General features: G+C 37.3%; 1 protein-coding gene across 3 annotated transcripts; it reads right to left on the bottom strand.

The window, feature by feature from the left end:
* Positions 1–45,031: 45,031 nt before the first annotated feature.
* PRDM5 (PR/SET domain 5) lies at positions 45,032–134,344 on the bottom strand. 3 transcript variants are annotated; one of them, XM_075037147.1, is made up of 16 exons: positions 134,132–134,344; positions 128,912–128,995; positions 117,629–117,751; positions 104,693–104,876; positions 103,806–103,980; positions 102,495–102,587; positions 102,099–102,220; positions 99,699–99,778; positions 93,329–93,413; positions 91,888–92,045; positions 86,574–86,667; positions 80,738–80,898; positions 78,508–78,601; positions 64,630–64,715; positions 50,994–51,098; positions 45,032–45,569 (listed from the first exon to the last, which is right to left on the bottom strand). In XM_075037147.1, exons 1-16 carry the CDS (start codon positions 134,222–134,224, stop codon positions 45,405–45,407), a joined length of 1,902 nt encoding a protein of 633 aa, XP_074893248.1. In that variant the 5' UTR covers positions 134,225–134,344; the 3' UTR covers positions 45,032–45,404. The 3 variants fall into 3 exon arrangements, with proteins under 3 accessions (XP_074893248.1, XP_074893257.1, XP_074893267.1); XM_075037156.1 differs by lacking the exon at positions 91,888–92,045 and adding an exon at positions 88,114–88,205; XM_075037166.1 differs by lacking the exon at positions 128,912–128,995.
* Between the last annotated feature and the right edge of the window lie 9,835 nt (positions 134,345–144,179).

Here is a 144,179-nt window from a genome sequence, read left to right as displayed (position 1 = left end):
AACTTGCCAAAATACACAGGGAACAAGGACACCGCGGAGTTAGAATAAGAAGAAACCTTACTCAAAATGCAAGCCAAACTTTTTGTTGAGTTTTGAAAGTCCAGCTGACCAATAATCCCTATACCTACTCTAACCCCATGTTTCTTGCATGACTAGTAACCATGAGCTATTTTCCAAGCCTCCAGGTAAGTTAGCCTTTTTTCCTTTTTCTTGAGGCAGGGGGCAGGGAGGGGAGAACAGCTGTACATCAGCTGGATGAAGGTCTGCACAGTTTTGGCATGGTGGAGTATCCCAAAACTCTTGTTCTCCCTAAGCTGTCCTCTACCAGTTCTACTATCAGATAAAAGAGTGCAGTTTAAGCAACCTGCCAGAAGGACTTTTGTTCAACAGTAAGATGAACCTTCATTTTACAAGGTCCCCAGAAGCTATCTTTTGCATTGCTTTTTTCAGTGCCACCTCTTCAATATTCACCTTCGCTTTGTATTCTGAGGAACAGCTGACCCATGCTTATCAATAAGGGATGTAGTCGCACACCCTTCACTATCTTTGTGGGCACAGCAGGCTTGAAAGGCTGCTAGTCTTGTTCCCCAACCCAGTGCCTGCTCTCAGATGTAGATCATTATGCTTAAAGCGAAAAGTTAAACCTCTCCTTTTCAATCTTTCACTCTGGGGAATAAAAAGAGGTTGAAATTGCAAATTCTTAACTCACTGTTATGTTAGACAAAAGCCTTCTCCAACACTCTGCTTCCATCCTTTCAAAACACTTTTCACACCATTCCTGTCCATACAAGCCCGTCCTTCTCTTGACTTCACTTACTCCTGGGAATCTTTCAGAAGAGGGAATCAGTGACAAGACATTGTAACCCACTTCCCTTTCTCTTAGGGGCAGATAAACAAAGATACTCTGAAGTTATGGCTGAACATGTAAAGACACAAAGACCTTCTGTGTAGCTGTCACTGGTGGGTCAGCTCTGGCAGCCTGGTTTGGATGATCTGTTATGCCAAGAAGTCTCTTTTATACCTTTTTAGGCCATTATCAAACTGCCTAAGGTGCAGGATACAGGCAAAAGACCCAGAGTACCTTTCACATGCAAATGTAAGAATAGGAAAAGCTACAACTGGAGGCAAAGAGTCAGACAGAAATATAAATGCCAAATCCTGGCGAACACAGCCAAAAGTAGCGTGTGCCTGGCTCCATGCACCCAAACTGAAGCTCACTTGGCTCAAGAGGTAACTTGTCCTGGGAAGAGAATGTGGAACCATTTTAATGTCACAAAAAAATCCTTTTTGTAACCCTGCTGTCTTGTGAAAAAAAATAATGTTGTGGTATTGAAGATGGATCATATGAAAGATGGGCGACAGCCCACAGACAGCCTATGGTCTACAGTCTTCCAATTTTTTACCTAACATATTGCTCTTTGCCAAGTTGAAGAGGAAATGTGCCAGGGAAAATAGTTCTTCCTCCCAAGACGAGACCAATTACATTAATTTTGTTCAAGGCCAACAGCTTCTGGTTTCCCCCAAGTTCTGATCTGGGGGGTGTGGGGTCACTGCCTCTTACAGACACTTCCCTCAAAGTCTGCTCCTCGGAGCTTCTGACCAAAACAGCACTGTGGCAGCTAATTCAAAATCTGCCACTGTGTGAGCTTTGGCATACATCAATTAATTTGGTGTGATGCTTTTGTCCTGTTGAGTAAACCCTATAAAGCTGTGAACCTTGTTTCTAGTGGTTTGCATCTTCTTGTATCATTAGTACCATAGTTAGATTCAGTATAGAGCCTCAGTTTAAACACCACTTGTTTATACATATCCTATGGTTTCTCTATGCAAGATTAAGCATAAATAATCCTTCCTCAAAACAGGAGCTATACTAAATATTATAATGTTTAGAACATATATAGGAAGTAAGCATTCCTTAGGATTACTGTGGTACAGTATACAGCCCAGTCAGAAACACCTGGAGTGCTATAGTCATTTTAACTCATGAGATTTTTTTTTCTAATATACTTTTCAGGATATTTCATGCTAGCTAAAGAATTTACTTGAAAAATTTTGGATCTGAACTTCTAAAACATGCACTACATTATACTTTCTTCTGGTTAAGAATATGCAACAGCTGATGTAAATCAATGAAGCTTTCTTGATTTCAGTGCAGTGGTGCCAATTCATAGTACACAAGGACTTAGCTGTACTGTTCCAACTAAAAAACAGAATTTAACACAAGCTGTCCAAATATACTTTTGTCTCATATATAAAATAAAGAAATGAGACAGACTTGTATTAATGAGACTATTCAATGAGATATGCCTTTTCCTTCTTTCCCACAAGTGCACAATCGTACAGCACTGACAACCCCTCAAGTCCCATCCTTAGTATTTTGTCTCTCTCAAAGAAGTCACATGGAATGATGTCATCCTACCTGCACAGCATTCCTGTCTCTCTTCAGTTCACTTCCCCGTCTCAAATATTTCCTTTTGATGTCTCAGGACACACAAGAATACAAGCTTAGAAAAGGGGTCTGCCACCTGCAATTGTTAGACGAAACTTTCTCAGAAAGAGGGGAAAAAAATACCACCAGGCAGTGAAAAGCTTGTACATAATTTGGTACCAGCAGCAAAATGGGTACTTACAGTTCTTGGTGTCCTTGTTTCACACCCAGAGCTGCATGCAGGTGTGCGTATATCCTGGTTCCAAGCTCTACGGGAGGCCTCTCGTGTGGATGGCTGTCCTGGGATCCTGTAACAAAAAGTTCTAACTGATAACTAATTGTTTGCTTTCTGCAAAACATTTCTAACTGCTAGCTTTTATTATTCGTGTGATTGTGAGAAGAGGTGGACTGCTGAGGCTTGGAGAAGAGAAGCTCCTTCTCTGCCATACTGAAACACAGAGTATACATGCATTTGACGTGGCTACACACAAACTTTACTTCAGAATAACGTGCTGCTTCTGTCATTTTGTAAACACATACATTAATCCTGGAAACTGAAAGATGATTAAAAAGAAAGTTTATCTTCAGTTGCCATCTCGATATAAGAGTTTAAGAGTCCCAAGTCTGTCCGGTATACCTGGTAAATACTGTCTGTGTGCTACCAGGAAGATGACCAGATGCACAAATCTGTTTCTTTCTGGCATAGGCCAGCAATATCTTTATGAGAGCACAAATTTGAAGGAAAACATTGAGATTAGGGGAAGAGAATAGCAGTCTCAAGAAACGATGCAGAACTATACTTACAGAAGTACATCATCATAAAAATATTATCTGTAGAGTCCACTTAGTTTTTCACTCCCCAGTGGATGACACATCTGGTGAGAGAGAAAGAGGTAAGCTCAGAGCTACTCACAGTAAAGAAGGAAATTCGCGATGATCATCAAATAAATGCAATATATACATGAGATAACTTATGCCAGAGGCCAGACTGGCACATACATATGGATAAAACAGTATGTCTCTATGATTTAAGTGTCTTTCAAGGCAGCTAGTTTTTCACATAGTTTATTTCCTTCTCTGTTAAAAATATGAGAACACTTAATTGAAAATAAATAATACAGATGTAGGTAACAGCAGTTGTAAGGTTTTATCCAGTTTGTAGGAACAAAAAGTAACACCACTGGAGAACCATGAAAAAAATCCTTTAAAATGTGACAGTGTCACGTCACATATCCAAGAGATATTTACTGATGCTTGCTTTTTTTAGAGAGGCATGTGAGAAAATGAACTTGCAAAGCCACATTTACTTTTTCTTGTTTACCTGTAATTAGATTACCCTACCTGGGTTTAAAAGACTTAGCTACACTATTATAATGTGTATCTGCCAGCTACAGGTTTTTGCTTTAGAAGATAAACAGTACATTGAAAAGTTATTAGCATACAAACTAAATTACTTTTAGAAAGAACTGACTCTTCAGGTGCTGTGTTTTCATATTTATATATAGATACCCATACACACAGTTTTAATTCCTCTGCTGTTTTGTTGCTGGCTAACAAACAAAAACTTTTTGATGTTTGTTTTCTTTTGTCTTGTTGAGGGGAAAAAAAACCCAACAAAAAACACCAAACACCCTTGCATGAACCTAGATTGTTAGTTACTTCCACACTTTAAGCCCAGGTTACTAGACAGCAATAATTATGAATGGCAAAAGGTCACTGCCATTAGTGGGAATCCCACCACTGATATCAATGAACTATGAATCAGGCAATGAAGCCAGTTTTCATGTTTGTTAGAAAGTCTGAATTAATAAACAGTCTATTAATGCTGCACAGAAAGAAGCCAAAACCAGACCTGTACTCCTGATATTTACTCTGAATACAAACAATGGTAAATACGAGACATACAATGGTGCCATTTTAAATTTTCTGACTGAATCCTGTATTAAAAAAAAAAAAAAAGTTATTTAAAATCAGTGCAGTTTCCCTAGTCTAAAACAACGGGAAGCGAGATCAGAGTCAAATCCAGAATTTGCTGGAGAAAATGGATACAACTTGAGAAAAAAAAACAACCTTAAGACCTGTTTTTCCCTTGAAAACATTGCCAGAGGAGACACTCTCATCAATCCTACAACACAGCCTGACATGTTAATTAACAGTTATGAGAATAGTAAGTATTAATTCACTGTCCTTGCACTTTCTCTTGAAACCAGCCAAATTTTATCTATAATTTCCCCTAGAAACTGCATTTTGTTCTTAATGAGGGCTTGCTTTCCCTGTGTGCTCTTGGAACAAGTGCAAAGTAAATTATCAAAGAAAGCAACCTGAAGAATACAAAAATTTTACTTCATTCAAATGACTTGAAGTATTTCACTGTCCACATAGTCATCTGAAGACTGAATCTTGAGTTGCACTTGAAATGAAAAAAATTACAAGATCTGGTCTCAAAGGATTTGAAAAATAACTTGCCTCAACAAACTCTACCTCAAGATCTGCATCAGCTGTCCCTGACCTCAAGTCAACAGAGTATATAAGCCTGCCACTGTTCTCTGCTCCTGAGTCATCAAAATAGTAATTCCTCCAAAGACAGACATTTTTTTCTTAAAAAAAAAAAAAAAGTTATTTCAATGGCATTTATGAACTACCAGAAAGCATACACTTAACTGACCTGCTGAATCACGCCAATGCTTAGTTTGAAGTAAATAAACACTACTTAATTTCTGTTCACATTCAGAAGGCAAGATTTACAAAACATTATGTTGATGGCTTATCAGGGGCGCTTTTCACTGGATACATCATGTACTAGCTTCAAATCACAGTAAACAAAAGAGAAAACAATGGCTGACTACCGAACCAAAGAAAAATATTTTTCAATTTGAAGAATAAACTTTTATCTCATGAGTAGTCTAGAACACGTGGAGTTTTGCGAGGTTATCTTGAGAAAACACTGATAGCATAGATAATTTTTATTCAGAGATTCTGTCTTCTGTGATATTTTCAGTAAATTACCCCATCTTCCCACTATATACACATTAATCAGACACACACTTTCTTAATTATTGTAGGGAGTGGCATTATAAATCTCTCCTTTTCCCAAGATCTACAACCTCATAAAATTAGAATAATGTGCATCATCTCTCTTGCGTAGCTTCTGGCATGTCATTTTCACCCTCCTTCCAGCATAATTGAATACTCTGTGGGATATTTGTAGTAATAGTCATCAGTCTCTCTAATGAAAGAAGCCTGGAAAAAATATGGCAGTTTAACTATCAGATGCTATTTCATAATAATAAATCCTAATGTTTTCCAAATACATATGATTTTCTTAATATCACTACATTTGGCTGTGTTGGTGAAAGCATTTCTATATTGGGCCATCAGTACTGAAGCTAAAACTATTTGCAGAAAATAGGTGTAATTTACAGTTAATTTTATGAGATTTCTCTATCACCAAATACCTCAGCAAAGAGAAAAGTCACTGTTTCCCATCAGACCACTGTCACTTATCTCTCAGAAGAGGGAAGATGGAGGGTCTTTAGATCTTGATGACTGCCCAGTTAAGTGAAAGCACATTAGGATAATACCCCTGCCTGGTGACCCTGGTGGGCATGGGGGTTAACTGACCGAAATATGGGACAGTACGGAGCAGGACTGCTTTCAGCTGAGCTACCCATGCCCCTTCTGTTCTTGGGGATGTCCAGAAATAATTTGGTTGGGCAAAGCAGGCAAGTATAAGGGCCTCAGGATCATAATTCAGATGGGAGTTGCCTGAATTTGCTTCAGGTGTAAGTGTTGCATCTATGCAGCTATGCATCCACCTTCAAATAACCAGAACTAAAGGAAGAAAGTCATGCTATGGGCACAGCCCTATAAGTCCCATTTTGCCAAGGTCTGATATCTTCTTCATAGCCTAGAAGGGAATAAGCTGCAGAAGGAATCATTGGGAAGGTGCTTGCTTTGTCACCATTCAAATCAGAGGCTACTGGAAATGACATCAGGCAAAACTGGTGCATTTGGGCAGCCAAGGGCCCGTCCTCAGCAATAACACACCCCAGATAATGGACCGGACTTTCAGCCGCAGTCAAGGGTCAACAACAGGACATGGGCTGACAGACCTTGAGCTTTGAGGACGAGATCCAGGCGCCTACCACCAATACCAGCTTCCAGGAGTATGCAGCTGGGCTCATGACGTCATATATCAGGAAAGGGATGTGCACAGAGACCCTAAACCAGAAGGCCTTTGTAGGTCTGCCTGAACTAAAAATAAACAGGTTACATTAGTGCCACCCCCTCATCACCAGCACAGTATTTTACCAGCACACAGGGTAACGGCTACTCCATTAAACTGATATGAGCAGGAGCTTGAAAATCTGCTGGTTTTAAAGGAATTTGGTAGCATGCCACTCAATGAGTCGATCTAACCCCTAGATAGGATCTCTTTCTTCTCATGTGCCCTAGGCTCCTACAAGACCCTCTGCAAAAAAGAAGACATATGTAATATAACCTTTTATCACAAATGCATTGGACATAGTTCTTTCATCCACTTATATTTCTCAGTGCTACTGCTGCTCTCACCACAGCTTTAGAATATAGCATATTTTAACACAGCAATGATCCTAACTGCAGTACAGAAGACATGCAAATGGAGTCTTGCTTGTCAACAAATGCTAACAGAAGCCCACAGAGGCCCATCTGGAGTTTTAAGGGATTTATTGGCTTCTTTTCATCATCCCCACCTGCTTTTTATTATTATTATTTGTTTATTTTTAATCTACAGCAAATTTCTCATTTTTACAGGTATCAGTCACAAGGCAGACTTTACCCACAGACAAAAAGCTTCAGTGTAATGTTTTCTCTCCATTGCTGTTTTCACAATTTTGCAATTCCATTCTTGTTTCTGAACTTCAGCCGTTCTTGTGCACTGACTTATTCAGCTCCGCTAACCCATTCAGTGAGATTTATACCAAGTTTGAAAGCCAATTTCTGTTCTCTGTTTCATGCAACTCCAGTTCTAGAATAAAAATATAAAGTAATAAGCACTGCCTAATAAACCTACACTGTAAATCTATAAGCATATAAACTCCTAGTGCTAGGTGGTATTTATTTACACAAACAACCCTACTGATTTAAGTCATATTTAACATGGGTAAGAGTCTATTCCTCAAGTACAAAATCTAGAAGACTGGAAGTTAACTTGCTTTCCTATTTTAGTTTCTGGTTAACAAGCATTTTATTGACTTGCTTATTGCTTTACTATAGTTCCAGATGTATTGTGTTTTAAGTTTCTACCTGAGAGCTACTATCAGCTCAGTTTAAGTTTCTATTTGAGTACAAGCTACTACTTTTATAGAGTTGTTCCTATTACAGAAACAATAGAAAAAATGGTATTTACCAAATGTGGTAGTAAGCAATAACGATAAATCTTGGACATTAAGACAAACACAGTGTAATATAAGTTTGATTGCAATTGACTGGAGATGTTGCCACATCAGAACGACTCTAGATTCTGTAGAGTAATTCTATCTTAAACTACAGAACAAAGAAACAAAAGATGCCTCTCTGCATAGTAACTGATTTCTGTAAGGTCAGTTATAATGAAAGTGCTCACTGGGAGAGTAAGGCACCAAAATACATACAGCTCTGCAATTTCTAAAACCCAGACTCAAGCCATGCTTTAGAAATACATTGTTAGTAAAACTGTTTCTTTGAAGAACTCAGCTTTGGTTTCCACCAAAAGTCTTATTCTAGAAGCCTCCCCTTCTTACCTCCTACTTTTACTGTAACTACTCATCATATTCATTATCCAGTATATTTGATCATGCAAATCATCATGCTCATCAGACATGCAGTAGAAATTAAGGTAACAGGAAACCCATTCTTCCAAGCTTCTCTATGACAACTACGGTATTCAATAAAATGATTCCACTGCCCGACCTGGAATTTTATGGTCCCTCTGAGCATGACATATTTTGCACCTATGAAGTCAATCAAATGCCAATGTTATTTTTTCTTTTATTACCCAGGACTGGTAGAGCAGTTTCAGTAAAAATAATTTATACCAACTGTTTCCGGTTAATGGAAAATCAAAGTCTTCAGACAGTGTTTTTTATTTCTGGTGCTTGAATTCTCAGAGAAATAGTGAAGTATAATCGGTACCATACGCTTTTTATTGTTTTCCACATGAAAGAATCATGATTTTCAGTGGATCATCGAATTATGCTGTGGCATTGTGCCAAATCATCAAACAGCAAGGTCACATGTGATGAAGGTACAGTGTCCAAAATAGGAATAGCATGTATCATATCTTTGAATTGAAGGTTTATTTCAGTTTGTCTGAGTAAACCCAGCCAAGAAATTTTCTGGGGTTTTCCACAGTCTACAAAGCACATCCTTGTAAATTACTGGAACAAGTCCAAGAAAATGTGCAAATATTCATCGCCAAACAACAGGATTACAAAACACTATCATTTCAAAGAGTACATTACATTAGAGCCAAACCAGTTGTTTCAGCCACTTCAGCAAATGTTAATAACTACCGAATATGAAAATAAATGCACCTACCGTATTTCAGAAATATTGCTGTCATAGAAAAATAGTCTCTCTCCCACAGTTGTGCTTGCTGAAGCATTACGTTCGCTAATTGTTTTGAGTACTAAGTTATCTGCTTTACACATCTGCTTCACAAAATCACAACTAAAGGAATATTTTTAGAAAATCCCGCACATTTTTCAGCTTTGGGGAAAAAAAAATTTCACTTTGTGTGCAAGGCTACATCAGATTCAGTAACTGAATCTTTTTAACATTCTTTGACTCATTTTGTCGTGCTACTTCATGCCTCTATTTCTGTCGTATCATTTCAAGCTGAAAACTTGCTGGAAGGAGAACATCACCTTTATGACACGTGTCTTACACAACGGAGCAATTAGGCACACATCCAAGAATTAAAATTCCAGCACCAAGTGACAGTCAACAACTCTAAGGTTTTCGACTAGTTACAAAGTCATTGCAGTGCTTCTAGTTTGGACAGGGCTTTGATACAGGGGAGACATCTTCCATTCACAGAAAGTTAGCTCTTCACGTCAGGAACTTATAAGTCTGGAGTTGTAAAGTCTGAATTGCTTACAGAGGCATTGCACATGCATTTCTCATTGTCACAGCAAGTTTACTTTTTAATCTGATATACAAAGCTGTTTCTAAAATAATGTACATAGCACCAAAATAATTCATCAGAAGCTGATGAATTTAAACTTTCATTTAACAGTTCACAATGCAAATATTGCCAACTAAAATGCAATTGGCATATTTTGCCCAATTGTAGGATTTCTGAAGAGAAACAGGAAACTAGGCAGATTTTATCTCTCAGTACTTCACAGGCAGGAAATTTAATTTTTCGCCTTCTGGAAGGGTTTCAGTTGTAAAGACTTTTGAAGGAACACAGTGGCAGTACGACCTAAATTGACGGTTTTAAAGAGAGGAAACACTAAATTTATGACAGGGACTATGTTATAATCCAATATCTCAGCCTTTGTTAGAGACAGAACAAACATTGCCCTGGGGTTTGAATGACTCTGTGGACAATCTTCTTAGAATCTTTGTCATCATGGCTCTTCCAGGTCACAGGTGAATTTATGAAAAAAGCAACCCTCTCTCAAAACCTGAGCAGGCAAACAAGACTGAGGAAGAGCCTTGTTAGTCCTTTCTGCACACAAAATACGAAATGGCAATCTTGCTATTTTAAAGTTCTCCCTACTTTTTGCCTCTGTGGATACTCTCTTGTTCATAAATAAATTAGTTATATTAAGAGATTCATTTATATTAGATCAATACCAAAACTCTTAATGGCAGATTTCTCCATGGCTTGGTAAGCCCTTTATCTACTGCTTCGACCAGAAGTAGAAAGCACAAATAATGGGATGAAAAAACAACAACAAAACCAAAGCTGATGTCCACCCTACAAGATTGTTTGGGTTTGACTGACTGACCTTGAAAATTGGGCCACATTATAATCAATGACCAGCTGCATCTCTATCAAGATAACATCAGATGTTCGCCGAGGCTGGCAATCCACACTAGAATGGTGTGAACTATTGTTGGTTCATCTTGAACCAACCCTGGCACACCCTGGGTGCACTGTTTGAAGTGTTCTGCACACATGGGCACAGGATATCTGCACAGCTGTGAATCTGGCAGCCCTTCTTCCTTACCTAAAGACCTATCCTGCAGCTGTTTCACCTCCAGAGGGAAACGTGGGAGGACAGGCCATGAAAACATTTAAGGGAGGTGCTGGGATTTGCTGGCAGAACAGAGGTAGCTACAGAATAGAACAAGGCCCCCAACATGTTGCATAACAAAATGAGAACTTACATACCCTAGAAACATTACCTTTTCATTTCACAGTATGTTTAAGGCAGGAACAAGAATGCTGTATTTTTTCTTGAGGGAGCATCCAAGAATTCTCTTTCTGATGAGAGAATCAGAGATTTATCCATTTGTCATCTCTGTAGAGCAGTATCTATTGCAAGACAAGATGGAAAAATACCTATCTTTTAGTAGTATGCATACATAAGCAGCAAATCAAATGTTTACCTAACAAATATGTACACATGCAAACATCTACCTACTGACTAAGTTTTTACACTCAAAGGACATTTTATATTTGCCTCTACTTTCTGGAATTGGTTATGAATGCAGGATTACGCTTGCAACTATCTTATTTTTCTTCCCCACCTTTTTTTTTTTTTTTTTTTTTTTTAAATTACACATTCCTGGGTGTCTGCCTAAGGAAATTTGGATGTTCTCAAAGAAAGGGAATGCTTAGGTCTGTCTCAGCAAGGGGAACTAAGATGTGTTTTTTGCTGGAAATTGCTACAGGGTAAAGAAAAGGATTGGGGAAGAATGTGAAGTATTAAAACCCATGTAAGTCCAACTCCCTGTTGTGAATTCAGCAGCAGTTTACAGGCAGTTTTGATCTGTGTGTCTTGCCCTCATTTTCCAAAATAATTTGCATTTATGTTGAACACATAACAACTTCAACCTCTAAAAATGTTAAAACCTCTCACAAATGAGCTTCTGTGCAAATACTGTTGGATAAACAATACTCAAAAAGTCAAGATACTATAACAAATAATTGGAGATGACGACTACAGCCATGAAATGCTTCTGCCAGGGGCAAATAAATTAATAATCTTGCTGTTGCACCATAGCATATCTTATGCAAAATGCTTGTCTTAAATATTTATTTAGACATGTGCAATGAGATATGAAGCTATGGTTTCTGTAAAATCCCCTAGAGGAAGCTTGTAGAGCCAGCACGTCAGGGTTTTCTTTTGATGCTGTGTTCTGTAATACCCTTTGTATGTGTTTCCCGGCTCTACATATATAAGATTAGAAGCAAAACAGATCCAATTCTCCAGCAGAAATTTTGCCATGTGGCTTGAGAGGTGGCAAGGCATTCCTTAGTGTGCTGTCACTCCACATTTCCTGCCTCCTCAAAAATTTTATTTGGAGGGAGGCACTAGCAATAATGATACGTGACAATGATGAAGCATCACTTTCAGAGTGCATTCCACTCCTTCAGATGTATTCTGGGGATTTACTATGCTATGCTAAATGCCTTAGCCTATGCTAAATGTACTTTCAAGCCATAGGTACACTCTTTATTTCTGCATATTGGCATATATCCCTTCTCACAAATATCCCATAGTGTATATTCCCACTTGTAACACAGAATCCATCTGGAAATGCTTCCAGCTGCACACAGTTCCTATTTCTTTGTTGAATATATTCAACAAAATGACCAAACCAAATGGGAGGAAGCATAAACTTTTAAAAATAAACAAATGAAGCACAAGACAGTCCTCCTCAGATTTGCACGTTCAACCCCAGCTAAGTAGTCGAATTAACAACATTTTTACCAGATACCTAAGGACTCTCTGACTTCTCATTTACTCCTAAGCAAATGATTTAGAGTGGAATATTTAAAACATTCTATCAATTCTGTGAAAAGGACAATGCAGTTTCACCTCGTTACTGCTACACATCCATTGTGGTCAATTATTTTCTTTGCATCGCTTCACAGCCTGTAACAACTCTGGACTTCGGGGCCAATAGCAGGAACACAATTATCCATCTCCCTTTTTACTTCACGCTCTTCTGTGAGAATATTCTGAGCCATCTGTTGTCAGCACCAGTAGGTCTGCAGTCCCTGTAAGTGTGTAAATTTGTTCAGGGTCAAAGAATACAAAAATCTCTTTTCCCAAATGTTGGTCACTATGTTGCAAGTCACACCTGTCACAACAATCCCATCCCAAATATGCTCTATGTCCACAGCTCATCACAAGAGCCATCAGTTGCGTGGTTCTAAGATATTAGGTTTTTTAATTTATCTTTTTTTAAGAGTTCTCACAGTGGATCAGTATAAATGATGAGTGAATGTTCTGTTCATTTTTAAAAGGTGTGTGTTTCCTTGGCGAACTCTGCTTTAGTACTTAATTCACTTCAATGCAATTAACCACAGGGAAGAAACAGCCCTTGAGAGCATGAAGGAATGATTCCCAGAGACTGCCACCACTGCTAACAGACGGAGCTGTCACCAAAGCAAGCAAGATTTAAATCCCAGCTGGGACTCCAGGAACTCCCCAAAGCAAGCCATCCAGGAGACAGATGATGAACTAGTTCTCCACTTCCCAGCTTAGCCACGCTGGTGAAGATAATCCTGACAGCTTTTGCATTAAACAGCTCCAGGCTTCAGTCAGATATAACAAGCATAGTAAACCTAAGCAAGGACCTATAGCTGGGGCGAGAGGTGGTCAGCTGTGGATTTGGATTTTCTTTTTTTTTTTCCTGACAGAGGTAATATTTTAATGCCCAGTGAAAGAAGACCTAGGTGCCAGAGCATGCCTTGTTCACTTTTGTAGAGCAGAGGACCAGTTTGAGAATTGGGAACAATGTCATCCGACAAGGACTTTGCATCCTTCTCCAGAAACTCTGCTTAGCTTAGGGAAATGTAGACTGTGTAACAAAAATAAATCAAAATGCCACAGTTCTCTCTGGAATGAGACGGGATTAGAATACTATACTAGAATACCAATGGGGAAGATCAAATGCAATTCTGGCATCCAGAACCAAACTCTGCAGCATTAGCACATTTTTTGGCTCTCTTTTGGCTTTTTTAGCCAGTAGCACTGACTCCGCAATTACATTTTTCATTATTGCAAAGTAGTAATTATCTCCCCCTCTTTTATTCACATTTGTCACAGCAACTTCCAATCAAGTGCAGAAACTTTTTACAAGATAAATGTGACTGAGCAAATCTGAAATTTCAAAGCGGCAGATAAAGACAAAAAATATTCCTGGAAGAGTAACTTGATTAATAAAAACATCTGTAGGCCCAATGCTGAAAAAAGCAAAACTCCTCCCCTTATCCTTTTGCTAGGAAATCTACCAATATAGACTGATAAATATCCCATTTTTCCTAACAAAATAACATGAATGAAACAGCTGAGATATATATTGTTACGTACATAGAGAGGCTAGAAAAAAAACCCAGATAAGCTAGAAATGTAATATTGTGTTAAAGAGGAACTATCACTGACAAATATTGATGATACTGGAATAGCACTGGAATAGCTGTAGGAGAAATTCTTCAATATTGGCACTGTCCAAGCCAATTTGAAAACTCATCTGATTACACTAATCCCAAAATAGATAAAACAGGAAAACATATTAGGGATTTCCAGCTAATAGCTTTCCTAACTAAATTTCAAAAGGTAGCAAAACCTCATGGCTGTCAGACTGCACTACTAGATTTCCGTAAGTGTACAGAAAGGTCAAATGGGTTTCATAAATCAGGTGTTAAAATCTATGTTCAAGGAATAATATGGTTAATGCCTGAGGAGGCCTGATCATCTGAATATTCTTCAACTGTCCTATCACAGGTTGCCAGAAAAGCATTTGATAGCATTGAATGGCCCTTATAACAACTTGCAGCAGTTCTCAAAAAAAAAAAAAAAAATTCTGCTTGGGACTAACAACATTCAAAAGGCTTGAAATACTACATAAAGTGCACTGATAGAACAGATGGATATAAAACCTGTCCCTTTCAGCAAAAACCATGAGTGCTTCAAGGATGTCTACTTCCTCTCCTTTTAACTTCTCGGAGACAGGCACTACTTATGCATATTATGTCCACATTATGTTTTACGCTACAGGTAAAATATTGCTAGTGTGACCTTCAGGCAATCAGAATACCTACAATCATGTCATAGCTAATATGACATGGCTGAGAGAAAACATAAAATACACTTTCAGATCTTTTCTGTATTTTGCCTGTTCTAGTTCACTTAGGTGAACACCAACACCCTTTATTCATATGTTGTATAAATTATACCAATATTTTCACCCATGCATGATGCTGCTTAAGCATACTGTGGAATAAATCATAGCAAAAGATGGGGGTATTATAATGGGATAATGACAAGAGAATACTGAAATTATGAATACCTGTAGCTAAGTAACAAAACAGGAATAACTTTCATCTGTTTTTGTGAGATAAGCATCTATGTTCTCAGCATATATTCTACCCTCGGTTTCCCTTTTCCCTCCATTCTTGCCCAGCAATAAAAATTGTCAAGCGATACTTTGGTCAGCACATACCAGAAACTATATTTCTCAGTGCAGAATTCAGGCATTTCTTAGCAGCTACTGACAGGCTGCCTGTATACCAAGTATTTCATTTCAACTATTCTACCTGCTGTCTACAAAAATACAAATGATGAGATTTTTAAAAAGACTGATTACTATTGTCCAATCTCAACTTCCATTACACCCAGGAGAGTCTCCCTGATGTCTCTAATAGGAACAGACTCTGGCCAACAGACCACTTTTGAAAATCCCCTCCTCAGCAACAGGAGGGAAGCACAAGCCACCATAACCACATTAAGAAATTTCAGAAACATATAAGCTGTCTGTTACCCAGATCTTTTCAAAATTAATACCCCCACACAGCAAAAATGATAGTCAGACAGACCTCTGCCCCCATGTGGAGATGATCACAGGAGTGAGGGTTGCATTTCTAAATAAATCCTTATGCACTCTCCACAAAGACTGCACAAGGCAAGGCAGAGAACAAAAAGAAGGGGTCTGAACAGCAATTTGTTCCATATTCTTCCAGGAATATATTCTCTTTTGTTTTAAAACATTCAAGTCTTCTTTACCTTCTCATTACTTGCTCTAAGATCACTAAGAGCACAAGGCACAATTACTCAATTTCCAGATGATCTCGTATTATAACAATTTAGGGTTACAATAGGAAGACAAACATTCCTGCTATTGCCTGTTATTCTGCTAATTGTTCCTATTTTGTTTTTTTCTGGCAAAAAGTAGGATTCACAAACAGTGGAAACCATCCTCCAAACAGCACATTATTTCATTATAAATGCAAGGCTTCGTAAGTGGCGATAATGTAGAACAGAGCATGGGAGTCACTGGTGTAAACTGCTGCTATGAAACTGGTTGGAAAATGTTTTTCTCCCCTCTGGCAGGGTGCGTGCGTGCCGTGAGCTGAACCACCAAGCTTTCCTTGGGAATTCTGCCCACAGGAAAGGCACATACCACACAAAAGAATAAATAAAACCCCAATTTTCTGTCAAAAAAAACTCATCAGGAAACTTTCTCTCAACCTTTGCACAGAGTGCAATGCCTCACTGTGGGTGAGATTCAGTTGTGTAAACATAGGTGTCCAGCAGCATTTCAGCTGCCTCAGGGCAAGTGAAAATGTCCCCATGAGGCTGACAAATGAGACAGGACCTCGTGCCCTTCTGGGCAAATGCAGGCCCAAGTGAGTTGCCCTAGGGCATCTTCCAGAGCACAACAGGGCTTAATGCTTAGGCAACTGAATCCCACCCACAGAGTATGGCTCGCCAGTATCAGTCTGCACGTTCAGATCTGTCACAATAAATTCAACTTTTTGTTTGTCGGTTGGTTTTTGTTACAAAAACAATTTGAAAACAAGAGAGCAAAAAGCATTAGTGAGATACGGAGAAACCAGAAAAGCTATACAAAGACGAACGGGGAAAATAAACAAAGGAAGAACACGGACTGAAGTGTAGAGTCCTGAGATATCCAGACAGGGATCCTGAGGCAGGAAATCCTACCTGCAAGGCTCTCTTTTGCAGCCATCTGCTCCTGCAATTGTCATTCACATTTGCATTTACTTTCTCTCTCACCTTGCAGAGTGGAACAGTATGAGTGCTGCACAGTGGTAACAGGTGGTGATAATCCCAGGGATTTCCTTGAAGATATTATGGGAAATGAAGTTTTCACTGCCTGGCCCACGCTACTAATGTAAGAATGTGAGCAAGAGGACAGGGGACAGCTGGGAGGGGAGGATCTGCTTCTGATTAGAGGAGAGGAATATTGTACACTTTGCACGAAGGCTCCAGGACCAGAAATCATCCTATGCCAACATTGGCATCTCCCTCTGAATTTTAATGTTACTGACTCCATAGCCACCTAATTCCAGCTGATGTATTTAGGGAGAGCTGATGGGTAAAAAGCTCTGCTCTCCAAACACATATTACGCACACAGTAATGCTTGGCCGTTTGGGAGGCACTGTGCTCTTCCTGCACTTGAAAAAAAGAAAGTGACCCCAGTGAACATAAAGAATTTATTTCTTTGTTCATCCTGAGCATGGAGAGTAACACTGATGCCTTGAAGATATCAAAAAACTTATTTCCTGAGAAATATGTTCCGAGTTACTTCAGACTGATTTTCTAAGAGATCACCGTAGCTGATAGTCAAAATAAATCAAATTACAAACTATATTGTACAAAGGTCCTCAGTTAAACTGCCAATTACATCTGAGAAGACACGTATTACATGTATATATGCCATAAGTTCCCAAAAGTATTCAATTTTAAGCAAAGGCAGAATATTACAGTCTTCATTCAACATTTCTGGCCATACATGTACAGTGTGCATCACGACTAGATACTGGGGTACAGTGCAAGGCAGTAAGAATTCCAGTCCACCCATTACCCAGACTGGGCAGCCTCTCTAGGCTGCCTGCCAGAGCTGTTTGCATTGGAAGCTCCACTAAACTCAGAAACGTAGATGGAGTCATAAATACAAAAGCAAAGCACACTTAAAAACCTCTCAGTGTAAGCCATGGGTTTTACACTCATTTTGCAGTGGTATAAAACGACTGCATCCTGCACAGGCAAGCAATTAATCAGTCATTCCGTGCTGCATATGCACTCAAAGAACAGGACCTATCTTACAGTCAATGTAATCTCATTTCTTTTCTAGGAGCAGACAACGTTTTGTCCCTCCACCAAGGAAATCACAGAGGATTTTACTTTGCAGAATGGACTGCAAAGCAAACACCCAAAGCTATGATGCACTGAGCTACCTTCAAACCTGGAAACCATATAGTTGAGACTGCACAGCCCTTTCCCAAATTAAGAAGACCTGAAAAGTGGGTTTGCTTACTCCAGCCAAGAGCTAGGCTCTGCTACTTCAAGTATCAATGCTAGTTTATCTACATGGTATTGAGTTGCACCTTATGGCCTCTCCAAATCAGAGCTAACTTAGAGGGCTTTGCACTCCTTTTCCAGTTACTTTCATCCTAATTATGAGTGCAGGTTTATAGAAAAACCTAAGCAGCAAATGTAAAGGGTTGAATGCCATGAAGCACCAGGCTAAATGGGTATGCATTCTGCTTAGTTCAAGAAAAAAAGATGACAAATTCTTAGCATGTTAATTTGTAGTAGTGTTAACTAACATAGAATGAATTTGTGCATTTTAATACAACTGCAACAAGCATAGGAATTCTTGCGTGCAACCTCTTAGCCCATTCAGGAGATAAAAAAAATGAAAAATGTCAAATAGTATTTAACACCTGGGGATTTCATTAAATGCATATCACCAGATCCACAAACATAATAAATTTGATCACAGATGTAAACAAACAAACAAGCAAGATGCCCCCAATTATTCACAACTGTGCCATTATTGCTAAATCTCAAGTCTGAATCCGTTTTAAGAGGTTCAAGTTCAGACTGTTGGAATACAATGTATTCATGTTTGATGCTACAGCCAGAAAAATAGAGACATTACCAGCTCCATGTCTTTGTCTCAAATGCCTTCCATCCAGACCTTTGATGTGGATACAGAATACATGCCGCTCAATTTCATGTCAGTGTTTCAGTTTACTTTGCTTCTTGCTTTACATACAACATATGTTCAGTTATTAGAGGTTTTCTGCATATTACATCACTTTTACAAGTGACCTCATGAACTTGCACCACTAATTCAAAAGGATTAGCGACATTTGCTCGACATTTCTTTGAACTTACTTCTACTAAAGGATGGGCTGTTGAACAGAAGTTCATCCTCCTGCAAAAATAATAGAAGATAGGCTTTGGTATCTGTTAAAAACATGTGTATCAGCAGGCAATCTCCTGTTACAACAGGGAATTACTTTTGATAACGCACAGAACTTTGATCAAACCCTTATACTCTGTTGAAATACATTCACCCCTATTGTCTTATGCAGTTCCAGTGGCTAAGCTACTTCAGCTTCAATTACTGCAGCCTGGCTCTGATAGATCACAGAATAAAGTAGCCACAGTAAATTATTCAGAGTTCTGAATTATAGCTGTTTCCAAGGTATTCCCACTGAATTTAAGAATATAAGGTATTCAGCAGTTTACAGTTCTCAAACAACATTTTGCACTGAAAATACCTTTTTCTTTCTAAAAAAAAAAAAGCAGCATTTTTTGTGCTTTTAGAGAAAAATCCACCTTTAATTAAAAGACTAAACAAACCATGCAGCCATTTTCCAGTTTAGATTTCTAATGTGTTTGGTAATTCCCAGTGTAGCAAACATTTAGGATTTTGTTTTCTTGTTCAGACTTGTAAATGGAGAAACATGAGGAGACTGAACTGAAGAGTAGACAAAAAATAAATAAAACAGAGTGCAGTGCAAAAACAATGTACTTTTTTTAACTGAAAATTGTCTCTGTCCCATCTGGCTGTTAAGACACCTTCTTTGCTGTAGTGTAAGAAGCAAAGGTTCATAAAGAAACTCAGGGGTCATTCTTTTGCCATTTTGGGATTCAGAGCCTTGGGTTATAAACCCAACTTTTCCAGGGATAAAGACAGCCACAAAAAACATCTTTTAGGGACAGTGATGCGCCTGCCTCCCTCCCTCTCTCCTCAGAGTGGCACATCCCAAACTGTAACAAACTTTTCTATTCCAGGCCATTGCTCAGCAAAATAAAAAAAAACAGAGGACAAAACTCAATCCAAGTTTCCCAAGGTCAGTATATGCGCTCCAGTCACTGAAATACTGCATGTCAACTCATTACCTGTTCTAAGTGAAAGTGGCAACCGCTGCTGTGCTGAATGTAGAACATTTTTCTATTAGTTATACTTCCAGGACTGCTCCTGGTATGAGCCTTCAAGAGATATAGGAAGTTACATACCTAATACATGCACCCTACACGCTGCAAGCACGAGAGAAAAGATTGATCTTACCAAGAGTAAGGCACCTTCAGCAACAAAAGAGTTGGAAGACTTTACTCATCTCTGGAACGGTATTACTAACAACTAACATCCTTCCAGGTTTAGGAAGTAATTAAACAGGGCTTCAATAAACAACACATTTTGGGCCTACATTTAAGCATTACAAAGTCCCTTTCATTTGTACGTATTTTCTAGAAAATTGCAGTAAATCTAATGCAGGGGTTTTTTTTAAAAAAAAAAACAACATGGAATTAAAACATATTTGCATTTCTGCCTTTATTCACCTTTTTTTTACTTTCCCATCTATTTACAACTCTTATTTCATGGAGCTGGACCCACAGTTTTAATAATTTTTTGATCCACCCCTAAGTATGTAATTTTCACAAAGGTGAAATCACATATCTCAGTTATCATGTCTGGTTTCCCACTTGAGTTTCTGAAATCTTTAATTCATTACATCATTTTTACTTGATATAGACAGAATCACTAATGTCAGGAAGAGAGAAATAAGAAATGAAGCAACAAGAACAGGAAACAGTTTGTTTTCACATGTATGTTATAAAGGTAAAAAACCTGAAAACTTACATTCACAAAGCACACGCTATGCTTTCTACAATTGTTCTTCACATCCAGCTCTTGTTTCTCCCTTCTTCAACTGCAGAGAAGACTGCTTTTCTTATTATGTATGTACAGCACTTAGCGCAACTGTCAAGGACCTCTAGACTTTACTGACATACAGAGGACAAATAAGATAATGGAACACACATAGTTTAATCTCAACAAATCTCTAGATAGAATATTTTCCCTGAAACAATCAGCCCTTTTAAGAAGCATGCATCTTTCACCTATTTGCTGTGTTTCATAAAATTTGTTTTATATGCAAAAGATGGGGGGGTGAGGTGTTAAAATTAACTGTCATGTCAGTCCAAGAATTTAACACAAAACAATACCATATACTGTTATCCTATAAATCTAACCCAGGTTGGAAATTGGCCAGTGCTGCGCCATTTGAAATGTAGTTTGCATATTGTCACATATTTTAAATACATGGGTAATAATATATATCAAAAGCAGATTTTCTTTCACATGGGGAAATAAAATAAAGGAAAAAATAATTATCAAAACATAGCCAAATTTTAAGTTAACGCAAATCCAAAGAATAATCCCCAGGCAACAATAAATTATGTGGTGTCCTCAGTCAATTCAAAAGCCACTGCTGCATCTGTGGCTTGGGGGGGCAGGGACGGGAGAGATGGGAGAGTTCTGTTGATCAAATAAACCACAATACTTAATGCATACTTAGTATTACATAGTTTATTTGAACAGATAATACAGGCTGAGAATGTTACTTCAGTCCCATGGCATACAGCAATTATATCCATTGTCAAGTGCTTTCTCACCATCTGCCATTAGATCCTGCTGGCAGAAAATACCCAATGCCAAGCAATGTCTGAGAAGACATAGATCCTCTGCACCTCTCTGATCCACTGAAGGCTGACCAAACTAAAGAACATCTCTACTGAAGCTGATATTCACCAGATGGCTATTAATTTTAATGACAGCAAAGAAACTATGAGTGTGAGCCTTGCAATTCTGTCCAGTTAAGTATACGAGAAATTTAAAGTTTACAACTCCATGCTATTTACTAAAATAAGGCAGCAGAGCACCCTCCCCTCCTCTCCCACTAATAAAAGACAAAATACAATTCACAATGTGGCTGTCCTATGCATTAATAATTCACATCTGGGCCAGTATCAATCTGCTGGTCGATGCCGAGCAATCTTTTTTTGGTCAGCTGGGTCACAGAAACAGATCTTCAGCTAATGAAAAGTCAACATAAGTCTCCTGAACTCTGTGCCCATGTTAGTTTACACACCACTTACAACAAGAGCTGACGGTTTCATTTTGCAGTTCAGTTTTCTGATTTTTCAGTCTTCAAATTCAATTTTTACCCTTTTTTGCCTGGATGCAATTTCCTTCAAAAACTTTATAACAAGATAAACTTCCACAGGCTGTAACTCATCCTAAAGAAATCTCTGATCTGTGAAGTTTAAAAATATCAGGGAAGGACTTTTAAAGCTGTTAACAAACATTTCAGACTTGAATGCCAAAACCTAGGTTCAGATCACTGTTTACACACTTGATCCTTATGGGAATTTAACACTTTTGAAAATGGCAGACCTTACAAGAAATAGATGTAGAATTTCTTGATTGACTGTGTCCTCCTGAAATCTTGCTGAGTTTTGCAACTTTCCCTATCTACAGTGAGATTTAACTGAAGAATATTATTTAAGGTAAACGAGTTTGTCTTGCATTGAAACACACTGAACTATAGCTAGATAAAAAATATCAAGCAAATTCTGCAAATTATGCTTCCATGAGTTTACTGGAACATGAGTTTGCCTATCACAACACGTGACTTACTGCTTTTATCTTTCAAGATACTAACTGGTAATCAAATTTCAAAGTTACATGCCTGACTGTATAAGGAAGATGAATTTTGAATCACCTACATATCCCGACCACAGAGCACTCATACCCTTCTCCAATAGGAAACAGAAACAGTGCCACATGACTTATCTGAAATTCAATGCTATTTGAATTTCAAACATTAGATTAACACGCTGAAAAACGCAACCACAAATACCAGCATTGAACAGGCGAGAAAGAATATATTCAGCCTCATAGATATTCCTTCAGAGGATACATAAGTTAAATTACTCAAAAAGCTATTCACTGTAGACTTTTCATTCGGATCTAGTTAAAATGTAAACAACCCCTGAAAATTTAGTTTGTTTTTCCACTTCCTGTGTTATGCAATGTACTCAAGTTACACAAGGCTGTTTTTTCAGCTGGATCACAACATGGTAGCATTTGCAGACCAGTGCTGATGTTTCATTAATGATCTCCGTAACAAGAAGATCATTGTTTTCTTTTATGTAAATGCTGGCTAAGTTACAATCACATTAAAATTTACTACATTCTTTGTGGTGGCCCAGTATCAGAGAGAAGGTCATGCTTCCTACCAGTAAGGACACTCCAACAATGTGTAGGCTATTTTGGGTGAGTGCCTGGTGATTAAAAAAGCCACAGTTAATGAAGTCTGCCAGCAAAAGAGGAAATCTTGGTTATTCATGTCAAAACAAGAAGAGAACTTGGTTTGTTAGGTGACATTCAAACTATTCTGTATAAAAAAGGTTTTGTACAGCTGAAACTCTTCCCATTCAATGAGTCCGATCTAATAGCTGACTCAGAATACAGTTTCAAATTCTAGCTTTGCCACAGACTACAGAGCATGGCCAGGCCAATTCATTATTTCATTCCTCATCCATCAATCACAAACTAGAAACAGTATTTTTCTTCCTTTTTCTTAACTATTGACCTAAACTGTAAGCTGACTAGTTAGGAATAACTAACTAGGTAGGTACAAAACAGTACAAAGTAAAATAGCATCCCAGGCAGTAACTGTGAACAAGCAAAAGACCACAGTGCACACATCAAATAAAACTGTAATTGTTAGAGTATAACATTTTCAGTTGACAGTCAGTGAGGTTGCAGTTCACAAATCACTCAGCAAATGCCTTTTCCCAAATCAAAATCTTTTACTGTAGTAATGAACTATTATCACGTTAAGAAAAGAATCACACTCTATGTAGAGTCACACTTAGTTTCAGGTACAAACTGGCAGGGAAATGCTGACCATTCATCTAACACCCAAACACTGTTCCAAGCTGAAAACAAGGTTGTCAGAACAAATGTTCTTTTACAGTGTTATTACTAACTTTACTGAACAGAAAAACATGCACAAAAATCCACCCAATGCCCTCCCCACATGCAGACTCTGACCAACACTTAGAAAAGCAGCATTTATGCAAACTCAAGACTGCTTTAGGAAAAAACCACCACAAGATATAATGAATAAAATACCTGCAATAAAAAACCAGGATTCCCCCCCCCCCCCCAAAAAAAAAGCTAAAAATAAACCATGACACTACTAACAAATGCTTTCAATAAATATGCCACATTTAATCTTGTAATTGCCTTTGCTAGTTTCCTGCCACAACAAGTCATGTTAAGAAAATGCTGCCACTAGTTGCAGCCTACACAGGGACTGCCACGCAATGGCTTCCTCAGTGTTGTGTAAGGCAGGTGTCAGAGAAGCACTCCTGGAGGGACATGACACCTAATCATCTGACACAAGGCCTCTCCCTCTCATGAATACTTGTGGGTCTCATTCAACTGCTTCTTTTGGAAATACTGAAATGTTAGATAACTACAAATGTAATAAGTAACTAAGTATCTCAATATCTGTATTCCCTGTCGCTGCTTGGACACGTAATCACAAGCAGCCCGTCTCAAGTGCTCTTCTGAATGAACCTAACAATGCTGACTGCCTCTATTCATGCAGCTCTGAAAATGTTAGAAATACATGGTTTAAAAAGAACAATACTTCAGCAGTTCAGTAAAACAACTATAGCATGTAGGAAATAGTGACAGCTACATTGCGTCAAAGCTAAAAATACATTATAAGGTGTGTCAAAGATACCAGAACACAGTTTTCTAGGGACCTTGAACTCTGCATAATTGCTTATAACAAACTCAGATGCAAAGGAAGTGTTAACTTTTCTCTACAGAAAAACATTCCTGCTCTTACCACTTGCAGTCACATTTTCCTAGGTCACATCTTATCCTAGTAATCCACAGCAGTGCATAGCCACCACAGTGAGAGTTTGAGGAGGGATCAAGATCTGGCAGGTGCCTCTGGAGGAAGGCTGTGAAAACACTGTGAAAAATATTGGTTCAAGTTGTGAAATCAGCAGGGAATACATCACTCATTTTGCACTTTTGTTCTTCTACTTGGAAGGAAAATAGATGAGTGCATCTTTCCAGATTTCTTGGAGAAAGATCTAAACACAGGGAAAGACAGCCAGGAAAGAAAGGGTTGAGAAGTTGACATGTGTAACAGCAACAATAACCTGAAGGGAAAAGGCAAAGATGGAAAAAAAACTTAGAAGGAAACAGATTTTGTATCATACCTAACGTACTCCAAGAATTCTAGAAAATAAGAGAAATGGTTTAATGGAATTGAGAACACAACAGCAAAATCCTCTACAGAAACACTCCTGGCATTTGCCAGGACTTTTGCAACAGCTAAAATTCCAGTTCCCTCTATTTCACATGCAAACCCACCTCAACTTAGATGAAATGATGAGTTCCTTCTGCATCACATTTACCGTATTCCTAGTCTTTGAGATATTATCTCATAAGTTTACATACAAAGCTAAGGAAATCCACCCAAGGTTCCACAATGTCTCTTTTCTGTAGCCTTTCTGCTTGCAGCCTAGCTTACCTCAGAGTCCTTCACCATTTACACACAAGGATGTACTCTTGCTAAGAGTAAGCACACCAAATCCAAAATGTCCCATAGAAATTGTGAAGTGCTGCTGTTCTCCCTCCCAGCATAACCACATAAACACTTGAGGTCTCTTTGGTACCAGACGGCAAAAGCTGTTTCAATAAAATCAGCAATTTTTGGTAGCTAATGCAGTAACAATAGCAGATGGTGCAAATAACCTGAGCTGCAAGGAGAAGAAAAGCCATTCTGTTATTGTACTTCTTTACTCTTACTAACTCCAATGCAAAATGTCAGGTCAAAAGGACCTTGTCATTAGGTGGCAGACTGGATTAAAATTAATTAATAGGCGTTGGCATAACACTGTCCTTTCACTTAAGATAGTTTTATAAAGCCATTAAATCTGCTTTAGAGTCACATAGATTAAACATTACATATGCTTTCATGCAAAGCAAAACCACACACAAGGCCACCTCAAAACCTGAGCTATGTAGGTGGAGGTGTTTCACCGGATATTTTTTTGGCAGAACTGCGTATCTGTGCTTCTGAAATGAGAAGGTAAAACAGTACAGACAAGAGAAAAGAAAACCAAAGCCAATCAGGAAGCCAGAGCAAGAATCGCATGCATATAACAAAAACCAAAAACAAACAAACAAACAAACAAAACCAAAACCAAACCAAAACAAAAAAAAACTTTGATGGAAGGAGAGCGTTTTATACTGACCACTACCAAGAAATTCTTGGAACTGCACTCAAAAGACTTTTTAGAATTTTTAAAAAAAATTTTCTGTATTCAGAAAAACAGTTTTGTACCTTCCTTTTAAACAAGTAAGATTTCATTGAAAATTTTCTTTACCTTGCCATCAGTTTCCTCTCTTACTGGAAATTCCCTGCAAAGCCCCACATTTTGACTATTTCTGCTAGAGAAGAATAACATTCTTACAGTCTATTGCTAGCACATTCTCACTAGTTATCCTAGCAACAGCACTGCAATATCAGAGCAGTAAGAATGATGATGTGAGGAAAAAATTCAGGCATAAGAGAGGTAAATTTGTGTTCAAGAAGCAAATATGGCCAAAAGGAAGTAAGAAAAAAAATATGTTGCTCAGTCACTAATGCCTACAGCACTTCAAAACTCAGGAGAGAAGCTTAAAAAAAGAAAAAGGAAAAAACCTCACAAGCTGCGGGGGGGAAAAAAAAAAAAAAGTCAAAAAACAGGAGTTGGGAGATTTCACGAAAGGAGGTAAAGCATCATTTAGAGTGTTTCCAGAAGAAAAGGCTGGATGATGAGTTGCATGGAAAAATAAAGCATAGTTCATTCAGTTTTGTGCTTAGATGATACGATGCACGCTAAAAGACCTGATGTCTTTACAATGCTCTCTGCCAACCTGAAGCTAAATCCAGAAAAGTTTGTAGTGTGTCCAAAAGAGATCATCTACCTTTCCTAGACCATCAGCAAGACAGGAATTACCACTGACCAACCCACACAACACTGCATTAAACAAACCATCTCCACAGGCACTCCCAGACGTGCAATTCTGTACATTGCTGCTTTAGCTACAGGTTTATTTGTGGGTATGCCAATACTATAAGCCCACTATTCAGCAGACTGATTTAAGATTTTCAAGGCTGAAAAAGGCCCCTGCAACTGCTCCTTTCTTGCTGTACCCATGCTTCAAAACCCTTCAGACTGGACACAGATGATGGTGCTTATGGACTGATGCCAGTGTCAGCACAAAATCATGATGTATTTTAAGTAATGGACATTTATTACTGAAGTCCTTGTTCACAAAAGAAGATTGGTACATCACCTGGAAAGAACTTGCAGGAGGGGTTGAATCTATAAGGATATTTTCACTGATGTTGCCAACTTGTCGAGTGTCCAGAAATACTGCTGTGCTGTGATTTCAGTACCTCTGAGGTCTGGCCACAAACCTGGTGACAAGGATGCAAATGGTAACATTGGTATAGGCAACCTTTCAGCGCATGCTCAATTATACCTGTGTGAAATAGGCATTATCCTCTGATGTGTTGTGAGGCTCTGGAGAATTAGACTGGAGGTAGGTGCAGCCCCTCTGACAACATGGGAGTGCCTTTCTTCCCAGGCCACTTCACATGCAGGTGACTATATCTGCATTTCTCAGCTCTGTGCAGCTTTTCCAGTTCTCTCTGGCCCTTCACATCAGTCATTTGTGGCCACAGTGGAACTGCAGTGCAGGAAGATCTAAATTGCCAGTGCCACTTCAAGGGATTTTCACGTAAGGAAACATGATTCATTAGCAGCTTTCCTCTTTTCTCCTCCTTACATCTGTACCTAGACCTCCATTCTGTTCTATTGCTGAATCACTACAGAGGTTGGGCAAATCAGATGTAACCAACTTGGTTCACAGAGGTCATAAGTTTCTGCAACTCTTCTTCCAGTCAATGGAAGATGCAAGCGTTTGGATTATCAGCAAACAGGACAATTAACTGCTTTGTGCTTCAGTTCCCTCATCCATCAAATGGGAGCAATTATTTCTTCTTTCTAAAGTGCCAGCAGAATCTTACACAAAAACTGCTGAAAACTTCCTCTTCCCTATAGACTACAGTGGTCTGTCAGTATGCCAATACCTTTATCCAGTGTTACTGCCTGACTAGCTGCCCTTCTGTTTAATGAAGCTACCAGAGCAATGAGCTGGAAGTCCTCAACACTCTTTCTTCCTGCTCATCCATCTTCCCACACAGCTATTTATGCCATCCCTATCTACCTACCCCCTCCTTTTCTCAGAGCTGGGGACACCTGTTCTGCAGCAGCAGCAAAGAGGTAAGAAAGCAAAAAAAGGAAACCATCAGAGAACTTATTTGGGAGTAACAGGGATTTGAATACTATCTTACCCAGCCTGATAATTACAAGGAAATGGCAGCAGATCTAAATCATGACTGGGTAGGAGGTGGCCCTGCCAGCAAATATGATAGTCCTAGCAGGCTCCGTTCAGCAGCTCTTTTGCTGTAAAAATATTATTGCACTGAAGTGAAATATTTTGGCCTCACTCCAGTAATAACCAAGGCAGGCTATTGTTGCTCTGGAAGGAAATTTTCCTCAATGTGATGGAAGCAGCCACTGCCTACTGGATAGAAAATTCAGCAGAAATATCTCTTTGTTCTAGTATTCTGAACTGAGCCTTGATTTCTCTCCCTGCTGTCAAGAAAAGGAATACTCTGCAAACGGGACCTTAGCAGCAGACAGTCATTTGAATATATGTTGCCTTGGTCTGGCATACTGCCTGTTAAAACAGTTAGACATTTTCTTACAGCCGTTAAGGCCTGGCTTTACTCCGAGTCAGACAAGTTCATCTAAAACAAAGCACAGAGTGCAAGTTAAATCTAGTCAGAGTGCATGCATTTTATTGCTGGAATCTACTGGGCATCTTAGAAATCCTGACACTACAGACTAAGAGTATAAGATGAATATAAATAATGAAAACATTTTGATAACTAGACTATCAAGCAGAAAATGTTACAGAAGACATTCAGATATTCAAATGCACTCTAGATGCATGTGCATCAGCCCTTTGGTGGCCAATATACTGAAAAGAAAACATCAATAGTTTGCAAAAACAGAATGCAAACAAGACTCAGCCAGATAGTGCTCTAACTGCTAGACTCTTTTACTTCCTGGCTTGTCACTGACACCGTTACCTTATAAAGCAACATTGGGCAGCAATTAAGTAGAGTGTTATTCACCACTAACTTAGCAAAGGCAAAGAAATGAATGAGCTTTCCCAGGTTGCAGTAGTTCCAGATTGTCTCTCAAAGGGCTGCATCAATTACTGTCACTTATTTGTCAGCAGTATGCCATGATTAATTGGCGAGGTCCACATTTTTGTGTGCCTTACGTCATACACGGCTCTGCTCCCCCATCTGTTTTTATTGGTGTTATAGACCAAAACGTTCCACACCATGTACCTTGTCAAAGCTATATTAATGTCTCACAATGGACCCAAGCTAAAACAGCTTAAAACCCTACAGATTACCTAAATGTGCTGAAAATAAAGATGTAAAGAGAAGTGACTGAAAGATTTAGTAGAATTGAAAGTTGAGATGCAAAAAAGAGCAACAGACTTTAAGCAAAATGATAATGTTATGTTGGCAGAATAAGGGAATTTGTTGTCACTACTAAAATATGTGGAAAAGTTTTTATCACTAATTCAGAATAAGTAGCACTTTACAAAAACCCCCAAGACATTTACAAAGTAAATTGTTACTTAGCAAGAACAAGTATGTCAAACACAGCCTTAAGTTTCAGTTCCTCACATCCTTACTTTCCTATTTAGGATGGTGTTCAAACACCTCTTCCTTATTTTCTAAAAAACATCATGTGCTATGGACTTTCACAGAAGTCCAACACGTGTTTAAATGTTTCCTTGGAGTCCTAACGAACACACACACACGTATGTACTAGGTAGTGAATAAAAAAACCCCATACATACACTAAAGAGCAGCACAGCAGGAAAGCATATAGTAACACACAAACTTATGGTTATAGCTATAATAAAGGTTTAATCATCAAAAAAACATTCAACATTTATGTGGTCGTTTCCATGTGCAGAGATGAATGTGCTTTAAAAAAAGAAGTAATTAAAAAAATGTTATTTCCATTTTACCCTTGACAGCCATCAGGAGTTTTTATACGTCTTGTGATAACCTGTCATCTTTCTGAGAGGTTCTACTCAGAGCCATTTTGAGATTCCAACTTTTGTTCTTCTAAAATACACTTCTCTCTCTCCTAGTTGGAGAAAAGCTAATCTGAAATCTTCGTGTTCAGCCTCCAGAATCCATCCATTTTTAGAATCCATCTCATCAGAGCCACAAGGTCCATTTCAGAAGATGCTGTGAGGGACACTATTGCACTTACATGGGAATTATGCTTACCCTTCCTCACTTCCTGTCTTTCCAATCATCTGAAGCACTTGGCAAATGTTTACACTAGGATCATCTTCTGGCTTTTGGTTGCTCTGTCTTCCAAGTTCAGAATCATGAAAATAGTACGGTGGGTGATTAGAAGTTTCATAATTATTGGGCCACCCATTAGTAATTCCACAAGCATGGCACTTATCCATAGTACAACAGGAACAAGGAGCTGCCAAGTGCCCATGAAGTTGCATATTTTCACTCTCAATATATACAACCTCAATTCAAAAGCATTATTTTTCTTTCAAAGGAACTACATTTTAATACAATTCTGTTGCTTACCCTTCAGTTAGCAGAAGTGATTGACAGTCCAGGCCAAACATTAAAACACCTGTATATCCTCCTTTGGTTTCCCCACAGCTCTGGAACATGCTCTCCAACCTTGAATCTGAGTCTTTTTGAGTGAGCTAGATGATTGATAACTCTTCTTCTCCTGAAAAGTCTTACTTTCTATTCCTGTGTCAATGAAATAATGCAGGGGAGAAGGGAAAATGAGATGACCTTTCAGGAAACTGAATATCCCACATAACGCATTCCCCCTAACAACATTGTCAGGTACTTAAAGTTTCCTGCTTCGAGAGTCATTATTAGCTGGGATAAATAAATTCCTCCTGATAATAAGTCCCCCCTCAATCTGCAAGTGCTTTTATACAAACAGAGCCTTCTGATAAGCTTTGTGCTCCTTCACCTCAGAATTCTGGTGCTAAACAGAGAAGAAACAAAAGCCCAGAAAAGAGGACAACCAGCCTTACCAGTCAAAACTGAGTTTACAGTTTCAATAGATGTAAATGGTCTGTAATGTCAAATACAAATAATATCAAATACAACTAATGAAATTTTAATTCCATTTCCAGCATGATAACAGCATCTTCCTGGGTCCAGGAGTTGTGGTCTATATGATCTCTGCCAAAGAAGTAGCGTAAGTTTACTCCAATGCCTTTGTCTCTCTCAGTTTCTATCCGTCATTTCACTACTCATAACAGCAAGCTACTACCTCCACCTTCACCAAAGTGACCTCTAAAGCCTCTGCTGTAATACTGCAGGCATGAAAATGACCACAGACACCATAAAAAAAAAAAAAAAAAAAAAACCACCAAAAAAAAACCACCAAAGAAAAAACAACAAAAGCAGCTTTTGACCTGAGAAATTACAGAGATGAGGAACCACGTCTACATGAGACAGCAACACTGCATGATAATAGCTTAGTTACCAATAAGAAATGAGTTTTCATAGGCTTTGAATATTTTTGCTACTTTCTCAAAAACAAACAGAAAAATTATTCTGCAACGTCATGCAAATGATGCAAATGTAAGCACAGAGGAATAAGGTTAAGATAATGGGACATTCAGGCCAAAGTGCAGATAGCCATGCTTTTGTGATGGCTATATACCATGCCTGTATAGAGGTTATCACAATATTGACACTGTCAGTAAGATAGGCTCTGACAGTTACTCATCCTGTGCTGTTGTGCAGAACAGAACAAAGCCTGGCTCTGAGAGATCTATCCTTTATCTGGGGGTTTACTGGTCCCAGAAGGCGGGTCCCCACTTTTGTGGTGCAGAGGTTGTCCACGTCTCACAGGTGCCATCAGCACCTCGGACAGTGTGAGCCTGGGCCTAACAAGCGGACATGCCACTACCCACACACAAAATGCAAATAAAACAGCCTCCGTGGTCACCTACTCACATCCCATGATGGCTTAGGGACATCTCTGTTATGGCTTTTTGCCTGAGTTTTCATGGCTTGTACCAGAAATATGTTGAATCTTTCCAGCAGGCCAGTTTGTGTGCATCCAGAAGAGAAGAGGATTCCAATAAAATAGTGTGATTGATTCAAGCTCTTGCCAGAGACAGTTTTCTAGTGTCATTGGCTGCTGTGCTCATTGAGCTGCTGACAGCAGCAGTGGTAGAAAACCGAAGAGGAAAAAAGCAGGATTAGACTGGGCTTTTGTTTTTACCTCCATTTTGTTACAAAGCCCTTCAGACTGCTCCTCCAGAATGCTCCCTAGTGCCAGAATACCTTCTCCTTCTACAAAATCAGCAGCCTATTTCAAATTTCTATTCAAGAATTCACTTTTCACACTTATTTTTTAGTTCCCAACTTTGACCCCATGCTATTTATTTCTCCTTTCTTGTCCTTTGACTGTTTCATTTTACAAGATATAAGCCAAGTAGCTATCTAAACTATTTTGTGTTGACCATTATATCGCCACAACAATACTGTCTGATAGGTCATTTTACATTAGCTGAGTTTCTCTCTTCCCAGCTGCACACTATGAACACAACACACGTTTCTCTTAGTTCTGTAGCAAAATTCAAAACTGCATTGGCTTAAAAACCAGAAACTCAATGAAAGTGACAGATAATTTGAATTACTTGGAAAACCACAGAATGTATACATCATGTTTTGAATATCTGGGCCTGGATTTCCATTTTTATGCATTATTTACTATGTTCTACCTTGCAGGCTTACATACACTAATCATCCTGGGTGTATTCAGCACAGGGAGTGAACCCTGGCCTCCAGGTTTGAGGCAATTCACTAGTTCTGCACACACAGCAATATTTTAGATAGAAATTACAAGTAGTATTGCCAAAGTGTTATGCTGTAGAAGGCTCTGATCTGTTCACCTCATGACCTTAGAAAAAGTTCCCAAAACTTTGAATAAATCGGCAGTATTCCATATGCCTTGTCATTATCTTTCAATTCATGGTTTTCTGAGACAGACAAATTTAAAGAGCAATTGTGTGACAGTAGGGGGATGAGAAATGAGAACAACATGTAAAAGATCTGGTAGCTATGCCAATTTGACAAATATGATTTAAAAACGGAACAAAAGAACTTCCCAAACCAGAAGGTAGGTAAAACAATTCTTTTAGTCAAAAAATGCACTCAGAAGAAATGCAGCAGAATCCTAGAACACACACTCCTGGTTTTTTTCTAGATAATGTAAATTAGTCACAAGATTATTACAAAGACTTGTAGTCCTAAAACCTGGATAATATAAATCTACAGTATTTAATACATTTAAAAATCCACAAGAGGGCAGAAGCATAGGTAAACTGAAGAATGTAAAAAAGACACACACATAGACAGCAGAGAAAAAGAAGCTCAAGACCCTGGTGTTCCAAAATACATGTGGTTTGGGTTTTTGGGGTTTTTTTGGTATTTTTAAGGAGAATTTGTTCATTTGGTAGGGGAAATTAGATTCTTAATTGCATTTAGATTCCTGATTACATTTACTTAAACATATAACCTTGCCACATGGTGAAAATATGAACCCTATTAACCAGGTTCAGGCAATTCTTCATTTGTTCTGAAACAGGCCTGCTTTGATTCCACAGATAATCAAAATGACCACAATTTAGTCATTCATGTTTGTTCACTGATTTCAGCTGGAAAGTCATTAATCGCTGCCAATGATATAATGAGTTTTAAAAACACACAGAGGAAGCCTGCATCCTCAGCTTGGCGGTGATATGATCAGTTTGTACAACAGCTAGCCCAACTCAAATAGAGCTGCAACTGTAGAGTTTTGTTTCTCACACACAGTATCTCATGCTGTTTGCTGACAGGACAGGAAAAAATTGTCCTAACTGACTTGGAAGCCTAAAACTAATCTTCCAAAGATGTTCAACTATTCAGGGCTACAGCCATTAATAGACTTACTCCTAGACATTCTTTCACCCAGCAGAACCTACAGTCCCAAATTAGATGCCAAGATCCGCCTTGTAAAACACACGGAATATGTGTTATACAAAGTACAAGAGGGAAGTTGGCTCGTGTAATCAGTATCAAGTCAGAAGAATGATTAGGCACTTCATTTCAAAGCAGGTAAGCACCTGATTAGGGATTCTTTACTCTAAACCCTGTTCTCTGTGATGCCCAAGTAAGGACACAATTAGACATGAGAGAAACCTGCCCACTGCAGCCTCTCCACTAATGTTATCACTGTCTAGAAGATCAAAAATTTGGTTTTGGTTTTCACTCTTCTCCATTAGAGTAAGGACTCCATTGTAGCTATTTTGGGAATCCAAGCCACAGGGTCAATATAAATTCGATGTGTAACTCACATTTTGGAGAAGTCCATTCATACACAGGGATGCTTCTGTTAGTCTGCGGACATGGAAGCCATATCCTGTGTTTCATTAACAGGTTTTTCAATGAAACTCATCAATGAAAGGCCTTACTACCAGCAGTTTTTCCTCACAGACACAAGGCAGAGACAGACTGTTCTCAGCCTAATATGCAGAGCAGATTTTCATCCTTTCCAATATAAAGGTGGACCTGATTTGTCTTGTTCACTCATTATGTAAAACTGAAGTCATAACATCTCTTTCCTACTGTGTACATGTTTTGACCTGTGTATGTGTGTGCATGCACACACATGTAAACTTTTTAACTTAAATACATTGCTTGTGCCTATTGTAAACGGTGAACTCCATAACCATACACATGCATATGTATTGACTATAGTAATTTCTTTTTCTTACACCAGTATAAATCAACTTCCCAAAGCAAAATTAAGGAAGTATGAGATGAGAACAAGAAAACATTTTCAGTTTTCTCAGACTATATTTTGCCAAAATCTACAGCAGCTGTGGATTCACCTAAGGTAAGTCTCAAATGGAACACAGGCCCAAAGATTCATCTGTGATCTATTCTGCTTGGTTTCCAGAAAATGTTCTTTATGTCTGGGTCTTCTCAAAATATGGCATAAGGGATATCGAGCAGAAAAAGAGATGGCAAAAACAGTCACTTTATATAGCCAGGATCTGCTTTTCGAAAAAGCAGAGGCAAATGCCACAGCCATTTGAAGTGCACAGCAAATATGTAGCTCTAAATGCTTTTAGAATAAGTGCCTTCATAAGTTATTTTTATCTTTCTGAAAATATCTTTTGAAGCAAAACATTTAAGTATTTATCCTCTATTGATAGAGAGTTGAACTATGGCTAAAATGAGCAACATCCTCGTGGACATGACAGTAGCCCATAACCTGAGCAGAACTTGCTGGACTCTAATTTAGGAAACAGCACAATTAATCACAGGAAACTTGCAGTTACAGGACTGACTACAGACTGGGCTTTTATATTCACAAGGGAAGTTATCAGCAATTATGAAAGAAGTCTTCTAGGAAATACACACGTTAAGCTTTCTTTGGTTTAATAAATCTATTTACCTTACTAATAACTTGATACAATGATCAGTACTATGCTCAGGAGTAGCAATTTACAATCATGACTAAGGACTCCACAATCTGACTAATAATTTCTGGAAAAATTTTGCCTTGTAACATTTAATTGGAAACTGATTGTTTTACTGGCTAAGAGCTGTATTTCTGCTTACTGATGGCATTTTAATATTGATGAATGGGATGTGATTGAATGGGAAAGTACCATCTTCTACTGTTAGTCTTTTTAAAAGAAATTAAATCACGAGCTAATCCTAAAAGATAGAGATATACTAATACATACAATAAAGTCCCTATACTAATATGACTCAGAAAAGAGAACCCTGTTCACTTTCCTTAGTGAGCAATCACATGGCTGGTAGCTAGTAGACTGAAATATAAGTAGGATGATTCTTTGTAAGACTTGTTGATTTAAAAAAAAAAAAAAAAGACTTGTCAATTTAAAAAAAAAAAAGTAGACAATCTCAGCTGAAAGGGTAGATAATTCATATTGTCACTAAAATATACAACAGAAAGGTACCAAATGCACTAATTTATACCAGGGAAAACAACATTTTTTGATTTTCCTTCTGATGGGCTGTTAATTCTTTAAGTTTAAAAAGAAACCATTAAACTTGCACACCAATCATAGTATTTTTTCCATCTGACTGAGAACAGGTAACTTTTAACCAACAGGCAGCCCCTTTGCCATCTCTCCAGTGATGAGCTGAGTGACGTTAAGTTTTATGGTGGCACGGAAGGCCTGCTTTCTACAGACTAATGTTTAGAATCAGGAAAACAAAAACAAATCCAAAATCATTAATTTCAGAGCTTTTTTCCAATCCAATCCTCATTTGAATTCTGAGGCTACATTCAAACCTTACTTCTCTTACTATAATTGCTAAGCTGATGAAAAGTATCAAAGCAAAGAGAAGAAATCACTGCTTCCAGCCATCCTTGCTGCACCATAAGCGAGTAGACAGAAGAATTTACAGAAGCTTTGTTTTGCAGGTCAGTACAGCTGGCCTCATCCATAGCTCTAACAGAGGGCTTGTTGATCTTACGGTCTTTTTCTGTATTGAAGAGCTAAGCCTAGCCCTGTCATCCCACACAAATATTTTGGACCTGGCTGAGGAGATAGTTTAGAAAGGGATAACCTCACCTGCTTGGCTTACCAACAACTACCCTCAGGCCAGAAGAAACTTTCCATTGCACTCATTTGAGCAAGACTCTTAGACCAGGTCACTAAAAACAACTGCAGGATTTTCTCTCAGACACACACAGTGTCTCTCAGACACACAGAGTGAGTTTAGAAAACAAAAGTAGAAGAAGAGATTTAACAGAAAGTGTTCTTACGTGACTCAAGGCTGCTCAAATCGCAAGAAAGGATCTGAAAGTTCAGGCCTTGGCACCCGTTGCCCAGAATAACTGAGTAATTCAACAACCTTTTCTTTCTGTAACAGCAAAACAGTAGAAAATGTCCTCTACATAAGCTGTCAGTGTTATGCGACAAGATTTAGTTATCATAAACTAAACTCTGTGCTCAAAATCAGAAGGAAAGGCAGGAAGTAGCTCTGGTTAGAAACAGCGAGCTCCAATAAACAAACACAAAAAAGTGCATCTTGTAAAGAGTAGTGTAGTTTTAATGTAATAATTCATCCTCCTCTAGCATTTTCTAGATTGAATTTGATTAAACAGATATTTTCAACCTTAGTTTTATTATTCAAAGTTTTTAATAATTTAGTTCTAAGTGATAAAGGAAGAAAGCAAAGCAAAAGTGAGATCTGTAACCACAAATTTTTTCTTCTGTGCCCAAAAGGCTTTTATTAGTTCATCTCAGCGGATTCAATCCCCAGCCTACCTACGATGAAACTGAACAAATTGCATACAGATGTAGAAGATAATGTAGAGAAGAATCCTTCTGAGTTTTATCGCAGTATAAATGACCTACGTTAAAAAAGTCAGCACATACCAGATGAGTGAACTTCCATGTTTTAAAACAGTTAGAAAAAAGATTACATTTCATGAAATAACTTCAGTGCTTCTTGACTTGTGAAGTGGACTTATAATCTACCTTGAATTTGGCAGATAAAGTTTGTTAAAGAATATTTTAAAGTCTGAGGCATGACACAGAAAATGACCACAATGTTAGTACCAAAGAGTTAACCTGGATAATGCTGCAGTTAAGGTCTCTAATCCAGCAGCAACATTACCTGTTGTAGCACTTCCTCCCAGTTTTGTTTGAACAGCTGTTAAACTGGAAATGAACTTGTGGATTTAAGGGCTTACAGTCTTTTCCTTGTAGAAGGATAACAAAAAAAAAATACCCCACAAACCCCAAACAACTTTTATTAATGGTTCCTTTTTGCTGAATGCCCTTCTCAAAGAAAAACAGAAATGAAAACAACCTCTCTTCAATTACTGCAAACAACATGGTTGCTCCACCATGCAACAAATGGAATGAGAAAATTGTGAACCAGTTATTCACAGTTTACTACTTGTTAGATCTACCTGATGCTAGCTGCTGTACAAACATGCTGAGACACACTTTCAGGGATTTTATAGCTAAAGGGTATGAACACGTGATCAATGATATATGAAGTATAGCTGTTTAAGTTAACTGTATTGCTCCAGCTGAAACACCATAGCTAACCATGTTTTTGCTTGTGATGCAAGATACGTATGCCTCATGGGCAATTAATCTTACATAGAACCAACATGACTTATTAATAAAAGGCTACAGTTTCATCTGATTGTTTTTTTTTTTAAACAAAAGAAATATGAAATTAAAACTGGGATATTTTCTGGTTATTTGTAGCCACATTGAATTCATAGTCCTCAAATACTGGTTTTGCCATCAGGTCCTCCTACCCTGTCAGTAATTATCAAGCAGTGCGCCTGCTATTTCTACTACATTCAGTGCAGTAACTAAACAAAGGCAAGTGCAAGTGGCTATATAAGCAGAAAAGAGATTTTGTCTTTAAGAGCTCAGAGGCTAATCAAGAAGAAAGCAGTGATGAGAAAGAAAGAGGAAAACAGAGAGATAAAACAGTTCATCCAAATGGCAGACAGTCAACCAGCAGATCCTGACCCGCATGATTCAGAGTTCCTCAGACACCTTCTATCATGGGCCTCATGTTTGCTCCAGAAAGCAAAAAGGTCTCAGAAGCCATGGGTCTATTAAAATGTCTTCTTAGCTAGGTGTAATTTGTTTTATTTTTAAAGATAAAGATTTCAATTCTCTTTCTACTTGCACTCAAATGACTCGACTCAAAAAGCAACTGTTTTCCATCTATGCTTGTATTTGTGTAGAACTGAGTTCCTGATTACTAGGAAGGACATCCTATCAAGAAAATCCTTAAGAATGCAACCTAATTCCAAAATTTACTTAAATTTACACTGAATTCCAGGAGCACACACAGAATCAGGCTTCAGAGCTCTACAAAACTGTGATCTCACCTTTTCAGGCTAGAGTGTCTTTTATATATCTGACCTATGTAACAGTTTATGCATATGTCTGTGAAACACCTGTGAGATGACACTGTTTCAAAATCCCAGGTGGCAACTCTTACTACTTTTCTCTTTATTAAATTGAGGAATAATGCCTAACTCCAGGTTTTCTTTGGGTTAGTTGATGGAAGGACCTCATGGTCTTACAGACTAACACCAGGAGGTTTTGTTTTCTTCCTTCAAAAGCATCCCGTCTGCGATTTCAGTTGTATACAGTAGAAAGGTGGTAGGCATCTAAATTATTTACCTGAATTAAACAGTTTCAGTTTGTATGTACAATACATCTCATGTACATTTCTAAGATACGCTGCTTAAGTAATTCCTCAAAATCCTATTCCAGTCAGGTCACAGAAAGACTGAGAGCCATGAGAACCCTCTCAGGACTCAGCTGACTCCAGTTACAACCAATCATTGCATAGTCAGTAGGGAATGACTGCGTTAACCAAAATTCCAATAAAAGTGGTGAAAGTTCCACTTTAAAATGAACATACTTCTCAGTTACACATTTCTTGCCCACTCCTGCTGCACACTCAAATCAAAGGGGTTTTGGTTTTGTTTAAGCTACAAAGCACTTACCACCACTTTCAAGGTAGGCATTAAAACATATTACCACCTTCATTTCTACCGATAAGTAAAACACTAAGTAGCTTTGGTTGTGTTCCTTCATCTTACTACCTACATTTTTCTGAGGTGATCAGGCCTGGGACACATGCAGTGATGGAGATCCAAGAATACGTTCTTACCTATCTCAGCTGGAGTCCATGGAGACAAATGGGCCATCAAGTCTCTCCTCCACTTGTGACATGAGCAGTTGTTTCCCTCTGGTTTCTCTTGTCACTGGAGGGTGATGACAGTTTATATGTCATCTGCCTCTGATCACACTCCTGTTGTAACATGAGAGGTAGCTGAGGTTAGCAAACTCAAAAATGCATGCTACTTGAACATAAAAAATACGGCTCGCTGAAAGTGACACAGCATAGCAGCAAATGCTTTGCAAACACTGAGTTTGACAGTCTACTGTCTACCCTTCTTCACAGGATATTACAGATTCAGTACCACCTTACAAGGGAACAGGAATGGCAGATAAAATAGACTAAAAAAACAGACAATGACTATTAAATAAAATTAAGACTGGCAGTCCCAGCTTGAAATCTTCAATGAATAATTTTCCAGGCCAAGGAAACTGTTTATCAGTGACAACTTTTCAGCTGTTACTGTGCATCCTTAAATTACTCCATCTTCTTTATGTGCCACAGTATGTACAAGAGATGAAAATTAAGCTCTCAGAATTCAAACATCTTCAAAATACAGCTTTACAGCTGTAATTGCTATCATATTCTGAGCTAGCACTAGCCTAAAAAAACAAATAGGCAGATTTCAAATCTCCCTGTGAAGGGAATCCCTATACTTTTGTGCAATAAGTATTTATGTAACTGAACTGAAAATATTTTATTATAACCTGATCATACACTGACAACAGCACACTAAGCTCCTTCACCTCTGAAAGTGATGCTTTGGAGAGATTACTATGCTATGTCTTTTAAACAGAAAAATTAAAATAAACTATAGTCAGAGGTCTTTGAAGAATAATGGTATTGGTATATATTGACACAAATGCAGAGCATTAAAGGTTGCAATTTAAAACACAGACCAGAAACATATTCTTATAACAACATCACAAATTAACCCAAAGAACATACAAATTGCTTTGACTACACTATGTCTGTACATTCAAATATAAGGACATAAAATGCCCAGCACACGTTAACTTACACTATTTCCTCCTTTTTCTAATTTATAATTGGAACTTCCTAGTGTAAACTAAAGGATGCATCAAATCCTTCACAGTCATATGAGACAAAACAGAATTATAAATACCCTTTGCACTTGCTAATGTTATCATATTAATGATTTGTATCAGCTTTTGGCTGTGCATCTGATCAGAATGGAAAGCAAAAGGAACAACCAAGTTTGCTGCTGTTCCCAACATCGGAGATGGAGTTCTCTCCAAGAGGTGTTAACTGTAATGGAAAAATAAAGAGAACAAATTGAATGTTATGATCTGCAGAAAATTATACAATGTAGGGGGAAAAGAAAAAAATCACAGCCTTCTAAAATTTCAGCGACTACACACTATTTCAGGGATATCTCTTAGCTTTTCATGTTATTCTGCATGGCACAAATTACCATGGAAAAATCAGTATTTTAACTAATGATGAATTTTGTCAGTTTGCCTTAGTAGACAGTAAAGCAAAACCAACATACAAACACACAGAGAATAATTAACAATTACCTTTAAATCAACAGGTTTCAATTTCTCATTCCTCAAAATCAGCTGAAGGGAATGTTCTCTACCTTTTCCAAAGGTAATACCAAGTGGGAGAATGTCGATGGAAATCTTTACTCAAAGGAGAAGGATTTGTTGGTTTAGGTTTTTTCTTTGGTTTTGTGTTTGGTTTTGTTTTGGGTTCTTTTTAAGACAACTATGACCAAAAAGAAATATATTGCATAATGGTAAGTCTGCATTGCATATAAACTCAATTACACCATTCAGCACCATGAATTCAGTAATGTGAATCATTATTACCTTCAACTGCAAGAAATTCAAGCACTTCATGGAAAGAACAGGGCATCGCTTGCCATGCAAACACCTGCAGCTGCTGAGCCAGGTGCTAGCTCTGGAGGAGCTCAGGCAGATCTGCAACTGCTTTAGCCCACAAGGTAAGTTCCTGGTGGACATGAACAAAGAGTCATCTCCTGGAGCTATGCTTCAACCTCCTGCACCTACATCTTGTGTTTCTCATTAAGATCTTTCACTCACACGTTGATCCTCTCTATCCCATGTTCTGTTGAAGCCATTAACAAGATCAAACCTTCAGTTAGTTAACTGCTGCTATTGATTACATACAGCATGATTAATCTCAATATGTATATTGTAATTTATCCAGCAATAATTAAAACCCAAAAAAGTACATTCTCCTCTTAATGACTGACTTTCCGTGACTAGCTATTTTTCTCAAATACAATTATTAATCCTAAACATGTAACACAACTTTGCAGCAAAGACCTCTGGCAAAAAAACTATATAAAATATACTAAATTATCTTTTTTTTTTTTTTTCCCAAAAAAGATTTTCTTCTTTGTGTTTTAATAGCGTTGTCCCTCAAAAACTGCTTAGAAAATCTTCACTTTTGAACTTCTTTATTTTGGGAGGTTTTTGGGGGGGGTCTTTTAATTCTGCTACTCTCTGAGCCTTAGTTTGCATTGACCAAATGGAAGAAGGAAAAATATAAAGGAAGAAAAATATAAAAAATTGTAATCTCAATTTTTCTATGACTAAACTCTTGATTTTATTGATGTCAAAAAGACAAACAAAAAATGAAGTCACCTTTGTAATGTTGTCCCACCTCAGACATGTCAAAAAAAGTCATCAATTCTCCTTGCAGATAATTAAGAACATATAGTTAAAACACCATCAGACAGCTCAGTATATGGTACTGATTGATTTTTCTACCTGAACACTTAAATTATATTAATTTTTAGAATAAGTGTAGCAATAAGTTAAAGTTCTCTGGACCTAGAAACATACTAGTCTGATAAACTCTCTAATAAAAGCACTCAAAATAAAGAAAGAAAGTATTCTTTACTCAACTTTATAATGCCTATTTCTACTATATTTGTCTTACACATAATATATTTGACTTCTATGAAGAAATGATTTGTACGATCTGGCAAAGACTCCAAGTTTCACATACCTCTCAGGAAACAAAAAGGGCATGAAGACTTATTATGCTTTTACACATAGGTGGTTGTCACAAACAAGTGAAATATTCGTAATAACACTTCTTCAAAATCTGCAGGAATCCTAAACAATTTAGAAACAATTAAGTATATGCATTTCAATGGGCAAACCGAATGCAATAAAATATTCAAGTGTTACTGAATAATTAATGAAACATCAGCCATGCCCTTTGCCTTCAAAACTAATACTGTAAAACACTACTAAAATTATAGGAAAATAAGGTCTATATTTAATTAAATTTAAAGAGAGCAGAAAGGTTATTACATAACACCATAGAGGTTACATCATAACGCAAAATTACATAACATATACATGTAGTGATATACTTTTCTGTCACACATCAGTGTAACTCCTAAGTCACTTGTTCCACGCTGAACCGATACATTACAGAACAACATCATATGAAATTGGGTTTTCCATATGCAGGTCTTTTCCAGGATCCTCTTCATATGAATTTACATCACTGTAACTGCTGTGGCCTATTTTATACAATTACATTATGGTCCGGACAATATGGCTGTTCCTTTTACTATGCTTTATTCTTTTCTCAATTCAGATCAGCCTAGGGGACACTGGATTCCAACTTCAAATCTGCAGATATGGCTGAAGGTTACTGCTTTTCCTGCAGATACCTTGCAGGTGGCTCATTCAAGCCTAAGTAGTCATACGTAACTTGAGCCAAGGACCTTTGAAATAAATGGGAAGACATCACTTTGAAGTTTTCTATAATGCTGAAAACAATGACAGTTCCTGCTTGTTCCTGAATTTGTTAGAATTGCTAGCAGTAAGTGACCTGGTTTCATTAAGAAAGGGAATGTGTAAATCTGAGTGTACAACTTCCTTGTAAATGTGAAGGACACCTGTAAACTTGTTAGTGTGTTGTCATGAAGCGTTATAGGCTTCCAAAAGAAAGGAAAGAAGGTTGAAGACAGTCTCATAATAAAACAGGAGGCTTCCTAGAAAAAACTAAGACCCTCTGATATAGAACCTGTAATTATAATTACCCCTGTTAGTGGCATGCCTTCTTCAGCTTCTGAGAAAAACACCAAATGTCTTCTGCTTATTTTCTGGAGAAAACTAATTGCTTTGGAAAAGATTACTATTGGGATCCAGTGCTGGATCTTAAAACCGAACATGTAACATACAGATGTCCATGCAGAAGAATGGGATCCAAACTATTAGTAGAAAAGGAAGGATTAATCACTAAATACATCAACATCTTCTATTGCTAGCTCTTTCCATCACTAGCAATACTACTAATGCTATTTCTTTTTTGCTCTTCTGAGTAGAAAATCTACCATGTGATAAACAGACTTGAGTAGAGAGTCTACTCTGAGATGATTATACTGGTCTTTTCACCGTAATTGTCCCCACTGCAGTTCAGAAAGAAGCTGAAGTCTTTTCCCATGAAAACTAGAAGCAAGAGGTCCCAACGCAAGTTCATTTTACAAAACATTGACAGGTCCAAGATTACTATGAACAGTTTACTAATGACAGAGCCTTAGTATTAACCACTGGTAACTCAGGAATTTCACATGAAATCACCCTCTGAAGTTACAGTTTTACTGTCCTTGTAGAGAAAAATTTCTTGGTTATCTAAGCTGTGGTACAAGAGGGCCTGCGGGAACTCTTTTCAAGAGTAAACAACTGCAGTAAACAACTCAATCTGATAACATGAAGAATTTGATTGTCAGTTGTAAAGCAGTATTTTTCCCAGTGCTCCTTAACAGAATTAAGAAAACAAAGGTAGTTAAGTGGGATGAAGAAATCCAGGGCATCTGATTCAGCAGGAAGAAACACTCTGGGAACCAGCTGTTCACCAGAAAATCAAATACATGTTAACTAGGCAACTGTAGCTGTTAAAGCCACTCTGTTAAGATGTCTTTCCACTTGCCTTGCCAGTCACAATGAGAATGAATATAGTACTTAACTAAATTGCTCAAAGTTTTCACTTCAGTCTTGTTTCATGTAACCAGAAGAAATACATCCTTCTCAATGCTCATACAGAAATACTTAACGTGACAGATTTCCAGTTTCTGTACCCATACATTTTGGCATCTCAAGAACCAATACAAGTTAATGAGTTTCATCTAGTAATGACAAAGCTCTAAATAAAATGAGACAAAATCATGCTATAACAAAATGCAGAATTAGGATCTGAATAAAATATGCCTGGATGCAATCAGCAGTCAATTAGAATGACAAATTCTGCATGGTTTCAAAGTAAAGAATTTTAATGGCATCTTAAAGATTAGATACAGAAAGAGTTGCAGACAGCCAAGGGTTCAGTTCCAAATGTCCAGGATTTCCAGGTAACGCCACCAATATCTAAGTTTCTAAGGCTGTAATTGAGATAGTGAAGTTTACTTAAAGCTTTTTTTTTTTGCTTTGCCTTTTTTTTTTTTTAAATGAGGATAAAATTTTCCCCAAGTTCTTTTATCTTCAACTTTTTATTTTCCAGCTATGTTTTACTTCAGGTGAATGTCTTTCTTTGGGTTTTATCCTACTAGTATATTTTTTTTAAAAAAGTGGGAAAAATAACATGTGAACATCTTACAGTTGTTTCTCCTGACTCTGCTTACTAGTCAGGTGGGATGTCCGGACTTTGTACACGTACAAATGGAGCACTTTGGAACATGAGATCCGTTCTTCTCACACACGCAGTAATTAGCTGTCAGTTTCACCGTGGACATTTTCCATGTGCACTTTGAGGTAGTCATTTCTTGTAAACTTCTTGTGGCAAAGCTGGCATTCTGCCATCGGTCGATTGGGATTGTGAGTCAGCTTGTGGCGGATTAGCATTTTCTTCAGGCTGAAGGACAGATCACAAACCTAAGGCAGTGACAACAAGAAAAAGACAAAAGAAGTCTTAAAACTTCAAGCATGTATAAAGCTCCTTATGTTACATCACTAAGGCCGCAGCCACACGTACCTGCAATACTTAATAAATGAGCTGGTCTTTGGAAGAATAACTCCTTCACAGAGCACCTTAAAGATCATTACTCTGTCTGGTATCTTTTGATGTTGTACATTAACAGTGGTACCACAGGCAAAGGGGTGGGGGTGGGTTAGGGGGAAGAAAAAAGAAAAAAAGGGAAAAAAGACACCAGTCTTCAAAATATCAACACAATGAGGTGTTCCAGTTACACTGTGGTTTCTTTTTAAAACCTATTATTCTACCTGGGATGCAGCAAAAATTATGACAACACATCACAAGCACCTGTTAATTCGATCTCAAATGAAGTATTTCCATCCTGACCTCCAGAATGACACCTGTGGATTCCTAAAAAACAGTTCAAATTGCTCAGTTACAAGGAAGGAGGAGCGAGAAAAAAGAGGCTCTGAAAACTGCAAGAAAGGTTAATAATTATTATAGAGGAAACCTCATTGTTCCAGTCTTCCTCTGCCTGGCCAAGAAAACAGAAGATTTCTTGCAAACGAAGGCGCAATTCCTTTGCTATATTATCTGGCACACTGCTTCCCTTCCTCCACTGTACTCCAAGAAGTCCAGTTCATTCTGCCATTTGAATAAATGGATAGAGGGATGACGGACTCTGCCATGCTAAAACCATCACTTCTTATAAAAATTCCTGTACTGAAGTCAAAATGAAAAGTTAAGAACAAGTTCAGCCAAGAGAAGTTAGAATGAATAGTTAAGAATCTGCATGCAAGACATCAAGTCAACTGAAATCATGCAGTTATATTGTCACATTCACCTTCCATCCAGGTACATATTGTATGCATGAATATCCCAGGAAAAAAAAAAATAAATTTAGAAAGCATAGTCCTGATTTGACAAATGAAATAGGCAGAAGTCATGTAATTAAATAACAATGAACATCCACAGGCTTGCTATCTTAGAATTCCAGGTTCATTCCAGACAAAAACGTCTTCCATGAAGAGGAAACTCAGGGAACCCAGCACCATCCCTCTTCAGGAAAATAAAGTTTAAATTCATATTGGTATCAAACTAGTAATGAAAATACTGAATGATTACTGGCTCCTTTTGAAACCAAGGCACACAAATAGAGCTGACTATCCAAGTAGACAATCTTGATCTGCAGTATATGTGTTTTATGCCAATTAAGGCAAAACCATACAATGACCATAAAAAGGGCAATTGCCAGAGGCAAGTTTTGTACCCAAAATATTTTTTCCCCAGACAAGAACACTGTATGTGCTGTTGTAATGGAACATTTTTGAATTTATGACATGACGTAATACCAAGGACTTTTATACAGCAACTGTAACTCTCCACCTTTTTTCCCCTCAATGTATAATTACTTCTTTCATATCCAAGCAACAGTCACCCTTTTGTTACGCGATAGTGAATGTCACTTACAGCATCGACTGGTCAGGTCTTAATATTGCTTTTGCCAAATATCATTTTCTATTCCTCTTCCACAGAACATACAAAGTGAACTCATAACATTTATCTAATCATAACCATCATGCTTGCTCACAAGTCTCAACATGTTTAAAGTATCATATACTTGTAAACACAACATGTTTCTTGGAAGCCAGGAAGCCGATCAAGGATATACACACATACAAGATATGTATGTGTTCTGCATATCTTACACATGCCTCTTCATTCTTAAAAGTATACAGCTTATAACACAGTCTTAAAGTACATTTTTTCATTTCTAATGCTCATGTAACTAGTATAATGTGTCCTGCTGCTCCTTCAAGGCTCTAGCATGTTCTACTACCTAACTTCTTCAAAAAGAAGATGGAATGCACAGGATCATTAAAGATATGATACATGTTGTGCTGTGCTTATGCATATAAGTTTTGGGGGTTTTTTTTAAGAGTTTGCTTCATATTTCAATTTTATAAGTAAGGCCAACATTTTATAGACTTAAAACCATGCTTGCTAATGTGCACTTGAACTCTAATCAATCTCTTCAAAATGATCAAAGTTTTGATCGAGTAGGGAAGATGGAGAAGACTGACATTTGAAAGTAAGTGTAGGGTCAACTAAAGGCAGAGTGGAGGGAAATACTGTACTGGAAAGAAACCAGGACAGGCAGTACCTGACCTTTCTGCCCCCAAAGAATAATCTGTTGTCTCTGAGGCAACTGAAGTTCAATTGGCCTTCCCGTAAAAAAAAACCTGATCTCCAGAGGACAGACACCTAATATACTAGGAAAGAACACATTTTTTATTTCTATATTTCAGTTATTTTCACTTTTCTATGTGACAGAATTTTCGCCTTAAAATGGGAATATTCAATTTCCATTACTATCAGTGGGATGTGAGAGCTTTGAGTCATTAAGTTCTGAAAATGCTTTTGTTGACTGATAAGAAACGGAAATAGCCACATAAAGAAACTGTAGCACCTTCATCAAACAGGGTACAAGGATTACTTTTACATGTAGCACAATCCTGTACTGTAATGTCTGTTCCATATGCCTGAGAGAGAGGAGAGTGAGAAAGGAAGAGAAGACATGGCTTTTATTTCTGATTTTGGAAGAAAATTCTTTTTAAAGCAAAAATGCAGTCTAAAAAAATTCATATGTAATAGTTTACATTGGGTGGGGAGAGGTGTGTTGTCAAGTAAAGCCTCTTCTTGAGCCCGTAAAATACACTTTTTTTTTTTTCAATAGCCAAAAGTTTTCTTTCTTCAGTTCTTTGGCACCAAAAGCAATTCCTGTTTGTAAATGCTAAAGGTACTAAGAAACAAAGAAAATTCTGACAGCACATGTTAATATGTTATTTAGAAGAGCGAGCTGAATAGTTTCTACAACTGCTTCTAACACTAGGTAGGAAACAAAACCAAATCCCTCAATCCTCTTAGGACTTTTGTCTTTCAGTGTGGCTTCATGTATGATTACATTTATGAATATGCTAATCATTGAAAACACAGCCTGTTTTTCACCTTTAAAGGATTCTTAGTAGGTCTGGGCATTGGACTTACGGACTTTTCCAATTACTTTAGCAACAGTATGCCTTTACCCCTTAAAAAATGCAAAGGAAACAGGGAAAAAAAAATCTAGAAAATAGTAACAAAAATGATTATGAACATGGGAAGTCGTCATGCAAAGTGTTGGAAACAACTGCAGAGAAGTTGACTAAGAAGGAACATGGCACATGTACAGAAAGCAATAAATGGAATAGCTATTAACCCTTTCTGTCAATGAAAGAACTAAAAGACAGTTATTGAAATTCCATTGCAGTAACCCAAGACACTCACCCCTCCCCAAAATCTCTTTCCGCAGTAAAGAATTTGTGGATGTTGTTGCCATAGATTACCTTCAAAGCTCAAGTCGTTATAAGAAAAATAATGAGAACATCTACAGCTATCTTGAGCAGAATAAAAAAAATGTAGGTGAGAATATTTGAGTGTAAAAAGCAATCTTTAGTATTGGGGAGCCAACAATAAAAGCCTTCCATAGGTACATTGTTCTGTAACTGTCCACTACTGGTCTTCCTGTAACTTCTGCTGAAACATCTGGTAACATGCAACGTGTGAGACAGCTCTGGAGGAATGGCCTTTCTCTGGGTGACATTTACTATGTCCCCAGCATCTGCAAAAGTGGAATCCAGATGAAATAAGGAGTAACTATTGAAAACAAAACTTTCAACACTCTCTAAGTGTGCATTAAGCAGCAGTTCAGTAGGCACCTGGGCAACTGAAGACTGTATGATAGAATAGTAGAGGCAACTGCTGCTTACTTCCAAACTCTTAAAAGTCAGCAATCTCTACAATGCGCAGCTGGCAAAAGACTAGTGCTGAAGAATAATTTTGGTGGAACACGGCAGTAATTTGAACTATTACGAAAATCTCCCGTAAATGAAGGCACATAAAAATTCTCAGAGAAAGACTAGGACTAGACACAGATTACAGCTGTTTCTAGAAATACTATGATTTGGGAAAATACAGTTCTATCTAATTAATGAGGAAAACTAAAAGAATAGTTGAAGCAGGAAAGCTCCTATTTTCAATTAAAAGAAAGAAAAAAGAATAAAGTATAATCACTACCACCGCCCGGTCTAAAAAAGCACACTGTGAATCCAAGACCAGTGAATCTTGGATCCACAGTGTGGGAAAAATCACATTTACACTGCAAGCTAGCCAACAGCTGAGGGACAGTACAGCAATCTGAAAGCTGAAAAAGTTATTGCAAATTATTTGGAATTAGAGAAATCCTCAAGGTACTATCTAGAGCCAGGCTGAGATTATTCCAAAAGAATACAGCAAATCTCCTGACCTGTAGACATCAGCAAAATAACGCAGCTGAAATTTTTCATTAAATTAATAAATTTTATTCTCAATGAAATGTCAACAGGTTATTTATTAAAAGCCAGATCAATTAATAGACCCTTGTGACTTTCATGCCAAGTGGTTATTCTAATTTTGCATCTAATTTTAGAAATTTGTGAACAAAATTACAACTGTTCAGACTGAGCCATCTAGGATATAACTGAAAGCTAGCGGTTCCCTTATGACTAGTTCATTAAGGGCTAGTATCACAAAACAAAGAACTATACTAATTCTATACCCTATTCTGATGCCCTTCTCTAAATACTCAAGCAACAACTTAAATTCTGGAATTTGATAATTCTGAAATACACTCCTTTCTGACAGTTTCTGCACATTCAGCCTCCCTAGCTATCTTCCAAAAGCTGTGAGAAAAGTTGTATACAGGATGGGGTTTGCTGAATGAAAGGTACTTGACAGTGATCTATGAACTGTAATATGACATGCTGCATTTCAGCACTGCAAGCATACATAGCATCCGTGATTTCTTCATTGAACAACAAAAAAACCCCACAACTCCCAAAAACCCCTATGAGTAGATGTTGAAAGTATCAGACCAGATTTCACTGAACAGAAATTGGAAATTTTGAATCCACATTTATGTCATTCAACATCAGAAGCATTTGGATTCCATGTAATGAATTAAATACCTTTTCCTGTATAAGCTAATCTCCAACTATTAACCTGTCATACAATTTATACGGGAACCCAACCAGCATGAATTTGTAACTCGCAATATCCAAATTGCATTAATAATGGTGAAAATAACTCTTAAGGGATCCAAAACCATAAAATAAAAGGGTGTGCAACGCTCTTGGCAACTGAAGAGGGTACATAAAATTCCCTGAATGGTCTTTCGTTAGTTAGGCAATCAAAGACCATATGAAGTGTAACTTTATGCCACAGCCAATAGGTCCAAGGCTGTAGCCTCGCTGCAGTTAAGTCCTGCTGCTGCACTGAAGTCAAGATGACAAAGGGATAGATCAACTCACATCACACTGAAACGGCTTCTCTCCGGTGTGGGTTCTCATGTGCTCATCTAGGCCTCGCTTTTGACTGAAAGCCTTGTTACACTCTGAACATTGGTACGGCTTTTCCTGTATGAAATGACAACAGTGAGTGAAAGTGAGTGAAAGTGAGTCAACACAGAGCCCAAGTCATTAAAGGAGTGGAATTCCATGCTGGATGGTGTAAGTTTTATATTCTCTCTAAGGGATTACAGTCAGTGAAAACAACAGAAAACGACTTTCAAATGATTAAGTGAAAGCTGGGAAAGCTGTGGCCTGACAGTTTCCACTTCAACACCCACTTATGAATTAATTATCTGTTCCAGTCTTTCAAACCCAGCCATTTTGGGAGTCTGTTTTTCATAATGTGAAAGGTATAGAAACATAAAATTCCAATGTACTTTCCTTTATCCTCCACAAAAGCTTAAAGCATAAAGACAAGTAAGATGTCTATAAAAACCTCAGATTTGTTAGCAGGTTTCCAAGCAGGGGAAGAAGTGAGGAGATGAAGAGGGGGTACAAGGAAAGCTTGTCGTAGAGAAAAAAAGCTTATTTTCAAAAGTGGTGACAGAAGGTTAATCACATATTCATTGCAGAATCTCAAAAGAAGTGCAGATGGCAACCAAGCCATCTGTATTTTTATTAGAATTATTGGTTAGCAGCTACTGTAACACACAACATTATAAAAGTTGCAAGCTCACTGACTTCAAATAAATAATTAGAGATATGTATGGAAAGCCACTTATATAAAGATTTTTTTCTTTGAAGTTCTTCTTCAATATAGAAACTTATATAAGGTGTAATTCCCCCTTTATTCCACTAAAGTTACAAAACAATTGTATGGAAAACAACATTTAAATAAATCAATTACATGTAAAAGTTAGTATTATGGCACAGCACATTGCCTCATTAAACTTTCGATGCCCTAGAGACACCTTTATTTCTGAATCAAACAATTATACATCTTTCATTCTACTTTTTTATGTAGTTCCTAATTCTGTATTGCTTAAGTTCTAAAGATGGGTATTTTAGGCAAAAAAGCAAGCATTTTTTACTAAATTAAACTGAAAACAAAGATTGAAAATCAATAAGCAATAAAAAAGCTAAGTCTATGAATTAACAAATAACAGGCAGTAATCTTAACGGTCTCTTGGGAGATAATGTGGCGTCCAAGGATAAGTGAGAAGGAACAACTCAGCTTAGGTGTTGAAGCTACAAAGTGAAGAAATTCTCTAGTTATTAATTCCTATTCTCAGTATGTAGGTGACAATCAGGTCTCCATATATTGCTGAATCCTGCCAGGTACTCAGCATAAACTGTACATATAATACAATGGACTATAAATCAGTGTTGCTCTGGGTACATCCCAAGCTCTCTCTTTAGGGCAGCTCTTTGCAGGTCCAGATATATCAGCAGGGGTGAAGACCGGCTTCTTGATTTTGGAGTACCCTCCCATGAGGTTTCCTAGAAAACGCAGTGTCATAGACAGAAACATCTCAACTTGTAGTGGCAAGAATCCTCTAGCTCACCAAAACCAGGTCGTAAGCTGTGTACCTAGGGAAAAGCATTTCTCCAGCAATTTCAACTTCAGATATGAATAAATCATGAGATAAATAAAGTGTATTTCATTATGATGCAAGACAAATCTTTCTACTGACACAGGCTGAGTACACAGTGCCCAGCTGCATATAATCAAACTGGCCTGAAGGGAAGCCACTAATGAGCTTTTCTGTGCAAGATCCTCCTTACACATGTTTATCATCATTGTGGTTTTTCATCATTATCTTAATTTTTTAATTTCTATGATTCTTCAATATAGAGTAAAACATAACAAATTACCTAAAAAACTTCTGAGCTGATCTTAAAAAAAAAATCATCATCTAGACCAAAAACTTCATGTCATGGGGAATTTTGCTAGACTGACTAAAGACTTCATGGAGCTGGTCTGTAATTTTTAAGGAAATGTATGAATAAGCCATATGAAAAGCAGGTTTCTGCAACACCCCTTTAATTGGTTTTACATTGTGGTTAACATAAACCACATTTTCTGTGAGTTCTCTGAAAACAGCCTTTCTCTGTGTAGGTTGTTCCACAGAAAGTGCAAAGTAAAGTATATGATATGTACTTCTTAAGCACCTATGAAAACATTCATTACTGCAAACCGTACCAGGTGTACTTGCTCCCTTTTTATCATCTTGTCCTTCAGGTATCTGAAGAGTTAACTGTTGATCACGATTATCTTATTAATTTCTGAGTTAAAGGGATGTCAGGATTCCATTTTGGAGAAAGAGCCATTATAAACTCTGGGAAGCTGAAGTCACAAGCCTGGGCTGTAGTATCTTCTCCAAGGTTATGTTTGGTTATTTGTATTATTCTCTACGGCAAAAAAGGCTGTATCTAACCATCCCCTTGGCATTTCTATTCAAATTCACATATGTAGTACATGAAACACATCCAAAGCTGTCTTTGATCTAATCTTAGATTCCTTACATCTGTATATTCCAGTGACTTCAGCAGACACAATTCTGATTCACACCAGCCCCCTCTCCCCTAAGCTAAGCTGCCCTTTGTTCACATCTGCGTCCATTTCAGTAAAATCAGTAGTGCTGTCCAGAACAAAACTTGGCCCTAAGTTTCTCTCCAGAGAAAAAGACTTTTTTTGTCAGTTTCAAAGAAGACATCATTCTCAGAGACTATTTTCTTCAAAACAAAACATTCTGTGCTTTTTCTTTTCTCTCTCCCCCTTCTTCCCCTCATCAAATTTCCATTGCACAATACTTGGAGAAGGCAACTTTTGTAACATGGAAAAGATGACGTTGGCTTGGCATAACCACCACTGCTCTAAACATGAACAGGAAAAAAACAGATAAAACCCACAACAATAAGTGTGGAAAAAAGTTAATGCCACCACAAAAGGACAATAGGGACCAATGATAGGATTAGAAGAAAGTTGGACAAATTTAAACATCAAGCAAAGGGGAAAACCTGCTAACTGTCAACAAAACAGAAGGTCATTGGGAAGATCATGTAAGTCCAACTTCAGAGGAGTTAGCAACTGCTAGTACTATAAATCTACCCTCTGTTCAAAAAGCATCTGCCAGGCCATGACTACGGTGGCAGCAAAGCCAAAGGATTACATGTGTTTTCTTTTATTGATGATATAAATGAGGAAGGGAGCAGGGAGGGTGAGAGAGACAGGATGTAGCTGATACTGCAGTGATTTAATATTACATTTTTAAGTATACCAGGCATAAATAGAAATATGTAGATGAGGATTTATAACTTTCCTGCCTCTAAACAAAGAAAGGTCAAGGAGAGCCCAAATGGGACTTGGTATTCTGGAAGGTGCTTCGCTGTAAGACTGGTATGCTAACTTAGAAGCTCCTGTCTCTGATGATTTTCATTTCACTACGTTAAAACTGAGAGGAATCGAACATTTTAATAATTATGACAAATAAAACAGCACCCGCAATACACACTTCATCTCTCTGTGGATAGCTGAATCATAAATTACTACCTTGGATTCTATGCAAATTGTGCTTTGCATTAGTAAGACATCAGAACACGACAAATTCTCAAGGCCATTTGACGCCACCTTTGACTGATTGATAGAACATGTGTACAGAGTATCCTGCAACCACAGCAGATGGAAATACTTAAATGCAGAATATCTGAACTGCTAACTGCTGCTGTAGTTGACTGTATATCCCTTCAGTAATATAAATACATTATGTATATTAGCTTAGCACTAGTGCATGTGGTTGTTTCTCTAAACCTGGTAAAATTGATTACACAGGTAAAACATGAATTACTTTGGTAGGAGTATCTCCAAATAACTTTTTAAATCTGTATTTAGAACTATTACATGAGCTCAACAGCAACATCAAGAAAAACATAATCTAGACACTACTATATCCAAATAAATCATAGCTCAAGATTCAAATAAATGAGAGTTAAGAACAGTTCAGTAACTCTTTCCAAGGTGGCAGGAGCCAGTTAAAACTGGGCTGAACCCACACTCAGGAGACCTTATTCTTTACTTTTTTGGTTGAATTTACTAGAGTGATTGCAGATTTATACTACTTAGAAAGTGGACTTGTTGAATACAGAAATATTACTCAATAATCCTTTTTAACACTTAAGCTTTAACTGACATACAAAGTATAGTTAAAATCCCAGAGTTATCTAGGATCTAATCTCTCTTATGCTCATTTTTTTTAATATCCTGAATTCAGCAGATTTACTTCTGATTTACTTCAGAATTTCACATATTGCACATTTCTTCTTGTAGATCATGTTCATACATCTAAGCACATATTAGAATTACTAGCATCTCGGGGTAAGACATACTGACCATGTTAAGTTTCACATAGCTATCAACTTGCCGTATCTGCATTTTCTTTACGCTGAAAACTGAACATTCATATCAGATCTTATATTACTTGTAAACATTTAAATGTAATGTTATTTTACATGTAAGCATTTACACTTGTGACATGAGTGTGAAAATTGCCAGACATGAATAATGGTGATGATACCGGACAACAACAACAAAACCAAAAAAAAAAACCAAACCACACAACTTTTTTCTTCTCTGGAGACATACAATTGAGATCTGTATAACAGACAAATCTGGAGACAACATTACTTATTTTGGAAAAATGAACAGTAAGGCCCAGTACATACATGATTCCTGATAAAACCTGAATGAGCCTGAAAAGGTCTCAACCTAAATTCCCTGGGAAACAGTGGGTATGGAACTTTTTGGGGTGAGATTTATTCTCACAACAGGAAAGACAGAGCTAAACAAAAATATCAGCTTGTATTTTTGACAGCAAAATATTTTAAAATACGTAGATCGCCCTTTAGTTAACCTCTTTTTTTCTACTTGTTTTTAATTGCTTTCATTTTAAAACAATGAGTCTTCCTTTGCTCCTAAAGGGAAAGTCTTACAATGCCTACCTGAGATGTACATACACTAACACTATCTGCTTTCAAACCTTATGCAGAGAATTTGAACTCTTAAATATTATTTGCTGCTACATGTATTTGCATTATCATTTGAACACATGGTTAGTAAAAAAATTGTTTTGAAAAACTCAGCAAGAATGGAAAAATGTAGCCAGCCAGAGAACATTAAAATATACTAGTCAGGCTTGTAGCTACCAAGAGCTGACCTCTCAAACAGAATCCTGGAAATCCTATAGCTTTGCCAACCTGACAATGCAGAAAAGACAGTGATGTGACCTGCTTACAAACCAGGAGGACAGTGACAAATACAGATGTCTGGAAGCATTATCTAAAGGGTACCTTAGGCATTGAGGGAATGAGGTGAAGTTTAAGACACCTATATATTTCACATAAGCCCTTTGCTTTGTGTGTTTTAAACCTTTTCCTAATACCAGTAACACTTCGTTTCAGTTATTACTAATTGTTAATGTTGATGTGTCCCTCGAACCACGCTCAGGAGCTCTTCAGCCAGTTGTACATAGCACGTACAAAAAGACGGTGACCAGAACAGGCATCATCCTGTCAAAAAAACCCACCTGAATGTGAAGTGAAGGTTCAGGGCTACAACAGCCTGAAAAGCATGATCTCAGGGGCCTGGAAAAGAGTCCAACCAGAGGCAGCCTAACAGAGGGTTCATGATGCATACCCATAAGCAACCCACAACCTTCCTTGCAGCCTCATTAACAGCAAACTTCTACCAGAAGTTAAGCAGAACAGCAATGAATGAGTAACAGAAGTCCTAGAGGATCGGACGGATCTTTCTTCTTGGTCTAGAAACTCCCCACAGATATTGTCAGACCATGCTGAGGGCCAGGCCAAGCGAGTTGTTCTTTACAAGAAAACCTGTTAGACAGCAGCTGTGGTAATAGACCTTTGAGCCCCAGTAAATTCCAGTGTCAATGCACAGGTTTTTTCTACATTGAAGAAGAGTGATGGGTAGTTTCACTATCAATGAAGTGGTGACATGCAGTGTATTGCTCAATTCTTTTAAAAAGACCAGCTTTCATCTTAATAGAAGGGCTGGGAATTGAGCTGTAGTGCAGTAAGAAAGACAGTAAAGTGCCTACTGAAACAAGAGTGCCTTATGTAGCTGATGTTTAGTTACATTTCAGCCCTAAAAAAAGACTAAGCTGATTAATGTCAGGAAAAAAACATCAGTGATACTTTCTGCTAGGTCATCACCACTAGCAACACATCCCCTGTTGAGAAGAGAGGCTAAGTCACTTAAGATCACAGACGGTGCGAGTTTAATGGAGTCCAGTTTTGTATCTTAAGTGCGAAAAATGTGCAAGAACTAACAAGATGCTCTCTTAGTAACTGGAAGGTTTTTGGAAGTTATAGCAAGTGTCTCACCCACAGACAGAGGCCTACTTAAACTATCAGACTTGCATTAAATTAATAAAGTAATGTTGACACAGAAGGACAAAGGCTGATGAGAATTTACAACTCTACAGAAGTAGTAGGGATTTGAATCTTATAATGAGTAAAACTCAATAAACAATCAGTTTACAAGTACACATTTCCTCTCTTGAGAAGTAAAATTCTTTAAAAAAATATTTCCGGTAACTAGAGCAGGCACAGAAACTTTCTTGTTGAAACAAATGTGAAAGGATTTTGGAAAATTTAAACAAAAAAGTCACTTTTATTAGAAGTGACTGATGTTTTTGTTAGAAAAGTTCTCAATTAATTCAGTTTGGGGTTTGTTTCATTTTTTTTTAAATAATCTGAAATTCTTGCAATAAAATTTGCAATGAAAATAAAAACATGCAACTTCACTGAAATGCCTGCCAGAAGAAAAAAGGTGTGTTTCTTCAAAAGCTCTAGTATATGCAGTTAGTTCAACTCTATTATACCATTAACTTCCCATTTACCACAGTCGTTCTGCCTATTTGCTACCTACAATCTGCAAAGTTTTTGTTTATTTGGTTTTTTTAAACTGCTGAAGTAATTTCTGCCCCTAAGATTTAGTGAAGGAGGGTTTATTTAATCAGCCATGATGAAAATTCAATAGATGTTAATCTGCCCTTGGAAAAAGAACAGTATCAAGATTAAAAAAAATATGTTTTCACTCTACAAGGAAAAGATGATCATCAGTCAACATTACATAGAAAAAAAGAGTGTGAAAATATAGATGCAGTGGGATTCAAACCTTCTATATTCTGTATACAAACATAGATTCGACAGGCAAGGAAATCACAACACTGGCAAAGTCATCATCCTCAGACAGATGTTTGGGAACTCACTCGTGTCTCAACAATAGGGAAATATAGAGAAAATCTAACATTGAACAAAATTCAAAATTCAATCAACACCTCATATTATTTCATTACACACTGTCATGTGCATAGAATGCTATATTTAGTACCCAATGTAATTTTTATTTTTTTTTTTTTTTTTGGCAATAGCATGGTATGCTGTTTCTAGAACACATGACCTTTTTTAAAACTTTAAGCCCAAATATTTCCTGGGAAATAAAGAACAAATGAAATTGTGCACAACTGCCAATATTGTTCTGGTATTTTATTTTTTATCATTATTATTTTATTTTTATATTCTCCTGGGTTAAAAAAAAGAATAGAGGGGGCTGTGTAAAGTTCCAAATTAGTGCCTTGGAAAGATTGTTTAACTCAGGACCTGGAAGAGGACAGTTTTCTTCTTGTACTGTCCCAGAAGCAAGCTGAAACACTGACTTGAAGAGAAAAACCTTGACAGGAGACTGCCTGGCTTCCATACTTATCATGACTTACACCTATTCCAATGGAATTCATAAATGAAACTCAAAATTAACTCAAGTTGGCTAACTCTTGCACATACTATGTCAGGTCTTGACTCCTTAGCTTCTAAGGATATCTTTACACTGAAGTCACTTACATGACTGCAGCCCATGCAGACATATTCATAAAAGCTTCAGACTAATACTCTCAGCCACCACTAACAAATTAACTGTGAGACTAAGGAGTTCAAGAGTTGACTTCAAAACATATCCAATACTCGGGCCACTAGATCACACCAATCCTTGCAATTTTGAGGCTACACTGCTAACAGTATCCAAGCTGCCCAGCTTCAAATAAATAACAAAGAACAGGAGCCAAAGCTTCCTAAACAGTTTTTTGAGTACAGATAACTTAAGTGTCCAGAAGCTGCATAACATCAACTGCAATCTATTGACCAGTTCGATGCAACATATGTGTGTGTGTGTACATATATCTATAAAAATATACACACTGGTCAAGCATTTCATGTGTAGACAAGTAAGGTTAATTGCACAGTTACAGAAATATGCTTATCACTTAATTTGCTCTATTTCTTACAGTATAATCTCTGAACATTAGGTGCTTTTATAAACATACTTGAAGATTAAGACATTTTTAAATAGTAGGCACTTATGCTTGAAACAAAGAAACATAGCTACCAAAACACTGTAATTTCTCTAATCTTTAAATATTACCTCAGAAACATACAATTTGAGCATTACAGCCAGCAGCCTTCCAATCACCAGAAATCAGATTTTTTAACAAGCTATAAAAACTACATGTATCTGTTATACCTTCAAAGTATAGATATGAAATATTCAAACGAAGTGATGAAAAAAACATTTGCAAATGGTTTCTACTCCTTCTTTTTTCCATCACTGACATGTATTTAACTGAAACAAACTGTAATAAAACTACAATTTTCAGAAGTAATGAAAACATTAATTTGACATGACAATAACTCTGGGCATCTATCAATGATAGTCTTTCCAAACATTAACAACTATATTGCAGTAACATACAATAATTTCTCTACATGTTTAAGTTCAAACTACGTAATGTTATGTCAGGCACTGAATAAAGCCTTAGGAAAGAGCTGAAGTTTACTGCACTGTGAAGGCTGGAAGTATGCATGTATTTCCTCAAAGCTGATATGGTCTGTAAATTAATTCCATCAAGAACTTCAGTGAGTTCCTCATTTATGTTTTCTTAGGCTGTTATATTTCTTCTTCTTAAGAAAAAAAAAAAACAACCCAAAACAAACAAAAAACCCCAAAACAGAACAAAAACCCAAACCATAAACAAAATGCATCTACTTTTATAGAAACAAATCAGTACTCAGGTGACATTTTAATATTAGGTGGTTGGTATTTTCTTCTTCTTACATTGTCAGTAGGGGTTTTGGCTTACCTTCTCTGTTTACTCCAGAGTTTGAGCTGACACCTGTGGCCACCCAGGTTGTACTCAGTTTAGCAGCTGCCAGACCTTAATCAACTTTCTACAATGATTTTTCCAGCAGCCTTCCCTGATCCACAGGATCAGGTTTGGCATTTAATCCCACTGGTAAAATATATCTAGATTTAATCTCTCCAATGACATTTTCCTTGTTGAATGTCATATTATTACTTTTAAGCTACTTCAAAATTTTTCTGGCCAAAAGGCAATATATATACAAGAACAGCCCTTGAGGAAGGGTGCTATGATTATGTTTACTTTCACATTACCATGCTTAGCTGATACAAAAATACCTTCTGGATTTATACATCTTGTTATTTATTCTTTGAATAATTCTTTTGCATGCAAGAATAAATTTCAATATAAAAGGTATGTGTAGGAAAGGGTAAGAAAAGGAATAGCCATCACCTTTTGAAAAGTCAACACATTGGATGCCTGAAGGGAGAAATTTCAAGTGTGACTTCCTGGCTTTTCTTTTTCTTAGAACTGACAAAAATAAACAATGGCAAACACACTATATTTTTTATTTCCTAATCTTTAGTTTTGTCTTTCTTTAAATGGCCTAGGATCACAGAACAAGTTATAGTGAATTAGTATCATGCTGAGGAGTTTCAAGCTATTTCTGCACAGGTATAATCTTTCTTCACTAGAAAAGTTCTTACATAGTACACTTAGAATACATCCCCTTTAGTGTTTATATTCAGATCAGGTGTGTGCTTTTGAAGCACACTTCCCAAGTGTCCCTTGTTACTGTGCTTCAGTGCACACTTCCAAAATGTTTTGGACTGCATGACCTGGATTCCTTTTGGAAAAAAATGAAACCAGAAGCTTTAATGCATTCCAAGGAGTGTTATTGTGCAGTCAGTCCATAGGACCAAACTATGCATAACCTGCAGTAAAATCCTTGAAACACATACAAGATAAACATCAGATCCTCAGCACCAACTGTTTCACTTCACGTACCTACTACTGCATTGTACTATTTGTTAACATACACAGTCTCTGATTTCCAGAATGAAGAATTAGACCACAACTACCCTTAGCACCAGAGAGGTGCTACAATGTGACTGCATGCATTCACTTCAAAAAAGACACACCTGAACAGCTCGGAATTTTCAGTTCAGCTTATATTGCTCTTGGTTAAAGATCTGAAATGCTCGAAGTTGGAAATTCAACTATCAGTACTACACACAAATATGTTACGCTATCAACCTTGTAAAGCAAACCATCTTAATATCCGTAACTCTTCATCACCTCTACAATGCAGAGTAAAGAGAGTACCTGACTAAATGAGCAAGAGTACTGGAGAATTCCCACCTTTTTCTCCAGCAGCTAGCATGTGCCTTCTTGAGAACGAAATGGTAGGAAAGAGGAATAGAGAGAACATCTCAGGCAGTAATGACAGACCTGCTTGGTCTTAAAGCATGTGGTGGAAACTGTCAAGAGTTCTGATCTCAGACAGCGCACAGATTTCAGCTTTCCTAGCATCCCTGTGGTTCAGAGAAACTTCCAGGCTGGTGATCTTGATGTTACAAAACTATTATATAACCTACATACTAAATAGCTGTTTTCTCTACTAAAAGGGGTTTTTTGTTTGTTTCCTGGATAGTATTTTTCTAGGTCTTTTTTTTCCTCTCAACACACTACTAAGTTAAAAGACATGCATAAACAACACCAAACACACAAGGATCAATTAGTTAAGTTTTTCAATATCTCTTAATGAGATCCTGAATGTCAACCACTACATTCCTGACAAGCATCAACCTACTACAAACATTAAATAAATCTTCATATTCTTGCCAAGCACACAAGTGCTCTTGTAAATAATGGCCTCTTTTCAACTTACCTCTCAGTATTTTCTCTCTCCCTCTTCCTTCTTATTGTTTCCAAATACCCAAACTCCCTTCACCATTCTGTTCTTTCACTTATGTCTGAATCGTACCACCTAAAATACATATATATTCCCCTATACCTGTACTAATATTTACTCATCTGAACAATTAAACTACAGCTTCTTATCCTACAGTACTGTATGGATAATGTTCTGCAGAACAAGACTCAGCATAACCACTCCTTCTGACTTTAAAACCTGTGAAAGTTCATAATAAGCTTTGCTTTCTGTTCTATTATTTTTATTAATACTACTAGTTAACTTTTTTTTTTTTTGCTTCTAAGACTTTAATATTTTTAGCTATCCCATTCTATTTAGATATTGAATAAGGTGTTGAAGTGTGAGGATGAGGGAAACTTGGGAGAAGCAAGGTTATAGTAACAGACTTCAGTTTTCAAAATGAGCTACTAATGTTAATGTTATCAATATTGATTCTTATTACCTCAAAGTAAAAAATATTTATTTGGGATAAATTAATATATAATGCTATTCACACACAAATGAGTTTCACTGTGAAGCTTCGGAATAGGAGTATCATATAAACAGCATGACAGCAAAAATAATCAACACACCAAACCAAGGTCTAAAAAAAATCATGTTGTGCCTGCGTATTTTAATCTTCTAGTATAAGTGTAAAGATTTGCAGTAGTCTGCTTAGCACACTCACACACAAAAAAGAAAAACTGATACATGACCTGTTCAGGTCTAGATGATCATGACATCTCAAGTATACGGAAACACTATCACATTTGGTGTGAACTGAGTCCTTTCTTTCTGTAATGACGGTATTTTGACTATGTGATACAGCAGAACATTTTCTGAGACATTTTAAGTCAAATGGTATTATGTTCTTAGTGCAATTATGTTCTTAATGCAATACAAAGTCTGTCTACTTACAACGTCTACATAATATTAAAAAGAAATCTCCACTCTGTAAAATCTATTTTCCTAACTCTTCCCTTTCCTGTTAGCTAAATAACAAACACTGGTTGAATTGTTCTTCTGTCATTCATAATCATTGTTAAAATTATTTTCTATTTCCTCCCGTTTCAACACTAATGTAAAGTCCTCAGTTTGTCTTTCAGTCCAATTTTATAGAAGCATTTTGGAGGCAAGCCTGCAAATTTCAAAGCGTGTTGGTTTGGGTTTTTTTTGCTTACATGTAACAGAGGCAAAATACGATGATGTATGGGAATATATGTAAGCAACAAGTTACACAGAAGAAGTAGTAGCAAACAGCCAAACAACAACAAAATAGCAAATTCTCTACTAAGGTGCATAATTATGTTTCAGAGCACAGCTAAGGGCAAGAAACATCCCAAGAAAGTACACTCAGTTGAAGAGCAACTGTAAGTTTTCCATTCAGTGCAATTAGAAATTACTTTTTTTTTTTTTAATAGTTAACATAATATATCCGAGTGCTTTATTATCTGCACTGTGCAGGTAATCAGGACTGATGCATACAACTATAAAAAATATGCAATTATTAAGAAATAATGCACAGCTTTCCTCCACTGAATTACTGCCTTTTCTAAGGCTGTAGGATATGCAAACCTGCTGTAAATAACTGCTATCAGTTAAATTACAGCTTTTAAGCAATGAAGATAATGTTTGTAAAGTTCTTGAGCATGCATTTAGGAAGAAATCATCACTTGGTGTAAATCACTGTAGTCAACAGAAATACAACATTACAGGCTCTAAAAACCTATTCTTATTCTTTTTTTCTTTAATTTTTTTTATTCTACAGAGGCTGGGGGGTTTGTTGGTTTTACTCAGACTGTATGACAAATCAGGAAAAAATTAAACTTGGCACTATTTCAGAGACAGTCTTGTTTACCGCTCCTCCCACTCACAGCCATGTAGAATATACACAGTAATGAAATTTCTCCTGGTGAAAAAAAAGTAATATAGGACAGTAAGAACAGAAAGGATTTTATAGTGCTTCTTAAAGTGATTTCACAGCTAGAAAGAAGGAGAAACAACCAACAACATGGGACTAGCCTGCTCCCAGTGAACCACCAGGAAGCATTGCACAAACTACTGATAACTTCTAAAGTTGAAGTCATTTAGCAGCTTCATATTTGTCATCAGCTAGTGAAGTACAGTCTCTACATAAGCTCGCAGTGACTGGATTTTAAGGTGACAGTAAGAATCAAAGCACTGGATATTGAAGATTCAAGAACAGTGAAGACTTTACAGAGTTGTTTACTCAGTAAACAATCACAAATGTTAATTTATATCTATAAATTACCACAAGTTAAAGGAAGAAGTTAGTACTGCTATTATTTCAACATACAACAAATCAAACACAGAAAAAAACCAGAAGGTCAGTAAGGGAGTCATAATTAGAATTTAACAGTTAATGACTTAAATCTTTGCCTCTTATTTTGATAAGTATAAACTATCTTAGTTGGTATAGCCTGATCTCTACACAAACAGTAATCATTTACTTTTTGCCACACATGATTCATAGGCAATCCTCAAGTAACCATAAAAACTAAGCTACACTTACCCTTGTGTGGGTGCGAATATGCATCTTCAATCCATCATTCTTGCTGAAAGCTTTGTCACAGTAAGGACACTGGTAAGGACGCTCACCTGAAAACAAGAGAAGCATTAGAATCCATAAATATGGCCTCAGTATATGAAGGCCTCACAGCACATTTTTTTGTCAAACAGAAGTACTTTATTTTTCCTGGTCTTTTCTTCACACTCAGTTCAAACAAGAAGAGATCTAAGCATTAGAAAAATTACAAATAAAAGTCCACCTTAGCAGGATGCAGGGCTAGATTAAAATATTACTCTTTGCTGCTTGGTTCTGTTCTAGCAATGTATCACACAGAGAGCCTTGGGGAAAAAAAAAAAAAAAGAAAGGAAAAAAAAAAAGATGACGCCTACTGCCCTTGCCCAAACCACATTCTACAGTGACTTACACATGGTCACTTTTATGGTTAGGCATTAACTGCTCCCCAATATTTCTTCTGTTTCACATCTGGTCATTTTTAGAGCCCTCTGGGTGTCAGAATCCCAATGAAATATAAAATCTACTCTTTTTTTTAATGCTGTATCTGAACTGCTAGAAGCTAGTTAATCAAAAGTTTCTGCAATTTTTGTGTCACAATTTATGATTGAAATGGAAGCAGAAGGATCTTAGCATCTCCCTTGCAGCATCCCCTATCTTAAAGGTATTTAGTTTAATGCTCCATTAAACTGGTGTCATTTAGCATCGATTTTCCCAAACTCACATTAGTGTAATGTGGATACTGAGCCATTCAGAATCAGGGTGAAGAATTTCTAAGCTAGCTCAATAATTTGGAAGAAGCGATAAAGCTTTATAATTCCCCAACGGCATTTTAATTTTTAACTCTTTAGGCAATTCACTGGAATCTGACTCAATTGCCTCCTTTTTCTGTACACAACACTTCAAGAGCAAATTGTTTCTAGTACAATAACACAGTTCAACAGATTAAAATACAATAACTATTTTTCTATTAACAAAATGGAATTGTTTCTACACAATCACAATGATGAAGGTATAACAAACCCTTATTTGAAAATACAAGTCAAGCAAAGCCTTTTCTAAGTCAATGCACAGCTTTCCGCTCATGAAAGAATCTTTGCATCTATAGATGGATTTAACATAGTCCAAATGTCAAACACTTATTAACACACATACTCAGTCCTAGAAAATAGGTAAGTAAGATTAACTACTTTCACAGTTAAAAAAAAAAAAAAATCAGACATATTTCACTGATACGCCAAAGATCAGAGTGTAAGAGAGTGCCAGTTACAGAAAGCATTTAAAGCTCCACGGTCCCTAATAACAGGGATATTCATCTTGACTTGGAGAAAGGAAGCCTCATCCCCTTCTCATCTTTTCTCAGCATGAATTGTTCCTCCATGATTGCTCAGAGGGAATATACTGAATGTTTTCTTTCTTGGGAACAAGATGTCAAAGGATCACAAAAAGTATGTAATGGAGACAGCTTACAGAAACAGCTCTTCTGAAGGACCGATTGTGAATACAGTACACCTCATCAACTGATAGACACTGTTCTACATAAAATCTCCATATAGTAACAGGTTGTATAGAGATATGAGGGCAGCTGAGATTAGATTATTACAGAAGGGTATAAAAAAAACCCAACTATCTAGTAGATAAGACTATTCTGTTCTTTTCTGTCTTTTATTACTGTTTAGATAACTCTGTTAATGACTGCAGCAAAAACCTGTGTAGCTAACTACTTGTGAAATATAAATATTTTTCTTTCTTGTATTCTGCCATCTCTCAGAAAGAAAAATTGTGTGAATTTGGCTTTTTTTGTTTTATGATGATGACAACAGTCACTGTGTTATACCTGTGTTTTCATTGAGCAGTTTGAAATATGATACTCTCTCTCATGACCCTCGATGTCTTTAATTCCAGCCTTCGAAATTCAAACACTCCAACAGTTGTCAGTACTCAAATATTTAATTAATTCAGCTGACATTTTTATGTTTTAGGGCTTTTGAATGTAGAAGTTAAAGCTTTCAGCAGTTTGTAAGCAGATGAGCATTGACAGGTAGGAGTTGTATCCCTCCTCCCTCTCTCCTCCCATTCCTGGGTCTCTTTACAGAGACAGACTTTTGCTTTCAAAGGATGGTTTTCAGTTTGTCTGAAATGTATTAACAGCGTCCTTCAGAAATTAACCCTGGAGACAACGGTACTTGATGAGTAAGGCCTTAAGAGCTTTCAGCAGATGCCAGTAGAGGGCAACAGTATGACTTCATATCAACATGTTACACCTGAAAAAGACTGGCTTCAAGCAGCTGTTACGTACTGTAGATTTTCAAAAATCTCCACTGTTCCAAAAACCGAGTTTACTATGTAAAACACACTGCAGGCTCTGAACTGACATTGATGCTTGGTGACATCCTATTTTTCTAAATTATATAAACAACTTCTCATGCACCTGTGTAATTAAATTGTCAGTAAAACAACTTAAAAGATGACCCCAAGTAATTTTACTTTCACTCTTATTTTTTATGCTATTTTCTTTCTTCTAACCTTTGTAGCCTGTATGTCCAAAATATATACAAGTGCCTTTGCACTAACCTAAGCAACTGCTTCCCCCATGCATACACATCTTTTAAATGTGTAACTTATCTTCTACCTCAAAGAGTTTTAGGATTTTACAAAATTAACTGTGGGCCACTTAAAACAAATCTGTGCTTGCAACAGCCAAGTTTATTAGAATAAATTTCTTATTGTCTCTGTAACCAGTCCAAAGACAAGTTTGTGCCACTGTGTAAGAATATATGCATATTTATAATTGTTTTTAATAAAAAATAACTTCTATTTTAAAATTAATTGATCTGTGAACAAGAGTAACTCTTTTGACATTAGATGTCTGAACTTACAGACAGCAGATTTTGGCAAGATTGTTACAATCAAACTTATTAGCTTCTCTATCCCTGGTAAAAATTAACTTCCTTCCCTGCTTCAGAACTAGACTAGGAAAACATTACTCATGCTACCAGGCAGTTGCCTGTAAGAATGATCCCAATAACAGATTCATCAATGAGACTACTGGGGAAACAGGTGTTCCCCAAGAGAAGTCTTACACAGTCTGTCCCACTCTAAGATAAACAGGAGCAGTGGATCCTTTCATGACAACAGAGAAAAAACAGATTTGAAATAATGAATGCTAAATATATTCCTCCCACACATGAAGATTTGCTGAAGTGCAATGTTTCATACAGAATTATTGCAAGTGTACACAAATTGGAGAGTTTTATGCTTCAACAAAGTTTAGAATTGTCACTAAGAAAAACAGGTGTGCAAGTGCGATGTGATAAAAGCTCCTGGGAAGGTGACATTACCCATCAGTGCTTTCACATTTGTCTGCAATCAAGCAAAGACCACCAAAAATCAATTATAAGCAGTGGAATATTAAACTTCAAATCAACTCACGCACAATAAGTACTTGGAGATTTTCAGATGTAAAACTTCTCTTATCAGAAATGGAATGGATCTGTTATGAGGAGATTAAAAGTAAGAATGACTAAGATGAGCAAAGGAAATTGTGTTGCAAGTCATGTATCTATTTCTCTTGTCCTCACAAAAAGGAGTTACTAAGCACCAAAATGAAAGAAAGCTACTTCCCCTATGACAAACTATAATTTCTTCTTGGATTTACCACTAGAAGCATGCTGATGAGATATGGTGTCAGTGTCGTAACATCATGCTAAGAGGGGGTATACGTTAGGTAAAGTTGATGCCGATTAACAGTTATGCCACTTGCATTCTGCATTTTTATACAAATATATTTTTATTATATATTGGAGGCAATGATAAATCTTACCAGAAGTATCATACTGAAGTAAATCAGTGCACCATTTTTTTACTATAATGCTTTTTCATTGCAGTCAATAGTAGAGTAAGTTTTCAAAGGCATTATTTCACAAAGTGAGGGTGGTTGATTGGGGGTTTTTTATATTTTATTTATATTAAAAAAATATGGGTATTGTGGGAGAAAAAAATCTTTTAACTTCCAGATACACTACCAATCCTTAATCCTAACACTTCCCATTTGGAAAATACCTGAAGAAAGACCTGACCTTCTATGTTATTGTTTGCAACTCTGCCGTTGAACCACAACTGACTATGATCTGCACTTTTCACTAGAATGCTTCACCAGGCTTTCTACTTTCGTACAGTATCAAAATCCAGTAGGCATATTAAATACATCTTAATTTGACAGCTTGTCCAGTCAACATGCCCAGAAGTAATGTTGTGAATGCAACAATAACTAAAGAACAATTACTATCATTAAAATAGCAAAACATTCAAGGCAGACATAATAAATGCTATGTTTACCCTCGAGTTACAGCTGACTGTCATGTCCCTGCTGTCCAAGAACAAACCGCTCAACACATTAATGGCACTTCTGTACAAATAACCCTAAAATAAATAATCCTTGGATAAATTGCAGTGGATTTAATATAATTCAAAGTCTAGACATTCTACTTCCAGATTTTGTATGAATAAAACCAAAGCTTTTAACATAATAAAAATAAATTTAACCCTAATACAAGGATTACAAAAAACAATTCCATGATTGAAAACCATATGGGATTTTGATCTGAAAACGTCATGATAGAATTGGTATCTTTTTTTTCCCCTCAAATGTGTACATCTCTAGCTTGCGATCACAATACCTACTGGACCTTAATTAGCATAAGAGGTTAAACACCAGACTCTTCCATTCCAGTTCAACTCAGGATAGACAGTTTCCTATGAGCCATTTGCAACCAAAGGTGCTGGGAGGCAGTATTTACATGGAGTTTAGCACCCAGATTTCCCAAACTCAAATACCCCTGGGAGCAAAACAATTAAGAAACAGGACCAAATACACATTAGTTCTTCAAGATTTCAGTGGCTACAGCTAGACATTTAATAAAGACTTTGAGACACAATAATTCAAATGAGTCATATGTGTTGCTATTTTCATGCTGTGTTTTGCACTCCCTGTAGTCAATTTAGCCACAAAAAAAGCTAATTGCAAAATCAGACAGAAACCTGATATAAACACCAATGTTAGTGATTACTTTGAAACAACGACCTCAAGTAATATCAACCAAATATGTACTTTACAGGTGACAAACATATTCCCATCAAATCAGACAAATGAAACATGCAACAGAGAAACAGTCCTAACCTGAAGAGACTGTAACAAAAGTGTCTGAAGAGACTAGCAAACCAAAAAAGAAAGAGAGGCACAGAGAAGATGTCAACAGCATGCTAAAGTATGCATCTGATGAACTACTACAGTCAGTTTTGGAAGCAGTCTCACAGAGCTCTTTCAAACCATATATGGGCATTACTTCTATTTCATTCTGTTAAATTTGGAGTCGTATTTACTCTCCCCATTCCCATGCAACTCGCTTGGTCACTTGTATACAATTCTCAGGTATGTATGTTAGCCTTCATGTATGAATTCCCTGGCTTTCTGTCTCTATTGGAACTAAACTGCTGTATTAAGGAATAAAGAATTTGAATTATGCAGAGAAATTATCAAGGTGCGGATTTAATATTTTTTAATACGTCTAAGTTTGGTCAGTTGGGGTATTCAGCACCACTGGTCTAGCTTAACACTCATAAACATCAGAAAAAGACTTATGACAGACTGCACTGAACATCCAATCATGTGCAGTGTATGTAACTTAAAAGGAATTGTTTTCTTCATTTTTCTTTAAAAAAATTAACAAATAATTATGGCAGTGTAGTCCCTCAGAATCTTCCACAGACCATCTACCATCTTCTAAATATAACTCCTTTTCAGATGTTGAACTACTTATTATAAGGATTAGAAGATTATTTCTTAAAAAAAAAAAATTATATGAGTGTATTATTTCAAAATGTCAATATTGAGAACACTCATGGTAAAGTATAATCCTTTTTAAAGACCTAACTTAAGACTGGGGTAGGGGAGAGGGGAAGAAGGGAGACTCCACCATCGCTCAACTGTGGTGGAAAGAAGGCAGTTTACCTGGGGAGGAATTCGGAGACAAGAGGGCCATCTGGATCACACATGCAACACTCCATACCAGATGATCAACAGGGCAGCCCAGAATGGGAATTGCAAGAGGGCTTTTTTAGTCAGATATAATCTGGGGTGATGACAGCATTCAACAGCAAGTAAGGATGGGCAAAAGGTTAACGGATATAACAAAATTATAATCTGTGACATATGCTTTAGAACATTATCTGTCCATATAGAGCACTTGACAGCTTTACACATTTATCTTCAGCTGCTGTTGCTCTGTATATGGTGTTCCCACCAAATTAAAAAGGAAGTTTGTATCCTTAACTGTACAGAATTCAGTTAATATATTACACAAATAAGTACACACAAAGAAACCCAAGATACACAGAACTTAATTTCTCCCACATGAAAGGAACTTCATTAGGAATTAAAATTAAGTTAAACAGGAACTCAAGGAATCAAGTGATTTCAACAGAACTTAAATTAGAAGATGCTAGAAAACTAATTATTGAATGAAGACTAAATATTCATACTTCAGGAAACTATTCAGTAAATTTCACTGCCTTGGTGTTGTACAGCATGTCAAATGACCCTTGAGAAGACAAACATTTCATTAAAATAATAAATTTCCTCTTGTGTAGAGGTGGCAGTTTTCTAGATACCAAGTCACATTTTCAAAAGCATTTAATACCCTAGGTCTCTTAAGCATTTTTACAATTTTGACCAGGGATTCTAGGAAGGGAAAATAACAAGTGAGTAATCAAGAAGTTTGGCCGACTGCAGCAGCTAGCTGCTCTCTTTATGACACCTGGACTAGCCTTCATCTGGACTAGACAATAAAAACGGTAGTCTAAGGTGCACTTTAGAAGGTACAGAAGTACCCACACAGGAGTAGCTATCTCATACCAAGAACCAAACAGCCTCATGATTGGAAAGATAAAATATTTCTGGACGTCAGCTGAGACAAGACCCAGAAACATCAAATAAACATGCAATTCTACACTCACAGTCAGCCAGATAAAAGACTGCTCTGAGGAGAACAGTCTTGTTGCCTGAGAGAAAAGGAAAAACAGTACTCGGGTATGGGTCAATTAGAGACATTTCTTACACATTCTTAATTTTAACCAACATTCAAACTTAGCAGACTCTGAAGACAAGAGATTAAATATTTCTGCTTTTTTTTAATTCATCAATGATTAACAACACTAAGCTTGTGTATTTGTGAATGCTTTCTAACCATGCTCCAATACTTGTGTATTTTCCAGGCACAAGGGAGAACCAGAACTGTTTTTATGTAAGTCAACCAAATGCACTTCCCATTCACTAAAAATGGTCACATATTTAATAAGAAAAAAAACCCTCAAATGCTATTCTTTTCAAAATAAGGGAAAAACAGGTTGCTTTAATGATTTTTTTCCTATTAATACTCTTTCTTGTAAGTACTTAGCCATGTCTTATTCTTTGAGGCGCAGAAGCACTGTTTTCACAGCTGAGAAGGCTTGTTTTCTGCAAAGTTTTTGGTTTATTCAGAGAATTCGGAGTACCTGTAGTTAAGACCAATAGTCAAAACGTTTGTCCTATCTGGTCCATAAAAATTATCATGATATAATTGAGGTTTTAGCTATTTGTAACTAAATGAACTATAAAGATTAGTAAAGGACCGTACAAAATAAGAAGGCTATCGGAATCTGTACAGTAAAGCATGAAATAACCACCATTATTACTTACTTACAGACTCTCATCAGTTCTACAGTGGTATTAAGATTTTAGTCACCAAAAAAAACCCAACACACTTACTTTAAAGAATAAAACGGTTTCATTCTTTGCATCTATCAGTGGAATTAAGCAATTTGGTTTCCCTATGATTGGAGCATTAACATCAATGACTTCAGCGAACCCAACGGTCAATCAAATCTTTTAAAGTATATGCATTAATCTATCAGTAATTCATTTGATCTAAAGATGTCACTAGCATTCGAATAATCTATCCCTTATAAGAACATTTCTTCATTCATGGAAGCAGACAAGAAGCTGACAGCTGCATGAAACTTTACAGGTACTTTTAAAGATTTAACTGTTGCCTGGAGATAAATAGGACAATGATGTATAAACTGAAAGGTTTAGAAATGCAGAATCCTTACCTTTGAGGCCTTCTGCAAGCTCCTTTTTAAATTCGGTAGATAAAAGAGAGATCATTTATAAGTTATTGAATAGAAACAACCTATCTGTAGACATTTGCAAGCTGTTCACTGACTAGATACAGATACATTTTTTCACATACTTCATGGTGATATGAGAGGAAGCTTCCCTTTAATCTCTTTTTTTTTTTAATGTAAGAAAATATAAATTACTTATAAGGTAATTTGCCAGATTTGCTAGAATGAGGATCCTGGCTCTACATTATTTCTTATGTACATGAACAAACAGTTGCCTGTTTAGCTATTAAAACTTTGGAAACATATTTTATACAGCAATAAACAAGAGTTATACTGTACTTCAACTCATTACTTCCTTCAACTACTTGCAAGTCTTTTATGTTCACAGATGACCGAATTACTGTTAATAACCGAAGATTTTTATTATAACTCCACAACTAATATTTTGTTTGGTTACTCAGGAATTTTTGCATGAAAGTGCAAAATTTGGACCTGGATTTTTATACAGTTAGACCTTAAATATGATTTTAAATATGCTCAAATGCCTAGTTAATCAAATTGTAGAAATGTGACTACGATGGCAAAGTTAGGACCATAACATCAGGCTCTCAATGCAGAGGATGAGAGATATCTCAAGAACGCAATCAGCACCTAAAGTTATAGGGGACAATCATGATGAGATGTTTTCATGAGCTTATAAAATAGCCTTTAATTATGGAAATGGAAATTGAAAAGGTAAGCTTCACTGTGTTGACACAAAGGATATGGAAGTCCACAGTCTGAATGCTTTTTGCTGTTTCAATGTCATCTCTTGGTATTATCTTTTATTCATGTATATTGAAGCAAATGTACAAAAAACCTTCTCAACTCGTTCTTACAAACTAAGGCTGCTTTTTCCACATACCAGAATGCCACGTTAAGTCATGGCTTTTAAATGGTATAGAATAGAAACTTTAATCTTTTCAGAAAACATTTAGGACAGGTGTAAAGTCCCAGATATTTTACTGGCTTTTTATCAGGACTTTGACTAAGTGTGATGGAAAAAGCAAAAAGGTTACATTTAACCTATATTTGCATGTGTAAGCATTTTCTGGAAGACATGTATGGTCATCAGTTGTCCCTCACCAGTCCCTACGTAACAGAGTAGGTAAAAGACAGTATGGAAAGGACAGAATTACAGTTAAAACACTCAATTCTCTTAAATATAAATTAACCTGCAAATATAAACTACCTCACAACTTTCATTCTTCCACAACTTGATATGCTACATCCCAAAGATGGAAGGGATCAGGATACAAGTAATTAGGAAAGCAACAGTATAAGTATCAGACAGATAAAATGCATGTGTGTGTATATATATATTACATAGGCACACACAAATACATACACACACACACACACGAGATAGCAATTAACATATTTAAATACCTATGTATAAGGCAACTGCAAAGCTGCACAAACCGCAGCCAGTAACTGTTAGCACTGAAAGCTGCTTGAAACTTTAAGGAAGTAATTAACCTCCTGGCCCCCAGTTTTCAAGCCCAAGGAGCAGACCATAGAATTTCTTTTACAATTTATGAACAAGCCAAGGAATTTATATCACAGTCGGAGGATTCTTTTGCTGAATTAACCCCAGTTCCCTCTGACCCTAAGAAGTCATAAACCAACAGGATACAGCAGAGGGAGAATGTGCTATAGTGTTTCAGCTGACCTACAGAGCGCTGTCTCTGTCATGCCAAGGCTGGAAACCCAGATGATGAATTACAGAGCAATATGCTAGGTTCAGATGCAAACATCAACCCCTTCCCTCTATACATGCACACGCAGACATGTTCACTCACCCCAAACCAGCTCAGTTTCTGCAAAAGGCCAAGTACTGTTAGGGCTCATTTACAGAGTCTTACTCTAAGATAAAAGAGAAAAGAAAATTGCTTATCAAGGAAGCATGCATGCATCTGTGAGTAACAATATTTAAGAACACATGCTGCGTATTAAATAAAAGCCTAAAACCCACTGAGCTTCTGCTTTTGTATATGGATTATTAAGCATATTAAAAATACAATTCCAAAGCAGAACCAGAAATGTACCCAAGAACCTCGATCTTTATAAATAACAGCTTTATAAATAAAAAAATGATGAAAATTGATACACAACTCTTTAAAAGAACTCTGCCTGGCTTTATTTTGTAAATACAGAACAAAGCCTCTTACACAAAGCAGCTAATAAAACAAAGTCTAGCTGACCACGTGCACAGAAAATGGGATAACACAAACGTCTGCACCCAGACCTCAAACCTAATCAGCTGTAATCACTAAGACATGAAGGTCTTTGCAATATTTACACTTATGGTGTACTGCTTAGTTGCACCAAAAGCTCAGCCCCAGCTGAAGGCTTATTCACAAAGATGAATCATCTCTTGAAAACAGAGAGTGGTGGGTTGTTTCACTTCTAGCTCAGAATGAAAAAGGATACTTTGAAGTCTGACAGAAAAAAAAGAGGGGACAGTTTTGAATTGATTAATTCAAAACCACAGAATTTAATAGATACCAAGAGTATGAAGTATTCAACACTGTAACATTTAGAAACCAAACATCCATCACTGAATAAAATAAGTTTGCAGCTCCACTGTTTGATGAACTGAAAATTTCTTACTGCTCAGAAAATCCTTGAAACGTTATCAAGGATTTTCACAATGCAGTGAACTTTATTACTAAAAGCCATCAAATGAGTACTCAACTTTTTTTGTACTGTTTGCAGATGACATAGATTCCCTTCACCCACTACCCTTACTTTCTTTGCAAATGATGCAAGTTATTCCTCAGAAAGCTATGCTTCCTCAGGCCCACTGAACTTTGGACAACAATTTCCTCCTGTGATTAGTCTGCACATATTTTGATCGCCAACAACTTGGCTGAAGTCTTCAGGTGCAGCACAAGTCAAAACCACCTCTCCAGAAGTACAACATGAATCTAACTATGGCATTTTCTTACTAAACCTCACGTCAGGCATTTTGCCATACAACTTACAAGTGATTATTTTTTTAAACCACAAGTCACAACTTAGTAGCAACTTCCCCCCCCCCTTTTTTTTTCTTCACATTTCATTGGGATAAATCAAGAAATGGTGAGGAATCATAATAGAATGGCATCAAAAATAACCATGAAAATGTATTTCAGTTGATTCTCACAGTGAAGGATGTGAATCACAAAGTTTTCCACCAAAAATGTGATTGACATCACAATAGCAGCTAGACTGGAAGAGGAGAGGATCAGAGTTTATTTATCACAGATCATTAAAAATGAATTTAGCAAGGCATTTTTCCCAAACGAGTAACTCTCTTTAAAATGAGTGCTTCTAGCTTTTTAGGTAAAGAGGCCTTGGAAGGCCTTGAAAGTTCCCCTCCTTCTGCAGTGTTATTCTTTCCTAAGTTGTTTTCACACTGTGTATTCCCATAATTCCAACCTGTATCATCTCCTGGCAAGGTAGTTTCTCCCACCGTATTTAATTTACAAATGTACTGGAAATCTTCAGTACCCTTCTACTTCAAGTAAGTTCAAAATGTCAACGTCTACTGTTTCTCATATAATAGTGGCTACAAATTTTGCAAGGCTCTATAGTCAAGGTTAGAGGTCTCTGGTGTGTGGTTTCATGAAACCCACCTTAGCCTAACTCCTAAATTTAGGAAATCCTGCTTGAGAAAGCTGAAACATTAAATGTAACTGGTAGCAGCACATGTGTGAAAAGCATTTTCACTCAGACAGCTATAAAGCATTTTCCCAAGAGCCATCTGCACTATCAACTTGAAAAACTAGGGTGTTTCTACTCTGTGCAATCTGATGTATAACATCAATAGTACACAGAAAACATACCTAAAGTTTAAGGAAAGGGCCTGTGAAATAAGAAAAAACAAAAGCACCACACTAGTAAAGGCAATAAAGCAGACTTGCCCACAAAAAACATTGGAGTGTGAATCCAGAGATTTTAATGAAGAATTAGAGTAACATTTTAATATTCCTTTAAGCATTGAGAAAAAAAAAAAAAATCTATAAAAGTTGTAATTTTTATGAAAGTATGCCAAAATATCAGAAAATTGCAGGGTAATGTAGCTCCTCATGGGATGGCAAAGTGAAGGTAAAGAAATATCCATAATAAAAACAGCAAAATAACTTCATAAAAAAAGTTAACACAGATAAGAAATCAAGGCAGTCATATTCCTAGAGGCCTAGACTGATGTGCTGAGTGACTAACTAACAATGCTATTGAATTACTTCCTTTTATTTCCATCTACCTGATTAAAGTACAGGCCAGGTGGGTAAGTGGTTGGTCCTTCCAAAAGGCACAGTCTACCAGGGTTCTCTAAATCCTCATATCACATGATCCATGAGCGTTGGGGTGGGGTTTTTTTTTTTCTTTCTCTTCTCTGCATCTTCAGGAAGTCAAAAAAAGAAGAGAAACCCACAGCGTACAGGACAGAAGACTGAAAAGAAAGACAGAACAGATGAGATTGTGCAGGACAGAGTTTGAAAAGAGTTAATAAGGTGGAGTTGTAGAAGAAAGAACAAAATAAAGAGGAGGAATGGACAGAACTGCTTCATTGCAATTCTGGGTCTTGCCAGCTTTGACCTTCATTGTCTTTTGTGTCTATGATTACACAGTATGTACGAACGACCCAAGCAGAATGCATACACAGAGGCTTATATGTATATGTTTTTATACAGCTGCTATGAGGGATAAATGTTCCAAATGTGAAATTTAGTAAAGAATAAGAGCTAAAGAAAGAATTCAGTTTTAGCCTTTTATCCTGACTGCAGGCCCAGGATAAAAATCTGCTAGTGTCTATAGCAGTCAAATCCAAAAATCACAAGATATCAAAAACTAGTAAAACCTGTAATCTTAAGAGGTGGTCTTTATAGACTGAAGTGATTAAGACTTTTCCAAACATAGTAGAAAGCCAAATGATTAAAACCACCAATTCTGTCGTCTCCCTGCAAACCAAATTTGCTTATGCGAAGTGAATGGAATGTCATAGGAAGGCTATTTGTTAACTGATGCTTTGACCATTTTATGTTGGAAACAAATTATCACAAAGAAACCCCTTTCTGCTGCCTATCACTTACTTAAATGAAAGCATAAGCTCACAAAATGAAACCTATCAACATGACAACGACTAATTTATTTGCAGTGTGTTTACAGAAGCACATATATAACACGATAGGGAAACAGTAATGCAGTCTGAGTGGCAATATAAAATAAGTTGCATAACTCAGACCCAGGTATATTCGGAGCCCAACAGAGTCAGATGTTGCAACAGAAAATAAATTTTGAGTTAAAGCATACTCAAGGTATAACATTCTAACTTGGGTAACATGCAGGTTGTGATAAGTTTAGAAGTTACATTAGTATGAAATCAGAGTTTCAAAACACCTCAGCAGCCACAGAGACTAATGAACTCATATTGTATATACATATAAATATTTTTATATATATATATACACACACACACACACGTTCATACATAATTACAGTTAAGAACAGAACCTGGTTTTACACATTAAGCAGGTAAAATGTCTGAAGAAGATGCTATGTTAGGCCTACCTGTAAATTTGCATTTCTGTTTGTAGATAGACAAGTTGTGGACATACTTACAGATACCTTGTTATATATTTAGAAAGTCTTCTCTGTTCATTACAATAAACAATACTGTACCTGTATGGCTTCGAATATGAACTCTCAGTGTTCCATTGCTTGCAAACTTCTGTCCACAATATGGGCAAATCTTCTCTTTTTCTCCTGTGTGAGTCTACATGGGGTGAGAATAGACAAGAATGAAAAATTCAGCATAGCTTTAAAAGAAGTGAAATATGGAATATTTTAACTGTGTTGAGACTGACCACTATTATCTGCATTATATATTTTATACCATCACATGAGGCAGAGATTCTAAGGTATTATCTATAGGTGTTCTTTCAATTTTCTTCTAAAATTTCTAAACAAATCTCCTTATTAATGGCAAAATAAAGTAGCTTTTCAGTTCTTAAGTTTACCATTTCCTAAATAGTTACTATTAAAAATGCCCGATTCACCTTTGTGTATTTTCATGATTGCAAGAGTAAGACACCTATTTTTCAGTTTGATATCTGTAATAGGGGTTTCCAAACCAGCAAACAATAATTTGGTTACCTAATAAAGTTAATCTTCATAAATGGGTCTATTTTTAAAAGCTTATAATTTCACAGAATTTTATTACATTATGAAAGGTAGTGAAAATAGTTTACCTAGCCTAATATAACTTTTCCTGTTGAAAACTTGAACTGGAGCTTTAGAAGGTCTCTGTGGAGATCTGTGCATATAATTTCTGACTGACTATCTCATACGAATGAAACACAGCCATCAGTTCATCTGAGGTATGACAGACAACAATCCTTCAGACTGCAAGTTCTCAGTGATTTCAGTCAACACAAATTGCATACTGGATCCTATCTAGTTTGTAATAAATGCTAGAATCAGATTGCATTTAGAGAATTGATCACAAGAAGTATATTGTAATTGTCACTAAAACTAAATCATCCTCTGAGCTTGTCTTTTGAAATCAAGCTTTTAAGGCTGGAGCGCCTTGCTGATATAAGAAGAATTATTTAAAATTGAAAAAAAAAAAAAAAAAAATCACAAAATCTCCCATCCAACCTGTGTGGTCAACAGCAAGACCACCTTGAAGTTACATACATACATGGGTTCTCATAATTTTTCAATGTGCAATTCTGAACTGAAGATTTATCAGCCTATTGAATAATTTTTCCTTACAACTGTGACTGCTCTTTTAGTGGTGAATTTTGGATTACTTATTTGTAAGTATAGGTTTAAATGGGATAGGAAAAATAACACATTAAATTATATGTATAGCTGACTATTTGGGTTTCGAGCTTTGCACATGACTCTTCAGATACAGAAATTAAGTCTTATTTTTATGAAAGATATTGAAGTGACAAAATTCTTCATTACAACATAAAAACCTTATCTCACATAGCACATATTATGCTGCAGCTGAAGGAAGCGTAAATGAGATATCATTCCAATACTGGACAGACTTGCGTAGTTTTCATTCCCTGACATTAGGGATACGAATGTTAAATCCCTGTTGATTAGGATAGAGTTCTTTAGATATCACTTATATCTCTAACAGCAACAGACAGACAGCTATTTATTCATACCAAACAAGTGGAAAAAAAAAAAAAAAAAAAAAAAAAGGATTTCCAGGAGCAATACATCACAGCTACAAGGCTCACAAACATACAGCTAGTCCTAGTCTGACAGCAGCACAAAGCAATAGCAATTACAAATAAGAAGGAATGTCAAAAAAAAGAATAGAGATAATGATAAACGCTAGCTACTTTCCATTAAAATACAAATACATATATGTATATGGCCATTTTTAACATGAAATAGTAAGTCATACTGAACTTTTTAGAAAGAAATCTAAGGAAAAGTTTAAAATTTATGTACAGCTCATCCATGATTCCAGGTATCTGCATTTGATGGCAACACCTGTGCTAATTTGTTCTTGATTCAATTATTTTCTTCACATTTCTTCCCTGTAACAAAAATCTTACCTCAGGCCAAACTAGTGAGCAAGCTTTCTTTTAAAGTTTACCCCAATTCCATTGCAGAGATTGGCGGAAAGGAGTTTGGTAAGAGCAATGCAGCAAGTTCCATTGTGCCACACACCTAATGCTGGAGTACCTACACTGGATTTATACATATGCACCCGCTGCAGATTCTGCATGCGACCAACAATCCAACTATTGCAATAAGCATTTTAGGATGTTAAGAACCATCACAGGTTTCTACTGAAAACCAATAAATGCAGAAGCATCTAGGGATTTTATACTTAGTCACAACCTTAAGGACACAGAAGTATGATAGAACTGATTCTACTTACTTTTTTGTGACTCTTCAGGACTGAGGGTGTCACAAAAGCTTTGTCACAGAGATCACACTTGTATTTCTTATGTCCATCGTGTACAACTTGAATATGAACATTTAATGTGTCCTTTCTTTTGAAAGTAGCATCACAGTGATCACACTTGAAAGTCCTCTCACCTTATAAAAACAAGGTTTAAAGATACCAGATTTTTGTGGAAATACACTAATGCTTATTGTTTCAGAAAAATGAATAAAAGAGGCAAAGACAAATGAACAGCTAGGTCTTGAGAACACAAAGAAAAGGAGCATCACATCAGGTAAAAATGCCATTGGGAAATTAAGTAGTAATGACAACAACATAGTCAAAAATGAGAGTTTGAACTCTATAGCCAATGGCGAAATGGCAACCAGTGGAAATGGCTTCCAGTGAAATGGAGCACAGGTTTTATCAGCACCTCCAGTAACAGACTCTCTTTATGCTAACAAGCAAAAAGATGAAATAGGCTTCATCTTTTGTAACTTAAATGGTAAGAGACATCTTTCTGAATTTAAAAGAATTCTCAAACCAAGAAATACTTGCTTTGAGTAACCTATCTCATTCACATCAATAGAGGCAATCTCATATGACAAAGATGAAATAACTGTTAGATGTTATAGCAGTATTCAAACTGTGGTGATGTCGTTGAAGGTTATGGCAGAGGCCAGGCTGATATTGCTAATAGTTTTAAAATTCAATGAATTACCCAAGAGAGGGGAAGAGACGTTGTATTCTGAAAATATGCATACATTTGGGGGGTGGGGGGGCGGGGGGGACACATGTGATTCTTCAGAGAAATCATTATAATGAACCTTCTCTTTATCACTACTGTGAATACAGAAGAGAATATTCTCTTCTATTTGTTAACTTCTTGATTAAAATTACAAGTTAAACATCTGCAATAGGGCATTCATTCAAAAATACACAGCCTAAACTGGAAATCAGGTGCCTGTATCCCAGAAAACTTGCCAAACAGTTACATCACAAAGAAAGATCAGCATAATCTAAGGACTATTCTCCATTTCTTATTTTTCAGGACAAAGGTCTGATCTGCAGCTTCCTGATCCATATAAGATGCAGACTTGTATAAACACAAGCTAGTTTTTCCAGTAGCAATGATGCACATGTAGAGGTACGCTTATTTCCTTGCTATAGCTCATTAAAGGATAAAATCACCCCAGCCTTGGTCCCAGTGCAAAGGCCAATATGAATGGAAATTGGTTTCAGTGTGCTGCATATTAAAGCCCATTTGATGCTACATGTTGAAGCACCAAAACACATTTTTATTATATATTATACATAAAATAAATGTAAGTGAAGCTTATCAATACAGTGGTGCCTCAAGTACCCACAGACATTCCAAAACCTAGATAACCTGTTTCTCTCCCTCATAAATCAAGCATAACTGCCCCCCCTCACCCCAACCGCTCATTCTCAGTTGGTTTTGAAACAAAACTGGTTTTGTCTTGGATGACACAAGAATACGCTAAAAAGTATTAATAGTGTAAGTTGACTTATCCTAAAATACTTTCAGTGTACCTATTCAGAAAAATTGTCAAGGTCAACAGGGATGCAATTTAATATGCTGCTATGTGGAGGTTTAACACTGATACTGCTTCTAACTGTTCAGTGAATCACTTCAGTTGTTGTCTTGGGCACATGAGACTACCGTGCTAACAAAGAAAAGTCATTACTATTTTTAGTAAAGTAACAAAATTTTCTACTGCTTCAATAAAGGAAAAATACTCAAGTAATTTCTTTTAAAAGTAACTTGTTATAAGAAATTCTAGGCTTCATGGATTTTTATTTTTTTTAGGTAGTCATTTGTTTCTTCCCAGCTTTTAATGACTTAGCTCCAAGTCTGACAATAAATTGAAAAAAAAAGAAGCAATACCAGACATAATTTGAACAAATTGCCATGTCTTCTGAAGCAAGAAATATTTGTTTGATCTCCATAAATTTACATGATATCATTATGGTTTAAGACATGATCCGACATTTGTTGAGTTTCAGAAGGATTTGTCCTTTTTATGCTAAAGTTCTGTTTGCAATCACACCTATCATTTTCAGTACTGAACTTCTACTATGATTTGAGAAGATAAATTACTTTCAAACAACAATAAAAAAATAACAAGGTAGTAAAAGATCAACCAGTGTTCAAATAAAAAACCTCCAAAGTCAGGGAATTTCAGAACTAACATACTGTTCAACCATATCTCCTCTGTGTGTACATATTATAATACTTTTCAACTATATATAGTCGCAATGCCAAGTATGTATTTGGCCAAGTCCTGGCATTCCTGGCATCAGATTAGCAAAATTTTCAACATGCAAAGTAATGGCAACTGGGTATTTTTTCAAACGTTATCCTGGATGAAGGCAAATAATCAGTGTTTCTCCTCAGCTTCCTTATTTAGCAGAAACCCTATATCTCATTATAGGAGAGCCATCAGAACACTCTCTCCACTCACAGTTGGCTCACTGAACAGTCTTTATGTCTTGTCTTTTTTTTTTAAGCCATAGACAAAGATACACAAAAACTTAATAAAAAAATACCATTCATACGCAACTATGGAAGGAGTTTCAGAAGGTTCCTAAATGGCATAAAGCAAAAGTTTAAATCACTTGCAACAAGTTGTGAGTGCTAAAACTCCCTGAGCCACTCTGGAAATCCTCTTGTAGAAGACTGCAGGAAAAAATGGAGCTACACAACCTATTTCACGCTACCTCATTGTTGTGATAAAGAACGAACAGATTTCACATGGTAAATGTAAGAGCATGTCTGTTGCTTGACCTATCACTGTCAAAACACTAACTCTTTCCGCTGCCTTTGGCAGATAAGAGTAAGATGAAAGTTACCAAATAAACTTCTAATATTAATGTATAAGAAATAAAGAATTTCCATTACGTATTTTCAGTCAACAGGCTTGCATTGTGTTAGATCAAGAGGTTTGTTACAAAATAAAATAGCAAAAGATATACATAGGTTCTTTTCTGGCCTAGGCAGAATGAAGTAAACAAGAAAGTATATCATTGACTTCATTCAGCTCTTGAAACTACTGAAGGAGGGAAACTTTTTCAAAGTACTTAACATGGAACTACGATATCAATATCCATAAATGCCTCCAAAGATGGAAACAGAGCACTGAAATAATATATCCTAAGGTGCTTTCCCGCAGAAATACACAACATACTGTGTATTTCCTGGGACTGGCTTGATCTACTCCACTGATGCACTCTCCTTATGACAAAACCAGATAATGAAAATCAGGGCTATTTCTGTTGAGCAAGCTTCAGTGCCCACTTCTGCTGACCCCTGTAGAAGGAGCTAATTAGTATTTCTCTTACTAACAAACATTCTGCATGTAGATTTTACCCTGGAAAGCAAATACATTGAAAGGATGATGTCCTTCTCAACAAATGCAATCCTGTTCATGCACAACCCTAGACAACTGAATGATCCAACCAAAAATGCTCAGGGTTACTCATTCTCGTTAGCCAGGTCTCTTGTGGCCTCATGAGCTAGTATTAGCCAAGTATGAGCTACCATATACTTATCATGTACCATATATCCTTCCTAAACACTACAGGTGAGAATAATGGGTTAGCCCCAGCATTGCCAATGACATAACGAGAACACAGTTACTAAAAGTATTATCAGCAACACGCCTAAGGGGAAAAGCTTGTCTGACTCAAAAGACAAGTTACATTTACACAGCTAGAACCTAGGAGAAAAAAAAAAAAAAAAGAATTTGGAAATTTTTTTAAATTATTTTTTAGACTTATTTGATCTTGAATTTTGAAAGTTATATCCACGATGCTTTTCTAATTTCAAGACAGGAACACCCGAAAAGTCAGTTTATGAAATACGTTTTTTTCCAGTAAATTAAGTTTGTCAAATAAAATTTAGGTCATTCTACATCATTCTGCAGAGTGCCTGCTTCTAAAATAACAAGGGGATACTAAATTTAAAAAAATATATGATGTAGGCTGAACTTCAATTTTTCCTAGAAGTTTCAAGCTTCACAAAAATTTTTTCTTTCCTACAGCACAGAACAGTAAAGCCAGCTAAATAAATGTAGAAATTCTGGTTTGTTTCTCTCCTTTCTCTATAGAACAGGTATATTTCAGTGCTATGAGAAGGACTTTCATCCAGCTGTAGCAGGACAATGCCTATAATTCTGAGTTATTTCAAATATGAGAAACTCATTATCATGGCAGCACAACTTGTCAGTCTCAGAGTTAGGTCATGAGGGGAAGAGTTCTACATTTCTTCACTGGGAACACAGGCTCTCCACAGACAACAGCAGAGCCCCTTGTTTTAATCATAGCCTTGAACTGAAAACTGTTTATTCTTCAGTTCATCCTAGCAATGAGTTTCACTTTGCTATTGGTCTGTCAACACTTCTTTTATGGGACCCTACAGACAAGAGAGATACAGTATGACTGTAAAAGCTGTGCTTATATTCTGCTGTATTAAGGCCTCCTTGTTAAGTTGGTTAGTTGTTGGGGTTTTTTCCAAAGTAAGCAAAAAATGGTTTAAAAATCTTCCCTGTGATTAATAAAAACATGAAACATTATCAGTTTAAGGTTTTGACTCATTTTGGAGAAGGTTTTAGCTAAGATGGCAGAATTTGCCACTTTCAAACACCTACTCTGTCCTTCAGCAAGACATGTCTCCTTTTGCATCCAGGAAGACTACTAGACAACATCTCTGCCACTGCAGTTCACAGTTTGATATATTTAATATTTGCTTAAACAGTGATGGATCAGGAACAGCTAAACCTGCCACAAATCACAACCCTAACTCAAAGAGCTCAGATTTCCTGAGTTCCCATCCTCTTAAAAAAAAAGTCAAAATATCTGTTTTTAGAGAGACCTGTACCAAGGCCTACAATTCTGTGTACTGTGAATTACTGCTTTTGGATATTCTGCAAATGTTTGGTTCATTAGAATACACATTACTGAACTTTTTCCCCCTGTCATTTTTAACATTGGACAAAGATTTTACAAAATTCAATAAAGAAGCTTTGAAAGATAATTGTAAAAGAACAAACTAAACAGGCCAGTCTAATAATTCATCTAACAGAAACACAGTTATACGGGATTAAAAAACCAAAAAGTTTGTGGTTTTCTTAATTATAGCAACGTAAATATTCCCCAAATCAAAGTACTGTCTTCTAAGCTACAAGGATCTTAGATCATGAATATTTTCTAAAATCTAAATTACTTACATTCACGGGGTTGAATGGTAGTCTAGGACTCTGTAAATATTAAAGACGGAGAAAACTCCAGCAAAAATAAATCTTTACAGAGTCAGTTAAAAAAATAGTACAGAATGCCAAGAACAAGTTACTTAAGAGGGAAATGGCCACAGCATTTCTCTGGGCTGCTAGTTCTATGCCAGAGGCAGGAAACATTAGCCCGGGCTGGCACATGAGAGAGAATCTCAGTTTCAAGCTCTAAACCGGATTACCTACAAAAGCTGAGTAAGCCACCAAGTTATCTCTGCTTCCATTTCTCCTTTCTTAAAACGGAGGTAACAGTATCACACTTGATGCAGAAATAAATCTCTTGTCATCAGACCTCAAATCATCGCTAGATTTTCTACAGCATATTTGGATTTACATTTAAGTGCATTTAAAGACAAGGTTTGAATTTAGCTCTGAATTTTCTAACTCCCTGGGGTTAGAGTTGAATCTTAATACTAATTTAATACAGCAAGTTGCATATTGGAGCAAGGTGCCATATGTCTGTTTTTCTTAGTCAAATGTGAGAACTGAGGAAGTTTTTTCCTCTCTGACTTAGCACTTACTGTTATGGATTAACAGATGTCTTTGTAGAGAGAATGGGGTTCGGAACAAAGCTTTGCATTCCTCACACTGGAATGGTCTCTCTTCAGAATGGGTCTGCAGATGAAAGACAACATGTCAGAGAAAAGGCTCAGGGAAATCAATTAGTTGTCATTACAATAATTATAGCTAATTTTCTACACTGGATTCAGGAGGGGATATCACAGCAATTTGAAACATCATGGGATGAAGAATTAAAACAATCATTCTGCCATTATCCAGAATCCTGAAAGTCAGCACAGCATCTACCAAATAAATGTACCTTCCCAGTCCTCAGAAGCATTACATGAGGAGTGCATGTAAACAGAAACAAAAATACAGAATAACCAGGAAAAAAACTACAAGCTCAGTTGCACTGCTTCATCAGTACTAACACTGGCCTTAAGTACTTACTAATATGAATAAATGCTTTAAAATTAAACACATATACAGAAAACCCTTTTTCTCAGTTAAGTTTGAAGGTAAAACTGATCTGATTGTCTCAAGATAGTATCTAAAATTTGGCAAAGAGAATTTCTCAAATCATGAGACTAGTCTTACATAACGTTGTTTCAGCTTCTTGTATTAAAAGAAAAAAAAAAAACAACAGAAAAAAACATAGAAGCATCAGTACCAAGATTTTTCTTTGCTGTAGAAAAATTTGTCATAGCTGAGAAAGAGCCTCAAAGCCATAAAGAAAAGGCTAAGCTTGAATGAATCTCTCAAACTGCAGAGTTGCTGAAGCAGATTTCTTTTCTGGAGCTTGGGAAACATCCAGCTTCACTCTGCTTTTGTAAATTTCAAAGCACTTTCCCTGTTGCCTACTGCTATTAAGTGCTGTCGCACTGTAGATAGTAAATTAATCCGTACAATTTATTATCTACCCACTTTCTTACTATTTTCACAAAGAAAAGCAAGTTTTTAAAGCATCAGTGTCTAAACATTATATTAGCTCACAAGGACCTTAAGTAGAAGCTGCAGTGCCAAGAGGAAAAGAGGATGGACAGTGTTTTATAATATGCACAAAATTAGGTAAATGAGTTAATTTTGTAGACTAAGGGTAAATATTAGCATAATACATATTTATATAATCTATTTCTGCCATTCATAACACCATATGACATTTATAGCTATCCCTTAAACTATGGAGAAAAAAGGGACTGTGGGGACCCAGCATAATTATTTAGACGTACGCTGAGGGCGTTGAACCTAGATTGATTTTAATACAATGTCTTCTTACACAACAGTACTAACACATTAGATAGAGTACTTGCAATGGTATACAGTGGCTTTGAATTCAAAGTCAATTCCTTGACCTCAGCCTATGTCACTTAAAGCAAAAAGGCAACTGGAGCACCATAAAATGTGTGGAATATACCACATGTTTCATAAAATCCGCTGAACATTTCAGTCCAGCTTCTAGAGGTTTACATTACAGTTTGCATTAGTTGACACCCTGCTTGGTAGTCTCAGCAGTCAGGCCAAGGATTGACAGGACATGAAGAGACTGAACTACCTTCTCACCTCAACAGGTGGTTCCTCCAGAACAGGGTTGAGACATATTGACGAGACACTGTGGGGAAGCTCGCAGTGCTGCTGTCTGTGCTGTACCTGTTCTGTGGATAAATAGAAGGGTTCAGTCTCTAGGGCTGTCAATCTGGCACCTTTCACGAGCGCAAAATTCATGTTGTTTATTTTTAAAAATGCCCTGTTTTAGAACACTCACCACTTGAGTGATAGTTCTGAAGAGCACAGTAATATGTACAGAATTCCTTCTTAGCATCTCCTTGACAGTTCTCCTAGTCTTTTGATCAAAATACAAGTATTCATCTGCACATCTTAACTTCACTACAAAGAAAAACACCTAACTAGGCATACCCACATGCAAGGGTACACAGATCATCTGCCTCTTTTGTGAATGGTCCTGAAACAAGCTAGGTCTATTACTAAAAGCCATGCAAATCTTAGTGAGGAGAGATATCCCTTCAAACAAGCATATTAGTTCTAATACTGTCCCTTTTTGTCCTACTAATAGGTTCCAGATCAGAGATGGCTTCCATTCAGTCAAAGCAGGGGACAGCCCTACGATCAAAGCAATTGAGGATGGGCTCTTATGGAATATTTCATGGCAGCCTTTCCTACCATAGCATTTGTGGAGGTTTAAACCCAGCCCAAGGCTACTTATTCCCAACAGAGAAACTGAGAAAATACAGTTGTTTCAATTCATTATGCTTGCCAGGACCAAATAAACCTGGATTAACCATAAACCCTTTAAAATCCTGTGTCTGCTGACCTATTTCTGGTCAGTGTCATATCTTCATATTTTATTCTCTGATCTCATCCTCTATGCACAGCAATAAAGGAGCAGATGGAACAAAAACTTTTCTTTCTCCTGTATGGAAGTAATCTACATTATATGGCACAGAACATGCACCTTCATCCAGTCTAACCTGGATGAAAGGCGACTACTTTTATCTGTAGCACAATCCAGTACTACATTTGCCTCAAGCTCAGATACTCTTCTGTTCCCTTGCAAGAAAAATGGAACCATGTTCTTCATATGATCACTTAGTCATATAGTCTGAGCTTTTTCAAAAGACATCTAAGCTAATTCCACATTGCATAACACTTCTCAGTGCTGACATCTCCAAGCAAGTGACAAAGCAGGCTTGCACATGCACCTACACAGAGCAGCATAGTACTTGTACAGAAGCAGTACATCAGAGAGGTACCACAGGAAGACTAACAGTTCCTGCCTCTCAGACCTGTAGCTGTAAGCGCGTAATGAGTGCTAAGTTAGGGTTACAATGCTCCACTGAACAGAGCAAATATACGCTTAGCAACTCCACTATCTATCTTCCAGTGAAATCCTGCGAAATCTGAAGAACTAATCTCCTTCTGCACCTTTGAAATGACCCAACATTCACCCACACCTGAAAGATGTTTAAAAGCATATGTTGTGGGAGCCATTTTTATTCTGATACTTCCAACACAAAATCAGATTAAACAACCCCCATAAAGGAATCACAGAAACAACAGCAACAAGTTTCCACCTAACACACAAACCAAGAATTCAAAGGCACAAAATGTATATGAATCCTGTTTTTTATTATAAATAAGAAGTATGTAGCTCTTGTGTAAAACCCAAAGAGTTTTTTCAAGCATGTTCCTATCAAACTTGAAAGCATGTTTTCCATTAAATGTTGATTTAAGTGTTTTTAACTGCTATACCCATCATTTCTACCACAGGTTTCTAAGCTCCCCGCTACTAGCACAGTAGCTGCATCCTGGAACTCAAAAAAAGCACTGTGAAATTACTCAGAGTCCAATTTTTCTTCCTCCAAAAGAAAACGAAACCTAGGAGGATGTCTTAAAGGAATACACACCTAAAGAATCATTACAAACCTAAGCTGAAGAAATACATAGAAGTATGATACACAATAAAGGTTTAAATTTCCACTGTTGCTAGATCGACATTCCTGTGAACAAGCAAAAGAACTATTGTCCTCTTTCCCTAGTAGTAGCGCAGCCCTCCCAAAATCATGGCACTTAAAACTATTTTGGCATCCCAAACTACCACATCCTTGACTTACACCTTACAACTAGTTTTGGGTATATACATCCATACTCCCCTCCATTACCTACTACCTCTCCTTGTTTACATTGCTTACTCAATGGAGAGAGGCATGTCTACAAAAGCAATTCAGGACATCTATGTCAGTCTCCAGTCTCTCATGCTCACCTCTTCATGTAGTAAGTGAAATTAGAGACCTAAATGTGGATGGGTAAATATTCACAGCTGTTTGGGTAAACTTTATGTAAACACAGGAATAAGTTTCTTTCATTATAGGACAGGGTTGATTTACAGCCAGTACTATGTGCAAACAGGTTCAGGAAATGAGTATCCCAACATGCTTTAAGGAATTCTGTCAAAATTAGGTACTCACTAAATCTGTCTAAATTTTAATATTTTTCCCATTAAGTGGAGCCTCTAATCCTTGCTTATGCTAGTGGTGCTGCTGCTGCTGCTTTAAACACAGAATTGGGTCAAAGTGTTTACACATTCATACTTAATCCTGAAGTCCGTTTTCAGCCCAAACTCCCTACCAGTCATCAACTGCAAATTAACGTAAGGAAACATGTAAAAAGTATTCATTTAAGATATAGAAGTATCTTTCCAGATAATATTTTATACATTTTCCTTAAAATACACCCAATTTGTGAGATTCTGCTCCATTTTCTTAATAAAGCCTAAAACATAAGATACAATCACACCATATAGGGGAGCTAATCTTGTCCTTCAGCAGGTTTCTGCATGTTTTCTGTTTTAGAGAGTCATCACCATTTCATCCTGCAAGAGGCATTATTATTACGCTTACATGATTTATGGCTGAAAGTGCAAGAGATGGTGCAAAGATCCTGTGCCAAATTCCCAGATGGCATATAACATGAGCCAAACTGCAAAAGACTTGTAAGTATGGGTATATCAGTTTCATCAAAAGGGGGAAAGAAAGGGGTAGTATTTAAAAAATGTAAAGGAAAAAAAAAGAAAAAAAGAGCAAAGGGTTCCAAATACTGGGCACAAAACCAGACAGGTTTTTGTTTGTTTTGGAGGGGGGGAGGGTTCCCTGTCTTTTTTACAGTCTTGTAATTCTGAACAGCAGTCATGGATATAGCCTTGCCATTAAAAACGTAACCCCTGGTTAAAAATAATGACAGGCATTACAGAAATTAGGCCAAGCAGATTTCAGCTTAAATCAACAGAAGTGGAGCATCCCTTCATAAGCCTATTTTTCAGGTGATGTTTCTTCTGATGTTGTTTTAACGTGTGAACACTACCCAGTTCAAATCCAGTATAGTTTGAAAGCATCTGCTGCTAAGTCCAACAATGACTGCAACAGGACTACACTTAGTTTTATTCAAATACGGTATTTCTTAAAAAACAAAAAATTTGAAGACATTTTAGATCAGTTACATTTTTAATTTGATAACCTAATATTAAAAAAAAACCAAAACAAAACCAAAGAAAAACAGAAAATTCAAAATGGGCATTTATTTGATGCTTTTAACCAAGCAACTGTGATTTCCTTCTGCTTATTTCACTTTTTTTTTTTACTAGAACTCACTTAGTATTCTAAGATTTTTGATATAACAAAGAACACTAAAAAATACATTCTCCAATACTTTAATCCCATGTTTATAAGCATGCCAGAGCTTAATGATGAACCACTTAGAAGAAAAAAAATCTGCAAATCTGAGGCTGGCAGACCTGTAAACAACAACAGCAGAGTGCTTTACCTTCTTGTGATTCTTGTAAACATTTCTGTGGGCAAATCCCTTTCCACAAAGCTTGCATTTATAAGGTTTATCTTCACTGTGTATTATTTTGTGTGCAGTCACTTGATCAAGTCGTTTGAAGGACTTATTGCAAACCTCGCAGGTGTAGGGGCGTTTTTCTGCAGAAAATGAGTGGGGGACATTTAATCTCCTGTTTATACAGGGGGAGAAGATGAAAGACAGAGACAGTCATCTCCTCAGAGAGATTTTTGCAATTAAGTCAACCCAATTAAGATTAAACCAATTAGAAAGACATCTAATGCCCTTTATGTTAGACAGTTAAGTCACTTCACAAAAGATGAGCCATGGTGTATCTCAAGAAATTGGCACATTCTTTGCAATATTCGTTGCTAAAACTAAATTCTGATTAATTAGCTTAAATCAAAAGAGAATGACTTCAAAGAGGAAAACTCTGTTTCCAGATTAAAAATGTGAAAGAGGGCATGACAGTTTAAATGTTTTAAAACTTAATTAACAATATACATATTAGCTTCCAAAACCAAAAGTGCCTATGCAAAACGCCTTTATGCTTCAACTGGTGACTGCAACTTAACTATATTAATGCTCATCCAAAAGTGTCAAAAGAAAGCTAGGAGCCTCTGAGATATAGATTATGTTACAAGAAATGAGCTTTTGGTGCGGACTGATACCAAGAAAATAGTTCAATTATAAGCCCGTGCAGCTGTAAAAACCTGCATTTTTTAAATGCTAATGTACTTGACAGAACAATGTTTGTGTTTCCATTGTGTTGCTTGATGTTTCTAATCACTGGTGAAAGACATAGAAACACTAGATTGCAGTGATCAGAAATCCTGGCAGAGCCAATTTGAGTCATACTGCCAAACCTATGGACAGGCCACTCCCTGCTCACAGTGACCTGTTCTGGCAGAGGACAGGCACAATGAAACATTTGTGTGTGGTCTGTGAAACAGTGTGGAGTATGAGCTGCTTTCCTCTGACTGGAAACTATGTGCACATAAATCCACTAATATGAATGAATGTTCCCCTTTTTATCACAGATCTCTGTCTGACAGCATACCCCAGCTCCCACCCTCTTCTCTTCAACATGAAATTTCAACCACTGGTTCTTCACCTCCTCCATAAGCCAAGTAGCAATCTTTGCCCCATCCCAGCTAACTGACATCATCTACCCCAGCTAGCATGAAAAAAATAGCTTGACAAAGCAGCAATAGGAAGGAGACTATAGCATTACACTTGGGTTTTTGAAAGGCTTAGAAAGGATAGTTTAGATGACTTTCTTGGAACACAAGATTTGCTTGAACAGCTCAGGACAACACTGAATTCATCAAGCCTTCTGTAAGAAACTAATTCAGGTAAAATTCAACAAACATTAAATACATATAGACATATATATAGGTTTGTGGGGTTTTTTGTAGGTTACCTGAATGAGTTATCATATGACGTTTTAGCTGGTTAGCTGAAATAAATTTCTTGTCACATTCCTGACACTCAAAGATCTCATGGACCTGCAAAATGAGTATTTAATGACAATTAAATATGTGTTTCAAACAAGATCACATATCTTACATATAGAGAAATTCTCTAACAGACCATAATTATTTCTTAGCCAGTAGCTATACTAATACTCATGAATATTCTGTGATTTCCCCCTTGCTAGTCCCTTAGTGAACAACTGTATCTCTCAAAAAATAAATATTCATAACAGCAAACAAAAAATTATCACTCAAACTATATTTAGAAATGCAGATTATGCAAATGTACAATATCAGAACCATTTAAAATATCATTATTATGAAAGCATTAAAAAAACCCAGATGCAGAACACCTTTTTCAGAACATTTCCTTCTAGTCAGTAAGACATAAGTAAAAATAACACAGTAACTACTTCTTAAGTGCTGTAAGAATTTTAAAAGCAAGTACTATCAAACTCTTTCAGGATTGTTTCTCATAAAAGCTTTTAGAGGCAAGGCAGTGGAGGGGCAGTAGCGCCTCTTAAACTGTAAATGCAGTAAGCATTAGCAAGATTTTCGACACCACAGCACATAACATCATCAAGGATTAAATGTTGGAAAAATAGAAGAGGCAGTTGAGAGCTGCAACTTCTGATACTCAATTAAAAAAAAAACAACTGTGTTATTTATTGTTCCCCAAAATCACAACACATACATAGTTCTCCACCTGTCAAGATGACCATTCACCTTCCGCTCTGTATTACATTTGCCATCAGCAGCCTCCCCTCAACCTAGTTAGAGTGCAACTGAACATACATTTCAGCTTTTTGGAACTGCAGACTTAGACAGCAAAACTTCTGGGCAGGGATCACATTTCATAAAGTTTTTTTGGAGAACTCTATAGACTTTCTGTAGGGGAATGCAGCAGCTAAAAATAACAAATATCAAAGGCTCAACACAATACTCTAATGAAAAACATTCGCAGACAGCACAGTAAAAAAGCTCAACTAAGACTTCCACTTCAAACAAACAAACAAAAAAACCCAAAAAGAGATTCTCCATAAGTATTCTGCCTCACCATGTTTTTATGCCGCTACTCGCAAACTAACTTTAGAGCAAGTTAAATGTTTTAATAAACTAAAAAGTGGGTAAGCCTAAAAAAATGCTCAGACAGAATCAGGTGGTAAGCTCAAATAAAGATCATTCATTCTAAATATATTGTTTACCCAGCTGCATTTCAGAATGATTTCTCTTATATGCACAAACAATCTACTACTCTACCCTTTCCAAAAAGATCTAAATTTTTACTTAGATTGTTAACTGAAGTTTACATAATTCTGCAATAGGTGCTATCAGAATCCCCCTTACACAATTACTTGAAATAACTTAAGGTATTCTTAAACATAATATTTAATACATCACAACCCAGACTGTGCTTTAACACTATACAAATGTCTGATTTCAACTTACGAGCATTGTTTAATAAACAGTCTCATTGAATATATTTGTGTCAAAACAGAGACTTCCATGCATGAGCATTAAAAAGCTACAGCTATCAAATATATATTCTATAGCTGATACTCTTTAATCAATTCTTTAGAAAAGAATCAGACACAGACTTGTGTGCATGTGCATTAAATAGCTGTAGCTATTAAGCATATATTCTATAGCTGGCATTCTTTAATCAGTTCTTTAGAAAAGTGCACAATTACATGGTATAACAACAGTAATAAAATATAGCAAATATTTTTATGAATAATGATATTCGAACAGATTTTCATGTTAAGAAAATTTGTCAAGTAACATGCTTTATGAGTATACAGGCTGTAATACCACAGACAAGTACTCATTCAATGATTTATGCACATAACGAAATTAGTCTCATTAGGGGGCTGTAACAGCTATCAACATAAACCTCCTTTACATTAAAGTCAGAACATATTAAAAATTGTTTCATAGGCATTTGAAGAGCTACACCTCTATGTAACAACTTGTTAAGTGCTACACAAAACAGCAAGCATCTAAACAAGGTCAATATATGCTGAGATAAATATACTCCTTCATTTACAGGACTGACGATCTTAAAATTTTCATTAGGTCCATTGAAGAGCAAAAGGTCATTCAAATGACTTTTGGGGGTGAAACTGAGCTAAAACTTAGAAGATACAAGTAATCCACGATCAGCTTTCCCAAAAACTAATTTCAATTTCAATCTACCACTCCAAGAACTGGATGAGACTCTGTCTGTTGGAAGGCAGTGCTTTGAGAGAGCAAGGATATGAGAATATTGCATCCAATTGAAATTATTAAATGTTATTGACAATTTTAAAATGGTGTTCAAAATTTCATTTCCTGTACCTTGATATGGCTTTCATAGTGATTGTGAAAAATAAAGATTGCACAGTAGAACAAAACACTACCCAATGTTGAACAAAAGGGCAGAAAAAACCCAACACAGATGCTTGGAACTGCCAGGTGAAAAAAAGCGGGGGGGATCACACAATGTTTGAGAGTGATTCTCCTCACCATAACTTTGCAAGAAGTAGCTGTACAACAGAGAAAGTTAGGAAAGAATCAAGGATTTTTCATAAACAATAAAACATTCTCAGTCTCTTAGAACAAACAATGAGTAGGATCCTTCTTGGTTCTGTCATTTTCTCTCCAGCAGACTGTGCTACAGCATGCCTCTTAATGGAATCTTACAGATTCATGTAAGAAATCTGCTAAGATACCCAGAACAGCAACAGCACAAACTAGGCTTACCAGTGAAGCACAATCCTGCATTTCATACAGGCATTTGTTTCATGACCTTTTCCAAAGTCAAAAAAGCTTTACTGCCTTGCACTCCTAGGTGTCCTTAATCTTCTTTCTTAACAGGACAATTAGCTACTTTACCATTGAAAACACCTGCCTACAACAAAAGTCAGAAACTGACCCCACAGTTGTACAGCCAGAAAGAGACATAAACCCCCAGCCTACCTACAAGCACTGGAAGTGTAGCACTATCGAGTCTGACTGCATTATCCTGGAAATGTGCTATTCACATGTATATGCTCACTTTCAAGTTTAAGTTCCTGTGAGCAATTCAAATCCAAAACACGAGACACCTATATTCAAAGGTACTAAAGCAACCCTTTAGCAAGAATCTGCGTCAATGAAGACAACACTCTCCTCGCTTGCTCACTATTATCATCATTGAATGACTGAATTTTGCATTTTATTTAAACTTCAGAACTTAGTATCAGAATACAATTCAGACGGCATTTCATTTGCTCTAGCAATAGACATCACAAACCTGCAGAAAGGAGATTTTGCAACAAACTTTTTCATTCTATTACCCAGTCTTCTGTAAGCTCCTGTACAGCATTTCCCAAGTTGTGTTTGCTGGGAATTTTTTTTTTTTTTATACTACCATATCACTTAAGACCCCAAATCATGGACTACTACAAATATCAGATAGAAGGATGTCACTTTACAACTGGAGGATAAGACAAAAGAGAACAGGTGAATGGATATAGACAGAATGAAAAACAAAAAGATACAGATCACCACAAAAAGCAATAATATCAGTAGATAAACCTAATAACTGTTGTTAAAGTTTTGTAGGCATCACGCAGGAGGAGAGTTGTATTATGGTAAGTAGTTTTGGAAATCAAATATAAAATAAAAAATGTAGATGAGACTATTCTGGGTAGGACTGTAATCACTAAGGAAGACAAGATCAGGATCCAAAATGTTTTCCACACTCTGAATGAAGCTCCAAAACACTCAATATTTAGGAAGGAGAAATCAAATGCACAAATGTTACATGATGACCAACAGTTTACATAGCACTACTACAGAAAGCATTAATGAATTCCAAACAAAATATGAATAATGAGATTGATGCTGCTGTTAGAAAGCACTATCCTTCTGAGATGTATTAATAGACATATTCTCTGTATTAATAAACTCAGGACAAGCACTACCAAGGGCTCAACTAAGCATCGCTGTTGTTCCTGTTTGGGCAGCTGACTTCAAGAAGCATATAGGTGAAAAAGAGAGAATCCACAGGAGGCAAAAGTTTACTAAAAGAAAAAGTAGTTTGGAAAAACAGATGCACGAAGAAAGGTTAAGATAACTGTGTTTGTACAGCCTAGGAATTGCAAATGGAGTTCATAACAACTTTGCAATATGCTAGTTGTTATAAAAAAAGACAGTGGTGAATATTTCTCAGCATTATCTCATGTAAAAGAATTAACTGATTTGCAGGAAAGAAAAAGATATAAGTAGGACATCAGGAAAAACAAACACCAGACTAATGAAGACATTCAAAAAAGTTGATAGCACTAAAGCTGAAAGTCAGAATACAGAGACATCTATGGAGGTGGTAGAATTTTCTTTAGTGGAACTTTTCAAGAGATGAGACAGCACGTGTCTAGGATGATTTAGGTACACACTTACTCCCCTCTGCAAAATAGAATAGGCTAGAAAACCTCCTGAGGTCTCTTCCAGCCCTACAATTCCTTGAATTTATTGAGATAAACTAAAAAAAGAAAAAAAAAGCCATGCCACCAGAAATTAGCATGGTACAAGCAACAGTCTGGAAAACAAGAAGGTAAGACTAAAGGGCAGAACATAATGACAGCAAAGTTTAATTGTGCATGGCTAAGAAAGGGCTTATCTTTAGACATTTAAGGCACAAGCAAGACACAAAGCTAAAATTGGGTTTAAATTAAAGGTGACATGAAAGCTACAGATCTGAATGACAATGTCTACAGAGAGTAAACAGATCTCAATCTCCCATATAGCCACCCTCATTACATTCTTTCTCTGTTTTTGTCAGATTGCTCTCTTTCTGTTGTTTTGGCTTATTTTCTTTTATCTCCTATACTTTACCTTTCTATTCTCTACTTTTATTTCTTTACATTGACAGGAAATGGGTTAAAAAAAAAAAAAAAATCTCTTTTCCTCCCTGTTTCACCTATTATTCTCTTACTGGTTTTATTGCCCGTCTAAATATTTTTGGCAATGTGGGTGATGGATCCCACCCCACTTCCTACAAAAGCAAAGTAATTCAAGCAAACAGAAGGCATGAGTCCTACATGCAATCTCCTTCACTATCTGATGTAGGCATGTGAATCCAGAATATCTATTTTCTGGATATCTTAAGAGGAGCTAATCAAGAAGACGAAATAAAGTTTTATGCACAAAATCTTCATGCTGATTCTTAAGATGATTCAGTGCTCAACTGACCTACCATCAATGCTACTTGAAAAGCTTGTTAGTGTATATCACAGTGTCTGCACAAAATTACAACTACTGAAACAAAACAAACATTTTAATGAAATGGATAAGCTAACCATGATATTTTGCATTTTCAGGGCCAACATAAGGTGCACTGATATGTAAAAATTGTAACTGTATGTGGCAAGGCATACCACAATTTGGTCTGAGAAGTAATAAAGTATAGTCCTGTTAGACAAGAAATACAGGGTATATTAATACAAGCAAGGAGAAAAACAAATTAAAAAGGAGGGGCCTCACCATTTCCTTTGCAACAACATATTTTAATTGATATCATCTATATCCTCAATGGATTCAGGTTATAACCAGGGCATTATTAAAGACTTACAGTTAATCTGATAAACAGTACAATGTAGCTTTTTGTAAAAACAAAATCTCCTGGGTTTTAGTGATTTATCAAATTAATCTTGCAGGGACTTCCTTTGGGTATAATGGATTCAGAATCTCATATTCATAGTCCATCTGTATTTCTATATGAACCCCCTTATTTCCAATAGATGCTTTTCAAACTGTTAACCCCTCCTGTTCTGGTTATGAAAGACTACATGCATAAACAAGAAGACATTGAAAATTTGGTTTTGAGGAAGAAGGTTTTTTTTACCACTACATAACTAAATTACAAGTAACGCCTTTACGGGTATGTCACAAAGTAGAAAGATTGACTGTATTTTGTACAAAAATTGAAGGCTCATGAACCTGTTTTATGGTCAGTATATATGCTATCATTACACAACATACTTTTACATTTAGCTTAGTGTTTAAGAATGCTGAAGAACAGCAGGCAACTTTGACTTAATGTTGGAATGCATAAATGATACAAGGACAAACATCTTTGTATTTAGTAAAAGATACATTAAAGCTTTAGGAAGGTTTTTGGTTTAACCAATTGTGATTACAAAAATAAATACCCACAATAAAATACATTGGGTTTGTAACCATGAAAGAGATTACCCAAGGGTTTGCACTACAGCAGCTTTCAAGTGACTTAAGCACCACAGTCTCACATCTTAGTGAAGTCAAAGCCTGCTGTGGGTTAGCCTTCATCTTACTGACCTTCCGATGCTCTTGGAGATTTGTTGCTGAGGAACATTTCTTATTGCACACTGAACACATCAGCTTCTTCCTAGAATTTCCTGAAACAGAAACAAAATACCACCAACATCTTAAAAAGGAAGTGCTAAGAAAGAACCTAAATATTTCCACTGAGCCTGTGGCTTTTCACAGGTCATTTGACTGACATAAGATTTTTACATTTGTATCCAATCTTCAAAGTGTTCCATATCAGGAGTTCTCTGTGGGTGTCCAACAAACCAGTTACTCATGGAATGTAAATCAAGATGACTAGAACAATAAAGAAAAAAACCCTTCAAATAGATGTTATCACACATCATCAATCCAATATGAAGAGCACAATTCATAACTAAGAACAACTCATTTTATAGCTGAACGGTTGATTTTTATCAGAAATCAAGACAGGAGTTACTGCAGCAATGACAAAAAAGATCCCAAACTGTGAAGTTAAAACCACCGTTTCCCATTTTTCTTTATTCAGAAAGCATTAACCATTCTACTATGTAAAACAGTATCTCATTAATGGTCTTTAACTGAACAAGACAGGGAAATTGTATTAGCACCAGATCATGAATTCAAATCTCATCTAAAATGTAAATTAAAAAACAAACAGGTCAGCTACCAGATGCATTTTCCCTCCCTTTTCAGTTGCTTTAAAAAGTGACACAGCATTTAATCTTTTATTTACCTTCTGAAATTCATTTTAGTAACCCACAAAGCTATTTTATTACAAGACAAAGCTACCACAAACCTAATTCTTTGTTTATAATTACATGCCAATGCAAGGTATTCCCTAGCTTATGTAAAAAAAATGTTCATACTACATTAAACACTAAAAAGAACAGACACAGAACAAAAGAGTTGAGGAGTACTGCTTAGTCAAGCACAGAGGAAGTATGGACCATAAGCAAACTCATTAGATGACTTCCAGCTCAATTTTTCAGACTCTTAGCATCCTATATCTTTCCTGCTCTTGCTGTCCTAAAGAATTCATATTATGTTGATTCTTGTTAATACAATGTACCCGGCCAATCGATTGGTTCAATACTTAAATTTGTAGCATAAAGAAGTACTTAATCTCACATATGCATTTGCTGTTATAAAACATGTAAGTATTTATATATACTGATACACACATAAATACAGGAATACACTTAGTACTTCAACTTATAAGAATATTAATGACACCTGCTCAGAGGACAGAAAGGTGATAATGAGTATCTGTTCATAGCTTTGCATAACAAGCAACACACATAATTCTTTCTACTTTCCCTTGCTTCCAGGTAACACCAAGCAGGAAGGAATTCTAGAAGTGTCCCTCAACAATAGTAGGTTATTTTCCTTCCTGCACTGACACCAGTTGTGATTTCTATGACTCCCAAGTGGTAAAATAAAGGCTCTGCTCATTGTGCAGGCAGGGCAAAAATATCTTCCAGGCATCTGTTCTCAGTCATATCTAAAGTGATCATTCAAGAGAGTTGTGGAATTTGTATACCGCTACACAACTGACCAAAGCATAACAATGCTCATGGATGAAAAAAATTCTTACTAATACTCAAAAAAAGGAGATAATCTTTTATAAGAACGGTTATGGAAGGGTTTCTGTATGCTGCAAGAGTTTGGCAGAAGAAAGAGGTTTCACGTAATGAAAATCTTACAAAGCATCTCAGTGCTGTCATCATCAACTAAAGACTCTATTCTTTGCACTTTGGTATTCTGCTGTCCCCACACATACTGATCTTCCATTGACATTGAGAGGGGACATGCAGAGAGAGCAGAATGCCAGAACTGAGATCTGCATTGTGGACCTGAGAGCAGTATTTTGCCCTTTCATGAAAACAGAGTGAAGTTTGATTGAAAACTATTGATTCACAGTGCACAGATATAAAAACGCTAGGGCCTAATGGGACTAGTGGATTGTCTGGTCTGGCTTCCTGCACAACAGAGACTATAGAATTTTATGCAATACCCTCATCAAGCTTAATCATTTGTGAAGCATGTCTTCCAGAAAGACATCCCATTGTGTCCTGAAAATAGCAAAACATCAAGAACTCACCACTTCCTGTAGCAGTTTGCACCAATGGTTGATTTTCCTCACTACTGAATTGTTTTGCTTTATCTATTATTTGCCTAGTTTAAACTTCCCCAGATTCCTATTACATTTTCTGCAGTAGACTAATGATTGATCTGGTATACAGTAATTTCTCCCTGGGGGAGGAAGAATAGTTACTCTTGCAATTAGTTACCTCTCAATTTTCTTTTTGATACAAATGGATCTATTAAAAAAGAAACCAAAGGCAATGTTTACTCTGAGTTGCAAATTTAAAGCCATGAACATGTTATTGCGGGTTTTTTCCAAAAAAACATTAAACTCTTTCTTACCACTGTGAACATTTTCTTTATGTTTTTTCAGGGCATCCTTACTCTTGAACCTCTTCCCGCAGCTATCTGCCTTGCATATGAATCTGGCATCCCCTCTGCATGCCTCCTTGTGCTGCTCAAAACTATATGGGATAACCAGTAAAAAAAAAACAAAACAAAAACCAACACATAAAGCAGTATCTACAGAAACCAGACACACAGCAAGTACTCTGAGCTTAACGCATGCTGCTCTGCAGACTTCCAAGGCCACCTCATGCATTACTTACAGCAAATAGGAATGAAAGCATTTGACTTCTTTCACTGTTAGGATTCACATAAACTAATAAGCTTGAAAGCTAACATGCAAAGGGAGGCCAGCAATGATATGACAGCAGTCCAGTAACTCAGACACAAAACCTCGATTCTGAGCTGAAGGAAGTATTGCAAACAGAGCACTGAAAACTTCTTGAAGAGTCTCCTGGGCTGATATTCTCTGTGCACTGAAGTACACTAAAGAAAAAATAATAAAAAAAACACAAAAAAACAACAAAATAAGGGGAACATTCTACAGCTTACACAGGCTTGCAGTAGCTAAAAGCATATACACAGCTCTACAAATATTTAAGTAGGCAAGTAATATATTTCATATGTGAAGTGTCCTGGAATTTAGTGGGATTAAATCAAATACATAAACAGCAAGAGTCAGGAGGATACTGCTGTATCCTCACACAGATTAATTTTATTTTGCATGATGTAAAAATTTACTTAACTAGCTATACAGCACAAATCCAACTTCCACTATAGACTAGAAGGAACAAGTCTAAGTTCAAGAGAAGGTATTTAATTGCCTCCACCATATACTACTCTGCTATGTAATTTTATTTACTTCCATGAAAGAACACAGAGCCCATACAGAGCTGCCAGTTCTAGGAATGTTCACATTATTCAGATGTAAGAAAGAACAATTTATTATAAGAGTAGCCTTAAGTGCATTCCATGCAACATAAGCCTGTTTCTTTCCAATACAAGACAGTTAGATTAAATGTACTATCTATAATCACTTAAGTATCTAATGTACTATCTGTAATTAAATGTATAATAAAAATTAATATAACTGTTTAACTGCAAGCAAAAAATACATAAACGACAAAAGACAAAAACAGTTATGTTTTTGTACAAAAGTATAATTGCAAGGTATACAACTTCAGTGACAAAACTGCATATTTACATTATCAAGGGCAGTAAAGATGTGCTCTTAAATCTCACATCTTTCATGTTTCTATCTGGGTTTTTTTCCATCATCCAAGTAATTATTTAATCAAACATAAAACATCATTTTTCCTTTTTTTTTTTTCTTCTAGATCACCATTTACTTTCTTCTAAATCTTACTTTTGTTCTGTAATGACATCCACAGCTTAAAAACTACATCTCCTAAACTACTAAATAGTCCACTGATGGAGACCAACATTTTTGCACCAAACAGCAGCTCCGATCTGGTCTACAGTGTATGACTAAAACATAAAAAATCAGCAATATTTTTGCAATTCAAATCGAAGTCTCCCACAAATACAAGAAATTAACGTATTAAAAGACTAACATAAAGGGTAAGGGTACAAATACATAAGCATAAAAACTAAACCTTAAATTGTGATTAAGCCAAGAGAAATAAATGGTTGAATGAAACTGATTTAAATGATCCCTGAAAAAACACTCTTGTTTCTACTCACTGTCTTTGTAGAGCTTGTTTAACAGGGAATTTCTTTCCACAGTTTCGGCACTTAAATTCCTTTTCCTCACTGGGTTTTTGATGCAAAGTCTGAAGATGTTCAGCTAGAATCTCTTGGCTGGCAAAACTGGATTCACAGTTTGGGCATGCATGGTCCTCTTTACAGGTGAGGGGATCTGCATGATTGGAGGCAAAAACAGTAAAGGAATAGTTTTCAGGGAATATTTTAGTTACTTGTTAAGAGAGACCCTCTGCCAGAAACAGATTATGCAACGTGGCATCACAAAATTCACAAAAGACATTGTCTCTGAATGGATTATAGACAGCCTATCTTGAGCGGGTTACCATCAGCACTATTGAAAATGGATGCAAAGTATTAAGTTGGGTATGACTTAGGCTGTTAGCCTAAATTAGTCATCCAGGTTGTCTCTACTCTGATAAAGATGCCGAGAATTCACCAGACAGCTCAGGTCACCTACCTTTTCTTAGACATCTTACCTTAGGATCAGGTGAACAGTTTTATGAAAAGGCTTATTTCTCTCCCATCTAAGTAAGAGGGGAACTACCCCTCTTAGAGCAAAAACTTAGCTTTCATAAGACTATATGCCAGGTGAAATGAACTCCATTTTTAGTTCAAAAATTAATGGTAACTTATCATGAAATCTAGGCTCACTCATTCACTCACTAATTGACAGGACTGGCTGCTTCTTATTAGGCAAAGAAAAGAACATCAACTCAAACCAAAATAAAGAGATAAAACTCATACAGGAGCTCAGACTAAACCTGGGGAGTCTTCCAGTTCCCTAATCCTATACAGTTAGTGTTCTCTTTCTTCTTTGTTACTACTTTTAAGCTCTCAAGTTATCCTATTTTTTACATATTGCTCACCTGCAATTTTTTCACCAGCTGGTTGCACTTCTTTATTGTTGCCACTGTCTTCATCTTCTTGGATAACAGCTACTTCTTCTTCCTCCTCCTCCTCCTCTTCCATGTCACTGTCCAAGTACCCAATCAGAAGTTCTGTGTCTGTTTCAATATCTTCCACAGCCAGATAGAAAATATTTTCCCCTTCCTGTTGCAAACAGTAAGCAGAAGCAATGAAAAATTGTCAGAAAAAGTAAAATCTAGAGACAAGTATGGGACCCTGAACTAATATTGGCTCTCAATTATGGAAGGGCTGGCTCCATTCCTCAGGGAGCACAATGCTAGAACAGCCTCTCTAAGACTTTTTTCCCAGAGTGGCTGCATGGATAAAGTACCCTTGCATTCTGGAAATATTCCCCTGCCTCGCCTGTGAGGCTTTTCCAATATGCACTGTAGCCTAGACCAAGGTGAAGGTGGTGTTGAAGTCCTCCTCTCCTGCCCCACTCTGCCTGACAAGAACTTCAGAGTTTGAAAATGAAATATTTGAGTATTAGAAAAATAACAAAATTTAAATAACCAATACAGCTTTAGCTCTGTCCCCTGTTTACTGCATGAATTATAACCCAGCTTTCAGTAGCGTGTTTACATAATGTTATTTTCTCTCTCTCTCTAGATTCCCAGCCTTATTCATGAAGAGGCTTTCAACCATGGCCAGTTACCTTCACTATCAAGTTAGCAGGCACATCTGTAAAAGGTATTTTAAACCACTAGATCAAAACCTTCTGCTGGTTTAAATCAGTGTAGATACACAGATCCACAGAAGGCCAAAGATCCAGCCCAGATTCTGCATGAGAGGACAAACTACATAACAATAAGCTCCAAAACCTTCTCCACAATGAATGAACAAGCTTCTGAATAGATACATAAGCTAACAACTTTGGTCTTTGACAATACTTAATTAAAGTTACCAAGGTTGGCACTGGGGCAAGGGGAGCAGGCAGGGTGAGGGGGGATTTATAGCAAAACCACCTGTCTCCTAAACTGATATACAGAGCCACTTTTTTTTTTCCATATGTGAACCAACTGCTTTACATACTACCCAAACCAGCAAAGGAGACTCAGTTTCATGCAGTGAAGACTTCCAAGTGCTATCATAAATCTTAAAGCTTATCTGATTAACATCCAGAAAAGTTAACTGAAGCTTCTTTACACTACATCTAGCCACGTATTTTGTAACAAGCTTCCTAGCACAAGGACAAGATAATGATTTTTAATTTTTGTAATATACGAAGATTAATTTAAACTATCAACAGAGATGTAGTATTCCTCAAGTTTTAGAAGGTCTGTTATATATTACACAAGATATTGTCACACAAGAGTGAAACCTATTTAACTCAATAGACTTGATACAGCTGCTGCTTTCAAGGACATAACACCTTTCTGTCCTTATCTCAATGGCAGCATTTGAAAACAAAACAAATTATGCATTTTTTTTCAAGATATATTCTGCAGTCCAGATATCTGTCAGCATGCCACCCTAACTTTTGCATACATCTGGAAGTTGCTGTTTTTCATATGCTTCTGTCAAGTTGCAGAGACCTTTAATTTACTACAGTCTAAACTCAAATCATGTACTGAAACTCCTGACATGAGGAAAAGTAAAAGGTCTTTCTATACTCAGTCTCTACTTAGACAGGATAAAACCACTGGGGTAAACCTCTACTACATCACTGTTTTGGACAACCTTATTCTAAAAGCAAGACAACCTTATAAATGGAAGCACTTACCTATTACTGACTTGCCAAAAAAAAAAATTAAATTAAAAAAAAAAAAGAAAAAAAAAGGAACAAGCCATGTATCCCAGGCAAAAATCAAGTCCCAAACTTACTCATTAAAGAACCAAATAGCACACCTTTCAATTAGATCATAGATGACACATCTTACACCACACAGTAAATCTGGAAGAACAGCAACCAGAACTAATTATTCAGGTTAACCTATACCAAGTGCATGAATCCCAACAACCAAGCTCTTACAAATACTGTTACATCCTCACCATCTCTGCACTTCCCTTATGCACATCTGGGGCTTATTTTATAGCTCTGTGTCTAAAAACATCCTGGTTCTTTCCCATTTATGTACTTTTGGTTAGTAAAAAGATTAATGGAAGAAGTACTGAGGACTCTCAATGCTTGAGTGCCCTTGATTGCATTTGCATTGAAAAGAAATCAGCTTTGGTGCCAGCCCAAACTAAAACACAGCTCAAACTCATTTCTCCTCCGAGGCTAATTTGTTTGGCTTTTCCAGCCAAACATGCTAATATTCAGGTATTCGGAGCAGTAATTAATCCAGATATACCCACACTGTAGTAGCTCCTCAAGGCAGCATTTTCAGTGAAACCAGTAGAAGTTCTCCAGAAACCACAAAGGAATTTAAATCTCTCCCTCCAGCAGCAGCACCTGCATGAAGCACATTTATCTACATGCATGCAGACACAGACACAGTGAACACAGAAATGGGAGGATTATTAAAATTATTTGAAAGATTTCTTACTAAGAACACACCTGCAGTTGTTCCACCTGCCATCTGCTTAGGCCATGCTTCTTGTTTTGCTAAAAACATTCATTTGCAACGGGCCACAATGGTCCTTGAGAGAAAACTCCAAGTGCTGGTCATGGTGGCATCACAATCTCCTTTCACACTATTCCTGGTTTATTATTCCACTTTGCTTCTCTTATCCCCCTGCCTTGACTGTCAGCTTTTAAGCTATAAGCCACACTGACCTGCCCAGCAAATACAGTCTTCTTGTTCCAACAGCTCTTGCTATCCCATTTTTGCCCCACTACAGGCACCTCTCCCATTCAGATTCTTGGCTTTTCCATACAGTTACACACCTTCACGTGCACTTTGTAAGAGGGGAGGCTGAGAGGGAACGGGGGCCAAGAAGCATTGACAGCCCATCACGCGTTCATCCAAAAGTGTAAGATAGATATGTCATCACTCCTGAAAGCTGAAAACACAGGAGGAGCAGAAAGCAGATAGTCTTGTGTTACCTAAGGGAAAGTAGGGATTCTCCATCCTCCAGAGCTTGATCAGCTGGCTCCAACCTAGCCTTCCTAATCTTTACCAAGTTTTCCCCTGTGCCCATACCACTCTTAAAAGTGCTCCTGGCTTCCCTCTACACCCAATTTCCTGACAGCAAGCCAGCTCTTCAGCCTACCTGTTCTGCCAGTTGCACGTTCCCTCTCCTATCTTTGCCTGCAGCTCCAGGGTGTCATGTTTGCCAGAGTAAAACCAATCTTGGCAATGTCTGTGAGGGCAGAAACCCTAATCCAGGAAACATGTGGAGGTGATTTCTTGGGGGCTGTGGCAGGAGAAGACAAAGCCACAAGCTCAGGCACAGGAAAGGTCAAAAATGGCATGCAGTGCCAGGGAAGACATGATCAGAATAACGATGCCTTCCCAAGAGGGAGAGCAGATCAGGTGCCCCTGGGGGAGAGTGGGTGAAGTAAGACAGCCTTCCAGAGGTGCTGCTGGGACCAAGAGACCCTTGCCCCTCTCAAGGAAGGAAGGGGAAATGGATGGCACAAAGAGACTGAGGGAAGCTTTTCTTGTTTTCGCACTAGTTCATAAAGAGGAGAATGCTTGACTGTTTAAGGCACATATCTCTGTCCCACTCAGTCTGCTCCTGGGCATGCAGCATGTTCGTGGCTCTCATCAGCCAGGAAGCAGATGGATCCCAGAGAGACCTCTCCTCAAAAAAACCCAAAACAAAACAGCTTTAACACACATGTGTAATGGAGATGTTCTGCCCAGGAACTCAGACTATATCTAATCTGAAGTATAGCACCTGAACCACACACAAAGGAGATACAGAAGCCTTGACTCTGTCTGTTGATCTATTCCTATTATGCTGCATTGCATGGTAAGGTAGACAACCTTTTGTGTTATGGTAGGACAGCCTTTGAGATGTAAACGTGAGATTAAACAGAGCACGAGGTTAAACTAGTACGGCAATTCCTACATTTCTCTTGTGTTCTTACGCCATACTACAGGTTTTAGTTATAGCTCCTGGTAAAGGTTCGAATATTTTTCCAGCTGAATATTCTGTATTATGACAGACGTTTTTTCTTCTTTATTCTTTGGTTGCAGTTATTATCTTGCACTAAATTAGAAGCCATTGCTTTTAGCTTCCCATCTGCAGAAGAATGTGGTTTACTGCAGTAATGATACTACACACCCAAATCTTGCAGTTAAACTCCTCAGGAATTTGAATGATGTGTACAATAGCAATACAAATAAGAGCTGGAAGAATTATTTTTTTTCCCCTGCCCAAAGGTACTCCTCCCACCCTTCACTGTACATTTCAAATCAGTACATGCTTTCCAATCCTCCAGCTTAAGAATAAAATATTCTTGTTTCTCTGTGGGGACAAGAAAAAACTAAAGTAGGAGTTCAAAAAACTAATTCCAGCAACACCACAATTCTGGTGGCTCTATAGAGAACCACTGAAACTTTTGATTATTCTCTTCATGGAAAGCTTTTGTTGTGAAAAGTATAACACTTTGGCATTTTTTCCCCTGCCCCAGGAAGGTTGATGTCAGCAGCATTTTAATGGCATGTGCTCTGTACATGCCCAGTATGGCACCCCTTCCAATACTGGCAGATATTAATGAACCTATAATATCCTGAACTGAGACACTGCATCTTACTCTTGGAAGTCTCCTTTAGATGCTCTGTGGAAAATACATACCATCAGTTACAAAAAAAAAAAACAACTCTTGCTTAGATTTGAGCAATGTGTTTACATCCTTCTTTTTACAGAGGAAAGCTACAGGTTTACAGGTTTCCCAACTTTAGTTATACCTTCTCTCAGAATCACAGAGTGAAGGCACCTCTGGAGGTTGTCTCATCCAAGCCCCCTGCTCAAGCAGGGTCACCTAGAGCAGACTGCCCAAGACCATGTCCAAATGGCTTTTGAATATTTCTAAGGAGGGAGACTCCACAGCCTCAATGGGGAATGTGTGCCTATTCTCAGTCACCCTCACAGTAAAAAAAAAAAAAAAAAAAAAAAAATCAAACAGTATTTCTTGATGTTCAGAGGGAAACTCCTGAGTTTCAGTTTGTGTCCATTGCCTCTTGTACTGGCACTGGACACCAAAAACCCCAGATTCCTTTCTGCAAAGCTGCCTTCCAGCTGCTTGGGCCATAGCACATAAGGGTGCATGGGGTTACTCCTCCCCAGGTGCAGGACTTTGCACTTCCCTTTGATGAGCTGCATGAGGTTCCTGTCAGACCATTTCTCCCCATTTCTTGTTGAGGTCCCTCCGGATGGCAGCACAGCCAGATTTATCAGCAACTCCTCCCAGTTTTGTGTTATCAGCAGACTTGCTGAGGATACACCCTGCCCCATCATCCAGAACATTTCTCTTTTGATATATGCTCTCTTCAACTATTCCATGACATCCTTGTATAAATCTAGTTAAAGAATACTCCTTTCAGCATGAATTTGTTGCAAAAGATGTTAACCACTCCAGCAGTAATACCAATTCTCATTCCATTGTTTATTTCCAAAGCATCACAGGAGTGACCCTGATTTTTTTACACTTTTTGAGAAAGTTCAATTTTTAATTTCTTCCCCTTTTTCAACTCAAAAAGAGGACGAAGCCAAAGCCATAGGCATTATCTTCCACTTTGGATCTCAATCCCAATTTTCCCCAAAGTTTACAGATGTTCAGATTAGTGTTCCACTCCAAATCTAACTTTAACTAAAGTGGCATTTCACTGTTTTATGAAATGTTGGCTTAGTAAAACTTAAAACCATGTAAAACATACAGAAGTTCAGATACGTGACTTCCACTGCCACAAGTAACCACTGAACTCAGCAACTGAACAAGCTTTCAACAGGAATGAACCATTCTGTGTGGGACCATACACTGTAAGTGATGCCAAGCACTCCCTGTTAACTTGCAAAGTCCACACACGTGATGCTGCTCAACACCTCCAGGAGCTCTTCAGCATGTTTTTGACTGAGCAACAAGATTTAAACCCTTCCAAATGCAATGAAAAGACTTCCATTGATATCAAAAGTAATAAGATCACCCCCCACAGTGAACAGGAATATTTGAAGCTACAAAGGGAAGTAGCAGGGCTAGAGTAATTAGCAAGCATGAGGAGGATCTAATCACCAGGATGCTCCAGATGACCAATAACTCAGCCTCTTAAAGGCCCTGGCTTCTTTGGAAAAAAAGTAAAGACCCTTTTGACTTGGCAGATGACAGGAGCACACACATCTTCCTGCACATATCAAGCATGTTCATCTTCCTTACTGCTGTCTTTCTTACAGTTGCCTACATTCCCAGATACACCTGCAGTTCAATGCTCTGAAGTAACAAGAATTTGATTCCTGTAGGGATTTCCTTCCTCCCTTTACGTGCTTCTCTCCCACCCTGCTCCCCATCTAAAAATAATACAATTAGATGACAACAACATTTACTTTAAAAGTCATTATTTATAGTATAATGCTAAAACACTTATATTTTTCCTTCCCAGACATTTAAGAAAAAATTGTAGTGCTAATAACAAATGTCATATTCCAAATTTTTACCTCATAACACAGTATCTCAGCAAGAAAAAGCACTTAGTGATAGCAAAATTTGGGAAGAGAGGCCCTTAGAAATCCATGGAGAGATAAAAATAGTAGATCTTTTTGAACCTTAATACCACCACTCTGTGCACCAACTTAGTATTAAGAGAGCCTAAAATCAGAAATGAGTTACATTTAAATTAAAAGATTTTGTAACCTCAGTGCTGAAAAGGGTCTAAATGATTTTCATACTCATAGTTGCTCGGTATTACTGACGTTCCTATTGCAAAAATCAAAACCATAACAGGTATAGTTTAAGGAATATCATGGAAAAAAACCACTTATGTCACTCTTCAGAAATTGCTCATTTTGAATTCTTCAGTAACAGAATACCTGAACAGCAGTAGTATGTATTCAACAACAGCTAAATGCATATGACCCTGGAATTAAAAAAATTCTCCTTTTTCCTACAAAAAATGCAAGAATTGCGCAGATTTCTAGTTCTCCCCTCTGAGCATGCAGGAAGCCAACAACTATGTTCATGTTCCTTCTTACATTGCATAACAAATTAATCTTTCCTCTGTAGCACTCAAGCCACCCGTAAGTTTCAGGCAGTCCTGAAAACTGTTCTGTAAATATGTAAATTTATTAGGCAGCCTAACACAGTTTGTGCTTGCTTTCCTTGTGTCTTTTCCTCTCACTCTTGCTTTTTAGATAGTCCAGTTTTACTATACTTCTTATAGAGCTCTCTCTCACATACTAACCTTCCTCTGAAGACATTTACTGTTGCTACACAGGGTTTTTTTACCTCAAGATTAAACAGGACATCACTGAGTTATGCCACGCTAACAAACATACATTTGTGAAATATGACTTTAAACCACTCTACCACCTCACAGTAAATATCCTCCTTCACATTAGTTTTTGCTATTCATTATGCTAACTCACTGTTTTCTAAGCTACAGCAGACCGTCTCAGCGTCTGCTTGCTAATGAAAAAATACTTGAATTTAAAGCTCTAGCTGGCTGCAATTCTGTTTATAAAACAGTTCCGATGTTAACAACATGATCTCTTTTGCATAGTAATCTCCAGCAGAGAGCGTTTAATAAAATTACAGCTGACAAAAAGATAAACTTCTCCATTCTGGATGAAGAAATATTGAAAATGTAATACTCTACCAGTCTAAAAGCTGAAAAAAACCCGCAAACTGGGATTTTTGATAGGGGCCATTTCCTTTTGATTATGATAATTACAATGCATTTTTGCTACATATCAGAACTCATATCTATAACTAAATAGCTAGGAATAGCCCACGGCAAGAGAGATTACAATTCATACAGTTTCTGTTAATGCAAAAGTTGTAATTCTAAAGCTACTTTAAATATAGTAGAGGATTAACTCATTTCATTACTACTTGAAATAAGTTGGAGAAGCTTCCAGCAATTCAGCTGTGCAAAACACTCAGAAAAGCAATTGGTACATACACAGGTACCCTCCAACCTTTCCATCCTTCTCTAGCAGCCACACAGTGGTATTACCGCACAGCTGTTAAACATACTTTCTGTGCCTTCCCAGTCAAAGATGGCCCAAACACCACAGCTCCCCTGCGGAGCGGAGGCAGAACTTGGTACCCAGAACACTCCCCACAACACCACCAAGAGCTCCCAGCAGAACCAGGGTTTTACAAAATACACAGCATTACAGGGAGAAGAAAACAAAAACAAAACACAAACAAACAAACAAACAAAACCCAACAACAACAACAAAAAATCAAAAAAAAAAAGAACCACCACCAATCTTACTTAAAAAGAATAAAAAATCCCATGCCCTCTAAGTTGCTTTTTCACCACAGGAAGCATTTTGCACAGTCTAAACATGATCATCGGGTACAATTAAGCTATGATGAACTAATCATATGTTGCAGTCAACCCAGGATGTTGTTTACTTTATTCATATACAGGGACATATGTATTCACTTCATCTTCTTTTAAACTGAATACTGAGCACCAGGTAGCAAACAGTAAACTGATTATCAATCACTTTATTTCAGATACAAGATTATAACATTTATTGCTACTAAAATGATGCCGTCAGGATTGGAAATGTTCTCAGAGTAGACCAAAAAGCTCCTGTTGGAGTATTTGGAGACTAGAAAGAAAACTAGTGGGAAAGATAATTAGTAGAAATTAGCATTAGTGGGTATAAACAAGGAAATCATTATTTTCCATTCACATTTTTTGTTAGTTCATACAAAGTCTCCTAGAAAATTGCAGCCAGGCAGCTGTGAAACACACAAACAGTGTTAAGTTCTTAAGCATTCATATAACAGACTTAGGACAAGTAAGTGTTCTACCACTGTGGTTTACTTTATTTTCACATTTTATAGGCTAGCATCATTTATCTTGGTCAAATATTCTCAGTGAATCAATTTTAGCTTGTGAGATTCACTGGAAACATTCACGTTAAAGAGTAAGCAGTAGAACTGAGAGAGAAAAATCAAATACTTGTTTAAAAATTCAGCCAACCCCACAAAAATCTTCATAACATACATATGTCTGGAGAAAATTTACATTTCACAAGGGTAATTATAATGTGCTAGTTAGAACACAAAGTCTCTAACCATCTCTATTCTATTTTCTCCTCTTAGCAAAGCAGCCCTTTCTCTAACTATGCAGACATATTCTACTTTATTATATAATATGTAATCATTCAGTTGGTTTAAGATTAGGAATTTTATTTGCTTGATGTCATAATCTGTATCATGAATTCTTCTTTTTTTTTTTAATTATTTTAGGTACTTGTTCAGCGATGCAACTTTTTTTTTTTTCCCACAGCCACATTAACTTGAGTAATGATAATGAAGCTAAAACAACTTTACTGATGTAATTCATAACTTCTTCCTCTTTGTGAAACATCATTTTATCATCTTGGTGGGAAGCAGGCAACTCTCAATTCAAATTAAGGGGAAACACTAGTGGAAACATTCCACCAATGTTTTGCCCACTGACTCCATAAAATGAAGTGCTACTGCACCAAGCGGCCTTAAATCTGCTTATCATTAAAGGCAAAGACTGTGGAATTAAAATACTGAAGCATTTGTGGCCTGTGTTGGGTTTTGGTTGTTGTTTTTTTTTCTTAAAGGAATAGCAGAGCTTTGGGATTTGTATGTCTGTCTACTAAAGTGAGATCAAACCCTGCAAATATGTGCATATTCAGCTTTTTTCAACACAAGTAGTACCTACTCATTTTATATGCTGTTAAATACTTCTACATATATATATATATCTGCACAGCTTCAAGGTCACTCAGATAGAATACACAAGTTACTTTGGCAGCTGATTATTGATGGTACTCAAAAAACCTATGAGATCATTTAGTAAATTTTTGTTTGTTTTCATTAAGTTTGCCTTCCCTATACTTTTCGTAATTTTGTACATGCTGATAGTGTTTATTCTATTTTTCCCTGTAATTTTTCCAAATGTTTTTCTGTGGAACCTTTTATAGGACTAACATTCTTGCTACTCTTTTTTTCTTTTTAAACCTTTTTAAACCTTTAAAAATCCTTTAACTCCAGTATGATCCTTTAAAAAGGCATGCAAAAAGCTCTAAGCACACTCTAAGCAAGGTATAACATCATACAATACAGCCTAACAGTTTCTTTCCGTTTCTTTATTTAAATAATTATTTTCATTATCAAAAACCCCACTGATACGCACTGGATATTCCATTAAAACTTCTATTCAGAAGTTCAGGTCATTTTACTGTTTTATTTAACTTATAATAATGAACATTAATTGTTCACACTGCTCCCTCTTGTGAACCTTACTTTGCATTTGCTAACATTGACTGTCATTTGCTACCACACTGCCTATGCACTGATGACATGCTAATCGCTGACTAATGCCTAGGACTCCTCATGGATGAGGACCTTTCATATTTGGTACTATAAGCAGGACAAGAAATCTTTTGATAGATTTGGTATAACTGAGAGACAAAGACAGAAGGAAAACATACAGAAATAATTGCATAGGCAGTGGTCATACTAAATGAACCACTGACTTGTCATAGACATCAGGAATAGCATAACAAAGCAGTCATTCAGTCAGTGCTGACAAGAGTTTTTGCTGAATGGATGAATAGTGAACGCTCTTTCTTATCCGTTACTCAAAATTCAACTGTAGCCTGGATGTTAAGACCTGAAGAGGTCTGAACCAAAGATGACAACCTAGAGTACAGGCCCAGAGAAAAAGCAGATGATGAAGTTGTCCACAGTGACGTTAGAACAGGAACAGCGACAAGGTCCAAGGAAACAGTATCAGCAGCAAAACCGCAGTCATGTTCAGCCAGCAGTATGCGATGCAATGTCACAGACTGACATTCAGTAAAACTAGAGCTTTGCAAAGTAGGAGGCGCACATCAAGTGAAGGCTGGCAGATAACCAGTTAGGTTTCCCAGCGCAGTACACTGCTAATAGTAGCATTTAACTACTGTGATCATGGAAGAAAAGCCATGCAGAAGAGGCGTGGCAAGAGATGCAACGGAATGGAAATCACAGAAAAGCTCACAACTGGGACAGGAAGAGGGAGGCCGATACCAGGTCTGCAGGGGAACTGGCAGCAGCAATCTCACAATGCAGTCCTTGCTTAAGATCCAAATAAGCTAACAGTCCCACTGGCAAGAAGGAGATTTAAGGAGCTGGACAGGTCATCAACACAGAAATTGAAATTACTAGTGTTGAGTGCCACTGAGTACGAACAGAGGGGAAGGGGCAGGGGGGAGAACAGCGGTAATGCATCTTTTACAGAACTACATGCTAGGGCTTTACTAGTATTCTTTTTCTACTTAGTAGTTTTAAAATAATTTTTTTTTCCTGTTTGATTTCATCAGAAATGAACTTTGTTTTCTTGGTAAGGAGAAATAATTTTTTTTCATTTGGCCTCAAAATAAACTATGTTATTAAATTCTTTCATCAAGGATCTACAGGCAAATGCTAGGAAAAAAGTCATCTCATGATGAAAAAGCAGAATAATAATCTTAAGAAATGCTAATAATTCTCCTTTTCCTAACTTTTTGCAAATGCTGATTGTATCAGCAAATAGCTTGAGTTAGCCTGGAACGACATTTTGGAAAGTATACATTTTAAGCAAAAAAATTAACACAGCTATGTAATTCTTACTTCTGTGGGATTGGAAATTATTTTACTGTAAAACTGAGCTGTTGAAAAAAAATACGCACATAGTTCAATTCTTTCATAGTCTCCAAAAGGAAAATAGCTGTAACTAGAAAAACATTGCTGTCTTTGTTGCATTCTGCAAAGTCACCAAATGCTTCCAAAAATGAGAGATTAAACAGACTAAGACTCTTCAGCTTGAGAAAAGAGCTGTCAAATAAGAGGGAGAGGATAATAGGGTTCTATAAAATCAAGGATGGCACAGAAAAATGAACATAAAGTAACTATTCACTCTTATACAAGGACTAGGGAATCAAGTGAAATTTAGAAGTTTCTAGAAGAAAAACAAAAGCATGTTTCAACATAACATGTAATTAAAACAGTGGAACTCATTACCACAGAATGCTGCAAATGACAAATATAAAAATGTAAAAATAAGCTGGATAAATTCAGATCCACGGCCAAGACTAGAAAAAGAAAATGATCTTTTTTTATTAACTTATCCTCAAGCACTGCCTGATCATCCTATCAGATAATTAGATCCTTCAATTCTCTTTTTTCTACTGGAATATTTTAAGCATCATGCTTGCTTTCAAACCTGTCACACTTTTACATTAAATTTTAAACTATAAAGCAAATGCATGATTCTGCTTTCCACGCACCTAAGCCCATACCTAAGTTTGGCATGAAACACAACTAGGCCTCCAAATCATTAGTCCTGATTCAGCCAGGTACATAGTTACCTAGTTATCTTTTTAATTTCCACATTGACAAGAAAACAACTATATTCAGGCAAAAGCTTAACTTGACTGAGTAAGGCTGTAGTGAGAAAATTAAACTGTTGTTACAGTAGTGAGTTAACTACTCTGGAAATTATTTTTTTTTTTATGTAAACTGTTCCCTTTAAGCCAGGAGAAATAGTTCATGTTAAGTGATTCAGCACAATTCCATCACAGTGATTAATATAAACCTTTCAAAGAATATCAGATTCTAAGGACCTCTTTGGTCTTTCATCCTATCAATCTTATTTATGGTATTATATTTAAACACAATAGTTCACTTCTAGAAAGAAAAGTAGGAAAAGGAAAGCAGTTTGCTACTTTTCTCTGATCTTGCAATTTTACTGCAAGACATAAAGACCAAAGATGAGATAAATTAGTAAATCAATAACAGGAAGCAAATGGTAGGAATCCACCAAATCTACCTGGATGGCTGCCAGGTTCTTCTGTTCCTGTGATGGAGCCTCATGGACAAAACGCAGCCAATTAGAATGGCGTGGATTGCTTGCATCCAGGATATAAAGGACCTCACCCTTACTCCCACGAACCTGAAACATTAAAAAAAAAAAAAAAAGGCAAAATTAAAATTGTTTACCAAACACACACAAACATGTTAAAGGCATGCTTGTGCTCAACAAGTGAATCTTGCATTCAACAGATACTCACAGCTGTGGTGCACATTCACCTTCTTCTATAAGCATATTTATTCACCTCAGAATAGGAGGGCAACTCAAATCCCACAACTGGTGTCAGCTTCCTTTATTGAGCTCCCCCTCTCTTTTCTTAGCCTTTCCTTTAGTAAACAAGTATTATGACTGACTCCTGGGTCTCCCTAATCTGACAGTATGGTCACTGGTACTCATTTTCTTGCCTCTCTCTTTGTTTCTGCAAGTCCTCCTTTTTTTTTTTTTATTATGATCTTGCCAGAAACTGATACGACCTGAGAGGTCCTTTCTCATTCCAACCCTATCATCCCTTTTCCAGTTTGCCTTTCTTGAGTTCTCCTCCTTCACATGTTCTGATGCCACCATTTTAACTCCTACAGTCTACCTAATTCTTCTTATACCTTCCTGTCTTTTGTCATTCAGTCTGTCTCTCATCACTTTCTCCAAATTAAGGTTGTAAGCTTTCCTGTCTCCAATTCATTCTCCTTTCCTCAAAAGTCATTATTATTGTTCTACCTTCCTTCTCCAACATACTGTCCAAGAGTGGACCATTTTCTTCTGCAACCCATACATGTCCTTTAACTCACTCCTCAACTCATTTTGCAGCATTTCTTTTCTGCTGACACTACAGACAAGGCCAACATTAACTTTCTTCTGGACAAAAGGGATATGACATTCGCTAATCTTGTGCTATTCCAATCACGATTTGGTTCCAACACCACTGAGTTCAGGCTCTTGTTCGTAAGCTTCTGTGTTCCTGCAGTTACCCATGTCCATTCAGTGATCTTTGCCTTCATGGTTCTTCACCCTTCACTTTCTTTTTTCATACTTGATACTCTTCTAGACTCACTTGTTGTCCTGTGCTCATTATGTTCTAGCAGATCCTATTCACCCTCTACAGCCAGTTCCTAAATCCATCTATTTCTGCCTCCTTTCACATTTCTAGAAGCAACTCAACCTTAACTGGCAACCATTACAAACAAAATATGTCCATATCTGAATTCAATTTTTCCACTATCTTTGCCACTTTCCTCTTCTGTAATCTCGCCAGTTGCTCAACCAACTTCCAACCTGAATTATCAGTTCTGTCTCCATTACCATCCCACTACTCCATCCCTAAATCCTCTTTTTCCTTCTTTATCACCAAATATAACTTCTCTTCTTCATACAAATTCCAAATCCAGTAGATATGCTTTCATTACTGTCAACTCTTACTGCCCCAGACCAATCCTAAATATCCCAGAAACTTATAGAACACTTATTGAAAACCATATTCCTCACTTCCCTTTCAAGTTTTCTATGGGTTTGGGCTTTTTGGTTTTGTTTTGGGGTTGGTTTGGGTTTTTTCCTTTGGCAAGGGCAAAATCCATCTTGCCCTTAGATGGAGATCTATCTTCAGATCAAGGACCAATATAATTGCATTTATTCATTCCATATATCCTATTTTACAGTTCACTTGAACATCTTTTATATATGCCTCTCTAAAGGAAATTTAACTATGTAGCCTCAGTGAATAGCAGTCAGTCTTAAACTATGCTTGGCTGAAATTTTATCAGAATAGGAAATTATTTCAGTAAACAAATTAGTACGCTATATAGGTGAAGGGCTGTAAATTATTTAGTAGAGGAAACAAACACATTCAGATCCATAGAGTTTCTATACTGTGACAAAATTCCAACTTACATTGAAAAAATGACAATAATAGAAATAGAAACCTAATATTAACCAAGTCATTCTTCCCCCTCGAAACACGTACTGCCGAAAAAAATACAGCTGCCACTGCCATATAAAAAAATGGCTTGTTTTGTTTTAAATAATAGATCACTTGAATCTCCACTGATACAGAAGATAGCCATGCGAAAAGGTCATACAGCCATACTCTTACTCCATGTGATTTATTTATACAACGAACATATTTTCCTTCTCATCTGTCAACAAGAAGTATCCAGGGCAGGTATTTCCTAAGAGCTAGGGATTTCAGCTATATAAGATCAAAATTAGATTGTCTTCATGGCTTTGTATTTAAATTGCTCACATTCTTGCTATATTTGTTTCTAATAGATGCAATATCACATTTCTTCAGTATGACTGCTTAAATTACCTAAACATTTAAGTTATCATTAGAAAGAAAAAACTGTATTCCATTACAGTAATAGCTGGTGACAGCATGTTGTTCTCAGATTAAGTCAAAAAAAACTACTGTAGTTGTGCAAACAAATACAAGTCTTCAAAATTTATTACTGTTCTTCCAAAGGAAGATATCATATCTTAAGAAGGACACATCATGAAAAAGTGCCAATATTTCAAACTTTAAAAGTTGTTTTACTTTTGAACACACAGATTAACCACAATGAAAAGTGTCAAACCTACATATTCAAACGCACCTGGAAACAACATTATCTAACACTAAGCACTGCAATGGGTTTCCCAGAAAGATCGTGTAGTCTCCATCCTCAAAGACATAGATACTCAAAAGCTGTCCTGGGCAGCTAGCACTAGGTGGCCCTACCTGAGCAGGGGAGGGGGCTGGACCAGATGACCTCCAGAGGTCCCTTCCAACCTCAGCCATTTTGTCATTCTGTGACTATCACCTTGGGAAGTAATGCCTGCTTGTTATTGGAAGCACTGTTTTTGTTAGGAACATGGGCAGAATGAATGCAATCAAACCACAAAAGCAAGCTTCAAATTTAGACAAAAATACATGCTAACGGTGTATTCACCTCCTGAAAAGTCACCTGCCAAGAAGCAGCACTGCATTGATTATGCTGTAATAAACATCCAGTTCTAAATATGTAATCCACAGAGTACAACCTCACTTTCAGTGAAAATGGTTAACACTGCAGATTAGCATCTTTGAGTAACTGAAGTCAAACTAATGGCTTTGTGATTTAGCTACCAAAGTATGGCATATAGAAGCCCACCGTGTAGGTCCGATAAAGGTTTCCATCAGGTCTTGACTTGAGTTGGAAAGAGAAGCAATAAAGATCCTATTATGAAAAGCATATGTTACACTATCTACCTTTTCATCCATTCTTCTTCATTTGCTTGATCCTCAAATTATATAAGAATAATTGATATTCACTTCAGTGATACACGATCATCTTGGTTGTGCTTTCTCAGTCTCTGCCAATCCATAAAGAGATATCAAACACAAAGGAAAGACTTAACACATAAGGAAACTATTGATAAAAGAATACAATAAATCCCTTTAAGATGTGCTATATTGTCTATTGCTTTTTTCACCTCGTAAAGAAATAATGCTGCATCAAATACACAGATGTGAGGAAGAAAAGTCAAGAAAAACAGTCAAAACAGTGTACTTAACACAGACTAGACTGCTGACATTTACCACTCCTTTTCTCCCTGGTTGCATGGATAGCCAAGTTTCCTAAATGAACAACCAATCTTTGAGCAGCATGGCAGTGAATCCCAAACTTAATCAATATTTAAAACAAACAAACAAAAAGACCAGCTCTTGCTTTGCAAATATATTTCTCAAACTCAAAGCCAGTACAAGCTAATCATGGTAGTTAAATAAACAGCTAGACACTACATTTTCAGTTTAAAATCTCCTAAATATCATCTGTGTTGAATTATTAATGAACTGAAATAAAGTTTGGAATATGTCCCAAAGGGTGCTCCCTCCACTAAAATCCTCAGTCATCCTTTTGCTTTGTGGCATGATCACCAAACAAGAAAATCAGTTTAATTAGAAGACATATCAACAAATACAAGCTAAAATGCTTACAACTGGGTCTGCCTGTAAATCTATTCTGATATCCAAGGAGACAGGATCAGAGATAGCTGTCACTAACACAGATATTACACCATAGGCCCACACAATTCTGCTAGCCACAGCAACAAGGAATTCTCCCTCCTGCACCCCTCCATCAGTGACACTGGAAAGCATGAGAAATGTACTGTGTAGCCTCAGCATCTCCCCCCAACCCTGACAGATGCACCAGCTCTAACAACAAGGGAAGAAAACGGGATAACAGTGTCAAGCTGCTTATGTGCTCCTCACGAAACTTAAAGATACTGCAATTTACCTCTCTACACCACAGAACTAGGACTCAGCACATATATTCCTGGAGCACGACAAAATAAAAAACCTCCCCATACTGAATAAGGTTTCTTGCCTTGTTTTATCTCCAAGAACCCTAAACAGGCTTCACTCTGCAACAAAGCTTCCAGTCCACTCCCAAGGGACTCCCTTCCAATCACACAGCCACTCCAAGAATCTTCAGGACAGCCTGCTTACCACAACTATGCTGGCAGGAAATTGTTGGAAAACTGAGAATGTCTTTCGGGGAGAGGAAATGAAAAGTACTCTTCTATGTCACAAACCAAAGTAGCAAATTCTTTAAGGAAGATTTTCTTAATGTATCTGCAAGCCAATTACTGCATTTCCCACACACACGTGAACTGTTACAACCTTACATAGTTATAAGGTACTTAAAATAGAGGCAAAAGATTTTTACAGGGCTGAGGTTCCCTGATAGTTTTATGAAGTAATATCAATTTCACAATGCTTGTGAACATATTTGTATTTAAAAATTGTGACATTTGAACCTGTCACCTGTCTACATGAATAATTCCATGTTTGAATGTTATTTCCCAGTTTCTATACAGTTGGTATTACCTGAACTAAGCAAAATCATCCAGTTAGCTTGAGGTGTGTTCCGTAAGATCCCCAAGCTACAGTGGTTAATCCAGAAAGGATTTTAAAAACTATTTTAACAGGACCTGCACTCAAGTGCAAAAGTATTTCTAATTGATTTTCTAAGGCCACCAAACTAAAAATGCTCTTAAGTCATTAAATAATAAAGGATTCAGTCATCTTCATAGGATCAACAGAGACCTAGAAGGATTGTATGTTATGCCTACGGACAACATGGAGAATCAGTGAAAGAGCTAGAAATAGACATCGAAAGCATAGTCACCAGTAGATTATGTCATACTATAATGTTTTGTTTAAAAACAGGTAACAGGACCTTATCCCTGTTTCCTCTAAATAAAGGGGTAAATCCGCAAAAGTTGAGGCTGCCTGCTGTAGTTCAATAGACCATCTTGGTCTAGGATCCATTTATTGCTGAGGCCCTTTCAACCACTGAGACCAAGATGTTCCTGTAGTTTCTGTAACGAATAGAGGTGACTTAGGAGTTTCTATTACCAGTGAGTGATGTGACCAGACATGCAGTCACCTTTGATTTCCTAGCCTAAATAATTAAGTAGCAATTTGTTTTGTCTTCAAGTACAGGCAGACTTTGGCATGAGCCTAGAACAAGGCTGATTCAAATTCATGCCTGATAACCCACGGAAAGATAGCTTTCTATTTTACTACAACACCCTCAATATTTGATCACTCACTACAGTCAAACACCTAAAATACATACACATATCCAAAGCATGCATCAGACATGAGAGCACCTCAAATTGAGGTGCATAAGAATTATCTTATTGAGAATGAACACAAAAGGCATCACTGAACTAATTTAGTCAAATGTCTTCACAGTAAGATGAAATACCTGACATTCACTGTTACCACATGGGGGGTTTTATCTCAAGATCAATCAGGACATCATTGAATTATGCCACATTAACAAACACCATGTCACTATACAAGTATTCAGAAAAAAATGTCACTATACAAGTATTCAGAAAAAAATATGCCCCTAGTCATTGTATAAGCTACCATATGAAACCCTACACAGCCCTAACTAATGTCTAAGCTGCTTGTAATGCCCATCAACAACATGCAGTATTCCATCTGCTAGCCTTTAATGCTGCAATGAAATTATCTCCAGATTTTCAAAATACATCCAAAGTTGTCATGCATGCTACTTCAAAATGCTCATGAGTGCAATTGCAAACACTCTACCATGCGCACCTGGCAAGAGAAGAAGAAAAAAAACTTCACTGAAAATAAGCAGATGGTTATCTTTGCTGAAGGCAGTAAACACACTGCCTGCTTTCTGGAAACCATTTTCTAAACACTTATAAATCTAAAAATCTATGTTCATTCAAACAATCATGTAAAGAAAAGTATTGTTTTCTGCATTGCTTTTTTTTTTGATTAGCTGAAAACATGATTTTTATTGTTAATATTATAAAACAGCTAGATGCAATACTTCTGCATCCTCGGTTTCAGACCTCCATCGCAGAGCTCTCTGCAAAGTAAAAACTCACGTTTTAACATTGCTGTAGAAAGTACGCTTGCAAAAGGAACCTGAGGCAGCAACTGTTGATTTGCTTACTCACTAAGAAGTATTGGGACATAGACAATAAGTGACCTTTTTATTCAGCCAAAACATACAGCAACAGTTCTTCATGTTAAAGAAGCTCCTTCTGGTGCATGACGTCATTTGATCTCATCAGAGACAGCATGGTTCAGAAAGCTTATAGAAGTTCCTAGACTTCTGCTAACATTCTGTGGAGCTTTCACAAGAAAGGTTGAACTTCACGTTCACTGGATGGATACCCAAATTTCCTTAAGCAAATTGTGTGTGATCTTCCGTAACAAGTTCAGATTAGAATACTAGCACCTGCACATATCAACATGTGCTTTCTAACATCTTAAATAAATCACATAACTGAAGATGTGATGCTAACATTCTCAGTCACTTTTGGGAGTAAATTCTTCTTATCACCAAAACCAGAAGATCATTAAGGTGCCTGTTGCAAAAGTCACTAAAATTAATAAAAATTCATACACTTAACATGAATAAAGATGACTAAATCAAGTTTAAAAGAGTCGATTAATGAAATTTAGCTAAATAAACAAACTGGTAAGAATATTAATAACTACTTGGGACACCTATCTATCCCAGTGGGGATTAATTTAACAAAATTGAAAATTTAGGACGCAAACTTGCGACTAAGAAAGGGCATCAATGTTTGACTGTTATGTGTGGCAAAAGTTATCTTAAATGCAATTTGCATAAAAATGCATCCAGATGCATTTGTCCAAGAAATGAGGAAAAAAACATTTCTGAAAATTAAACAATGATTCACACAAAAACATCAAAACAATTTTAAATGTAAATACTGTCTGAGGAGTCATGATTTGGAAGGTAGTCTTCATACAGAAAAAATAAAGACTATATTGCTAAGAACTAGATTTCTAATATTACATTCATCTTGAGAGCAAACACAGAATGCTTCAAATTAAGATTTATTTTATCATGAAACTCACAACGTAATTCAACTTAATGCCTTGTATGTGTAAGCCATCCTATGCCAGAACCACATTTTACAGGCAAGATATCAAAAAGGCATCAAAAAAACAACAACAAAAAAAACCCACACCACCATTAGCTTAAAGTGCTTGACTTCTCATACCTATCTAAAGCTCTGATCTAAAGCTGGTTGGAGCCAATAGCAGATTTTCTGTTGCCTTCACTAGTTTTCAGGCATGCTTATTTAACTGAAAACAATTGTCACTGCAAAAGTGATGAGAGTTAAGTAGTAGAAACATAAGTTCATTTCATTTTCTCATATAAATAAATATGAACATTAGCTTCCATTGAAAGACTGATTTCCAGCATGTTTCTTTTCTTCTCAGTTTTAATATAACAATGAAGAAAACATAATCTTGGCAGATAGTCAGAAACCAAACCTGAAATATGTAACATTCATCATTACACAGCGTATTGTGTGCCATCCAATCCTGACCAATATTTTTTCACAGTATGTCAGAGTATTTGAACAAAGACTAAGACTTTCCAGCCCTCCCTGTTTTAACATTTGCCAAAGTCATCACCAAAAGTATATGCTTGCCACAATCCAATAGTAGCAAAATGAATGCCACTTACTTGGTTAGGAACAACAACAAAAATGAACTGAACAGATATCTTCCCTTTGCAGAGGGACATCTGAGCCGACAAAGGCAAAAACTTTTGTGAACTTTAATACCTAAAGATTATCTTGTTCTTGCCTTAAAGCACTTGCTCTTCCAGCAAATACACATAATTTGAAATTTCTATGCCAAGTATACTAATACAGACCAATGAAGCAGTATTTTATCAAGGTGTTAGAAGGATGCTAAGAATAAGAACAAAACTCTCTATTCATCACCAGCAACTAGCTGCATACTTAAACTAGCACAACATGCAATTCAGTGAGAGATAACGACATGGGCACTGGGGGATAACAAGGAGGTGGGGTTTTTTGACAGAAAGAAAGAAAAAGCATAAAGCCATTTAGACACTTTCTTGGCTTTTTATTATTACTTCTAACTATATGGTTACCACGGGTTTGCTTTTTTTCACTTTCACATCACTTGTAAATAAAACATTTCAGCATATAGCTCTGTACAAAGATAACAGCAAGATCAACGACGCTTCCACCCCACCCCACATCCTCAGGAATCTGTTGAACGAGCAAGCATAAACATTTGATTTCTTCAAAACTATGCAAGTTACAGGCAGACTAACAGCATTCTGCTGCATTTAATTTAAACACAAACTCTAACATCCTCAGAACTTTATTTAACAAAATCACTGGACCCAATAAATTTTTTGGGTTCCATGTTTTCCCAAAGACCAAAAGAAAACATAACGTGTACAATTCTGTCTCAACATGACATCTTAAAGATGCCAGCTCACAATGCTGGTGTCAGAGAAAAAGAAATAGCTTGATCAAAACAGACCACATCACAGACCACAACTCTACGCAACTAGAAACGCATGTGGTAAACTTCCTCACAGAAAACTATTCCACAAAATTGAAGCTCAGATCCCAGGCATCACATACCAAGAAAAGAAATGTTCCACTAATGTTCATTTTCACTTGACTTACAAAAAGCCTCTATGCTTAGCCTGCTTTCTAAAGGTGTCCTCTCTGAAAACGCATTTTTTTGACTGCCATCAGACTGTGAGGTCAGGCTTTAGTGCACCTTCATCCAACAGTCTTCAGATTAATTATTTTTAATATCTTTGGTACAGCTGACTATGCACAAACTTGGCTAGTTGCTGTGACTGCCTCTCACAGTATCTGGAATAACCATCTACTTGGACTGTTCAAATTTTTACTTTCTGCATTCCTGGTCTTGATTTTCAACTTAAGACTACTCTCAGCATGATTTAAATTATATTATAAAGCTCACGTTCAGATCAACTTCAGTAAACATGAACGACTTGGGTTCAAACCTTCAGGAAGTCATAAAATTTGGTATGCAGGAATCTTTTCAAGGCTCTCAAAACTAGGTTACAATAAGATATTATGAAATGGTTCTAGAACAGCTCATAAAAAACTCATTTTCTGGTTTGCTGTCGATGGGGTCATATTAGTGTCATCAGTAAATACATGTATTTGGGTTTTATTTTCTGTCTTACAGAAACAGATAAATCTCATTTAATCATCACCAATGAGGAATCTGGAAAATCATATGGCTTTCCAACAAACTTAAATACCTTCTTGCTACTATAATCCACTTGCCATGCCTTCTGAAAACTTTGTTCTAGCTCAAGTATTTTACTGATTTAAAATAACCTGCAGAAACATCATGAAAAGGCAAGTGAGCCAGGGCACATTAACATGTACTGTATTCAGCAAACATTTGTAATAAAAGCACATTGTATTGGGGTTTTATCAGCTGAGAACAAAGAAGATGAAACCAGTTACTCTGAGTACATAACTAAAGGAGAGAGGGGAATGAATTGTCCACACCTCCTCTCTGAGAAAGTATATTTTGGGCACACCCCTAGACTAAAAAAAAAAGAGGGGGGTGTGGGGAAGGGGGAAAACAAAGGCACAGGGATTCACAGACTTGAGTTAGCACTCATCTAAGAATATTTTGCCACTCGCTGTATTTATATTGCGTTTGGGTTTAATGAGATGGGCTTTTAGCATTCTCTCGCTCATTGTTCCAGTTTGTAGAATCTATTTATAGCTCTGCTAAGACTGTATCAATACTATGCTCTCTTTATAAGCTGCTCAGCAATGTTAATGCTAGAGGGTTTTTTTCAAATAAACATTTATTTTGTAATAAATACACAGAAAGTGCTTTAAGCCAGATGTCAAACATAAGCTTTTCTTTGTACGGTGCCACACAACAGAAAAATAACAGTCATCATTCCACCTCTAACCACAGAAAGGTGAAAAAGTAGGAAATTACTCCCCTTCTCAGTGTAAAACAGGACTAAATATGCATTCAATAGAAACTTCTTGGCTGGGGAAAAAAAAAAAAGGAAAAAATAAAGGAAAGGAATTCTGCTCAAACAACTACAGCAGAAAAGATTACAAAGACAGAACAGAAGCACCAAAAGGAAGGTGTTTATAACAAGTTGGAAGTGTTGTTATTGCAAGTATTTTTCAGTTAGTATAATATTGTCAACTGGTAAACTCAGAGACTCTTGCTACAAACATACACAGCTATGACAGGAACTAGGATGGGTTAAGGACATAATTATGAGATCTAGTGTATAAACTATTGTTGCTCCCTAATAATACTAAAAAGTTTAGAAGAGCCCTGAAACTCATTATGCCTTCATCTGCCCACAGCACCAAGTTTTTGTTTTGCTAAAGATCTCACAACTACACATTGCATTACAAAGTTGCTAAAATTTAAAAACTTCACTTATCATACAATTGCCAAACACCAGCACAAGTGTCACAGCAGGAAATGTTTTATATTATAGTTGGAGGAAACTATGAGCTGACACCTGTTCATCAGCATAAATTAGTATCTCAGGAACTTAAAATGACCTTCCCATATTCAAATTACTTTCATCTTTTTTTTATTTTCACATTTCTCAATAATTTTTCACAATGTTTTTGTTATATTTTTATGTTTTGCTTGACTTGGTATTTTTCACACTTCATTGATTAGAAACTATCATTTGCTATTTCTTTATCATTTTAAAGAAGTCAATGCCCCTCCACCCAAAAAGCATATTTTAAAAGCATCAGTAAGTACAAAATCTCACTACAGTATCTTTAAGTACCTTTAAGCTGGGGGGGGGGGGGGGATTTGTTACAGTAAAAGCTTAATTCTGACACCACTTTTTGCTAGATGTGATGATGTCACTCTAGCCTACTCACTTCCCACATGAGCCTGCAGTCTGTGTTCTCATCCAGTTCCTGGGGCATTCTCTTCTCCCCTGCAAAGGGGCCAAATTTTTCACCCTAAGGAATAATTATAAAATAAAAAGAATCAGTGAAAAAAAAAGGCAAGTGAATTACTGAAGTCCAGCAGAGGTATTATTTTTAGCTTCAAATGGAAAGGGACAGTTTTCCTTTGTCATCTTACTATATGCCAAGAAGGTGCACATCCCTGAGGGTTCAACTTCAGGCTCATTCCCATTCTTTTCATAGCTTGGAAAATCTCTTAAAACCATACCTTTCCTCTACATGCTTATTTCCCCTTTGGGAAACACCATTTTTCTTTATTTTAAATAAGGCTGAAATTTACAAGTCAAATTTCTTACATTTCTTGTAAGATTTTCAGGAAGCACCTTGCAATAGACATTCAACTAAAACGTCAAGTATCTGGCAAGCACAAAGTTTACATTAGATTTATTTGCAAGATTATTTGCAACACTACTTTTTGAAGTGCCACAAATCAAAACACTGAATAACTGAGGTTTTGATCATACAGAGACATTCATTTAAAAACGTAGGGAGTATGCACGTGTCTATGAATTAATTCAAGCCTTCATAAACAATATTAAAATGTCATGCCACCTGCTAGTCATAACACGTGCTGTGAAAGCATCCATTGATATGTTCTAAAAGTTTTGGGTATCGGTGGTTTTTTTTTCCTTCACAAACTTCACACTAGCAGCAGGGTAAATTATTTAAATAGGACTTTCTTCTTACACAGGTGGGGTCCCCCCCCCCCTTTGTCCTTATTTGCAGTGACAAGCCCTACAAACCAGAACGCAGACTGCTACGTTCCTTTAGGCAGTATTCAGATCAAAAAGCTCCATATACTTTTAAGCATTAGAGATTATAACTATATAATGAAAAGCAACTCTGGTGTTTCTTTAAAAATAACAGTATTTTGGCTAATAAAAGTATCAATCTTGTCCACATGTCCCTTCCCCCAGGCACATTCCATCATCTCAGAAACAGCCTGCTACATGTTTTCCCTCTTGCTTAGTTTTTACAGACTGTCTACAGGTAGAGTGCAGAGGAAGAAGTGGAATGTAAAACTTCCAGGACCATTCCTCTTTGAAACAACCAAGCAAATAAAAAAATCCTGGTATTTAAAATTAAACCTGAAGAGGTAATCAACAAAGGAAAAGAAAATTGGCATTGCATAACAAGGCAACAGAATTTAGGAGCAGTGTTTTAAAATGTGCGCAATGAAGATTTCATTACTAAGAACAGCAAAGCAGAAAGTAAAAAGACAGGAACAGCAGAAAACTGGAGCCCACAGCAGTAATCAAGACACAAACATGGGCAATGACAGCAAAAACTGGCACTATGGGGCTTCATCTTCACTTCTCGCTGATCTCCATACCACCTTTCACAGTTTTGCTAATCAAATAAGGTTAGAATTCCTCCCTTGCCAGCTTTACAAATCATGGAATTTAATACTCAAACTGAATCTTCCTCCTTCTTTTACCTCATCAGCAATGAAGGTGAAAATACAGGAAGGTCAATACAGTCATATGTGTACAGCCATCAATGTTCTCAGCTTACACTGAGTGCCACCCCAGCAAACATACCGCTGTCTAATAGGGGCCATGCATGTATTACATGGGAGGCAATTTGCCCCAGATTGTGTTGTTTGTTTAGATGAAGGAGGAGGAAGAGTCAAGACAGTGGCAGAGGAAATCTGCTCTGGAAATGTACAGTCCTATCAAGCTCAGTAAAGATAAAGATAAAGTAGGCCTTTTCCGGAGCAGATACTTCCTGCCAGGCTGCACTGGCTTTCCCCATTCACTTAGAAAGCAACAAGTAGCAAGGAAAGCAGCTCACTACAATTGCTGAGCTCTAAGAGAGGGCATAGTTGTATCTGCAGAATCTCTCATTACTCATAGCAAATACCAAGATGAAAAAAAGCTTATTGGACTATAACCTGTATTAGTTCTATAGAAAGGAAAAGGAAAAAAACCTCCATACATTTAATACAGAAATTATTTGAAGACATAAGGAATAAGGAACCTAAAAAGCCAGTCTCCCACACTCACTTCAGCAGCAGAGTAACACTTAAGATGGCATAGAGATTAATTTCTTCTTTAAGTATTTTGGAGGCTTCCACAACCCTCACCACAGTAATACTTTCATCCTTGCAATCCAAAGGATCCCTAGATACCTTATAAAGCACCTACAGTGGTCATTTTACCCATCACTGAAGCACACATCACCTCTGGGATGAAGCACAGCAAAAAGCTTAATGCTGCATACTGACTCAAACCAAGAAACACCATACATCATTCCTATCTCAGCTACTCCAAACAAATAAACCTCTACTACAATATGTTTAAGACCTTCTAGAAGCTCAAAACAACAGCAAAAGCAAAAGGCAAGATGTACACCTCTAAATGTAAAGTAAATGTAACATGAACAATAGGTGATTAAGACTTCTAAACACTTTTTATAGCTTCTCAAATTTGGAGAGAAAGCAGAAATTAGAGACAGCAAAACCTCATGTCTTGGAACACAAAGGTCCATAAGGTAAAAGTAATTATTCATTTTGTCTTTCAGAGCATTTTCTTCATATGTATATTAGTCCTAGTTAATAAACATACTGTGATATGCCAATACATATTGATCAATAACATGCTAAGACTTCAACTTCCTCTCTGATCAATAAAAGTGAGGCATACAATACAGTCTAAAGTCAACCCCAGAAATGATTCACGATATGAAAGGCACATCATTCAATTGTCAAAAAAGCTATTTTCAACAGCTACTTTCAAGAAAGCAGCAGTGACTAATCTTGTTCCAGTCACAGCTAAACACTGAGAAACGTAGCAGCTCTCTGATGATTATACCAAGGGTCTTATGACAGCAGCGCTGTAACCAAAGGCCTGCTGTTGCAGAAAAGAAATTACAAGAGAATCACAGGTTTTGGTAAGGTAACAAAACAAAATAAAAAGTTTCCACCTTTTATGATTACAGGTGAAAGCTCAAAAGCACCGCATAATGCCTGAAGCTGCAATAGCAGATGGCAGACAACAGCAGTTCAAAATGTATCATTACCAAAACTTTGCTAATAGAATTTTCAGAGGCCTACTTCATGATTACTTAGCCCTCGGAGAGTTGGTACTGCAATTTCTGATTATAAGATCATCTGAACCATGTTTTACTTTCAGTTAAGACAACTGCAGTTGTGTGACAGCAATAGAGAGAAAATGGTGCAGTATTTCCTACTTAGCAACCTAAGATCCTACTTCACAATTAAGTGTCACATTCAATACCTCCTCCCAATTCCAAAGCTCCAAGGAATTAATTTAACACCTATTAGCTACTCTGTGTCATAGCCATGAAGTGTAATACTGCTGCCTCATTACTGGACAGGAGAGTATGTTGAGAGCACTTCAGGTGTGATTTTTCTTTCCATGGCAAAGAGTAACACACAGTCTGGCTATATCCAGCGCATCATCTGTGTTACGTACACATCCACCCTTCTCTGAACAGCCGTGGCAACATACAGCGCTTAGGTCTCCAGCCATTTTTAAGGAATACCTGTTTCAACCACTGCCCACAGAACAACTCAAGAGCTGGTTCCTCAGCCTATCAAAGACCAAAGCCTGCCTGTCAGACACATACTTCTGATCAAGGCTTTGCATACCACAACTGTCTGTGCTACCAGCACAGAAAATTCACTGCCAAAGGAGAAGCCTGTAACAAACACTGTCACCAGATACTACTAATAGTAACAAATCTTATTACAACTGCCTCTACCTTCTGCATTCCACATGCAATACATGTCACACTTGCAACATTTCAGTTTTGCAAGTATGTCCCGCATGATGCGCTCACATTGGCCGAGCTCTGACAGCACATACTTTGTCTGTATAAAGAGTTCAAAAGCAACGTGGAGTAATTCAGGCAAGAAAATGCTCTATTTTTCCTAGCACGCATCTCCAATGGTTCAGTTGACAACAGTGTAAAGGAAGGGGGCTCAGACCCTAAACTCTGAACTGACATTCAGAATTGATATTGACATGTGGATGATGATTTCCATGAGCTTCACTCTAGAACTCACTCCATTTCAGAATCCAGGGATTAATACATGCTAGTAGTGTACAACCTTCCTTGCTGTGTGAACTCCCAGGGTTTTCAAACGGAAGTTCAGAACCTCTGTGGAAAAAATTTAAGCCAAGTAATATAAAATTGTTCCCCTTCTACGCCCCATTAACACTCAGGGACACCTTAAAAATGAGAGACCTTTACCCTATGGCGTCTAAGCCTTCTTTATGAAACCACTGAAATATTAGGCAGTCCTCCCAACCCACTCAGAGCCAAAACCAGAACAAAGATGGAAAGCAAAACATACAAAATACATAGAAGTGTGTACTAATGCAGGGTTCATGACTTTAGGTATGCCTTTATCTGTTCTAACAAGCCACCCGGATAGTTATAATTGGGATTTCAGATAACCGGGAGCCTTTCAATTCCATTCCTAGGTGTCAAGGGCCACGACCTGGTTGAGCTATGAGAGACCTGCAGTTCAGCTGAATCCCCTCTTTCACAGGCCCGGCTTTATCATCCCGAAACGACGAATTTAATCACCTATCCCACCGAGCTCTAAGAGCAGGGAGGCGACGGGAGCCTGCGACGGCCGGGCGGGTACCTCTACCTCAGAGGCGCCCCGCGCTCTGAAGCCAGGCGACAACCACGGAGGCAGTCCCGTCCGGAGGAGCTCTGCCCTCAGAACAGCGCCAGAAACACCAACCAACTTAAAAGAAACGGGGTGAAACAAAAAAAAAAAAAAAAAAAAACCACAGAGAAAACCTTCCAGCCGACCCCGTCAGGGTAGTCGGCGGCCCGGCCGGGCTCCCACTTCCCTTTCCCGCCCCAAGCGGCAGCGCCCCGGGCACCGGGAGGCTCCCTTTTATCGGGCGGGGGAGGGTGAGGGGGGGAGGCGGGCGGTGCCTCCCCTGAGGAGAGGGAGCCCGGGCGGACGGAAGTGGCGGCAGCGCCGACAAAGCGGGGCTGAGGTGAAGTTGGAGCGCGGCAGCCCGGCCGGCGGCGGCGGCGGCGGCTGAGGGGCGGAGGAGCCGCCCCGCTCTCCTGTGATACGTGGCAGCCGCTCCCCGCCGGGCCGGGACAGGCCGTTACCCCGCTCGCCCGGCCATCACCCACCTTTTTGACTCTGCGGGCCGTGTAGAGCCCCATCCCGTCCTGCACTTTTGACGACTTCAGGGCAAACCTATCCGGCACGTACATGCCCAGCATTTTGTACCGACTCGGGCCGCCGCTTGCTACCGGGGAGGAGGATTACCGGGGACTTCCATCCCACCGGGAGAAAGAGAGAGACGGAGAGAGACCGGGGGAGGGGGCGGGAAGAGGGGCTGGTTGCGGGGCTCTCCCGGCTCCTGAGGAAGAGGGGAGGAGCCAGCCCGCCGGCGGGGCCGCGGCGGGACGGGACGGGGCGGGGCGGGGCGGCTGCAGGGGGCGCGCGCAGGAGCGGGGCAGGGGCTCGCGCGCCCGCGCGCGCGCGGGGGCTTCGCGCCGTCGAGGGGCGCCCGGCCGGCGCGCGCCGGCTCGTTGAATCGCGTCCTGTCAATGTCGTGACAGGAAAAACGAGGCCTTTGGGTTTCCAACAGCCCCAGCTGCCGAGGCCTGGCCCCGGCGACACGCTGCGGCGCTGGTGGCCTCGTGAAGTGCTGCCGTGGGGTGACGCACGAGCGGCGAGCTCTGCGAAGAGGCACGAGAGCGTGTTCCTCGCCCGTAGGCTGGCTTTCATTTCCAGAGCAAACGGCTCTTCCGTCACCCAGTCACGGCTTTGTGGTCCGGCACCATTCTGACAATCGGCCATCGTCAGCGGGTTGGCTTTTCGCTCGGGTTTCTGCAGCGGTGTAACCTAAAGGCAGGTGTGAGAGGAGAGCGGTGAGCAGGCAGCGCTGGGACTCCAGTTTGAGAGATGGAGTTGACTGTGGAGACCAACAGAGGCAGATGGGCTTCACCTTGTCACAAAAATCCAGAGCTGTTGTTTTCAGAACTGGGACCTCCCACCTACATGCTGAAATACGTTATCTCCTGGTACTTACAGGTATGACTGCTTAAAAGAACAGGGGGGTTCTCACCAGCAAGAACACCCAAACGCACTTCAGTGCTACGTAACAATTCCATGAGCACTATGTTTTCTCAAACATCACTCATCCTCATTATTTTTGTACTGCAGGAATGGGTGAATCCAGATTCACTTTTGAAACCACATAATCCTTCACTTTTGGGGATTGTTTTCAAGGGGACTCAAATGGAATGCCAGAAATTTAGCAACTGTAAAGGAACCCAAACGTAACACTGTTTTTGCCTAAAGAGTAACATCGTACATATTCTCACACCGTACCCAGCAGGGGCATTGCATTCTGACTAATACCATACGCAATCTAGTTTGAACAGGGAGAAAGAGGTTACACTTTAGCAGGTTGCTAACATCAGACCAGTACTCTCTCTCATAAAACCGCAATATCCAACATTGAACTCTTTCTAGAAAGCTGATTAATTTCAGTTGGGAATTCAGCCTACATATTGTTGCTCTCTAAATTGAAGTAGTATTTTATTTGGAAATGGGATTTGGTTACATCCGATTATGCAGTTAAAAGCAAGTATAAAGGCATGTGAGGCAAGCAGAGGCAAAAGGAAAAAAAACTGAGAAAATGCTATATTTATAGACATATTTTTAAATTGTGCTGCTAATATTAATAATTAGACCACTGAACTGCAACAACCTCTTTTTTCTTAGTATTCTTCCAGAGACATTAACAGATGTATAAATAGTAGAAGTTAAGTATTAAAAGCTTCTAGTTCCCACCAAATTATTAGAAAAACTTTATTTTAGTTATAAAATGGCAGCCAACAAATCATCATAAAATTGCATGTATTGTTTTGGATCAGTCAGATTTCTGCCAGTCCATAGGTAGGCATCTAGGGAAAAATAAAATTAAAAAAAAAAAAAAACAACAAACAAAACGGGGTTAGCTGAACACGAGACTCCATTTGACTACTTTCTAGTGCCGTTATATATTGCGCACAATGATGCCATTTTGTGTTTACTTTCTACAGAGTCATATAGTAGATATCATAAACCTTTTTAAAAAAAAATCTTAACAAAGGTGATGTATATTCTCACCAACACACAGGTATATACACAAATATGTATATAGTGCTGCATGATATCCTTCGATATATAAGCAACTGCTCAGGTAGGTTAGATGAGGCCCTCAGGCTGACATGAAAAACAAAAGGAAGAGAGAATCCAACAACATGGTTGGAAGAATGACTTTGGGGATGAGAACAGAGACACAGATTTTACACCTAGATATTAATCTGGACACTGACTGTTAATTTAGTAAAAAATAAAAGAATTAAAATGGAGTATCTAAATCTATGTAAGTAAGAATTTTAACACCTCAAAACCAAATACATTGAACAGAGAGGAATTAAGTTGCCTGGGGCAACTGCTTCAGTTTTAAGATTAAGAGCAAAATTTAACTATTCTTTTAATGAAAATCCAGCTCCAAAGCTTCCATATGCATAATTGAACATACTTAATATTTTTGTAGACTAGAATACTTTCTTGAATGGAGGCCAGTCTTTCTTAATATGTATCAGATTAAAATGTTGGCATCATTTTCCCTGTCTCTGACCTTTTCAAGGGCTATGAATATTTTAAAATAATTTTCCACCTTATGAAGACCTCAGTATTTTTCTCTTAAGACAAGAAAATAAACTTGGGGGTGCTTCATTCTGAACCTTAAAAGATTACATTTAACATCACATAGAAGTACTACAGCATAATTTGCAATGCATTTACATGTTTTGTTTTTAAGCTCTTGAAGTACACAAGACAAATTATTTTCATTTACAAACATCATCCATTATTATTCCAACATGAAATGCAGTTACCTGTATCTCATTCAGTTTAAGCAAAATAGGAAAGAAGCTATAGCATTGGACAAAACAGTTGCCAGTCCCTCCTTTTGTAGTGTAATGGCTGTTGTGATATTAATTCACAAGTGCCTAGCCATCTGTACCAGCATTTATTATTAGGTTTTTTAATTTAAATTAATTAGCCATTGACCATAAGGTCTTATAAATGGGTTTCTTGTGCTGTTGGTGTTGGTATTTGTCCTTTCTGATTCATACAAGGGCCACAGGGGGAAATAAAGTCAGCCTTGTTGAACATAAAGCTGACAACTGCTACTCAAGCAGATACGTAGGTTACAGCTCTGTTCTATTTTGTTCTAGCTGCAGCTGCAAGGAGAGTGAGGTCTGACAGGTCCAATGAATCAGACCGGACAGAACAAAGATAAAAAAGACACCACATCATGCTGATGGATGTCAATCACTAGTCAATGGCAAGAGTGGAGCTCTGTAAGTTTCAACATAACTCTGTTTTGTATTTGGTACATAGATAGCATAGGTTCATATAGCCTTCTGTAGTCCTCTTGTTATGAACAAAATTGATAGAATGCACCTATGCCAACATCGCCTTCAACTGAGGATGCAGCATACACCAGCGAAAGGAATTTTCTCGCTAATATAGCCAAGTCATCTCTGAAGCGACCAACTGAACCAATGAATACACACTTCTGTCACAATCACTGCAGATACACCAGGGTTTGCTAGCACAGCTGGCATCAACTTGGGAGCACACAGTAATCAACTGTGTGACACAGGTACACTGAGAGAACTTCTCAGTGCTGACCAGGTCTCAGACTCAGGAACCCCGAGTACCCATGCACAAAGCAGCACTTCCAGGGCTCCACACACACACACACAAACAGCCACCAGATAGCATAGAACAGGTGAATAGCTTTCTACTATCTTAATAGAGGCTCTGTTCAACAAAGGACAGGAAAAACTTTTATCGGCCCATTTTCCCAGAGACTGAGAAGTACACCTTGGTGCACACCTTCCAAAAGCACTTTTATCAACAGGTTTTTAGTATCTGTATCATGATCCACATTGACCCATTGATTTCTTCTCAGAAGGTCACTGCAAAACAAAAGGTATCTTTGCACTAAATATTGCAGCAGGTAGTATCTATCCTGTACAATTAAATCACCACCCTCCCCCACACTTACTGGCTTGCTTTCTTCAAGTTCCCCACTCCTAAGCAACAGAAACACCTGCCCAGGTAACTTTATTTGCTCTGTTTTCAGGTATTCTTTTCTTGGCACTTGCACTAAAACAGGTGCAATTGAGGGGAGGGTGATAATCCAGGAATGTATGTGCTCACAGAAACAACCAACTTCATTGCCAAAATGCTGTCTAGGTGGCTTAACTGAACTGATGGGTGGCACTCGTGCTCTAAAACTATGTCTGAGAAACTGGGTTGTGTGCACAACTCTGACGAAAGAAGATCACATGCAGAAACCACAGTCACCCAGAGAAAACACAAATTACTTGTCTGAGAGTCCTTAGCTCAGATTAATGACAACACTGTCATTATTCAATGAAGTTGATCTACCACAGCCAGGCTAAACAGCAGTAGATGTTGTTCCAAAAAATAGGAGGAAAGTAGCTTTGATATGTACCCAAGATAAAGTTATCAGTTCCTATAATTAAGAATAGACATACTCAGTAGGGTGCTGCAAGATTTCAAATATCCATTTTCTCTTTAGCCAGAGTCCTGAAAAAATGGACTGCAAAGAGGATCCAGTGTGGAACAGATTCTGAATATGAAAACACACACGAGTTTTACCTTGTGTTGCAAACTGGAATGAATCCAGAGTATTAAAAAAAAAAAAAAACACTTGAAATGACAGTACAAAATTATATCGAAAGAGTGAAAAATATTAGTGTTTCATTGTGAAATCTTAAAACAACCCAGATGTGTGAAATCTCAGAGAGTCCTGTCCTCTTCCTGAGGGAACACTGAGTTTGTAAGGAAATGTGAAAGTGGACAAGATTCATGTTTTCAGTTCTACTGCATGTAATGCACTTGATTCTAATCATAAAAGCACACTAGCACGTACCTGAGCATATTCAACATTTGAGATACATAAAACACATTTCAATTAACACAGCTATGAGGTTTAAAGGTAGAATAAAGGGCTTTTCTAACTTGACACCAGACACTGAACAAGCCTCAAACATAGAGGTTGTTTTCTTTTTTCTTTTTTTTTTCAGGGGGTAGGGCTGTTTGATTTGGGTTTTTGATTCCGCCTTTAAGCTAAAAGTTGTTTTACCATGTTAGCATGAGGCTTTTGGAAAAATCTTAGAGGTAAGTTTTATCTTTTTTTCCCAGTTGCTACTATAATTTGCAGGGTTTCTGCTTTTATCAACTTCACTACAGTTTTAATTATTTCATGTACACAATTGTAATGTTTTGTTTCCTAGTGTTACTAAGGTAGCCTCTTCACTTCCTTTTTGCATTCTTAACTTGCTGCGCATAATTCAGTTGCTAGCCACAAAACAGCAAAAAATATGGAAAGAAATACATAGGGACAGCTTGGTTCCTTTTTTATTGTTCTAATTCTTTTAAGAAAAATGCTTTGATAGTTTTAGCATTCATTTACACTGAACCAGTCAGATGAATTGTTGGGGATCAAAAAAATCTGAGGAATACGCCTCAAGTAAAATAATTTATTCTAAAGTAACGCATTAAATAAAAACCACATTTTGGTGGTAACCTTAACCAAATAACACAGCAGCTAAATAATAGTGAAGCACAAGTAACAAAGAAAATAATGAGGCATTACGTACAATTTGAACTGTTGTAAACTTAACAGAGAAATGCTAATTCTTCTAAGTTTGTTATTCTTAATTCCTTCTTTCATTATCTTTCTTCTTAAATAAAGGTACCTTTAATATTTCTATGGTAGGTCATATACATGTTATCTTGCAAACTACTTCCAACTGACTTAACTGAGGATGCCCTTCATACATCTTGCTTTCCTGTAGTTCTGCTTTTTACTTTCTTAATTGCTTGGTCATACATTGAGTTAGTTATACTCAGGTTAATATGGAGATATAAAGCTTTCTGTGGCCTATCCCAGGGCATATCCGCAGTCTGCACAATGCCAAGCAGTTGAGAAATCTCACCCCTCCTCGAAGAGCAAACATTGAGCTATAACTCATTTGCAGTCTGGCACAGAGAAAATGAACATGTTGACCCACTGTTTCTATGTTGCTCCGTAGTTGCTTGTTTAGAACTACATGGAACAATAAGAAACACAAGGGCATCTAGCAGCCTTCAAATTTGAAGCCTAATGGTGTCAGGAACTATTTACATAACTTCCTTGGAAAGAGAAAAAGGTATTTTCAGAAGGAAGCTCTTATGTAGTCATGGAAGCTGCTGTGCCCCAAATGAAATTCCATGGCAGGAATCCACGTGCGGTGACAAACAGAATAATTACAAGAATTGCTTGTCTGGAGTTACAATACTTGTTGCAACATCATACCAGAAGCATGGTATGATACTCCCTCCACCCAAGGAACAGCTAATTAAGGGTCATACTTAAGTTAATATGTCACATTGTAAGAAACAGAAAGATTTAAGACAAAAATGGTCTTCAAGATTCTAGAAGTAAACATGCCAGCCACTGAAGTATCCAGCAGCTTAGAAGGAAAATCTGTTCTCCAGAAGAAAGGAGATAGCTAATCCCTTGTTCAGATGGTGTAGTATCATCCCTAAGGTTGTCAGGGACTTCACATTTCTTTCCTCCCTCCTCCCGCTCCTCAGGCAGTTGGACTGAAATGAGAGAGGCAAATGTATTTTTATCCTTTTAAGAGTTCCTTGCATCCTTAAGCATTAGGATATTAGCTTTTGCAGCATCCATAGCAATACCAGAATTTGATTATGGCAGCTGACAGATCTGCGAAAGGGTGTTGTTCGTGATAATGGCTCCCCTTTCCCAGTTTTGTGGACCAGTGGATGTACAAACATTTCTGCACTGCAGATTGATCAAGTTTGCAGCTACTGTTTTGAAAAATTCCTTCCTGGATCTACGTATCTCCTTTCCAACCCCATCCACTTCCTCTTAACTTGGTAAGATCAGGAGCAGCACTTTAAAAACAATCTTTGGCTTACCTGGATTGTACCACATTTGCAGGACACTTACAATATTGTCAGACTATTTCCTTTTTGTTCATGTACATCTGCACATTTCCAATGTGCAAATAACATTTAGCTTTGACCAGGTATGCAAAGCTTTCAGTCAGATATTTCCCTGGAATTTGCCAAGCCCATTTCTCTGACTAGGTACAAGGTCATTAACTTTGTATGGGATCATTGTTCTTTTTTCATTGTAAATGACTTCCCAGACCTTCTGCACTGCAGTAACTGGAAAAAGGGCTTTGCACTTTCTCATTTTGCATGAAAGTTTTCAGAAAGCAAAGGTTTCCATTTGTCTAATGACAGAATCTGAGGGGGAAGATGGGAAGAGGAATAGCATACAGACCTCTCAGGGGTTTTTGTTCTTTTCTCAGTTGTAGAGAGTTCAGCCTAAAAAAAATTTTTTTCTTTGACTACTCATTCCCCAAAGAAACCAACTAGTATATATGGGGAAAATCCTCCCCTTCTTTAAAGCCAATAGCAGCAACTATGGTATACAATGCTGACAAGCTGAATATGAAACCTTATTACTTTAGTCCACGCAACATGCCAGCACATGCAGACACAATGACTCTCCTGTTGTTTCTGAAAACAAATCCAAGAAGTGTAATACTCTCAAATGAGAGATTTAGAAACAGAAGCAGCAAATTAACTAGCAGAGATTAGTAAGAGCTGTGTATGCCTTTAAAGTCTGCTCTGCTTTGGGGACAACGGCACCCTTGCTACTAGTAATCACCAGGCACAGTGGCTGTAAGTACGTGGAACAAATTGTGTTGACATGGAGTCAGCTTAAATCGTATGTTATACTACCAACTAAAAACCTCAATCTCTTATATCTAAGACAATCTACTTTCCTAAACAATTAAACATGCCTTTTGTAAAGATGACAATAAGCCCCATCTACTCAGTGTCTCAGGGTTTTTTCCAGCTCTAACAGTGTTTGTTTTGTCTGTATTTTCTGGTGATCTGAAAAACTTGTTATTCTTTCCCACTTTGATTTGCTGAAGAAAATTCCTTTCAGAGCTATTTTTAAGGACTGCTTTCTTTTTTTGTGGCTTGTTGTTTTTTCTACACTGATTCTTTCAGAGCTTTTTGAATTCAGTAAACATTCCAACTTAAAAAATTATTTCCCCACCAAATCTCTTCTAATCAATGCACAGATGGCTTTTTGCTTTTTCTGTAAACCAATACAGACTTCTTGTGATTCAATACTCAAGGTCATGCAAAACAGTAAATGGTAAGATTAGTTTTTAACTTATGTCTCTTTCTTTGCTTACACATACAGAGTAGTTACTGTCCAAGATTCTTTTCTCAGATATTTGAAGTCCTGGAAATTAGCTACAGGATTACAGAATTAAGAATTTTCTCCTTCCCCTTTGAAAATATTACAATACCTACACATTTGCATTTCCATTCCGAAGATAATTGCATATTAGGTGTTCACTCCTGTTGTTTCAGAAGTTTCTAAACTAGGGTTTAAAAAAAAATTCTTAAGACAAATTTTTAAGTGAATAAGTACCAGATTAAGCTAGTAATTCATGTTTCATAGCAATGTATTAAATAATGACCACTTAATTAATCCACAGCATACAGACCTGAAAGAAGCACAACATAATTTGGCTGTAGTAGATTTTTACTGCTATCTCACATGACAACTTCACATAAGCAATACAGGGAAGAAGTCTAAAGAGCTAGCAGAAAATGGTTAAAAATACTGAGTAGCAGTAACTCACTTTTAGAATAGCAGGCTCTGCCCTGAGCCCTGTAATATTTACACTTTTATCTAGACAAATTGAAGGAGTGATCTGATAAAATAGGTTGCACTTCAATAATGAAAAGATCTCATAGCTACAAAACATAAGTAAAAGGGATAGAGAATACAATTGCATAGGTAGCAACCCTTCAGAAGTAGTACTGGAAGCAATAGCGGGTCTTAAGCTGAACTTGAGTTAAAGTTATTACACTGGTGTGAAAATATAAAATATACTCTTAGTTATACACCCCAGCATGAAAAACTGCAAGATAAAATCATCTTCAGTATTGGTTCAGCCTCAGCTGGAGAACTGGATTCATTCTGAGGCACCACATTTCTAGAAAAAAGTAGAACAGCAGACAAAGTTCTCGCATGTTTTTGTTAAGAAAAATCATGTCAAGTATATCTTTCTATAGCAGTTACAGGCTTTATAGACTAAGGAGAAGTAAAATCCAGATGATAACCATAGATATTGATCAAAAGTATAGTGGATATGGCCTCAGAAGAAAAACTGAAGTCATGCAGGTGTTTAGTCCAGAGAACAGAAAACTTCTGGATATGTAATAATAGCCTTCAAATACATTAAAACTACTTTAAAGAAAACTAGAAAAAAATTTTTTCTTTTTGTGACCACTATGGACATGAGAAGAATGAATAAACAAATTGAAGCAAGTCAGAATTTGGACATTGAAAATACTTTCTAAATGAGTAAAGTACTTGCACAGACTGCCTAGTGAGGTCACTGGGCTTTCATCAACAGGGGTGCTGGAGAATAGGCCAGGCAAGCATATGAAGTGACAGAGGCACAGCTGATGCTTGACATAGCCCTACACCAGATGATTTCCTGAGATCTTTTCTAGTCCCTTTTCTGTGATTGTTTGAGTTTGAAGTAAGATGCATGAAAAGTGATGGCAGACTGATACATAAAGTATCCATGCACAGAGAAAAAAATTTAGGTAGCTTTCTGATATCCAACAAGGACCTCAGGCCCCAGCTTTCTACCTTCTCCAATTTGACATTGTTGCTTTTTCTAACCCCTCCCCTGTTGTTGGTGTCAGCCGGTCAGCTTTAACTGGAAAAAAAAACCAAAACTCTCCAGCCTTCATAACTTTGTCAGTTTGCTTAGGTTCAAAGGGCTACTCAACAAGCTGATGTAAGAAAATCCTGTTGAGGGTTATTACACTCATAGAAGCTGTGTCTAGCTAAGAAAGTCTCCATGCCTCAGAGATACTTAGAAGGTAGACAGGTCCCCAGGGGCAACACTGTGCATGATTTCTCCTAGACACCTGCTATTGGACACTGCCATGAAGTGACCTCTGGTACACTCACATGTTATGCTCTGGTATAAAAGAACCCAGAAAAACATGAAC

This window comes from Buteo buteo, chromosome 1 (genome assembly GCF_964188355.1).
Source record: "Buteo buteo chromosome 1, bButBut1.hap1.1, whole genome shotgun sequence".
NCBI lineage: Eukaryota > Metazoa > Chordata > Aves > Accipitriformes > Accipitridae > Buteo > Buteo buteo.
The sequence above is the reverse complement of the archived record's forward strand: the minus strand, read 5'-3'. Positions and strand labels throughout refer to the sequence as shown.

What these genes read in the sequence shown, in the direction of transcription:
- PRDM5 (XM_075037147.1), bottom strand. Translation starts at nt 134,224, where the DNA reads ATGCTGGGCATGTACGTGCCGGATAGGTTTGCCCTGAAGTCGTCAAAA. An exon ending in TCCTTCAGCTCAGAATCGAG is followed by an intron (nt 102,221 to 102,494) that starts GTTTTGTGTCTG and finishes TATCCCATATAG; the next exon opens with TTTTGAGCAGCACAAGGAGG. An exon ending in ATCTCCAAGAGCATCGGAAG is followed by an intron (nt 93,414 to 99,698) that starts GTCAGTAAGATG and finishes CTCATTTTGCAG; the next exon opens with GTCCATGAGATCTTTGAGTG.